Source organism: Emydura macquarii, unplaced genomic scaffold (assembly GCF_026122565.2).
Source record: "Emydura macquarii macquarii isolate MOO-44397 ecotype Brisbane River unplaced genomic scaffold, CSIRO-AGI_Emac_v2 contig_1551, whole genome shotgun sequence".
Classification (NCBI taxonomy): domain Eukaryota; kingdom Metazoa; phylum Chordata; order Testudines; family Chelidae; genus Emydura; species Emydura macquarii.
In genome coordinates, this window is record NW_027131688.1 from 327,450 (window position 1) to 471,628 (window position 144,179).

Genomic DNA, 144,179 nt, shown 5'->3' on the forward strand with positions numbered 1-144,179 from the left:
ATCACTGCAGCTGTGGTGGAAGGATTGTTCCTATGACACCAAAACTTGGGTGGGATGCTTGATCATCATTGCTGCAACAGCACAGATCCTGACCTGATACATGGGAGATCCTGCTCTGTCCCCCGCTCCATTGTTTGCTCCTTTCTGCCTCCCCCCAATCTTCCTCCTGCACTCTCTCTCGGCTTTTCACCTGATACTAATAAGTCACCAGGAGCAGATGGTATCCACCCAAGAGTTCTGAAGGAACTCAAATGTGACATTGCAGAACTACTAACTGTGGTATGTAACCTATCATTTAAATCAGCTTCTGGAGGATCGCTAATGTGACACCAATTTTTGAAAGAGACTCCAGAGGCGAACCCAACAATTACAGGCCGGTAAGCCTAACTTCAGAACCAGACTAATTGGTTGAAACTATAGTAAACAACAGAATTATCAGACACATAGATGAAAACGACTTGTTGGGGAAGGGTCAAGATGTTTTTTCTAAAGGGAAATCATGCCTCACCAATCTACTAGAATTCTATGGGGAGGAAGTCAGCAAGTATGTGGACAAGGGGATCCAGTGGAAATAGCATACTTAGACTTTCAGAAAGCCATTTGAAAAGGTCCTTCACCCAAGGCTCTTAAGCAAAGTAAGTGGCCATGCGATAAGAGGGAAGGTCCTCTCCTGGATCAGTAATTGGTTAAAAGGTAGGAAACAAAGGATAGTAATAAATGGTCAGTTTTCAGAATAGAGAGAAGCAAATAGTGGTGTCCACTAGGGGTCTGTACTGGGATCAGTACTGTTCAACAGATTCATTATTGATCTGGAAAAAGAGACAAATAGTGAGGTGGCAAAATTTACAGATGATACAAAACTACTCAAGATAGTTAAGTACAAAGCAGACTGTGAAGAGTTCCAAAGGTCTCTCACAAAACTGGGTGACTGGGCAACAAAATGGCACATGAAATTCAATGTTGATAAATGCAAAGTTATGCACACTGGAAAACATAATCCCAACTAAAAACATATAAAATGATGGGATCTAAATTTCCTGCTACCACACAAGAAAGATCTTGGAGTCACTGTGGATAGTTCTCTGAAAACAGCCACTCAATGTGCAGCAGCAGTCAAAAAGCTAATGGAATGTTGGGAATCATTAGGAAATCATAGAAGATGAGGGTTGGAAGGGACCTCAGGAGGTATCTAGTCCAACCCCCTGCTCAAAACAGGACCAACCCCAACTAAATCATCCCAGATAGGGCTTTGTCAAGCCGCAGCTTAAAAACCCCTAAGGATGAAGGTTCCACCACTTCCCTAGGAAATCCATTCCAGTGCTTCACCACCCTCCTAGTGAAAATGTTTTTCCTAATATCCAACCTAGACCTCCCCACTGCAACTTGAGACCATTGCTTCTATTTCTGTCATCTACCACCACTGAGAACAGCCTAGCTCCATCCTCCCTGGAACCCCCTTTCAGGTAGTTAAAGGCTGCTATCAAATCCCCCCCTCATTCTTCTCTTCTGCAGACTAAACAAGCCTAGTTCCCTCAGCCTCTCTTCATAACTCACGTTCTCCAGCCCCCTAATCTTTTTTGTTGCCTTCCTCTGGACCCTTTCCAATTTGGCCACATCCTTTCTGTAGCGGAGGGGGGCGCAAAACTGGACACAATACTAAGGCCTCAGCAGTGGAAAGGGATAGATAAGACAGAAAATATCATCGTGCCTCTTAATAAATCCATGGTATGCACACATCTTGAATACTACATGCAGATATGGTCACCCCATCTCAAAAAAAGAATTGGAAAAGGTACATAAAAGGGCATAAAATGATTAGGGGTATGGAAAAGTTTCCATATGAAGAGAGATTAATAAGACTGGGACTTTTCAGCTTGAAAAAGAGATAACTAAGGGGGGATATGATAGAGGTCTATGAAATCATAACTGGTATGGAGAAAGTAAATATGGAAGTGTTATGTACGCCTTTTCATAACAGAAAAACTGGAGATCCCCAAAGGAAATTAACAGGCAGCAGGTTTAAAAATGAAAAAAACACAACAGACAGTCAACCTGTTGAACTCCTTGTCAGAGGCTGTTGTGAAGGCCAGGACTATAACAGGGCTCAAAAAAGAACTAGATAAAGCTAGTCCACCCGTGGTTATTAGCTAGGATGGGCAGGGATTGCTGTTTGCCAGAGGCTGGGAATAGGCGATAGGGAATGGATCACTTGATGATTTTCTGTTCCAGTCATTCCCTCTGAAGCACCTGGCATTGAGCACTGCCAAAAGACAGGATACGGGGCTAGATGGACTATTGGTCTGACCCAGTGTAAGCTGGCGACTCGGCCCAACAGGGGCGTCACAGGAGCCACAGCGCCTGGCTCCAAAGAGAAAGTTAAGGGGTTTGCACAAGTCTGTAGCTCCCAGTGGGGCAGAGCTGACAAGGAAGCTGTAGTTACAGTGTTCAGTATCCTCTGTGGCAGCAGGCCCAGAGCAGACACGCACTCCCAGGGCGCCTAGGGAAGGGGGACACAGGCCCACCCGACTCCACTGTGTCCCTGCCCAGGGCCCTATCAGTGGCAAGGGGCTCTGCCACTGAGTCAGCGGGGCGCCAGCCACACACGCTGACACTGGTGCGCCCACAGCCTCAGCCAAACTGTAGTCAGCCGCCGCTGGGCTTCTTCCTCCCACCCTGAACCCGGGTACCTGCAGCCAGGGGTCTTCCTCCGATGCGCTGGCGTAGATGGCAAGCAGGAGTCCCACTAGTCCCCCATCATCAGCCAGCAGCAGGTCCAGGAACTCCGCGGGGCCATCATCAGATAGCAGCTTGTCCAGGTCATAGGGTCCCAGTGGGTCCTCCAGCACACAGGGCTCTGGCGGGTCCCAGGCAATGGGCTGCTCCTTTAGGTCGTGGCTGGCCTCAGGGGTTCCTCCCAGTCAGTAGTCTCCAGTAGCTCTTCCCAATCACTGGGGCCCAGCAGCCCTGGCAGGCCCTTGAGGCTCTGGTCACTGGAGGGTGTGCTCTGCACAGCCCCGGGGGCTGGGTCAGGCCCAGACCACGGCCTCAGGGAAGGCACGTCCTCCTCTGTCAGCAGCTTCCCTCTGACTGAGCTGCTAGGATGGCCTTTTATACTTCCCCTTCTTGTCCTGGCCCCACCCCTCTGCTCCCAGGGTCTGTGGCCTGCAGTGTCCTGATCTGCCTAGCAGAGGCATCACAACCCTTCTTCGGGCTCAGTCTCTGAGGAAGGCCACAGCGCCTTCCTACACCCAGTATAACCATTCTTAGGTTCTTATGTTATGTATCCTGAAATCAGCTGTACTGCACGGCCCCAACATGGTCAAACAAGATGGCCCATCCAGCTCTGCCCAGCTTAAGATGCATACATGAAGGCGGCGCCTAGCCAGACGAACCAGGTGATGTCCCTGACTGAGAAAGTGGGCCAGGGTCCAGAGCAACAGCTGCTGCTATTTGAGTTTTCTCATGAGAGATTCAGAGGGGTAGCCGTGTTCGTCTGTATACAGCAAAAACAACGAGAGTCCTGTAGCATTTTAAAGACTAACACATTTAATTTCTGCAGGCATAAGCTTCCGTGGGCTGTAACCCACTTTGCTGGCCTGGGGAATTATCAGACATGCCAAAATTAGTCTTTAGCCCTTGGTCCTGGGGTTCCTTTGCTGTCCACATGGCCACAGACTTCACAAAAGGAAAATGAAACTTCCATGGGGGTTTCTAGGCCCAGCTCCACAACCTGGAGTCTCTCTCCCTCCCTCCCTCAGGAGCTATTGGAGGAGACACTCCCTGCACTCTGTGGCCCCCCTCACCTGAGCCACTTGCTAGCTTTTAGACTCACTTACTCCCTTTCCAGCTGGGTCTGATTAATGACCAGGGCTGGCTGGCCCCAGAGCTCTGGCTGTTAAAGGGGCAGGCCACCCTGTTGCAATATGTTTCAAAGTGAGCCTTTAATGAACAGTTACAGTTTTGAAGATGAAAAAAAAACCACATGACAGGAGATCGGGGAAAAGAGTCACATGACTTTTTGTGAACTTTGATGTTGTCAGTTTTGCACAACTCCAGTGCCCTCCCTATAATATAGAATCATAGAATATTAGAGTTGGAAGGGACCTCTAGTCCAACCCCCTGCTCAAAGCAGGACTAACCTCAGCTATATCATCCCAGCCAGGGCTTTGTCAAGCCGCAGCTTAAAAACCTCTAAAGATGGAGATTCCACCACCTCTCTAGGTAACCCATTCCAGTGCTTCACCACCCTCCTAGTGAAAAACCTTTTCCTAATGTCCAACCTAGACCTCCCCCCGCAACTTGAGACCGTTGCTCCTTGTTCTGTCATCTACTACCACTGAGAACAGCCTAGCTCCATCCTCCCTGGAAGCCCCTTTCAGGTAGTTAAAGGCCGCTATCAAATCCCCCCTCATTCTTCTCTTCTGCAGACTAAACAAGCCTAGTTCCCTCAGCCTCTCCTCATAAGTCCTGTGCTCCAGCCCCCTAATCATTTTTGTTGCCCTCCACTGTACTCTCTCCAATTTGTCCACATCCTTTTTGTAGTGGGGGGCCCAAAACTGGACACAATATTCTAAATGCAGCCTCACCAATGCCGAATAGAGGGGAATAATCACTTCCCTCGATCTGCTGGCAATGCCCCTCCTAATGCAGCCCAATATGCTATTAGCCTTCTTGACAACCAGGGCACACGGCTGACTCATATCCAGCGTCTTATCCACTGTTGCCCCCCAGGTCCTTTTCTGCAGAACTGCTGCCTAGCTCATCGGTCCCCAGTCTATAGCTGTGCATGGGATTCTTCCGTCCTAGGTGCAGGACTCTGCACTTTTCTTTGTTGAACCTCATCAGATTTCTTTAGGCCCAATCCTCCAGTTTGTTTAGGTCCTTCTGTATCCTATCCCTATCTGACAACAAAGAGATAAAGGCAGAAAGTCCAGCACAGAAAATACAAGTTAGTGCTTTGCACAATGGACAGGCCACCTACAGAGTTCCTGGGCACAGGAGAGCCTGAGCATTGAGTCTGGATCCAGAATCAGCCTTTCATTGCACCCAATGTAGAAGGGCTCAGCTCACAGGAGCTCAGAGATGCTGCTGGATCTGACTCTGCTCCAAACAGGGGTAGATAACTTTAAACCAAGTGCTGAGTTACAGCATTGCTATATGTACAGTCACACTGACCCTGCCTTGCTTGCTGGGGTTGAGAAGGAATCTTTTCCTTCCTTCTGATGGAACTTTACAACTGGCCAGATGCATTTTTCTCTCCCCCGGCCCTTGCTTTTCTTGCCTCTCTGAGCATTGCGCTAATTTAGGATGGAGTATTCCTATGTAGTGTTAATCTCCAGTGGCCTAATTCTAATTCAGGGAATGGAGGCTGGTTTGTAATGTTCTCTGCATCACCACTTGTCTACTCAGCAACAATACCAACAGAGAACAGAAAAATTACAGAGGCACAAGTTCCTGTGAATAAACCCAGGTTAACATCAACAACTGCCTCTTTCCTGCCATTGGGTCAGCGTTATTCCATTTCGTCTCCCAATGCATCACTGCTATGCACTGTGGGAGAGTCAACTCACCGCTGGAGCGCCCGCTCCTCGCTGGGCCTGGAGTAGCAGTAGCAGGCTCCCCTCCTCTTACCCCTTCTGCTGATGGCTGCTCTGGCCTGGCCTGCCTCTTCTCAGGAATCAGCCCTCTGGGCAAATCACGTTTAGTCCCCCCCGTCCTCCCCTGCAATAACAAAAGTTTTTAAAAGTCTGATCCCTCCATCCAGTCCGATGGCCTTGATTTTGGCTACAGAGCTTCAAACCCCCCCCCTTTTCTCAGGGCTTGCAGACATTCACATTCCCTTCACTGGGGCTTCCTGTCACCTTCCCCGTAGGTAGGTAGGGGGAGAACAGGCCTGCCCCCCACACTGGGCTCCAGGGCAGGGACCTTGGATGAATGGACTATAAAATGGTTAGAGAGTCAGCTAGATCATCGGGCTCAACGAGTAGTGATCAATGGCTCCATGTCTAACTGGCAGCCGGTCACAAGTGGACTGCCCCAGGGGTCGGTCCTGGGGCTGGTTTTGTTCAACATCTTCATTAATAATCTGGAGGATGGGGTAGATTGCACCCTCAGCAAGTTTGCAGATGACACTAAGCTAAGGGGAGTGGTAGATACGCTGGAAGGCAGGGATAGGATACAGAGTGACCTAGACAAATTGGAGGATTGGGCCAAAAGAAATCTGTTGAGGTTCAACAAGGACAAGTGCAGAGTCCTGCCCTTAGGACGGAAGAATCCCATGCACAGCTGCAGACTGGGACCGACGAGCTAGGCAGCAGTTCTGCAGAAAAGGACCTGGGGGTTACAGAGGATAAGAAGATGGATATGAGTCAGCAGTGTGCCTTGGTTGCCAAGAAGGCTAATAGCATATTGGGCTGCATTAGTAGGAGCATTGCCAGCAGATCGAGGGAAGTGATTATTCCCCTCTATTCAGCACTGGTGAGGCCGCATTTAGAGTATTGTGTCCAGTTTTGGGCCCCCACTACAAAAAGGATGTGGACAAGTTGGAGAGAGTCCAGAGGAGGGCAACAAAAATGATTAGGGGGCTGGAGCACAAGACTCATGAGGGGAGGCTGAGGGAACTAGGCTTGTTTAGTCTGCAAAAGAGAAGAATGAGGGGGGATTTGATAGCGGCCTTTAACTACCTGAAAGGGGGTTCCAGGGAGGATGGGGCGAGGCTGTTCTCAATGGTAGTAGATGACAGAACAAGGAGCAATGGTCTCAATTTGCAGTGGGGAGGTCTAGGGTGGATATTAGGAAAAGGTTTTTCACTAGGAGGGTGGTGAAGCACTGGAATGGGTTACCTAGGGAGGTGGTGGAATCTCCATCTTTAGAGGTTTTTTAAGCCGTGGCTTGACAAAGCCCTGGAAGAGATGATTTAGCTGAGGTTAGTCCTGCTTTGAGCAGGGGTTGGACTAGATGACCTCCTGAGGTGCCTTCCAACGCTAATAGTCTATGATTCTATGACAGGAGTCCAGGCTCACTCCACCAGACTCCTTGCTGCCATCTCTCTGGCCTTCTACCTCCCCTTACAAAAGCCCTTCCTTTTCCCTGCAGGTCTCTTCAATCCCTTCTACCAAACTTCCTCTGTGACCAGACCACCCAGCTCCTCCCCCGTGGGTTTCCCCATTAATTACATCTGGCCAACCCTCCAGGTGTAACCAGGTGGGCTAATTGGCCTTGCAGGCCCACATGAAATCTTTCATCATCTGTGTGGGGTAGCACCCCCAATCATGCATTCAGTAGTGATATGTTTGCCTTCCACTCATTTCTCTCCCCAGAGGAACTATCCATTTTTCAGTTAAAGTTTGTTAGCTGCACAGCACTATGACACAAGCAAAAACCTTCAGAGGACAAATCCAATAATATGCTTTAAATTTTTGCAATATAAAATCCTTGTTTGGCTGGAGTTCTGCCTATGTACGTGCACATAGTCTTTTTATCTGAAATAGCCTATGGGAATTAAATTAATATGAAATATTTTGATTCTTAGGATGCTCATTCAAAGAATTTCCTTGTGTAGGCTTAAAAGTGCCTGTTTTGCTAGGTCTTTGTAGAATATGTTCAATAGCCTTAATATCAGTAAGATATGCTGCACACTGTGTTCCCATCTGTTCTGCCACAGGTGACAGGAGGATAGTTGCCTCAGAAATGCTTAGTAAAGTGGTTAGGCAGATGTCTTTGAGTTTCTTCAGTTTTTTACCTTTTCTGACAATTATGCAGCAGATCCCCACCCTAAAGACATGTGAATGTGAAGTATTTTTAATGGTAAATAAAGGTGTAAATTTCTATGCAAATCTCAGACTATTCAGTTGAGTATGTGCAGTTACTACAGTGTGTCTAAGATCAAGATGTTTCATTTTTTATAATGCATTACTGCAGGAAGACCGCTATTCCTTTGTTAAAATGTGCTGCATTTCTGTGTATGTCCATTTGTTGAAGGTTTGGGAATGATTTTGCACCCAGCCATCCTCACCAGTAAAGAAAAGTGGGAATGAAAGTTACTCTTCATTTATTTTCACCTGGATCTCCTATGATAAAAGTGAGGCAGAGAGTGCCGTTGATCTGCCGCTCCAAAGCCAGGACAATCCTGGGAGCAATTAAATAGACCACACTACTTGCAGGACTGCAGAGATACATATCCAAGTTTGGACTGTAATCCATCCAAGTAATGGACAAGCACTGGCACATTCCTTTAGGTGCAGGCAATCTGTTTAAAAATGGGTGCCAATTTAGACATTCCTGGCATTGCTAAATGTAGATGGAGCCTAATCTATGCCAATGAAGTCAATGGTACTTTTGCCATTGACTTCAAGGGGAGGTGGAATAGGTCCTTAAGATCATAAGAAGCTTGCATCCACATACGTATTGTCACCGACAACGGCCGTTCATATGCAGCCCCATGGGTTTGGCTGATATTCTACTCAATCATAACTCACCTAATTAGAAAGTTGTCATTGCTGTAAAAATTTCAGCATTTCTGCAGAGGTCAAATTGATAAAGATTACAATAAAACTCCTTAGAATACTTATTTAGAACTGTGAAACGTGACTTTTATATTGACATTGCCATCAGCAGAAACTTTGCAACTGTAGAGAAAACCTGAACATTACAGGAAAAACATGACAGGGTAAACCCAGGCTAACATAGTAAACAAGTTTGCTCCGTGAAATGCCCGATAGTTGCAATGCCTCAATACCCTCTCAAGGTGGCCAGTGAGATTAGAGAAGAGTGCAGTACACTATTACTTTGTGTGGCAGACATCAGATGCCACCAAGTTATCCATGAAAATCTAGTTGAATGAAAATTGCATGCCCCCCAGAACATGAGTGCTTGCATAATACTGAAATTCCACCAAGCGTGTGAAATCCTCTCCAGCAGTCCTGTTTGAGGTTTGCAGAAAACCAGCTAGTTTTCCCTCCTGTATGCTACTTCTCCATCAACTGAAATAAAAAATGAGAGGAGGAAATACAAGTATATGGGCAACTGACTAAGCAAACACTTAACAGAGTGGTATAAATTCTCTTTTTTAATCAAAATTGTCTCTGCTCATTTGGCAATTGAAATTTAGTGTGTTTGACAGGAGAAGGGTGGAAATTTTTATAGGATGCACATATTTCTAGGAATTCATTATACTAGCAAAATAGCTTTGTATTTAATGAATGAGCTGGAATGGCACCTGTGAACATGGCATGAATGAATTTATTAAGCGGATGCTTCACTGTTATGGAAGCAAAAACTCTTCCTGCTGATAGCACCTTGGTCACATCATTCACCACAGAGTGGACTGATTTCAAATCAAGGCAATTTAAATCACCCGATGGAAAGCCTAGATTTTAATAAACTTTTCCATTTGTACTTCAGTTATTTTCTAAAGAAAGGTTCATTTTCACTCGTTGATATAGCTAATAAACATGTTGATTTACAACTAAATAGAGCCTTTAGACTAGATTTGGTACATCTATTTACTACCTTGGAGAGTACACTATAACTTTATACATTTATTTAAGCAAACTGAAAATATTAAGCTATATAATTATCAGCCTTTGCACATTTTTAGTATGTTAGACAATGGTGAACAATGAATTGCTTATTTTATAGATAATTAACTTTCTGCTTATGATTTGTGTCAAACTGCATTAGAATTGTAACTGGAATTTAATTAAACACACAACACAGCATATAAAATTTATTTTTATTAAACAAAACAGCCTTAAATGTTTTGGATGCATAGCTTCTATTATCAAAACACGTTTCACATTTACAAATGATTTATTTAATGGAACACAGTGATTAACTGCAGTCAGTGAATTGAAGTGATTATTTCAGGTCATCCTGGGGAAATTTTCAAATATTCCTAAGTGAAAGTTACTAGGGCTCTTGAAAGCAAGACAACAGTCTCAACATTACTTTGGCTGTCCTTCAGACTTTTAAAACAAGTAGATCTCATTCTCTCTCTCCTTGTTTTTTATTCATACACTGGAAGAGAAAGGCTTCCTGCTTCCTGCTTTCTCAACTCCCAGATGATTTCTCAACTTGCAATTAATTGGTCCAAATGATGAAAATTTTCTGTGCCTGCAGAAGAGAATAGCTGGTAACTAATAAATTAATATATTATAAGAGCTGGGTATAAGAGACTATTACCAGATAGGGGACCTCAAGGGTCGTCTAGTCTAACCCCCTGCCAAGATGCAGGATTTATTGGGTCTAAACCATTCAAGACAGATACCTACCAAGCCTCCTTTTGAAAACCTCCAGTGAAGGACCTTCTATGACCTCCCTAGACAGTCTGTTTCATTGTCCTACTGTTCTTACAGTTTGGAAGTTTTTCCTGAGATTTAATCTAAATCTGACATGCTGTAGTTTGAACCAATTGCCTCTTGTCCTGCCTTCTGTGGCAAGAAAGAACAACTTTTCTCCATCTTTTTATGGCAGTCCTCAAGTATTTAAAGTCCACTATCATACCCCCGTCTCCTCTTCTCCAAACTAAACATACCCAGTTCCTTCAGCCTTTGCTCATATTGCTTACATTCCATCCCTTTGGTCATCTTTGTCACTCACCTCTTGATCTTTCCAGTTTCTCTACAGCCTTTCCATACAGCAGTGATCAAAACTGGACACAATACTCCAACTGAGACCTAACCAGCGCCAAGTAGAGCGGTACTATTGCCTCCCGTGACTTGCATGTTATGTTCATGTAATCCAAAATTGCACTTTTTGTTTTGGCAACAGCATTACTCTGTTGACTCATGTTGAGGTTCTGATCCACCACAACTCCCAGATCCTTCTCAGCAGTGCTGCTGCCAAGCTAGTTATACCCCATTTTGTAATTGTTCATTTGTTTTTTCTTCCCTAAGTGTAGCACATTTGTCTTTGTTGAATTTCATTTTGTTGGCTATAGCCCAGTTCTCCAGTTTATCAAGATGCCTTTGAATTATAGCTGTATTCTCCAAAGTGTTTGCAATCCCCCTGCCAGCTTTGTGTCATATGCACATTTGATCAGTAGGCTCCCTATTCCTACATCCAGGTCATTAATAAAGATATTAAACAATAGTGGACCCAGAACAGATCCTCGCAGAACCTGACTTGAGACCTCTCTCCAATATGACATCATTCCATTAATAGCTATTCTTTGTTTGTGGTTGATTAACAAATTATGTATCCACTTACTGGTAGTTCTACTGAGCCCGCATCTCTTCAGCCTAATTATCAGCATTAGTACCTAATTGCTCATTTCCTGCAGGTCATAATTTCCTGACCCTCCACAGGAACTGTCCATCTCCACCCTTGTTCGAAATTCCACTGGAGATGTGAGTATGAAAGAATTAGAAATACTGGGACTGAACACTTTGGTTTTTCTAACCATTGCAATTTCATAGAATCATAGAAGATTAGGGATGGAAGGGATCTCAGGAGGTCATCCAGTCCAACCCCTTGCTCAAAGCAGGCCCAACCCAAACTAAATCACCCTAGCCACGGCTTTGGAAAGCTGGGTCTTAAAAACCTGTAAGGATGGAGAATCCACCACCTCCCTAGATAACCCATTCCAGTGCTTCATCATCCTCTTGTGAAATAGCTTTTCCTAATATTCAGTCTACACCTCCCCACTGTAACTTGAGACCATTGATCCTTGTTCTGTCATCTTCCCCCAGTGAGAAATACCTAGCTCCATCCTTCCTGGAATCTCCCTCCAGGTAGTTGAAGGCCGCTATCAAATCCCCCCTCACTCTTATCTTCTGCAGGCTAAAGAAGCCCAGTTTCTAATGCAGCCCAATATGCCATTAGCCTTCTTGGCAACCAGGGCACACTGTTGACGCATACCCAGCTTCTTATCCACTGTAAGCCCCAGGTCATGTTCTGCAGAACTGCTGCCTAGCAAGTGAGTCCGCAGTCTGTAGCAGTGCATGGGATTCTTCCATCCTAAGTGTAGGACTCTGCACTTGTCCTTGTTGAACCTCATCAGATGTTTTTTGGCCCAATCCTCCAATTTGAGCATTACACCACACCCGCCAGCTTAGTGTCATCTGCAAATTTGCTGAGGGTGCAATCCACCTCATCCTCCAGATCATTAATGAAGATGTTGAACAAAACCAGCCACACAAACGACACCTGGGGCACTCTGCTTGATACCAGCTGCAAAGTAGACATTTAGCCTTTGATCAATACCCGTTGAGGCCCATAATCTAGACAGCTTTCTATCTGCCTTATAGTCCATTCATCCAACCCATAGTTCTTTAACTTGCTGGTAAGAATAATATATCAAAAGCTTTGCTAAAGGCAAAGTATATCACATTCACTGCTTTCCCCACATCCACAGAGTCAGTCATCTCATAGAATCACAGAGTTGGAAGGGACCTCAGGAGGTCATCTAGTCCAATTCCCTGCTCAAAGCAGGACTAACCTCATCTAAATAATCCCAGCGAGTTTTTTGTCAAGCCTCAGCTTAAAAACCTCTAAAGATGGAGATTCCACCACCTCCCTAGGTAACCCATTCCAGTGCTTCACCACCCTCCTAGTGAAAAACTTTTTCCTAATGTCCAACCTAGACCTCCCCCTCTGCAACTTGAGACCGTTGCTCCTTGTTCTGTCATCTGCCACCACTGAGAACAGCCTAGCTCAATCCTCCCTGGAACTCCCTTTCAGGTAGTTAAAGGCTGCTATCAAATCCCCCCTCATTCTTCTCTTCTGCAGGCTAAACAAGCCTTGTTCCCTTAGCCTCTCCTCATAAGTCATGTATTCCAGCCCCCTAATCATTTTTGTTGCCCTCCACTGGACTCTCTCCAATTTGTCCACGTCCTTCCTGTAGTGGGGGGCCCAAAACTGAACACAATACTCCAAATGAGGCCTCACCAATGCCGAATAGAGGGGAATAATCACTTCCCTCCATCTGCTGGCAATGCTCCTACTAATGCAGCCCAATATGCTATTAGCCTTCCTGGCAACCAGGGCACACTGCTGACTCATCTCCAGCTTCTTGTCCACTGTAACCCCCAGGTCCTTTTTTGCAGAACTGCTGCCTAGCTCGTCGGTCCCCAGTCTGAAGCTGTGCATGGGACTCTTCCGTCCTAAGTGCAGGATTCTGCACTTGTCCTTGTTGAACTTCATCAGATTTCTTTTGGCCCAATCCTCCAATTTTTAAGGTCTTTCTGTATCCTATCCCTACCTTCCAGGTTATCTACCACTTCCCTCATCTCAGTGTCATCTGCAAACTTGCTGAGGGTGCAACCTACCCCATCCTCCAGATCATTGATGAAGATATTGAACAAAACCGGCCCCAGGACCGACTCCTGGGGCACTCCACTTGTGACTGGCTGCTAGCGAGACAGCTCACTAGCCATTGAGCCCAATGATCTAGTCAGCTCTCTATCCATTTTATAATCAATTCATCCAGCCTGTACGTCTGTAACTTGCTGATAAGAATACCATGGGAGACTGTATCGTCAGCCTGCAGGGCAGCTAGTCTTCCCTCCTCAAGCTCCAGGGAGTGACTGACCCTGCTTTGCCCTGCAGCTCATTTTATATGGGCCTGCTGGGCCCTGATTGGCCACTCCTCTCAGCCCCTGTCTAATTGGCCCTTCTGTGCATCCTCTCTAGAGCTCTGTTAACCCCTTAGCAGGTGCTCTAGCCAGTTCTCTATCCGTTTTATAGTCCATTCATCCAACCCATACTTCTTTAACTTGCTGATAAGAATACTGTGTGAGACTGTATATCTCATGAGAGATCTCAGCATAGAAGGCAATCAGGTTAGCCTGCTGGAGGCTAAAAATTGAATTGAATGTAATATATTTCTATGCACAGATAACAGCCCAGAGAGGTTCAGGACAAATTCAGAAGGATTGTTTTTAGATTTTGAAGTTGTGGGATACCTAAGAGACTAGGACAGAACTCAAGCACTTTTTATTGATGATGACAGAACCTGTCTGTTCTTTGCGCAGCTCCCTTGCAGGGAGCTCTCCAAGCTCTTAGCAAGGCAAGCCAGTATCAGCGCCTGCCTTTACAGATGTGGACACTGAGGCAAGTGGATTGACCAAGTGTCCCACCTGGAGAGTGGCAGAGTGAAAACAGAACCCAGGTCCGGTGACTCCTAGCCTAGTGCCCTATCCCTCCCCTCACTGATGTCTAGAAACTCCTTTACCTGTTCCAATCACATTGCTACTGATGTGGTCATGCAAAATTTATACTCAGCTAATCTTGCTAAAAACATGGTATGCCAACAATGAAATACTCTGATTAAAAGGACAGCCAACCACAAAGAATTACTTTTAGCATCCTGACTTCCAAGAGAAACCATATTCTTTGTTGAAATTCATAATCATAATTTGTCAAAAGACATTCAAAAACATACCATGTAGTATGGCTTGTCTATTTGTCTTGCATTCTGTTTTAACAAGAACTGGAATTGCAGTTTATTTCCCTGTAGTGTTTAATACAATGCAAATTTAAAATGGCCATTCTCAGATGGACCAAAGAAGCCTTTTAGAGGATAAGCAGGGAAGGTGGCACAAAGAAAGAAATCATCACCTACTTAACTTGCCAGTGTTAAGTGGGAACCGGTAGAAGGGATCTTTCAAATCTTCTGCGTAAATGTACGTGGGTGTTACATGCACACAGAGTGCTCCTCTTCAATGCAGTGCGACAGCAACTATCTTCAACAGCAAAACAAACTAACATTCAATCTTTAGATCGTTGCCACTGATCAGCCACACTTAGCACAGTCAGGACAGTAGCTAATCCCTTTGGATGAAGTTCACCCCTGACAGAGCCATTGCAAGTCCAAGAGAATTCAAAGGAGATGTCAGTGTAGCATATGCCTTATGCTGGTCCTCTACCTAAGGTTGAATTTCAGTCAAAGAGATTAGCAATGTTAGTGGCTGAAAATAAATTGTTTAAAATGTATTTTACAACATGCCAAGTGGGTGATATGTGCCTTGTTTTCTTGGACAGGAGCGAGACAATCCTGCCAGCGGTCTCCCATTCAGCTCCATAAATTTTTGTACTTTTCTTTGCTGAATTACACCTCACCTTTCTTTGCAGGTGTTGCCAGATATGTCTGTATCCTGTTACATGCTTCTCCTATGGAACAGGGACAAGGCTGTAGAACTGGATACTTGAACATTTTGGAGGTTGGCTTCTCCATCTCAAATTAGAAAGAGCAGCAGATGATGCCAACATAATGTATCCTTTGGTATTTGGCCTAGGAGAACTGAAAAAAAGAAAAAAAAAGTGATTCAATTTATTTCTCAGCATTTTAAAAGTTCCCTGTATCCCTCTGGAGATGTTGCACAAATGCAACATACTTGCACCTTTTCCAAGTAATCTCAAGAGGTGAAGCATGGGTTCCTAATTGAAGTTATTCATTTGCAGAGCTACCTGCTGTGAAATCTGACCTGGAATGGGCTAGCTAGGGAGGTGGAGGAGACTCCATCCTTAGAGGTTTTTAAGGCCCAGCTTGACAAATCCCTGGCTGGGACGATTTAGCTGGGTTGATCCTGTTTTGAGCAGTGGGTTGGACTAGATGACTTCCTGAGGTCCCTTCCAACCCTCATCTTCTATGATTCTTGCTTACATTATGAATCGTATATGGTTTTTGATAGGAAAGAAACGCGTTCTGCCCTAATTGCAGGGGAAAAGTTAAATAAATACTGTATTGTTTTATGAACAAAAGTAGATGTTACTGGGAGAAAGTGTGCTAAAGATGGTCACTTAAATATCGATAGTGACAGATTGTTATACCTTCTGCTATGGACTCACTCATCCACCCACCCACCCACTCAGTCCATTTCCACTGTTCTGTTATAGTCTGGGTTTATGCTGCACTCATCACTGTAGTCTCTGAGCACCTTCCAGTTGTGCATGAACAACATGAGTAACATCTGTCACATATTGTTTGTTCTCTCATCCTCTCCCCAGAGGGACAATTATGTGCAGTGGAGTGTCTTGTTTTGTCCTTTATTTTTGAAATCTCAAACACATAGGTTGCCATATGTTTATGTTAGATAAGGCAAGATCAAAACAATTACCCTAACTTACACTGGAGAATCTCAACCCAGCAGAAAATCAAACTGAATATTTTAAGACTCAGAATTTTCCAAACAAGCTATGTCCTCATTAGACAACTTCCAAAAGGCACCAAATTTGGCAATAAATAGTCAGCATTGCTTAAATGTTAATGCCTCTGTCAATTTAAAATGTTACTTTATTGCAATCAAATGAAGACAAACGTCATATTTACATGATTCAAGCCACAACCCGGCTTGGGAACAGACAGTGAACTAAAGAACTGGTCCCTCAGGAGTGGGATTTTTCCAACCGGGCAGTCCCTGAGAAGGAGGTGGAGAGCTGGCTCCCATTTGACCCTGAAGGCCCAGGTAAGGGGATTCCTAGGGAGATGTGGCTGGCTGGAGCACTGCTGCACGGCAAAAGTTTCTCTGGAGCCACAGCCAACAGGGTGCAGTTTAGAGCAGCTTCAGAGATCCACGATGACTCCAGGATCGCAACCTGCTAACAGCTCCACCTAGCAGATACTGGGTGCATTCAAGGATTGAGTGCAGAGAGAAAAAACCAGAGGAAAATCAGTAATGATGCTGTCTAATCCGAGTCAGTTACATGTAACTAGCAGCAAGAATGAGACGTGCTACCTGGGAATATTGTCCTTGCTTGTGTTTTTGAGACATGCTCCCCAGCTGATCCAAGAAGGCAAAAGTGCAGCTTCATTACCCATCCCTTAATGCACAGTAGAGCTCCCACAAACAGCGGAAGAAAACACAGGTGTGTGCTGGTGCTGTGCAACTCTGGTTTTTGTAATAGAATTAAATGAACTCATCTGCAATCACTGGGACAATCGCCATAGTTCCAGAGGAATTGGATTATTAAACAGAAAGCAAATGAGAAATCTGCAAGTGATTAATAAATACTAATTTTCCCGTGTATTCCAGGGCTGCAATTATTATGCTCACATGATTATTAGCATGCTTACCAGGGCTATAAATCCTCCAATACAATTATTCCGGCTACAATTTTGTTAGCATATCAGTAGCTATTTTAACACCTGAAGAATGCACTAACTGCTGAGTATTTATCTTATTTAAACTCTAATTATTACTTAAGGTCCTGATCAGGCAGAGACCTTGAGCATGTGCTTAACAACTAGAGATGCATTCCCAACCAGATCGTAGTATCCACTCCACCACCTTCGACTGAGTTTGGCCAATTGCTCTTGAAAAGCTCAAGAAACTCTGAAAAATATTAGTGCCACAACCTGTGAAATGGATCCAGGCCCCTCCTGGCCGGTGAAAGCCACTGGAGACCTAATCTCATTAGTAATGGGCATAATCAATAAACTCCTTCAGAGAAGCACATCTACCAAACTCCTTGAAAAAATACAATAGCGCGCTGAATCCTCCAGAAGCCAGCCCTCAGCTCTGAAGATCTCTCCAACCATCATCCCATCTTCAACCTTCCAACCTTCCAAGTGAAATGTCATGGGTTCAGCTGCCAGCGCTCTACGGAGAGTACTCAGCTATAGAACTCATACTCAGTTCACGTGAATCACCACTGCTGGGATGTCAGGTATGCCTACAAGAAATCATGTCTTAGATGAGGAGCAGCTGGCTCAAGTTAAATCCAGGCAAGGCTGAAGTGACAGTGGAAAATAGAACAGATGCATTTATTTGAATGATAGATTACATTTAAAAATATTTTATATCTAGGACTAATTAACATTCACTTCTGCTATACTTGCACTGTTCATTGACTGATTTACTAATAACTTAATTTCTCGTTTTGTCATCCACAGAGATTTCATACTAATTGTATTTAATGGACTGTGAGCTACTGAAATATTTAGTCAGTTGTATTAAAAACAAAATATGCTTCCTAATGGAATAAAGAGATAGCTTATATCTGCATTGATTTACCAGTTAGGTAGGATCACTGAGCCCACAACAACTTAATGGAAGAAATATGTTCCATACAGTATGCTGTAGCCAACAAAAATAAATAAGTAGGCAGACTGATGCAGCAAACTGATATGTGAATAAACTGAAAGTCAGATCTGTTCTTCACTGACAACTATCTCGCCTCAAAGAGCTGAGACATTTCCATGGAATGTTCCCATACTTGATTTCACAACGAACTTGTTTTTCTTCATTCCACATTCATTTCTCTTCCTTTGGCCCTATCCTTTCTAAAGGCACACAGCTGGCTTCCTTGTGCATTTAGCATCAGCATGAGACTCTGCTTTTTAAAGAGATCATTTTGTGAGTTTATTCTAAATATCAACAACTTGTGATCTATCCTATCCCTGAATTCATTTTTCTCAAGTTACCCCATCATGTTCATGTAGCACTGTTACATTTTCCATGGAATGTGTGATTTCTAATTGCATCTTATAACTTTCCCCAGTAAAGATCCGAGATATGAATCCGTTAGTGGCATTTATTGTCAGGTTGTGATCTGTGCTGATACAAATGACAGGTAAGAAGTAACCCCACACTTCCGAAGGGTGAGCAATCCTCTCTGAGCCCTGAAACAATCAGCTTTGAAATGAAGGGAGGTGCAAAGCGTTTGGGAAAGTTGTTGCATGCTTTGCAAGGGGAGAGACAACTTTCAAGCAGTAGCACACCACAGCATGATGGGGAATCAGAGAGGGGCTCATCCCATGCTCCTCGCAAGGTGCACAGGGATTCCCTCAGCTCCCCGGCACACACCACAGTCAAGGGACCTCACGGAGACCTTTTGCTCCTGTTCACCTTACTAAGCGAGTCATGGTTTCCCTAGCCACTTTGTAAGGTCAGGAGCACAACTGAGCCAACACTCACGCTACCCACACTTTCAGTACATGCTTTTTCCACGAGCGCCTTAGTCACGTTGACATGCACAGCAGTCCTCCGTAGCGGCCCACATCATAAACTTGGCACAACACCAGCACATGTTTGGAAAGCTCAGAATCCAGTCACATCAAGACCAAATATACTGGAACACACAAGGACATGTCTCCTCAGTAGGGGTGCACTTCCTGTCAGAATCCACCTTTAGGCTCCGTTGATGATCTTACAGCAGGGCACTTGTTTTAAACAGCTAGCAAGACTTATTTTATAAAGCTGAAAATTATTTCCACCCCCACCGCCTTGTACACTTGCAACAACGGAAGCAGCTTTTACCCAAACTTTCCAGAATGATGAATCTTTGGGCAGAGACCAAGCCAGTAATATTTCCGTTCCAAAAGTGAAAGTTGCAAAATTATGAGCAAGTGAAAAAGAGGGAATTGGAATGAAAACCATTCTGCAGCCTAAATTACAGATTCAGGTTGACAGCCTAATTCTAGGTTATAACGAAGATTAAAATGTTTTCAATCTGTGACATGAATTTGAAATTGCCTGATTGCTGTCTTAAATTGGAGTGCTTTACCCAGTAAAAACAGAGGGTTTAAGCAAACAACATAGTTTTGTTTGTGGATTCTCAAGCAGAATATACATTAAAGATCTGAATGTCTCTTCATCAAAATCATAACACTCTTTATTTCTATGGACAGAGACTGCAAGTATCTTTAGTAGCAAACGTGTTAATTCTACTCTCTTGACACAGAGTGCATGATTAGGGTTGACTCAGTGCCTTACATGGATGATCCTATATACTGTCCCTTTGCTTTTAACAGCAAAGGGTTAGTATATAGGGGGCTGGAGAACATGACTTATGAGGAGAGGCTGAGGGAACTGAGCTTGTTTAGTCTGCAAAAGAGAAGATTGTGGGGGGGGGGGGGATTTGATAGCGGCCTTCAACTATCTGAAAGGGGGTTTAAAATAGGGTGGAGCTAGGCTGTTCTCAGTGGTGACAGATGAAGGAGCAATGGTCTCAAGTTGCAGTGGGGGAGGTCTAGGTTGGATATTAGGAAAAAACATTTTCACTAGGAGGGTGGTGAAGCACTGGAATGGTTTACCCAGAGAGGTGGTGGAATCTCCATCCTTAGAGGTTTTTAAGGTGCGGTTTGACAAAGCCCTGGCTGGGATGATTTAGTTGGGGTCTGTCTTGCTCTGAGCAGGGGGTTGGACTCGATGACCTCCTGAGATCACTTCCCTAATCATTTATGATTCTATGAAAGACTAAGACCTAGTCTACACTACAAAGTTATGTTGACATAAGCTGCCTTGCATTGACTTAATTGTGCACATGTCTACACTTAAATGTGTCTCCCACTGATGTATGTGGCCCATTACGCCATAGTAGCAACATCTCTGCGAATAGCATTGAGCCAAAGTAGCTGTATGGAGGTCAACACATCATACGTGTAGATGCTGCATTACCTAAGTCATCCATAACAGTCCTCCTGCAGCTATCCCACAATGCCCCACACCGTCTGCTCTGGTCACAATTGTGAACTCCACTGCCGGGGGTCATGTAGCTCCCCCTTTGTGAATTTTTAAAACCCCGTGAATTTTTAAAATTCCTTTTCCTAATTGCCCATCTTGGAAGAACACCTAGCAGTTCTCCATTGCTGAGTGCAATTATTCAGCTGACCATTCTGGCTGCTCACCATGACCGGTGCGGTGACTGGCACCACACATAAGCAATCCCAAGCAGAAGTGAGAATGAGCATGTAGTTTTTAAAACTTTAGAGGAGTGAGGGGAGTGAGTTCTGCACCTTAACCTTCACTTTCCACAGAGATTACACTGACAACGGCACCTCTGTGTGTTTTATCAGCAGCTGCTGCCACTGCGGCCATCAGGGTCTCCCCCTCCACACCTAGAGAATGCCTGAGCCAGAGAAGGAGAAGAAAGAAGAGGACTTCGGATGATTTGTTCAACAAGATCCTGCAACCCAGTGATTCTGAGCACAGGACCTGGAAGATGAACATTGGGGGCAGCCTGGAGAAGGATAGAGTGGTGAGGAGAAAAGGAAAGGGAGATGCCCCAGGACATAATGGGGCTTCTCAGGCAGCAAACACAGATGCTGCAGGCTCTGGTGAACCTGCAGGTTCAACAATTCTGGGCTTGACTCCCTCTGCTGCCCATTGAGAACTCAATCTGAATAGCCCCCTTCCACATGGCATCACTACATTTCACATGGCTGCACTTCCCTTATCACGCCACCGCAGGGGACAGTAAAGACAATCAAAGCTTCACGTACACTGACCTGTTGGTGTAGTCGCTGAAATGGCTACGAATGTTCTTTCCCCTTCGTAAATTCTGTTCTCTTAATCTGTTAAATTAAAATGTTATGGGTTTTTTGCACTGAATTCTGTTACAAAATAAATGTTTATTATTTAAAACATAACTCATCTTTATTAGTTTGCAACATCTGCTACTGAGTTCTTAGCAGGTCTGAAAGCAACCCAACTACTTGTTACTGGCAGTTTGACGCAACTCATAGGATAAGCCACAAAGAAAATTAATAGATGGATTGACAATATTACATTCCTACATGTACAGCAATCACCACACAATTCCTAACAGGCCACAAAAGAGCATGTCGGGATAAAGCACAGTATAAAAAAAACGTGTTACTGTGGCTCACTGTTAAAATGGCCTTTCAAAACCCCCCTGACCCGTGTAGCTCCATGCTGAGCTCTTCTAAAAGCCCTTGTGTCTGGCTGTTCAAACTCAGGAGACAGCTGTTGCACCTCTGCCCTCCACCTTTCCCCCTTTCCTTCACTGATATTATACAAGGCCCAGCAGGTAGCTATAACCATTGTGGTATTTTTCTCACTGAGATCCAGTCTTGTGAGTAAACAATGCCAGCATCATCCCTTCAATGGGCCAAAGGTATGTACAACTGTCATTCTGCAGCTGCTGAGATGGTAGCTGAATAGTTGGATCGTTCCTTGGTGCTGTCAAGGTGGCTGGTGTACAGCTTCCTAAGTCAGGGGAGCGAGGGGTAGGCTGGGTTGTCCAGGATCACTATTGGCATTTCAACATTTCCAATAGTAATCAGCCAGTTGGGAAAGAAAGTGCCTGCTTTCAGCTTTCTGAATAGTCCTGTGTTTTTAAAGATGCAATTGTCATGCACCTTACCTGACCACTCCACATTGATGTCAGTGAATCTTCCCCACTGATCCACCAATTCTTGCATAACCATAGAAAAGTTCCCATTTCTGGTGATGTACTCTGTGGCAAGGTGCTCTGGTGCCAAAACAGGGATATGCGTGCAGTCTATCACTCCACCATAGTTTGGGAACCCTATTGCTTCCAGTCCATCCATGATGTTCTGCACTTTGCCAAGAGTCACAGTCCTGCATAGCAAGAAGATATTAATGGCTCTCCACACTTGTATGACAATGGCCCCCGAGGTGGATTTCCAAACTCCAAATTGATTTCCAGCTGACCGGTAACCATCTGGCCTTTCAAATTTCCACAGTGTGATTGCCACTTGTTTCTCCAGTGTCACTGCAGCTCTCATTTTGGTGTCCCTGATCCAGATGACTGGGGTGTGCTCAGCACAGATTGAGGAACATCCTTCCTCATCGACTGTCTCCTGCGTCTCAGATGGAGATGTTTTTCAAGAGAGGGACTGAAACTATGAAAAGGAGGGACAAACACCCCAAGACACCCCCGTCTTTCTCCCTGCCCATTGCATTCACCGTCCCTGGGGAGACAAAGGAAGCATTCATTGGACTGTGGGGGAGGGGTCCTGACCACAGAGTTTGGTCAGTGATCTGCTGGTGCATGAGGTGAGAACCTTTGCTTGAATCTCATAGTTTGTTCAGTTAGGCACTGGTGAATATCTTCTCTTTGGTTTTCTTATAACCATTTCTGACTTTTATGCCTCATTGTTGTACTCACTGAACATCTCTCCCTTTGTAGTTAATAAACTTGTGTTATTGTTTTATCTGATCCAGTGTATGCAAGTTGAAGTGTCTGGGTAACTCCATTTGGGGTAACAAGTTGTGGGCATATTATTTCCTCAAAGGAATAACAGACAGTCTACTTGTACTGTCTAGCAAAAAGCTGGGCAATACAGGATATAGGTTTCTGGGGGGAAATCTGGCACGGGGAGTGCCTTGGGGTAATTTTTAAGGCTGGCAAGAGACAAGGTGTGGCTAGCTGGCTGCAGACATAGCTGGGAGTGACTCACATGCTGAGGGCTGTTTGTGAAGAGCAAGGCATTGTAAAAGGCACCCCAGGTACAGGGCAGGGGGACACAGCTACTAACTGGTCTGGGTTATACCCTGGTATGTCACAGCACCATAGTGACCTCCCTTTGTATGTAAAAGGGGAAACTGCTCTCTCAGCTGCCTCAGACTGCTGGAAAGTGCTGTATTTGTAATGGTGAGACCTGTAGGCAAGACCAGATTGTACATGAATCCCCAGTAATGTGGGCCAGGATAAGCTGTCACATTAATAGGCAAACAAAGGAGCCATCTCATCTGTGGCACGTGCAGCTGTGATCCAGTGCTCAGTGTAAGACACCTCTGAATGAAAGACATCTGCTTGCTGAGTTGTGAGAGGACTCTTGATGGCGGATTTCAGGGAGCGAGACGCACACTCTGCTGCCTCGTTTGTGAGCATTTCATATTTGTGCTTTGCTGTTTGCTTTAATCTAAAACAAATCCTCTCAAGAGAAAGTCCCTTCCTCACCTTCTCATCACTGTTGTTCTTTTAGATGTGTTGCACAGATCCTTTACACGGCAGGGGTGTGTGCATCTTGCGCACTGGTGCCAGAGAGCTTTCTTCAGTGGTACCCATAGTGATGGCCATGTAAGCTGCTTGCCTTCCCCCATGCTCTGAGCTGAGTTTATAAAGGGCGGAACTGCCTAGCCCATCCTTCAGTTCCTTCTAATTAGAATCCAGATGATAGACTCCAATGGGTTGGGGAAGGTGGGTGGGTCACGTAAGGGACACAGGCAACACATCTTGAAGAACAACAGTTCTAAGAAGGTGAGTAACTCCTTTTCATCTTCAAGTGGTTGCACGCGTGACCACAGGAGACACCCACACGGTTTTCACTGAAGGTGGGGCTGGTGGTCTCATCAGAAGGGGGCTGTAGGACTGATTCCCTACATTTGGATCCTCCCTCAAAGCTATAGCAATTGCACAGTGTCTAGCAAACGTGTGACCCTAAGACCACGGAGCTGCTGTGCAAATGTCAAAGACGGCTGAGTTTGTGGGAAATGTGCCCAAGACCAAGTGTGCCCTCGCTGAATGGCTTAGCAATTGTTCAGATGTCATGAGACGTTTAGCAGCAATGCAAATGGTCATCCTTTCAGAGAGCCGTTGTGGTGTAACACGATGACTTCTCATTTGTTCTGCATAGGACACAAAGAGAAGGGAGGACACCCAGAAAAGCTTCTTGTACCATGATAAAAAGCTAGGACTCTGTGCACATCTAAAGTGTGTCACTTTTGATCATTTCTGTGAGAATGTGGCTAGAGAAAAAAAGACCAGTTAGAATATTGACTGACTGATCTGGAAGAGAAACTACTCTGAAAAGAAACTTAGGTGTGGCCTGAGTAGCACCTTCTCCTTATGGGATACAGTCTAGGACAGGGGTGGGGAAAATACGGCCTGTGGGCTGGATCCAGCCCGTCTAACATTTCTGTCCGGCTCGTCATGCGGGGTGAATGCAGGTCCACCCAATCTGTTGCTTCTGCTGCCTATGCTCTGCTTAAACTACCCTGGAGCATCAGGCAGCTTTCAGCCAGTCTCTCCCCAAACTTCCAGCTTCTGGTCAAGTGGCCAGAAGCAGGAAGTTCAGGTAGCGACTGGCTGAGAAACTAAGCTGCCCGATGCTCCAGTTACCTTGGCAACTGGAGCGTCAGCAGCTTAGTGATTCTCCTCCAGTTGCTTCCAGAACTTCTTGCTTCTGGCCACATTACCAGAAGTCGGAAGTGGCCCAGGCCCACAGCAACTTACCAAAATTCGTGTAGTGGCCCTCTGCAAAAATTATTGCCCACCCCTGGTCCGAAGAGATCCATTACCATGGCATGTGACTCCCCCCTCGCTTTGCAGAGGTGATGGCTATGAAGGAAGCCACCATCATGAAGAACTGTAACAAAGAGCAAGAAGCTGAGAGCCAAATGGAGGTCTTTTTAGAGCCGACAGAACTGAATTCAAGTCCCGAGGGGGTGCTGGGTCCCTGAGAAGTGGGAACAACCTATCCAGACCTTTTAGGAATCTGGTTTCCATGGGATTAAAGAAAACAGCCCTTCCAATAAGAAGGGGTTGAAATGGTGACATTACAGCAGGTGCACCTTAACGGAGCTGACTCTCTGAGATGTAAAAAATAATCCAAGCCATTTTAGACCATAGATTGTGTTGGAGACATGCGGTGGCTAGCTGCTCAGAATGAGAAATTCTTCCATTTACTGAGGCAAGTAGCTCTCATAGATGGTTTCTGCTCCAGAGCAGGACCCCCTGGCCCGCTGCTGAACAGTGCACCTGCTATGAATTCAACCGCCAGAGAACCACGCTGCCAGGTGTGGGAGATCAAGTCCTTGACTCGAGGCAGAATTGAGGGTTCCTGGGTAGACAGCCTGGGCAGATGAGAGCTCTACAGCTGCCTAGCCAGACTGGAGCTATGAGAATTGTTCTGCCTCATTCTTGTTCCCCTTGACAATTAACCTGGGAATGAGCGTCACCGGTGCGTCTGCAACCAGCGGGTGCCCATTCCCCAGGAAGAGGGAATGGCGTCCACATGAACCAAGACCAGTGCCACTAGCTAACAAGGAGATAACTAACTATCAACATGTTGTGTGTTCACAGAGGAATGTACGCACAGTACGTGCTCTGACCAGCAACCCCAGATGATAAGAAGGAACTGAATGATGGGCAGGGTGTGCTCCTCCATCCTCAGCTCAGTGCATGGGGGAAGCCTGGGTGCACAAATGGCTGCCCCGAAGGGTACTACTAGGGAAAACACTCCGGCAGCAGTGCATGAGATGCAAACACCTTACAGTGAAATGGACATGTGCAATTATAGCCCCTCCCAGAGGCCTGGCTGAAGCCTCCATGCTGGTGCTTGCTATTGGGAGAGGCTTCTCCCCGCAGCTTACATGGGTCAGGTCCTGGGTTCTTTATTTGGTGCCTCTAGCCAAGTGACTCCTCTCTGCCTGGGACACAAGGGGTGCTGTCCTGCAGGAAAACAACTAACACTGCTTTGCTGCTCACAAGGAATGGAACCCATCCCACAACCACCACAAAGCATTAATATGCAACCTGGTCAGTTCTTTGCTTCCCTCATCGCTGGTCTCCACAAGGCTGGTGCTCCGCATTCACACATTACATCCCACAATAGTTCAATGGCTCCCTTTCTGGGGGAAGTCAAATTGATTACAGACTCCCCTGCCTGTGCTGCTCCTCTCTCAGCTACAACCCCCAACAGCCCAAAAAGTGAAACCAAAATGAGGGCTTTGGTCTCTGAGCAGCCTGGCCCCTCCGACTGAGGGACTGGGGAGCCCCGGCTCCCCACTAGGGTGACCAGCTAGCAAGTGTGAAAAATGGGTGTAATAGGGAAAGCTCCAAATATTAGGACTGTCCCTATAAATCAGGACATCTGGTCACCGTATTCCTCACTGGCCCAGCAAACTGTCTAGACACATTATTCCATCCAAAGCCACACAGTATCTTTTGAAAGAGTTGCCAGTCTATTCTGTCCCCACCCTGGACCCGAAGCAGGCTGGGAAATGGTGTGCCTTGTTGCTGTAGTGTGGTGGATAGGACCTCTACAGACAAGTTCAGCATCCCAGGAGCAAGCAAACTCCAAACTCACTAGAAGGAGAACATGCATACTAAGCTCTGTGTGTGGGAAATGCTGGAAAACCCTAGTTAGGCCCACTAGACTGTGGAAAATCCTCTGAAGGAAGGAGTGGAAAGTTTTTCATTTAAGAGGTTTAGAACTAGCTGGACAGGCAGAATCTACAGCAGGGACTTGGCTGATGTGGGCAGGGTATGGACTAAATGACTTAACAGGTCTCTTGCCCCTTTAGCTTCTGGGATTCTATGTTAAACAAAAGCCATAATAGGATTGGCACGGGGCGGGGGGCTGAGCACGCGCATTGCCCAGCACCCAAGCCCCGCCCCGTCAGCAGCAGATATCTGATCTCTCGGTTTTATGTCATTACGTATTTCTGCTGAAATGTAGCTTAAAATGTGATTGCAACTGTATGTGCTTCTCCCAATCAGTCCACACCTGGTGTAGTCAGCACTGACCCCTTCCCTGGCCTTTGGCTTTATTAACCATGAAATTTACAACATAAGTTCAGCTCAGCCATTCTCCCCAGACTTGGTTGCTTCTCAGCATTGCTCAGCCCATACCCGAGGTCTTCTCTGTTAGAGAACCTCGCCTAGCTCTGACTTTGTATCTGGCTGACACAAGAAGTTGCCTGCCTCAGCAGAACCCATGGAACCTTCTTCCAAAGAGATCATCACCTGCGAACAGGGTGGGGGTCAGGCAAACCCTGCCAGTCTGGTACAATATATTCCTGGGCAGCATAAGCAGCTGCCATTATGTTTCATTCTGTGTGTTTGATGGACGCTTGGCAGCAATCAGCTGTGGATAACAAGCCACAGAAGCAAACTCTAGCAAAGAATTTAAGAGCAAGTGGCAGTTACTAATTAATCGCTTTTATCAGCTCCCAGTCGCATGCACATTCTACTGCACCACTGTGCCCACAGGTCAATCACTTTTCCTCAGGCATCGTTGACACAGCAAAAAAAAATTCACAGCAGAAAGTCTCGGAGCCTGGGTCAACTGACTCAGGTTCACAGGGCTCACACTGTGGGGCTAAAGATAGCCATGCAGATGTTCAGACTTGGGTTACAATGTGAGCTCCCAGCCCTTCCCTGGGTTTTAGAGCCCAGACTCCAGCCCAAACCTGAACATGGCTATTTTTAGCCCCCCCCACTGTGAGCTCAGGTCAGTTGACCTGGGCTCTAAGACTCACTACTGCAAGTCTTTTTTGCTGTGTAGATATACCCAGAGTCTCACTTCTCACACTGCAAACCTACTCTGGGGCTCTACTGCACGCGGCGATGCACTGAAGGGACAGAGACAGTTGGTGATCTGCTCCTCTGTCACATCTTGCGATCAGAGGACACAGAGCACATGATACCTGGAGACTACATGTGAGTGGGATGACCTCCATCTACTTGGCCTGGTTCTCAACATGACCCTCATCATCCTAATCTGCTGGATGCTGCTGCAGAACTCTACCTCTCTTCCTCTCCACCCCAAGTTCCTCTCACAAAGCACGTGTAAGTACACACACAGTCAGCAGTTTATACCTTCTACACCAGCTTTTCCCTAGCGGCTCACCAATGCTGCCTCCTTCTCCTCCTCTTCCCAGACATGACGATGTTCACTGGGAACCTCCTCAAGTGTTGGTAACGTTTTGCAGATTTTAAATTTATTAGCACCATGAGGTCGCCGTGAAACACTTTGCAAACCCAATTGAGATTAAGCAAAAAACCTAGCAGCAAATCCTACTGTGCATGTATAAAAACATTTGAGGCTAAACTATTTTGATACGTATGGGTGAAAAGTGCTGTCTAAGAGGTAAATATTATTTTCAATGTCGAGAATTTTAAAAACTGAAGCAATTTATTTCAAAAAGGTTTGTTCTTTAGATATTAAAGAAGTATGAGTTGGATGAATGGACTATAAGGTGGATAGAGAGCTGGCTAGATCATCAGGATCAACGAGTAGTGATCAATGACTCCATGTCTAGATGGCAGCCGGTCACAAGCGGAGTGCCACAGGGGTCGGTGCTGGGGTCAGTTTTGTTCCACATCTTCATTAATGATCTGGAGGATGGGGTAGATTGCACCCTCAGCAAGTTTGCAGATGACACTAAGCTGGGGGAGTGGTAGATACCCTGGAAGGTAGGGATAGGATACAGAGTGACCGAGACAAATTGGAGGATTGGGCCAAAAGAAATCTGATGAGGTTCAACAAGGACAAGTGCAGAGTCCTGCACTTAGGACAGAAGTATCCCATGCATAGCTACAGACTGGGAACCGACGAGCTAGGCAGCAGTGCTGCAGAAAAGGACCTGGGGGTTACAGTGGACAAGAAGCTGGATATGAGTCAGCAGTGTGCCCTTATTGCCAAGAAGGCTAATGGCATATTGGGCTGCATTAATAGGAGCATTGCCAGCAGATCATGGGAAGTGATTATTACCCTCTATTCGGCATTGGTGAGGCCGCATTTGGAGTATTGTTTTGGCCCCCCCACTACAAAAAGGATGTGGACAAGTTGGAGAGAGTTCATCAGAGGGTAACAACAATGATTAGGGGGCTGGAGCACAAGACTTATGAGGAGAGGCTGAGAGAACTAGACTTGTTTAGTCTGCAGAAGAGAAGAATGAGGGGGGATTTGATAGCAGCCTTTAACTACCTGAAAGGGGGTTCCAGGGAGGATGGGGCTAGGCTGTTCTCAGTGGTGGCAGATGACAGAACAAGGAGCAATGGTCTCAAGTTGCAGTGGGGGAGGTCTAGGTTGGACATTAGGAAAAGCTTTTTCACTAGGAGGGTGGGAAGCACTGGAATGGGTTATCTAGGACTCCACCATCTGTGATCTCCTAGGAGTGCACTAGGAATCTGCACTGCCCAGATGTGTGTTTGTGCCCGTGTGCACACCCACGCCCTCCCTTACTGTGAATATCACTCCCCCCATCCTAGTCTAGGTACTGCAGAGGACAGCTCTGACTCACTTTCCCCAAAGGCAGGTCTAAAATACCACAGTGCTACTGCTTTTGGAGTCACAGCCTTAGCAGAACATATCTATCTGTGCTCACCCTTCAGCTGGTCCACAGACTGCCTCTTGCATGCTGACTGGGCAGTGATAAGGGACCCCAGGCCAACTGCGGCCTGGTGAGGCGGCTGCCAACACCTCAGAGATATGGCTGCACTGTCCAGGCTGCTCCTAGGACACAAAACCCATGTAGTAGTCACTAAATGAGGATGCGTCTTAAAATTTGATTTTAATTGTTAATCCTTAACCTCAGATATTCAGTAACAAGTGATTTATTTCTGATAACTAATATTCAGGCTGGCATTTATTGTCATGGTCTAAATACCTAGGGAAGTGGTGGAATCTCCATCTTTAGAGGTTTTTAAGCTGCGGCTTGACAAAATCCTTGCTGGGATTATTTAGCTGAGGTTATTCCTGCTCTGAGCAGGGGGTTGGACTAGATGACCTCCTGAGGTCCCTTCCAACTCTATGATTCTATGAAATAGGTTTTGATTTAAATCAAATAGTTGAAATTAAAATGCATCTATTACATCAACTTGCGACTATACATTATTTCATAAGCTATATTCAAACAGCACAACCACCACCATTGCCCTCATGCTGCAATGGAAGGGACTGGTCCCCAGAAGGTGAGCTGGTAACAGGATAACAGGAAGGAAGCTGCTCAATGCCTACTTTGCTTCAGTCTTCATACAAAAAATAACGTGACCAGACGCCTAGTGAATTTACCATAGACAATAAAGGGGAAGGGATGCACATCAGGATAAGTAAAGAACACCTCAGAGATCTTCTGACTAATTTGAATGAATTCAAATCAGCAGGGTCTGATGCTATTCATCTCATGGTGCTGAAGGAATTAGCTGAAGAGATCTCAGAGTCACTTGCAATAATATTTGCAAACTCTTGGATGACAGGAGAGGTCTTGGGAGATTGGAGAAGGACTAACATGTGCCCATCTTTAAAAGGGGAAAAAGGAGGAAGTGGCTAACTATAAACTAGTCAGCCTGACTTTGATGCCTGGGAAACTACTAGAGCAATGTATAAGATATTCAATTGGCAAATACCTGGAGGAGCCATCATGGATTTACTAAGAAGAAATCATGCCAAACCAGCTTGATTTCCTTCTTTGACAAGGTTCCTGGTTTGATGGATAGGGGGAATAATATACCTGGATTTTACCAATGTTTTTGGAACTGTCCCACATGATAGTCTCATAAGGAAACTGGAGAAATGCAGCCTTAGTAGAACTACCGTTAAGTGGATACATAGGTGGTTAAACTATGGTTAAACAAAGAGTAGCTATTAATGGAATGATGTCAAATTGGATGGAGATCTGCAATGGGGTTCCCTAGGGTTCTGTTCTGGGTCCAGCATTATTTAACATCTTTAAATGGATGTAGGAATACAGAGCATACTGATCAAATCTGCAGATGACACAAAGCTGGGGGGGTTGCCAACACTTTGGAGGATAGAGCTAAAATTAAGAGGGATCTGTATAAATTGGAGAATTGGGCTATAGACGCAGCATGAAATTTGGCAAAGACAAATGTAAGTTGCTACACTTAGGGAAGAAAAGACAAATGCACAAATATAGAATGGGGTATAACTGGCTTGGCAGCAGCACTGCTGAGAAGGATCTGGGAGTTGTGGTGGATCACATGGGTCAGCAACATGATGCTGTTGCAAAAAAAGCAAATGCAATTTTGGGTTGTATTAACAGAGGCATAGCGTGCAAGTCATGGGAAGTGATAGTACCGCTCTACTCAGTGCTTGTTGGTCACAGCAGGAGTACTATATCCAATTTTGATTTGCTGCTGTATAGGAAGGCTGTAGAGAAAATGGAAAGGATCCAGAGGTAAGTGACAAAGATGATCGAAGTGATGGAATGCAAGCCATGTGAGCAAAGGCTGAAGGAACTGTGTATGTTTAGTTTGGAAAGAGCAGATTAAGAGCTGACATGATAGTGGTCTTCAGACACATGAAACGCTGCCGTAACAAAGATGGAGATAAGTTGTTCTCTCTTGCCTCAGAGGACAGGACAAGAGGCGATGGGTTCTAGCATGGCAGATTTAGGTTGAATCTCAGGAAAAACTTCCTAACTGTAAGAACAGTCAGACATTGGAACAGATGGCCCCGGGAAGCTGTGGAACTTCACTGAAGGTTTTCCAAAAGAGTCTGGAGAGCCATCTGTTTTGAATGGTTTAGACCCAACAAATCCTGCATCTTGGCATGATGACCCTTGCGGTCCCTTCTCACCCTATGGTTCTATGATCCTTGGCAAGACTTATAGAAGCAGACGACTTCAGTCTGCCTGAATTAAAAATGTAAGGTCGATTTGTTTCCAGATGAACTTGATTTGTGCATAAAAGGGAGTTATATGTGGAAGATGCTGATGCCCTCCTAAAAGAGGTGGTATAATAAACTCTTGCTCATTTGTGCATTCAGATAGAAGCTACCAGAGTCTGAAAGACTCGGTGACCTCTTTGCTCAATATATATATATATATATTTTGGAGACTAGGGTTTTCCATATAAAATCTTGGGCCCTGTGTAGGAAATGTAACAGATACAGCAGGAGCACAACTGATACATTTATTTAGCACATCCTGTGTAAATTAGGAGTTTATTCTAGAGCTGGTTACTGTATATTCCACAGCATCTGCACTGCACTGCGTACTGATAGATAATCAGCGAGGGGCATTAGTCATAAATAGCAACACTCAAGGCTGGTAGTTCTAGATGTTATAGTGCAGAATAAAGGGTGGGCCCACACCATCCCTGGACTTTCTATTTTGTCTGACATATTTGTAGAACCCTTTCTTGCTGTCTCTAACATTCCTTGCCGGCTGTCACTCATTCTTTGCCTTTGTTTCCTGATTTTGTCCCTATACGCTCACACTATTCCCATGTATTCTCCCTTGGTGACATGGCCCTCCTTCCATCCCTACGGGTATCCCTTTGGGTTTTTAGATAGCTAAAAAGCTCCTTGTGAAGCCAGAGTGGTACTTTCCCAAAAAGCTGCAGGGGCAGGACGATGTTCAGCCATGTAAATCTGAGCTAAACAAAGCTTGATTTCAGGATGTCTCTGAAGTTAGAAAGATTTGATTTTTATAGCTGAAAACAACCATAATGCTAATTATGAGTCTATTCAAATGTACATAAAGGGCCGAGTCCTGCTCATTTCAATCGGAGCAGGATTGGGACTTGGGCCTAATTTCATAAAAAAATCATTTCATATTTATGCATGCTGTGACATTGCTAGTCGAGCAGTTTTCAATAGACGAGGCAGTAGTTTGCAAACCTAATGTTTCATTAAGTTTTCATGTAAATTATTTAATAATTAACAACATCTTGCACTGATGGTCCCTTAGTTGCTTCTGAACTTGTATAGCAAAATAAAAAGTCAAGATCTGTCTTTTTGTTGGTTTGAAAAAAAATCATTATAAAATAGATCTAAGCAGAGAGACTTTCAGTCTATGAAAAATAAAACAACTTCTGAAATTCTTAGGAAAAAAGGCAGATAGTATCAGGAAAGCAGAGGATAGCCATGATGGACACACCAGAAAAAAAACTATTCCTATTTAAAGCAGTGGTTTGATATGTGTAAACTGGCAGTTCACTGCAATTCTGCCTTATTTATAAACAGCACCTTTCATCCCAAACAGCCTTACAATTGGAGGGATATAGAATATTAGAGGTGGAAGGGACCTCAGGAGGTCATCTAGTCCAACCCCCTGCTCAAAGCAGAACTAACCTCAGTTAAATCATCCCAGCCAGGGCTTTGTCAAGCCGCAGCTTAAAAACCTCTAAAGATGGAGATTCCACCACCTCCCTAGGTAACCCATTCCAGTGCTTCACCACCTTCCTAGTGAAAAACTTTTTCCTAATGTCCAACCTAGACCTCCCCCACTGCAACTTGAGACCATTGCTCCTAGTTCTGTCCTCTACTACCATTGAGAACAGCCTAGCTCCATCCTCCCTGGAACCCTTTTCAGATAGTTAAAGGCTGCTATCAAATCTCCCCTCATTCTTCTCTTTTGCAGACTAAACAAAACTGATATGAAATATGAAACTTAGTACCAAGGAAATTTTTAAATCTCTTGCTAAAACATTCCTAAAATTGTTTCTTGTAATATATCTGTGATACAGCATGGTGGCAATAAGGTTTTAACACAACTTTTTTGTGTTACCATGAAAAATGGACCAATCCCAAACTCATACTAATATCTTTATTGCACCCTCTGTTGCCATGAATGTCAGAGAAGCTACATATGTTACAGACAAGATAGAGCAGAAGTGTTTAAATTTCTAAAAATTGTATTTTGAATTTGTTTCATATTGTGCCACCAGTAAAGCCAGGTATCTTAGTTATCACCCAATCCCGAATGTGCAGAAGGAACTTTATAAATCCCCAGATAAAAACTAAGTTAAACTGGAGTTAAGGTTGAGAGAACACATCAGTAATTTAAGGGTAAACATATAGGGATGTTGTAATTATCCCCCAAACAAGCATTAAAAATCCAGAAAATTCAAATTTACAGCAAAACTTAAGAAATCCAAATATGTGAAGGTATGGAAATGCAGCATTAAAGTACCTAAACAATCTTAACTCTGCCCCACAATGATGTCAGGCAATAGCCATGCATTATGGTTAATTATGATGAGGACCATCAGTGCAAGGTGCAGTTGTTAATTATGAAGAGTGCAGAATAGTGCAGAATGGGATGATATAGCAGAGGTTAGTCCTGCTTTGAGCAGGGGGTTGGACTAGATGACCTCCTGAGGTCCCTTCCAACTCTAATATTCTATGATTCTATGAATAGTGTTTGCGGTGTGAAAGTCCAACACACAAATGTTCCTTTAACATGTCATGCCCCTCTCCCTCCCATGAACAGTGGCTGTCCTTGGTCAGCAAAGACCCAGAGTGCCGAGCTGTGTTTGTGTGAGTTCACCTCCCACCCCTGAAGGGGGGAGGGCTGAGCAATGTCTCTGCTGCCTAGCTCCTGTCTGCTGCTTTCTCTGCTGCTGCTGACTGCCACCTCTGCCTCACTCGTATTGCTGCTGCTGCTGCTGCTTGCTGCCACTTCTGCAATGTCACATTCTGCAGCTCCACCACTTAACCAGCCCTCAGTGATTTCAGCAAGCAACAGGACCCTCCCTGCTGGTGCAGCCTCTCTGTTGTCTTTCACTGCAACCCTGTCCCCACACTAGGTCTAAAGCAGACTCTAGAGTCTAGACCTACTCATCAGTCATGTCAGCACATAATCACTGAACAGAAACAACCACTCTCCACTGAGTCGAACCATATCTGACTTTAAACGCGTGGAGGGGGGAACACATAGGCCTCTTTAAGCAAACTCCACGCCACCAGATGGGTACACCTAACCCCACAGTCTCTCGTTTTCCCTGGGATTTGGCCTCCCAACCCCTTGCTTAACAAGAGAGGTTCAGTTTAAGGTGACCTCCCTCTATCAGAGCACACCAAGCCCAGCTCAGCAGCCCTTCACTTGCACAGTAACGATAACAACACTTCACTACCCCGCATTCAAGTGATCTGTAACAAAAACCCAGCCAAAACTGATCATGCTGGCAAAGCAGTTCCATCTGCCGAATACCTAGGCAGAACAGGAGTGTCAATGTAATGCAAACACGGTTGGCTCTTGCAATCTTTTCCTCCCAGCTCATCACTAGACACCAGGGGAGAGCTCATTCAGACCCTGCTTACATTTGCATGGGCTGAAGCCTAACATTATGTGTAATACGCTGTTATCAAGGTGGTAGCTTAACTTTTGTTTTCAGGTCATGGGAAACGTTTATGTCAGGAGACAAAGAGATACAAGAAAGTCTGACTATAAATCACATCCACGTCATGTGGAATAATTGGCCTCCTTCGCCTATCTTACTGCCTGTGCTAATTTTACCTCAAAAAAACAAATACCAAGAAGATTTGCATAATAATTATTTCAGCAAAACAAGCACAGTATCAATGTCTGTGAAAATTCTTAGGTAACAACTCAACAGTGACTAATTAAATAGCTGGCTACGTCTTCTGTGGAGTAATCCAGGCTGATAGAATGCTTTCCACTGGGTAATACCATATTCAACAGCATCATTAAATATTAGTGCTTGCTTCAACAGTCATTTCCTCAAAGCATTTCCTGTAAGCCTTTGAAAAATGTATGTGTTTAAAATAATAGAAAATGAGCTCGTTTTAACAGGATTAGTGCATGCGCTGAGCTCAGATAATCAGGCTCATTTACATAAAACATCCTGCACTCATATTGTAGATATAGGCAGCTAGCAAAATAGAGTGAAAAATGAAGCTAAAACTCCCTGACCTATTCTTCTGAATAAATTCCATGTTAATGTTCTTCCCAGTGAGGAAGTTGCCAGTGTTGCAAAGCAGTGACTTGTGACTAGATCAGGATTGTATTGCCAATGTTGAGATGGCTTGTGCTTTATTAATAGTAATTAGTGAGATCTTCAGAAAGTTTATTTGCAGCAAATCATTAGGAATTATTTTTTGCTTCAACAACTGTAATCTCGGTTCCTTCCCAGGTTTACTTGGGAGCAGGCAACATTCACCCTTGTGCCCAGGCATCTGATGCTGTTGATAGTCAAAGCAATCCTGATTAGCCAAGGGTTGATGTTGGATAGGTGGGAATCCTCTATCCTCTGCTGCAGCCCTTTTACTGGTAAAGAAAATTAGCCTTGGCAGAGCTTCCACTTGACTGGGCCCTGCACATACTCACTGGTGTGCTTTGGGAGCTAATCTATTGGTCTAACCCCAAAGTACCAAATATAAACCTTACACCGACAAACACACACACAACATACTCTGATATTAGCATTAACACACCTGTACTTAACAATTTGGAAAAACCTGATATACCCGTTTAAAATGTGTCAACCACTTAGTCAGCAGGGGGCGCTTCAATAAATCAAAGAAATGAATAAAATTTAACCAACTTACATTGACACTGGTTCTGGTTACCCCACCCCTGCGCATGCACTGCTCTGGATGCGCGTGCACGTGAAGATCTTGAAGCTGTGGCCAGCGCTCTGTTGGCCCGGTAAAACAGTGCAGCAGAGCAATGCTAACTGGGGATCATTCCAAGCTGCACAGCCCCTCTGGAGATGGGACTTGTTCCACCCAGAGGTCAGTGACCCTGGATCCTGGTTAGACAATAAGCCCACTTGTCTCTTCTGAGACTCAGGGAGACCTCTTACAGTCTTGTCACTGTCCCACTCTCCCAAAGAACGAGAGGGGTGGTTATGCACGCTGCCCGCACTGCAGGCCAGCCTCAGTCAGTTCTGGGCACAGCAACAGTACCCTGGCTCCCAGGACACCCAGCAATAGCCCCGGGGCGCCCCGCGTGGTTGAAGCCCCAGCAGTTTCTCAGCAGCAGTGTCTGGCTGGTACACAGCTCCACAAAGCAATCTCCTGTGCCCTGGCCAGTCTCAGCTCCACACAACAGAGCCCACTGCATGATGCCCCTCCATCCAAAATGAGGCTCTCTCTTGTCCCCTGGAAGCAGAAATCTCTCTCTTCCCCAATGGCATCATGGGAGCTGTAGTCTCCAAAGCTGGATCGCAGCACTCAGGATCTTCCCAACCAGTGTACCCCAATTAAGTTCAGAGGTCCCTCAAACAGGGAGTGCCTAAACAGAATAAGTGAACGGATCCCCATGTGGGGCAGGCTGCAGCTGCTCTAGGACAGCAGTGTTGCAAGGTTTCCATGGTTCCTGGAATATCAATCAATGTTGCTTTCTTAAAGTCTTCAGCAAAAGGTGTCAGAAGTGAGTCAGCTTTGGCACGATGTGAAATCAGAAACGAAGAATATTGTAACCAAACAAAAACCTAAACTGTCTAGCTTCAGACAGACAATGACCCCAGTTTACTCGCAGTGAGTTTGCATGATCTACCCAGGAGTGGGAATTCAGTCATACCGCATCATCCTCATACCACAGCCCGTCAAATGGCAATGCTGAACTGGCAGATAACATTGCTAAGGTCCATTAAAGAACTCTTCAAGAAGCAAAGAAAATGTATGGCAAGCCATTCTTCAATGGATAAACATTCCCCTAGAAGGTATTATTAGCAGCCCAGTATAAAACTTAATGTCAAGATGCACATGTATGTTGGTGCCTAAAGCCCAGCATTATGGCAACCAGCGTCGCTGGAAGGTGTAATAGACAAAAAGAAAGAGACACACACAAAAGCAACAGCCTACTATGACCAGCAAGCTTAAGACCTCACAGAACTACAACCAGAAGACCCTGCCTTATTTCCTCAAGACAAATCATGCACTTGGAAACAAGCTACATGGAGGTGAACAAAAAAATCCTCTTTCGTATAAATTCATACGTTGATAGCAATGGATGAGCATATATTTCACTGAAACCACAAATGCATATGCCACTACAAACACAAGACAAAATAAGTGAAATAGAGGATAGTGAAATATGCACTCCACTGAGACTTGATCAGCAGGACAGAGACAGAACACAAGCGGCTGAGTGATTGACTGCTAGATGATGGAACAGACTTTCAAAACACCATCCCATGAGGATAGCCAAGTGCAAGGCAATCTCCTGTCCTTACAAGAAAGACTCACACTCACTCCAATATCAACCCCCCTGCAAGTTATGCACAAGACTTTGTACAGTACTAAGGCATGAAAAAACAACCCTCCCAAAACAAGAACAAACTACATTAGTAGTCAAGCAAATGAAGAGTGAGTAGATTAAAACACGTGTTAGTGCTATTATACATCTGTGATGGTCTAGGCTTTACGCGGGGACACAAAAGTAAGCAGGTTACAATATTCATATTTAATGTCGCTATCTCAAGTAAATGTGTCAGAAGGGATGTTAAGATACATAGCTTCCCAGCAGGGGGAGATAAAGTAAGATTATGCACAGGAGTTTAGAGAACTCGGCTTTCGGGAATGGCTTGTCTGAGAGGATAGCATCTGTGAAGGAAGGAATAAAGCCTCAGACTTGCACTTTCTTGTCTCTCTCTCTCTCTCTTTTTATGCTTGCACACAGTAACCACGTGCTTGGACACCATATTCTTCTGCCACAGGATACCACTAATTCCCGTGTACAACAATCTTTCAGTGGGAAGACATGGTGCCTGGAGTTTGGCACATTTTGTGGCGTGTAAACCTCATACAACACACTTACAGAATTTGTACTATTGGGCTTATGTTTACCTGAAACGTGAGCTGCAGAAGTTAATACCATCATGGGGGCAACCATGTAAACACCCTTTGAATACTGAGAGGCCAATCTCAGCTCCTGCAGGAAATCCCAAGTGAGGAGGCTAAGAGAAAACAAATATACATGGGCAATCCTGGTTGAGAACTCTCCTAAATGATTCCTTTGAAAGGTAAGAGAGCCATATTCCTCAGTGGCTGACTTTTTTTATTTTTTGTCTGAACACCATCTGCAGTATCCATTGCAACTACCTCACCCACCTTTCAGATGCAAAACATAGACTCAGTCCTTCCTCATGTGTAATTTGCTCTCCCGTCTAGTGGTACTTATTACTAGCAAAATAGATATAAATAGGTGTGTCGGTCTACAGATAGGGATTCAGAAACTAAATTCAATCAAGCTTTTCATTTTTATTTCTTATTATTTTATTTCTTAACAGTGAACTTTGATTCAGTGTTTCTGCACAAACTGCTAAGGACTTTTTGTGCTCAACTTAATTTCTTAACTAAATAACAACATATACTATTTTAGTAGTCTTTGCTTCAGCTGCAAGAAAAATCTAGCTATATTTAGTGCCAGAAAGTCCAGCCATACTGTAGGCAAACAGACTTCCCTGAAAAATCTTAAAGGATAGTTTAAACTGGAAACAACTTGAATGAAGACATTGTTATTTAAAAGCAATTTCCTAGGCCAATCATTTTTTATATTCCTTTTGCTATTATTTCTATTCAAAGATGTATATCTTTTCAAATTTTTAAATAAATGTTGAAGACCCATTTCTTGCAGGCTAGTGAGGTTCTGCGAGACATTGGTGAAGGGTGCCATACAAACAGAAGTGGTTTATTGTTACTGGGTGTTAACATCATTATTACAGATTTATATTGAAAGAAGAGGTTTGTGCTTTAAGACCCAGCTAGACTTTTCTTGATTATACAGTGAAGCCAATCAATAAAACGGTTGCTACGCCAGATTCAGCCCTATGACTGATTTCATTGCAGGGTCAAGCTGGTAAAGGATTTGGGCTGGAAAGCAACAAGCTGCTCTTCAACCACAAAGATTTTCTATAATTTGCCAAATTGGAAAGAAGAGTCACGAAAGCAGCCGAAGCACAAGGGAGCGCGTGCTTTAAATTGCCTCGGTCTACAAAGAGCCTCCGGAGCCCTGTCAACAATGACCGCAGTGTTATTTTCAGCACACATTTCTGCCAAAATGACAGAGACATGAAAGGGAACCATTTCCCCTTTATGAAGTATTACAGTCCAGTGCAACTGACTATTAGATATCATTTCCCGCACACAACTATCACCCAATGTTTTGTGGACAATTCCAGTCCTGACCTTCACTTGGTAAGATGGAAGAGGTCGTGCAAGTAGCTTCTGTAGACGTGGTGGGTAGAACTGAATCAGGAGACAAGAGCAAAAGCTCAGATGATCTAATTTTGATCCTATGACATGTCAATTTAAAAAATAGCAGGAAGAGAGACTTTTGGAAGAAAGAGGATGAATGAAAGAGAGAGAGAAAGTGTAATCCCCAAAGCTACAGTAGGGACCAATATTTGTATTTCCCTTCATTGTTCTTCCTTCCTTTAGAAAGCACTTTTCTGACTGCAAAGTATTGCCAGCACACGCAGCATTTTTGATTGCGTTAAATATGAGAAAAAAGGCCTGTGGAGAGTGTTATTAAGATTTTAAGATAAAAAACCAAGCAGCATGTGAAGAAGCTGATGGCAACCTAATAAAATGAGATATAGATTTGCTTTGAAGTAATGTCTAGGGATATCAGCCTGCATACTTCTATTCAGCAGCTTCATTATTTATTACTGCTGACTTTTACTAATTCTTAAAATAAAAAAGAATTACATAAATTCTGAAGCAGGCTTGCCCTTCAGATCAGAACTGAAAAAAACTTGAGCTAAACACAGCCTTTGAAAACACTAGTGCAAAGCAAATCATATATTAAAAATAAGTTTATTTGAACTGGATGGAAAGCTAGAATCATCTTACCCAAGATACTCTACATGAGATTCAGTAAGAGGCATTTGAAACTGAAATTCCAATCTAATTATATCAGTAAGAGCTAAGACTATTTTGGAAGGTGCTCAGTGGGCTTAACTCACAGTGACTTTAGCCTTGTGAAGGTCAGGAGCTAAAAGCATAAAATAATGAAATACACAAAAAACTTGCTATGCAAGTAAGTTGGTCACAATTCTGTTTAACCCATAAGACACCTGCTTCAGTGATCCATACAGCCAAATACAGATGTGGAAACAGCCAGAGGAGATGTTGAGAGTAACATCCACCCCTTCATTTCAGTGTGAGTGCCTTCCATTTATTGGTTAGGCAAGACTCCCCACTGCTATTAGTTGAGCATGATCAGGTCAGCAAATTTAGCCTGGACATTCATCCAGGAAGATGCAACTGTTCCTTTTGGATACCAACCTGGCGACTGTCATCCATGCCCACGTCAATCTCCAGACTGCACACAGCAGTGTGCTCTATGTGTAGCTATGCCGTAAAACCAGCCAGACACTGAAGCAGACACAACGAAGAGACTAGACAAATGCAGAATAGAAATAAGGAAATATGTTAACAATGAAGTTAATTAACCATTGGAACTAGAAGCCTGGTGGCTTCTCTATCACTTGGTCTTTAAGTCAAGACTGAATGTGTTTCTAAAAGATACACTGTAGCTCACCCAGAAGTTATGGGCTTAATGCAGAAATCATTGGGTGTTATGCAGGATGCCAGACTAGATGATCATCATGGTCCCTTCTGGCCTTACCATCTATGAAGCTATGGTTTCAGCTTCCTAATATTCATAGATTCCACAAGGCCAGAAGGGATCATTGTGTTCACCTAGTCTGACCTCCTGTATAACACAGGCCAGAGAACTGCCCCCAGATAATTCCTTTGGACCTATAGCATATCTTTAAACATGCAATCTTGATTTTAAAATTGCCAGGGATGGAGAATCCAGCATAACCCTTGGTAAGCTGCATTGGACGCAAGATTGCCAGTTAGTTTTAAATGAATCACAGATGGATTAACAGCTCATTCCGGGCTCTTTTGCAAACAGGCCTGACTTGTGGAGAGCAGCATTAGCCACGCAACACACAGCAGCCAGCAAGTAGGGCGGTCAGAGCAAGGCCGCTCCCATTTAACACAATTGAAATTGGGTTGGAGTTATGTAAGGGAAAGAAGAGTTCTGTCCAAAAATAAAGGAAAGCTTTCATGCTTTGACAATGACAATGAAGCAGTGGAGGTAACATGTCACCTAGAAGATAATAAGGTGATAAGTAACAGTGAGCATACATTTGTCAAGAACAAATTGTGTCAAATCAACCTAGAAGCTTTCTTTAGCAGGGTAACAAGACTTGTGGATGGGGGGAAGTGGTAGATGTGGTATATCTTGATTTTACTAAGGCTTTTGATACTGCCTGGAATAACCTTCTCATAAACAAACTAGGGAAATACTACCCAGAGGGTGTTACTAGAAGATAGATGCATAATTGGTTGGAAAACCATTCCCAGAGAGTAATTATCAGTGGTTCACAGTCAAACTATCAAGTGGGGTCCTGCATGGATCAGTTCTGGGTCTGGTTCTTTTCAATACCTTCATCAATGATTTAGATAATGGAATAGAGAGTACACTTATAAAGTTTGCAGATGATACCAAGCTGGGAGGGGTTGCATGTGCTTTGAAGGATTGGGTTAAAATTCAAAATTGGTCTGGACAAACTGGAGAAATGGTGTGAAATAAATAGGATGAAATTCAATATGGACAAATGCAAAGTACTCTACTTAGGAAGGAACAATCAGTTGCACACATAAAAATAACTGCCTAGCAAGGAGCACTGCAGAAAGTGATCTGGGGTCAGAGTGGATCACAACCTAAATATGAGTCAACAATGTAACACTGTTGCAAAAAAAGCAAACATCGTTCTGGGATGTTTTAGCAGGAGTGTTGTAAGTAAGACGTGAGAAATAATTCTTCTGCTCTACTCCGGCTTCAGTTAGAGTATTGTGTCCAATTCCATTTCAGGGAAGATGTGAAAAAAATTGGAGAAAGTCCAGAGGAGAGCAACAAAAATGATTCAAGGTCTAGAAAACATGACCTATAAGGGAAGATTGAAAAATATTAGTTTTGTTTAGTCTCGAGAAGGCTGAGGGAAGACATTATAACAGTTTTCATGTACATAAAAGACTGCTAGAAGGAGGAGTGAGAAAAATTGTTCTCTTTTACCTCTGAAGATAGGACAAGAAGCAATGGGCTTAAAATGGAGCAAGGGCAGTTTAGATTGGACATTAGAAAAAACTTCCTAACTCAGGCTAGTTAAGCACTGAAATAAATTGCCTAGGGAAGTTGTGAAATCTCTGTCATTGGAAATTTTTAAGAGCGGGTTACACAGACACTTGTCAGGGATTGTCTAAATAATACTTAGTCGTGCTTTGAGTGCAGGAGACTGGGCTAGAAGGCGAGAATGAAGGCTGAAAAGGAATTTTACAGAAAGCTGGAGAAAAATGAGGGGATGAAATTGGGTTTTGGGTTCACAAAAAAGAGGAACAAAGAACCACAAAATATGAAGAAATCTTTGTGTGTGAAGGATGGAACTGTGTGGGTGACTGACCCTAAAGTGGAGGTAGAGGTAGGGAAAATATTTCCAAAGCCTATTAAATAAGATGAGTGTAACGTTGTCAACAATTATAGGGAAGCCTGAAAGGGTATTGACCTCTGTAGAGGAGGTAGAAGAAGCACTGGATAAGATGAAGCATGGTAAAGCTGCTGGTGAACATGAGTTAATGGTTGATATGATCAAGGCAGTTGGAGATACTAAAGTAAAGTGGCTTAATAGATTATTGCATGCTTGCTGGGAGCAAGCAAGGATAGCTGACGATTGCAGAACAGGATTTATTGTGCCTCTTTGGAAAGGTAAAGGTGATGCAAATAATCCAAACATAATGCATCAAGTTTGTCATGGTAACCAGTCTTTAGAAAACAGTTGTCATGTCACAGGGCACTAACATCCTACCTAAAGTCCATGTCAAGGATGAAGCTCTGAATGTGGATCACTTCTGCTATCTTGGCTCAACTTTAACCAGCTCACTTTGTCTTGATACAGAACTTGATGTGAGAATCAGTGAAGCCTCTGTCACCTTTGAAAAACTTACTTCACGTGTCTGGAACAACGAGCTGCTAACCCTGAATACAAAGGTGTCCATTTATCAGGCTTGTGTCCTCAGTACCCTCCTTTACAGCTGTGAGAGCTGGGTCACATACTCCAAGCAGGAGTGGAGATTGAACAGCTTCCACCTTTGCTGTCTCAGACAAATCCTTGGAGTCACTTGGAACCAACGGATCACTAACAATGAGATCCTGGAGAGAACTGGCCTGCAGCCTATGCAGACCATGGTGGACGCTCAGAGGCTTCGCTGGCTGGGACACGTGGAACGCATGCCTGAAGATCGTCTGCCAAATACTGTGCTCTATGGCCAACTCAAAACTACCCATGATGCAGAGGAAGGCCAAATCTCTGCTACAGCAACAAGATCAAGCAGGGTCTCAAGAAATTCGGCATCGCCTCTGACAGCTGGGAGAGCCCTGCCCAGAACTGCTCAGTCTGGAGAAACCAGGTCAAGACTGGTTCAGTCATTGCAGACAGCCATCAAAGAGCCCAGGTTGAGGCCCGTAGGCGAGCCAGGAAGCAGTGTGCTCCAACCTCCATCTGGCAAGTCGGTCTGTAGCCACTGTGGGAACATCTGCCACTTGTGCACTGGGCTCTTCTCCCACACTACTACCAAGCACCATTGAGTGACTGATTGACTTTGTCCTGTTTCCTTTCATCTGTCAAGATGTTGGATGGCCATACGAAGGGTAAGGGTATGCAAATGATCCTAACACCCATTGGGGCATCACCCTGGTAAGTCTGCCTCTTAAAATCCTTGAGAGAGTTCCTGAGGCAAGGTTGAGGTTCAAGGTGGAGGAAAATTCAGCAGAGAAGCAACATGGCTTTAGAAAAGAAAGGGTACTATAGCCACAATATTTGCAATGAGACAGAAATGTGAAAGACTGATAAATGGGGGGCATAACTTCTATGTAGAATCTGTTGATCTGTAGGAAGCATGTAACTTGGTTCTGTGGGAGCTGGCGTTTCGACTACTGATATGGATGGCAAGGGGGTTTCAAGAGGTGGGGAGGACACAGGAGCTGTATCAAGGCCCAGAGCTAAGGTGGTAACAATGCATGGAATTTTGGAGAGAGTTTTCAGGTGATGGTGGGATTGAGTCAAGACAGTGTGCTGAGTCCACTCCTCTTCATCCTAGTTATGGAGCCAGTTACTAGGAGAACTAAGCCTGTGGAGAGACAGAGAAAACTATACACACTGATATACACGTATATATACACACACTGATATACACGTATCTGTATATATACACACATGTATCTGTATATATACACACTGATATATACGTATCTATATATATACACACATGTATCTGTATATATACACACTGATATATACGTATCTATATATATACACACTGATTTGTATACATACACACTGATATATACGTATCTGTATATATACACACACGTATATGTATATATACATACTGATATATACGTATATGTATATATACACACTGATTTGTATATATACACACTGATATACACGTATATGTATATATACACACTGATGATCTGGCCTTTTTGGCTAAGAGCAAAGACAAATTGATAAATATGGTATCAGAGTGGGTATTTGTGTTTGAAAGAATCCTTTCCAATCCTTCCTTTCTGTATCACTAACACAGAGCAGAGCATTAACCAAACAAAGAAAACTGAAGTTATGCAAGTAGGGAAGGTGGAAGAAGAGCTGTTGATTAAAGTTTCAGGAGTGAAGCTGAATCAGAAGAAAGAATTCGTGTACTTGGGAAATACACTTACTGCCAACGGGGAGAGACCTGGAGAACTAAACTCAATGTGCATGGGCAGCACTGAAAAAGGTGGCAAGAGTCCTGTGGGACTTGAAATTAAGTAACAAACTGAAAGGAAAAGTGTATGCTGCTTGTGCTTGTTCCTGGCTGATGTATGGTTTGGAAAAGTTGGGTCCTACGGATATGAAAGAAGAAAAAAGTAGGAGTATACTGAAGACAATGGCAGACAAGTGGTGGGTTGAGCAGAATGTGCCTGGAAGATATTAGGGGGAAGATGAACAAGGGAGTGGCTGGAAAGTACACTGATGAGGTAGGCTGGATGTGTGATAAATACTGGAGAATAATAACTAGCAAAAAAAGCATGGCAGGAAGAGGACAGCAAGAAAAAATGTGGAAGATCGAGGATATGATGGAAAGACTCTGTCAGAAGAAACCTGAAGAGAAAAGGATTAGAACTCCAAGACTTATGAACCTGTGCCATGGCCGAGAAAGAGTGGTGAAGAATCATGGGCACTCTGACCCTGTGTAAATGGCAAAAGTAGTTGAGAAGTGAAGTGAGAGCAGAATGTGAGCCTGTGCCCTTAATCAGGAAGAGTATTTCCAACATGTGGCATTTTCCTTTCTGTATCACTCACAGAGAGGAGAGTATCAACCAACACAAAGCACAGTGGAGATTTCACAATTCTTATTTAACATTTTGATCATGGTATCATCTCAATGCCACAACCAGGCACTGTAATTATGGCCGTACTCCACAGTGAACATTAACTTGTTAAACTAACTTGTTATCCTTTTGGATGAAACTACAGGTTTGGTTGAAAAAGGTCAAAGTGCTGATATAAAATAAGGGTCCTTCCCATAGATTCCAAGCCCAGAAGGGCCCATTGTGATCATCTATTCTGACCTGTATAACACAGGCTGGAGAATTCCTTTTGAACTAGAACCGATCTTTAAAAACAAACAAACAAACAAACAAAAAACCAGCAGTTGACTTGGTACTGCATGACATTTTGATTAAGAAACGAGAATGATACAAAATCAACATGGCACGTATTAAATCGATTAAAAATCAGCTAACTGGTAGGTCTCAAAATGTAACTTGGGAATCATCATGGACTGAATGTGTTTCTAGTGGGGCCCTGCAAGGACTAGGTGTGGCCCCACACTATTTATCAGTCATAAATGCTATAAAAACGTAGATCTGGAGGCATTCTTGAGAGGTCATCTAGTCCAGACCCCAGAGGCAGGACCACATATACCTGGATCACCCCTGACAGGAGTTTATCTAACCCAGTGGTTCTCAACTTGCAGCCTGTGGGCCACTTCAGGCCCAATCAGCACACAGCAGCAGCCCATGTGACATCCTCAGGTCCATACAGGTAGTGTTGGATGCAGTCCACAAAGGTAAATAGGTTGAGAACCACAGATCTAACCCGTTCTTACTTACAAACTTCCACTGATGGGAATTCCACAACCTCCCTTGGTAACCTGTTCCAGTACTTGGCTATTCTTTAGTTAGAAAGTGTTTTGTAAAATCTAACTTAAATCTCCTTTGCTGCCGATTAAGCCCATTACTTCTTGTCCTGCCTTCAGTGGACCTGGAGAATAATTGATCACCATTCTCTTTATAAGAGCCCTTCACATATTTTAAGATTCTTCTCAGATCCCCCTCCAGTCTTCTTTTCTCAAGATGAAGCATACCCAGTTTTTTAAACTTTCCTCATAGTCAGGTTTTTTAAACCTTTTATCATTTTTGTTACTCTCCTTTGGACTCTCTCCACTTTGTCCACATCTTTCAAAAGTGTGGTGCCCAGAATGATTACAATACTCAGGCTGGAACCTCACCAGTGCTGAGCAGAGGGGGTCAATTACCTCCTGTATCTTATATACAACACAACTGGTAATAGACCCTGGAATGATATCGGCATTTTAACAATGGCATCACACTGTTGATTTATATTCTACTACTACCCCAAGATCCCTTTCAGCAGTACTATTCCCTAGTCACTTATTCCTAATTTTGTACTTGCGCATTTGATTTATCTTTCCTCAGTGTAGTACTTTGCATTTGTCTTTACTGAATTTCATCTTGTTGATTTCAGACCACGTCTCCATTTTTTCAAGGTCATTTTGAATTCCAATCCTCCTGCTAAGTGATCAGTGACCTGAAAAAAAACCAAACTACTAATCATAAAGTTTGCAGATGACAGACTTTGGGAGTGGTAAATAATGAAGAAGTCAGATTACTAATACAGAGCAATCTGGATTGCTTGGTAAACTGGGTGCAAGGAAATAATATGTATTTTAATATAGTCAAATATAAATGTACATGTATAGGAACAAAGAACATAGGCTGTTCTCACAGGATGGAGGACTCTACCTTGGGAAGCAGTGACTCTGAAAAAGACTTGGCAGTCATGGTATATAAATGAACTCTCAATATGACAACATGATTAAAGGGCTAATACAATCTCTGAGTGTATAAACAGGGAAATATCAAGTAGGAGTAGCGAGTTTATTTTGCCTCTGTATTTGCCACTGGTGCAATTGCTACTAGGATACCATATCCAGTTGTGATGCCCAAACTTCAAGAGGAATGTTGAAAAAACTGAAGATGGTTGAGAGAAGATCCACAAGAACGATTAAAGGATTTTTAAATGTGCCTTAGAGTGATAGATGCAAGGAGTTCAATCTATTTAGCTTATCAAAGACAAGCTTAAACAGTGACTTGGTCACAATCCATAAGTATCTACACAGGAAGCAGAAATATGCAATTAGGGGGCTCTTCAACCTACCAGACAAAGATATAACATGATCCAATGGCTGGACACTGGAGGTAAAGAAATTCTGAATTGAAATAAGAAACATATTTTTAACATTGGAGGTAATTAGTCACTGGAATAAATTATCAAGAGCAGAGATGGTCTCTCCATCACTGGAAATCTTCAAATCAAGATGGGGTGATTAGTAAAACACATGCTCTAATTCATTCACGTCGAATAGCATTGGAACAATTTTTATAGTGGGGGGTGCTGAAAGCCTTTGAACAAAACTGTAAACCCCGTATAAGATGGGAACCATTTCAAGCCATGGGGTACCACTGCACCCCAGCACCTCTGGTTCCAGCACCCTGTTCACAGCTAGTGGTATTGAAGCAAGAGCTAATTCAGGGAAGCCCTATGACTTGTGTTATGCAGGAAGTCAGACTACAGATGATCACAATGGTCCTTCTGGCCTTCAATATCTATGAATCATGGAACTCATTGTAGTTCTGGCCTTGAAGTCACACTGGGGAAAAAGAAGTAGATTACAAGTTTGTACGGGAAAATAATTTGTTTTTCAGAAATGTAGATTTTGAGGCCAGATGGACATTATTGTCATCACATTTCAGTTTTAAATATAAAGAGTTTTAATATAAAGAGTCAAGAAAAGAGTTAGGGAAAGAAATATAAAGAGCTAAGGAAAGAAACGTGAAAGAAATAACAGATCTTTGTATTGTAATATCAGCATTGTTGTTCAATAATCTTTGTATTTCTGTAGTATTAGATGAATCATTAAAATGACTGTGGATCTGATCCAAAGCCCATTGTAATTCTGGGAGCCTTTTCCTTGACTTTAGTGGGTTTCAGATTAGATCCTATAAAGAGAAGAGGACAGATTGTTCAGGAATTTGAGTTACCAAGGCAACGTCTACATTTAAAATGCTGTGTTGCTTTAGTGTAGACACTACAGTGATGGGAAGGGATCTTCTGTCGTGTTAAATCCACTTCCCCAAGAGGTGGCAGTCTTAGAAGCATTGTTCCATCGACCTAGCACTGTCTACACTGGGACTTAGATTGGCTTAACAACATTGCTCAAGGGTGTGGATTTTTCACACCCCTGAGTGATGTAGTTGGGTCAATATAATTTTCTAGTGTAGACCAGCCCTTAGCTTTCCTAAGTGTTGCTACTATCGAGTAAGTCTAATTATCCTAATTCAAGCCACAAACTATTACAAACTATTACATGTACTGAATGGTTTTAAAAACAGTTCTGTATTTCTTCGTTTTCTGTTTATCACAAATTTCAATTTTTTGTTGGATTTCATCAGTAAAATGAATGTAAAAAATCATTTTGGGTCCCTATACTTAATTGTTTTAAAAAGAAATCAACCATTTCTCACTCATATTAAAAAATATTTTTACTGTTTTCTAAGAAACTGCAGGAGCTTTGTTGTTCCTTAATACTAGGGATGTTATTGTGAATATTTTACAGTGACAGAAGTTTACCAGTACAATGATGTTATTCTCTAGTTAAAATGCACTGCTGCTATGATATACAAATCAAATTTTACAAAGGTTATAGTTTTTGCAAGACTACATCTTTCATTTTAAGAAAAGAATGGTTTAGACAGTTTATTTTGTTTCATATGAACTTGCAGAAGATTTTCTTTAGTGGTTTATAATATATTTGAAGAAGAGTTATTCTGAAATTATGTTCAGACACTGACCCAAATGCATATTCCAGATTGTCAAATGTTTGAAATGACATACATTAATGTCAGTATGACATTATTTTCTGACTCTCAAGCTTATTTTTCAAATATAACTGTAATTCAACATAAGGGAACATACATGACTCTACTGTAAAAAAGTTGAACATGAAAAGGTGTACACATTGCAAAGCAAAAACCAAGGCAATTGCCTTTTTTCTTCCTTCACTCACAAACACACACAAATTTATTTTCATCTGTGTGGTTTCTTTCCTTTTTGAAAGAAGAGAACAACTTCTTTAGCCATTAAAACATACTTTTAATTGGGCCCTTTTAACAAACCTGAACTCACTAGATCAGTTCTAAACGTAGAAAAAATGGAGCTGATGTGATATAAATGGGCAGTGCACTTGCTGGAGACAACAGAGGGACAAGCCTCACTTCTCCCCAGTTGGTGGTATTGACTCAATATTGAGGGAGAACATTTTCAGAAGTGATTAGGGATTTGGCTGCCTAGGCTGAGACACCTTTAATACATGCTGGATTTTCATAAAATGCTGACCACCCGGCCTCTCAAATCAGGCCCTGTTAAAGTCTCAGATTGGATACCCAAAAATCACTAGTTAGTTTTGAAAATCTTGACCACGCTGATTTCTGAAGATGTATTTTGGCTGTCAGAAGATCTGCCAATGCCTGGACCAAGGCAGTTTCAGGTTAAAACTGCACAGTGGCTATAGAATGATGCTGTCAGGAATGAATCAATGATCTGGAGGATGGGGTAAATTGCACCCTCAGCAAGTTTGCAGATGACACTAAGCTAGGGGGAGTGGTAGATACCCTGGAAGGTAGGGATAGGATACAGAGTGACCTAAACAAACTGGAGGATTGGACCAAAGAAATCTGATGAGGTTCATCAAGGACAAGTTCAGAGTCCTGCACCTAGGACAGAAGAATCCCATGCACAGCTACAGACTGGGGACTGACAAGCTAGGCAGCAGTTCTGCAGAAAAGGACCTGGGGGTAACAGTGGATAAGAAGCTGGATATGAGCCAGCAGTGTGCCCTGGTTGCCAAGAAGGCTAATAGCATATTGGGCTGCATTAGTAGGAGCATTGCCAGCAGATCACGGGAAGTGATTATTCCCCTCTATTCAGCATTGGTGAGGACACATTTGGAGTATTGTGTCCAGTTTTGGGCCCCCCACTACAACAAGGATATGGACAAGTTAGAGAGAGTCCAGCGGAGGGCAACAAAAATGATTAGGGGGCTGGAGCACAAGACTTATGAGGAGAGGCTGAGGGAACTAGGCTTGTTTAGTCTGCAGAAGAGAGGAATGAGGGGGGATTTGATAGCAGCCTTTAACTACCTGCAAGGGGGTTCCAGGGAGGATGGAGCTAGGCTGTTCTCGGTGGTGGCAGATGATTGAACAAGGAGCAACGGTCTCAAGTTGCAGTGGAGAAGGTCTAGGTTGGACATTAGGAAAAAGTTTTTCACTAGGAGGGTGGTGAAGCACTGGAATGGGTTACGCAGGGAGGTGGTGGAATCTCCATCCTTAGAGGTTTTTAAGCTGAGGCTTGACAAAGCCCTGGCTGGGATGATTTAGCTGAGGTTAGTTGCTCTGAGCAGGGGGCTGGACTAGATACCTGCTGAGGTCCCTTCCAACTCTATGATTCTATGAATTCTTACATCTGTACCTGTGATCGCTGCTGAGCCAGCCTTGTTCTGAGTCCTGCTCTAGTCTTGTTCCCAGCCTTGCTCCAGCCTGTTCCTGTCTTGCTCCCCTGCTCTGTTCCTGACTCCACTCTGACCCTGAGCTTGGACTCCTGGTTCTTGACCCCAGCTCTGACCACTAGCCCTGACCACCACTGCTCTGACTACTAGGTCTGACTACCCATCTCCTGGTTGCTGACAGATGTGAAGCTATTAACTGGAGGGTGCAAAGATACTGCACTGACCTCCTTCAAAATTTCCCTTAAAACTCACGTCTGCCATAAAGTCTAGAAAATGTCCGAGAGGTGAAAAGCAGATGATCTGTGGTTGGCCAGATGCAAGGATTTCATCCAAAATATATCAACCCCTCGAGATACTTTAACAGTTGTAGTCTCTCCTGTAATCCACACAGATGCAGGGATTTCTTAACCCTTCACCAACATCCTCCTTCTCTTTTGGTCTCAACAAATAATTGTACCCATCACATTGGAGGAAACGATGTTTTCCACCTATTCGTACCCACAGTACATTAGGTGCATCATTGTGTTAGGCAGAAGCTGTTGGTTTTCTAAATCAGAAGGTTGCCTGGAGAAAGGCAAGCCCAGACACACTTCATCAGGTATGTCCTAGGTCATTGTTTCCAGATGTCAGAAAGACACGGGACTTAAGAAAGGACACAGAGTTTGCTTTTATTACAGAAGGGACAATTGGGAGAGAGAGTTTACATTTAAATGTGCTCATTTGGGCAATTAACCACTTAGCTTTAAAATAATACCATCAAATGATTAATTTTTCTGTTCTCCATAACTCAGGCTTGTCTTCCTGATTAAATTAGTCATGAGTCAAAATGGGCCACACACACATCCAGACACCAGCAGTCCTCACACCCAGGACTGGTGGTGCCAAAGTCACAAGCCACCATCCAATGAGGCAAAGGAGGGATTCTGGAAGGTGCCGTAAGTAGCAGGCTATTATCCTTGTTTTGAGAAGACACATAGTAACCACTACCACTACTGAAAGCTGGTGTGTTACACAGGGATGTTCACCTGTGAGCTCTCCAGGCATTTCTTGCAGAGAAATATCCTCTCCACATTATGTTCCCTCTCACAATTAATTACAAGAAACTGAACACCCACATTGTAAAGCACTGCTTTGGCTGATCAAAAGAAACCATGACAGAACTCTGATAGCAACATCTTTTGCTCTTGGACTCAGCAGCAAAAAGTGAAGGAAATTAATTAAAAACAGGGGTTGCTCATATTCAATTATTTCTCTTGTCCTAGTGATCCTCAAAGTGAACTAACTTGTTGATATAGGCTTGGACATATTGCTTACAGTTAAAGAAAGACTACTGCTAAGTATGCAGAGACAGCCCCCACATACGGAGGAGTTCTCTGATAAGAGAGAGCAGACTGTAGCTGGACACACAGTATTTGATCTAGGAAGGTTTTTAAGCACATTGAAATATGAACTTAAATTTGAGAAATGGAGCTACCAGGAAGATGTAGAGCAGTGTAAGACTCTTGCATGACTGGAATCCTGCATGCAACAGGGGAGATTTGTCTAAAAATATCAATATGGGGGAAAACCCCGATAAAATGCAAGAAGTGTGTGTGTCACTTGGTAAATATAAAAAATGCTTTCCTAAAACAGAGCATATATCTTCCCTCTCTGTTGTGCTTGGCAATGTACTAAACACAAAGAGGAGAGTCTTCAGTAACCAAATACTAGTTTAACCCTAAATAATCCTCTCATGCTGAAGAAAACGGCTTAAGCTCCACAGAATGAGGTAAGCCTTCAAACCAGAAACCCATTTAGTCTGATGTTAGCTAAGAACCTACTTATAATGCAAATTATACCCGGTTACCGGGCAGGCAGGCTCTGTTCAGACCAACTATCAGCATAGGCAATACCAGGGGCCGTGAGGGGCAGGGCATACCCTCTGGGAGATACCCCTATGCAGCAGGTCTTCCACATGCCCTCACAGCTCCCCCCGGAGACAGGGAGCAGCCCTGGGTGGGGGACATACACTTGTGTGGTAAGGCTTCTTCCTGGCCTCAGTTTTGTACTCGAACCCCTTGGAGGGAGACTTTGGAAGTGTGATAACAGCAAAAGTATGGTCATTCGCCTCACTCTTTCTCAGAGCTCACATCCTCCTTTTCCTTCTCTCTCTCCTCCTCCTTCCCCATTGCATCTTGGGACTTGTCGCTTATGGACTCAGGGCTACAGGAACTTCCTAGAAACAAACTCACACACAAACTGGGTAGCTATCAGCACCTAGCTAGATACAGCAGTCAGGCCTTCTCCAGGAGTTGTAGTGGCCCTGGGGGAAATATTCCTGTATAATGGTGCTTCAAGGTAGAACAAGAGCTGTGAACTGGACATTTTGGGGACACTTTGACCCTGACAGGCCCAGGACAGGTGAGCTTGTCTCTCTGCCATGAAGGAAGCAGAACATGCAATAGAAGATCGTTGCACCACCTTGGCTGGCAGTAGAAGGAAACAAGCACCAGCACTGCTCAGTCTGCACCAGGATGCTGAGGTCAGGTGCCCTGGCTGGTATCCTGAGCCGCTCCTTTACTGCTCTGAGGGAGGTGCTCCAGGCAGGGTCTCTGCAGTCAGTTCCATGAGACACTGTTTGTAGCACTAGCTGAGTGTTGCTCAAATGTAGGAACAAACTAGACCCCTCAAGCGTCTGTCAGAAGCATGTGACACCCACTCAGAACAGGTCAGACATTGCCTTTGGGGCGCGTTCCTTTGTGGCCACCCTGTGTTTTCTTGAACCGGAGTCATGCCATGCCATCACTTTCCTCTCGCAGCATTTCCTAGCTGCTTTTCAATTTGTAACCTAGAACCCATTCCAGATGGACAAGTTTCAGCCTTGCTGACAGTGAAGGGCCTGAAGGAATACGGATTGCTGCACGACCAATTATCTCCTACTGTGCCTGGACCTGCTACGCAAACATTTAATCCCTCCCCATCGATGATAGCAGAAGAAGATCAGTTTGTCACTGCTTTAACTCGCCCATCTCATGGTCACGGCTTCCCTCATTGCCATCTAACACTCTCCAAGAACTTCCTGGATTGTCTGTGTTCTGCTCTATTGCTGTCCCAGCAGCTGTCAGGGTGATTGACGTCCCTCATGTGAATAGGAGCCTGTGATCTGGAAACGTCCATGAGTTGTCGAAAGAGAGCCTCGTCTAACTTATCCTCCTGGGCTGGTGGTCTATAGCAGATATTCACCATGACATCACCCTTGTTGCAGAAGAATAAAGTGAGCACAGCGGACAGACGTGTTTCCATCCAGTCTCTCGGCGTCTGTCTGTCCGCTTGCATCTCTGCTGGCACTGGAAATTTAACAGGGGTGTGCTGTTCAGCTCATGGACACCTATTCATGCTAATGGTACTCTAACCAGCTTGCCAAAAGGAGAAGTAAGGATGTCATTTCAGCATAGGCTGCAGAAGTGAGTACGTAGCTTCGGGAGAAGGCAGACTTGTCTGGTGACCTGACTTGTGTTTTTAGTGAGTTAGCCAGATTACTGCAAATCACAACTCCAGCTATGGTGTGGACGTACCCTTGGACAACTTGTGTCACTGTGCTGAGGCAGTGCGATCACTGTTTACAGGGATCCGGAGCAGTCCTGGATGGGCTGGTTTTGATCGGTTCTTCACAGTCACTTGTGGACTCAGGTTTCAGGTGCTGGTCTGGCATCTTGAGCATCTTTTGGTTTTGTTTGCACCAGTGGTTGGGAGGCACTGCACCTAGGGGCCATGGTACATAGCCCAGATCTACACTACACACAGGGTGAATCCACACCCCTGAGTGACAGTTATACCAGCCACGCTCCTGGTGTAGACAGCGCTATGTCAATGGGAGGACTTCTCCAGTGGACACAGCTGCCACCTCTCAGGGAGATGGAGTATGTACACTGACAGTGGCCACGCTCCTGTTGACATAGGTAGCATCTTCATTAAGCACGGCAGCGGTGCAGCTACGGTGCTGTCACTGGAGACGTGCCCGTCGAGTGGACTGCGTTTTCATTTATGTTTAGTTTTTGATTGCTTAGTACGTTCTGAGGCAGGGAGTATTTGCTGCATTGGCTGAGGTGGCACTGGAAGTCAGACTGTCTTTCCTGGAGGTAGATTTGCACAGGGAAATCAGCCCAGTTCTGTTTGGCAGGTGTCTTTGCTGGAGTTCCTGGGCACAGAGAGTATTTCATAGCATCACACAAATGTAGGACTGGAATTTTCATGATACGTTTATGCCCAAGTATGCATAATATAGGCTGTGTTCAATTTCTAAGCTCTCTAAGTAAAAAATTTACTCTGATGCTTTTTCCTGAAAAGAACACACACATAATTTATGTTTTTTCCAGCATGACCTATAGGGTCTATGTTGAGGAGGAGGTTCCCAGAAGCTGTTCATTTCCCTACAATCCCTCTTGAGTAGGTAATAGCGTGACCAGCTCATCAGCACAGAGCATACCTACATGTATGTAAACGAGGCAATGCATATCACTGAATATGCAAACTGAGGCATTGCACCGTTTGCATAAGCTCACCCAGTCCTTGATTTCACAGTGTTGAGGAGTATGCAGGACAAGGAGCTCTGGGAGCAAATGTGGGCAGAAGACACTTTCTGGCAGTGCTGAGCACACTGCAGACAGGGCCTTGCCCCCCATTATACTCCCATGGAAGTGCTGTTTCCACTGCCCCCCCCCCCCCTTTTTTTTTTAATTGCACTGATTCTAAGGCCTGGCTGAATCTTTGCAGTCTTGTTTCCACAGAGAAATCATACAGTTTTGGAGCATCAGTGGCAGCTCTCACTTGTCATAGACTTAGCACATCTGCATCCCATCTGACGTTTAAAGTGGGATTCTGCTACAGCTAGGGAAGGTCGAAACTTTCGAGGTTTGGGAAGATGGAAACCAGGTCAGAACATCCATTTTTGCATTTTCCAGGCCCAAGCCATCCCTGGTTTCCCATCTGTTTAGAGCAGAGATTAGCAAGTGCCTTCTATTTGAACTCTGAAACCTTAGGCTAAGGATAAAATGGGGCTGGGATCTGAATTAACGCTGGGTTTGATTTTGCAAAGCTAAAGCCTGACTGGTGAGGTTTTGTAAATCCAGAACCAAAACCACTTCCAGAATTTTTTTTCTAATGCAGTTTGGGCCAAATCTCAGCTGGTGTAAATCAATGGAGGTGCACTGATTTATGCCAGATAAATATGCGGCCCTGTGTATCTATGTTACAGAGAGAATGATGGATGGAGGTAGTTCTGAACCTTCTCTTCTGTTGGGATGCACGGCTCAGACCTCTTATTCAAAAATATCAGAGCAAACAACATTTCCCTTTCCTCTTTTCCCTCCCTCTTCTTTCCATTTATATCCTCAGGAAAGGACAGGTCTTGGGCAGCACTATACTTTACCCACTGTTCTTCCCTAGGAAGCTGAATATTGTTACAATCTAGACGAGTCTGGACACATGCCTGAGAGATCAGTCAGGCTCAGGAATGCCTGCTGTGACAATAGATCTGTCTCATTCCACACCAGAAGGAGAAGCCAACAACACAGAGGTTGAAGAGTGTCACAGTTTACAAGGCTAAAAGGAACCACTGTGATCATTTAGTCTGACCTCCTGTGTTACACAGACTAAACAAGCCCCCACACTGCAAGCAGGATTCAAACATGCACAGGGAATCCCAGTGGATTTCAAGTCCGATGACTTAACCACTCAGCTAGGAAATTTAAAGGTACAGCTATTTTTACTCTCCCCGCTATGGAACACAGAGATTTGAGCTGACAACCTCCACCATTGGAAGCAGGAACCATACCCCTATGCAACCAAGCCAATTTGTCCTCCTCCCACTGATGGAGTAGTAGGATCTCTTTAATGCAATCCCACCTCTATTCCAGCAACATGACGGTGAAAAATGTGGCAAAAATAGTTTGCCTCTCTCCTGATTTTCAGCGTTGAGTCTTTGATGGAGATAAATGGCAGGTGATCTGCTGATTCCTAGGAAATAAGTGTTTGCTCCTTGTAATCCTCGCATTTCTTTGTTTCAAGCTGAAGATCATTGTCAATCATTTCCCAGCTTTGCTCGTTTTTCTTTCTACGCAACAGATTTCATAATATCACAAGCACTTGGATCAGCACCACTGTATTAAATAGTTTTCTCACACGGTGCCCAGGAAAAAGATTCTAGCTATGCCATTTGCTCTTCATGGTGGTTACAAATAGCAGCTGTCGTCTTTTGCGATCTGTGAATACTCACTATTTTGCTCTGCATCCATATGTATTTAAATTGTTATATGCAGCTATGTAATTATTTTCCATTGTGTCATAGGCAGATGAAATATAATTGTTTAAATTGTATCCTGTGTACACACTTGTTCCTCAGTCTGAAAGGCTGCTGAAAATGACTCTGCTTTGTGTTAGCCCTAATGAGTTCAGCGATTGTGGTGAAATCTCCCTTAGTGTGTTTTGTTTGTTTCAAACTGATGGGAATATGAGAGACAGCAACAAATGAAGGCATCTCCTTTCTCAAAGCTTTCATTATTTTTCTTCCTTTCCTAACTGTTGCTGAATCTTCAAAAATCACACAGAAGGTACTTTCTCTGCATGCATTACTGAGTTTTAATGTAACACTGTATGAAAGGTAGGTCTATAGCACTAAAGAAAATCATATACACGGTTAACTACATTTTGTACATGCAACTTCCCAACAATGTTCTGAAATTCAGCCCTCTGTTACTTAGAATTCCAAAATAATTTCTCTAGAGGGCTACATATACACTAGGGAAATACAACCTAGATGGACCTATTATAAAAGTGGGTGCATAGCTTGTTGGAAAACTGTTCCCAGAAAGTAATTATCAAGTGGTTCACAAGCTGGAAGGCATATCAAGTGGGGTCCACAGGGATCAGTTCTGGATCCTTTTCTGTTCAATATCTTCATCAATTATTTAGATAATGGCATAGAGAGCACACGTATAAAGTTTGTGGGCCAAGCTGGGAGGAGTTGCAAGTGCTTTGGAGGATAGGATTAACATTCAAAATTATCAGACCATTTCTCCAGTTTGTCCAGAGTAAATAGGATGAAATTCAATAAGGATAAATGCTAAGGAAGGAACAATCAGTTGCACGCATACAAAATGGGAAATGACTGCCTAGGAAGGAGTGCTGCAGAAAGGGATCTGAGGGTCAGAGTGGATCACAAGCAAAATATGAGTCACAACAGTAACACTTGCGAAAAAAGCAATCATTCTGGGATGTATTAGTAGGAGTGTTGTAAGCAAGATAGGAGAAGTAATTCTTTCACGCTAATCAGGCCTCATTTGGAGTATTGTGTCCTGTTCTGGGTGCCACATTTTAGGAAAGATGTGGACAAATTAGAGAAAGTCCAGAGAAGAGCAACAAAAACGATCAAAGGTCTAGAAAACATGCCCTATGAGGGAAGATTGAAAATATTGGGTTTGTTTAGTCTGGAGACGACAAGACTGAGGTCTGGTCTACACTGGCGATGGAGGTCGACGTAATGTCACTTACATCAATCTCTGAAAGCCTGTGTCTACACTGGCATGGCAGTCCCATCGACTTAACACGTGGCAAAAGTTGACGTAATAAAACCACCTCCGCAAGTGGCGTAGCACCTAATTTGATTTTATTGGTTCGATTTTGCATCAGTGTAGACAGCGAGTAATGTAATTTGACGTTCATGGCCTCTGGGAGGTATCCCACAATGTCCTGTTGTGACCGCTCTGGACATTCGCGCTCTGCTGTTACATGGACACACTCACCGGAAATGGCCCCTCCCCTCATGCCCCATGAAAATTTCAATTTTCATTTCCTGTCTGGCCAGCGTAGAGGGAGCTTGTAGCTTAACTCCTCATGGCATCTGCAAGGCCCAAACGTGCTCCAGCATGGAGTCGGCCAGAGGTCTTAGATCTCATCGGTTTTTGGGGTGAGGTCTTTGGGGTTATGGCTCAGCTCAGAGCCAGCAAAAGAAATTTGGACATTTATGGGAAGATATCCCAGGGCATGTTGGAGAAGAGGCACAACAGGGATGCGCAGCAGTGCCGCTTGAAGATCAAGGAGCTACGGGAGGCATATCAAAAGGCCAGGGAAGCTAACAGCCATTCTGGCTCCTCACCCAAAAAATGCTGCTTCTATGAGGAGCTGCACGCCATTTTTGGTGGGGATCCCATCATGGTGCCACTATGTAGCATCTATACCTCTGCTTCATCCCTCTCCAGGGACAATGATGAGGACTCTGTGGATGAGGAAGAGGAGGAGAGCAGGGTGCAGGAGAGCGGGGTGTCCCTTCTCCCAGACAGTCAGGACCTATTCCTGACCCCAGAGCAGTCCAGCAGCACCCAGGACAGCACTAATGATCCCTGGAAAGGCACATCTGGTGAGGTTTTTTTTTCTTCTTAGCAGCTAAGTTCTTCTTCAAGGGTGGGTGGGGGGAAGGAAAGGGGATTTCAGGGGTTTAGCGTACTCCTTGGGCGGCTACTCCTGGAACAGATTATTTATGTGCAGACATATGCTCTGAGAATCATCAGTTGATATGTCAAGGAAAACTTTCCTGTAGGTAATCTGTTATCCTTTGCAGAATGTTTTGGGGCAGGGCAGCCTTGTTCCTTCCTCCCCGGTAGGATACTTTGCTGTGCCACACTGCAATCAAGGCAGCCGGAATCATGGCGGAACACAGAATAGCGGCACAAAAGCCGGGCCGCTTCCCCACTGTGTACTACAAATCTTCCCTTTCCTCGTGCGTTACCCTCAGGAGACCGATATCGCTCATGGCCATCTAGGGAAGACGGTGCATGTTTATTCCACATTATATTGCCCCAGTAAAGTCACCTTAATTATTTGGATATGGTTTCAGACAAAACTATTAACCCCCCCGCGCTGTCCCCAGATCCCCGGTGGCCACCTCGTGATGAAATGGTCATCTTAATTAAACCGTGGCGCCCAGGCACCACTCTCATACAGAGCATTTGAAATGAGCTTTTTTAATCCTCTCTAAAGCAGAGTAAAGTGCTCCTAGTTTATCATCTCTGCAACGGCACAGCGAGCCGACCCTTCTGGGATGTGCGGATTGAAATGAGGGTCTTTCTTACCCTTGTGCACAGCAAGGGGAGTTTTTTTACCCAGTTGCATTTCTTTCATTTCCCTGTGTATCCTAACAATGGCACCGTTGTGCATTTCTTTTCGTTCTGTAGACACCTCGGCCTTGACCCAGCCCGCTCGAACTGCTGCGGAAAGACTATCGCAGATTAGGAAGAGAAAAAAAAATAATAAGAGACGACATGTTTGGTGAGCTCATGAACGCCTCCGCGGCCGTAGAGACAGAGCTCCGAGTATGGCGGATGACCTTGTCCCAGAATATGGACATGGACAGGGAGAGGCGAAGAGCAATGCAGAAGCGTGATCACAGCACCACGCAGGAGACGCTGCGAATCACACGTGACCAGCAGACATGCTTCATCGGCTTGTGGAACTTCAGGAGGAGCAGCGGCCGGACAGAGTCCCGCTGCAGCCCCTCCATAACGTTCCTCAGCCTATGGCTTTGCTGCTCTTGCCCTCCCCCACCCCCAAGCGGTCTTGGAGGAGAATGGCCAGGCTGCAGTATGTGGAACACTCCACCTCGGTGGAGGAGAGCAGAAAGCAACAGCGGCTCTGCTAACAGCTGGCCTGCAAGCAACCACATTACCATTTGAGACTGTGCATGAACACCAGCCCCCCGCCCCCACCGACTTAAATGTTCATAAATAAAAGTTTGCATCATTTCAACACATTTCTTTATTAAATCATATCTTGCTTGGGAGGGATTTGGAGGGTACTGACATACATGGTAGGGGGATTTAAAGCAAAGGCACATAACATACAGGAACAGAAATTACTGCATCTCATTGCAGAACCTGTTTTTAATGCCTTCCTAATGCAAAGCGCTACGCAGTTAGCTCTCAGCGTATTGCTGGCATCTGGTTGCTCATAATTGGTGGCCAGCCTTTCTGCCTCCACAGCCCAACCCTGGGGGAACCTCTCACCCTTCGCTTCACACACATAATGAAGAACACAGCAAGCAGATATCACAGAAGGAAGGTTCTTCTCAGTCCTGTCCAACCTAGTGAGGAGACCTCTCCATCTGGCCTTTAAAATGCCCAAATGCACATTCAACAACCATTCTACAACTGCTTAGCTTCACCACCCTCCTGTTATTAAAACTGCCACCACTGAGAACAGCTCCTTGTCGCTGTCAAGATGCCCTTTCAGGTAGGCTATCAAATCCCCCCTCACTCTTCTCTTTTGCAGACTAAACAAGCCCACGGCTTCATTAGCCAAGGGAGCGAATAGAGGGGAATAAACTTCCCGTGACCTGCTAGGCCCCTCCTAATGCAGGATCTTGCCAACCAGGATCACTATATGGCATTTCAACATCCAGTCCGATGTTAATTTTTTGGTCTGGGAAGAAAGTGCCCACCTGCATGTTAGAGAACATTAGCCCCAAGTTCCTGGGAAGAAAGTGCCCACCTGCATGTTAGAGAATGCGCGTCATGCACCTTTCCAGACCACCCCACCTAGATATCTGTAAAATGACCCCTGTGATCTACAAGGGCCTGCAGAACCATTGAAAAGTACCCCTTGCAGTTTATGTACTCAGTAGAGAGGTGGGCAGGAGCTAAGATAGGGATGTGCGTGCCATCAATGGCCCCCCAGCAGTTTGGGAACCCCATCGCAGAAAAACTGTCCACTATGTCCTGCACGTTTCCCAAAGTCACTAGCCCTCGTAGCAAAAGTCTATTAATGGCCTTGCACACTTGAATCACGGCAGCTCCAAATGTAGATTTACTGACTCCAAAGTGATTCCCAATCGAGCGGTAACAGTCAGGGGTTGCCAGCTTCCACAGAGCGATGGCCACTCACTTTTCCACCGTCAGAGCTTGACTCAAGCGAGTATTCACGCGCTTCAGGGACAGGGCCAGCTCTGAGGAAAGTTCAAGGAAAGTGGCCTTTTGCATGCAAAAGTTTTGCAGCCACTGGTCATCATCCCACAGCTGCATAACGATGCTGTCCCACCGGTCCGTGCTTTGTTTCCCAGGACCAGAACTGGTGCTCCACTGACTGCAGATGATGCGATACAGCCTGCAGCAATCGAGAATTGTTCCGCTCAATGGCTTGTAGCAGGGCAGCCTCGGTGGCATAGCGGTTGCCCATGCCTCGGGTTCTTGGTCTTCTTTGAAAATACTCCATGATAAGCCAAGATGTATTTGTGATGCTCACAATAATAGTGCAGAGTTGAGCTGGCTCCATGTCTCCGCAGCAATGGCAAGCACGCAGCATAAACAAATGGCGCAAAAATCGGTTTCCTGTTTGTTTGGGGGAAGAAGGGAGGGGGAAGGAGCGTTGCATCATGGGACGATGAATCTCGTTCCAACAGCCACCGCGGCGAGTTGCACTGTGGGATAGCTACCCACAGTACACTACTTTGACTGCCGACACAATTGTGGCAAGTGTGGATGCACGAGCACGGCGCAAGGACCGTGGTGTGGACACGATCCAGCGAGTTCTAAAAATCGGTGTGTGAAAGTCTACTTTAAGTAAGTCAACTTCACTCAGTGTAGACATACCCGAGAGGGGACATAATAACAGTTTTCAAGTACATAAAAAGTTGTTACAACGAGGAGGGATAAAAAATGTTCTTCTTAACCTCTGAGGATAGGACAAGAACCAACGGGCTTAAATTGTAGCAAGGGCAGTTTAGGCTGGACATTAGGAAAAACTTCCTAACTGTTACGTTAGTTAAGCACTGGAATGAATTGCCTAGGGAGTTTGTGGAATCTCCATCACTGGAGATTTTCAAGAGCAGGTTAGACCAACACCTGTCAGGGATGGTCTAGATAAATCTTGCCAGAAGTGCAGGTGACTGGACTAGATGACCTTCCGAGGTGCCTTCAAATCCTATGGTTCTCTGATTGATGGTCCTTTCATTATCCCAGCCTAAGGGCAGCATTTCTCTGAGCCTGTACAAAATTATAGCTATGTTAATTGTTTCCATGAGTTGGCCCCAGAAATCTGGGAACATTCTTTAGAAGACAATCACTGAGATTCCTTGCAGTGACACACATTATAAGGGGAAACACACTGAAGTAAACCCCCTGGAACACAGTTTCTCTCTCCCCTACACTGTCTACACCATTAACATGTCTATCTCCTTTTTATTTAGTGACGCAAATAAACTCTGACCAAATGGAATCCTATTCTATTAGTCAATCTGTCATTAAATCTAAACAACAGGTGTTCATTGTGCGTTTGAATATGGTGAAACTTCATATGCAAACCGGAGGGTGTTATAAATATTAAGAGTGAACAACAATATTGAAATAGCCCTTTTAGTTAAGATGCCTATGTAAATAAGGAATGTTCATATCAACAAAATAACAATTCAGGTGAAAACTTCCTGCCCAGCTCCAGTCACAGCACAGCCTGTGAGCTGCTGCTGACAATATGCTAGGGTTACCTCATTAACTTTGTCTCATTTTTACTCTGCTTATAATGTGTTTTGTTTTTCACAATATAATGATGAAAAATGGTCAAAACTAATCTATTGCTGATTAAGTTGAAAACAAAATACAAAAAATTACAATGAACAACATGGTACAGTAACTTTATCTCAGCAAAGTTCTATTTGCAAATTAGAGATTTAGATAGTTAGTATTTAATTAATTGCAACTATATTTTAAGCCCTGTTCTAGTAAATGCCAATAAAAATCACTGGAAACCCTGAGGAAATTGTAATTAGCTTATTACCAATATTATGCTGTGTACATAAAAATAAGTATTATCAAATCAGCACTGATGAAATTTCAGCTCAATACCACACTTATAGAGACTTTACAAATTAAATACAAATTTAATTAACATTCAGAGAATAATACCCATGTTAAGCAAGGCTATAGCTAACTGAGTGAATATTCATAGACAAACACCTGGATTTTTATCAAGGACAACTATGGGCATTTATAAATTATTCATTTAGATATCAGCACATTATTTACATGAAGGATATCAATTCTATTAACACTGACTGTGTAATTAATTAATTTTTAATTATATATGTAAATATCATGTTGTTTTTCTACATAAGTGCTAACTTCCTTATCCTCTATAGAAGACAGGAGAAAAAACAAGAGAAAGTCTTCATTACCATAAAATAAAAGGAAGAGGCTGGAAAAATTCAGATGAAATCACCCACTCTCTATGCTTACTTATCATAATTGAGAATCAATAAACATAAAACACAATCTATGACTTTCCAGTCATTTCTATCTAACAGGCTTTCAATAGCCACCATCCTATTCCCTCAAGAGCGATGGCGTGTGATACATGCATATAGATGATGAACTGCAGAGAAGATAACAGGGGGACTCCACCAAGTCTGCTGCAGAATGGGGACTCAGACTGTGGAGATAATGCTTCTAAGCCTGACTTACAGCAAAAGTTAGCGATTTAAAGTGTTGATTTGATGCAGTTTCATAGACTTTAATGCCACAAGGAACTATTAGAAAATCTAGTCTGACCTCTGGTATAACACAGGCCATTACATTTTACCCAGTTATCCCTGTACTGAGCCCAAGACCTCGGGTTAACTAACACAATGAAGGTCATTTAACCACCTGAATATTTGCTTTGTGAGCACAGTCACTGGGACTTTGGCCTTCCAATGACATTAGTTGGGCCTACAGTTATTTGCACATACCTTTTTGTTTCCAAAAACTGCAAGCCAGTTCTGAGATCACTTAGATGTTTTTCATGCAACTGGGGAAAGAAATCCTCCCCAAGGCAGGGGGAGAGAGAGATAATACTGAAAACCTAAGAAACACGGCTGATCGTGTTTTCTAAGCTCCTCCTCCAAATATGGAGTGGGGCGGAAACCAAACACCTGGAAGTTCTCTAAGGATACATCTATACTGCAATAAAAAACCCATGACACCGAGTCTCAGAGCCCTGCTCAATTGACTCAGGCTCACAGGGCTTGGTCTGAAGGGCTAAAAATAGAAGTGTAGGCACTTGGGCTAGAACCCAGGCCCTGCAGACCCACCCTGAAATAGGGTTTCAGAGCCGGAGCTGCAGCCTGACCTCAAACATCGACACTGCCATTTTTAGCCCCATAGTCCAAATCGCAAACCCAAGCTGGCCTACCCGGGCCAGCTGAGGCTGTGCCTGGATCTTTTATTGCAGTATAGACGTACCCTATAGTTTTGACACCAAACTTATGGTGGAACTAGTCAAAGAAAGAGACTGCATTAGTGGGGCCTTTCTTAGTGGAAGATGCTGTGACTCCACCCTAGTTATTAGGTGGGGGAATGTGTTTAGGATATTTCCCAATAATTGTGACCTTTTCAAATGTACTGAAAAGCTTAAGCTCCCCAATTTAATTGTAAGTCTCTTTCATAGCCTATTTAGTACTGTGTCCTATATAAACATACACTGTACTTCTTCCACTCTTCAGGTGGCAGCAGGAGTTCAATATGAACAAACTCTTAAATGGTTCCATGAGCAACCAAACTAAGTCATTCCTCATTTCTTTGTTTTCATCACACATAAAGGGCAGGTGTTTGTACCTTCCAAGATGGGACATGGGTGAACATGCATCGCAGGGCTGAGTGCCTTCCCTCTGCACAAACAGCTGCTGTAAAATTTTAGCAAACTGGCAGCAATTTGAAAAATGATTGCACTGAAGACTGCTTAGGGAAACGGTGAGAACTCACAAGTTTTGTGTCACTCAGGTGAAGTTTCAGAGCTTTATTTTCAATGTCATGACTTTTCTGAGTTGAGAACTGGTGCACAACAGTTTATTTGTTGCAAGTATGAATACTTGTTATCTGTAACTGAAGTTAGTGACAGTTCATTAGCTACCCTCTCGCTTTCCCTGCCTACTCAGCTACTCTTTCTTCGAGTGCCATCATCCAATTTCAGGGCCCCGCAGGCTTCAGTGAGAGTTCTAATTGGCAGGACGCAGCACCTGTTCACCCATGAGGGGAGCTGGCAGGCTGGCCATTGGAACGAACCTGTGATGTACAGGGCATGACAGCTCGAGCTGCTCAGAAATCGTGTCAATTTTTTTTATGACAAATGCCCATTTTCACTGAAATTTAAACACTGAGAAAAATGTGTCAAGTGCTGAAATTTCATTTGGAGAAACTTGAAAGAAAGCATTTCAATAGTGCTGAAATGGAGAGTTTTGACTGTTCATTTTGAACGATTTTAAGCAAAAATGATGGGTTTGTATATAAAAAGCATTTTAAGACAGTGAAATTGGAACATTTTGTTTCAATAAAGTTGAAACAAAACAGAGACCTAACTAAAATGCATGGGACAGTTCTCCTCTCAGAGCTATTGGCTCAGGCAGACATCACTGTATTGGTTACACTTGGCTCAGGTTTTTAAGCTTTTCTCCAAAGCCAGAGATTCATACATTTCAAGGCCAGAAGGGATCACTAAGATAATCTAGTCTGACCACCTCCATAGCACAGTTCCTAGAATTCCAACCGGTGATTCCTGCATCAAGCCCATAACTTCTGCTTGAGCTGGAGCATGTATTTTAGAAAGACTTCAATCTTGATTGAAAGACTTCAAGAGATGGAGATGCTACTGCATCTCTTGGTAAATTGCTTCAATGGCTAATCACTCTCACTATTCAAAATGTGCACCTTATTTCCCAACTATTTCTGCCTAACTTGAGCTTCCATCCATTGGATCTTGTTATACCTTTGCTGCTAGATGAAACAGTCATCTACGATCAGAAATCCCTCTCATGTAGGTTCTTATAGACTACGATGAGAATCCCCTCTTAAGCATCTTTTGTTCAGATAACTCTTTTATCCCTCTTTAGTCTCTCACCATAAGGGCAGAACTTAGATCATTCTTGTAGCTCTTTTTTTGAACACTTTCCAATTTGTCAACATCCTTTTAAAAAGACACCAGAGCTAGATCCAATATTCCAGTAAAGATCTCACTCATGCCATATAAAGAGGCAAAACAACCTCCCTCCTGCTACTAAAAATATCCTCCCCCTTATAAATCCAGGAATTGCATTTGATCTCGTAAGCATAGCACTGCACTTGGAGCTCATTTTTAATTGCTTATCCACCCTAACTAGAGATGAGCAATTTGTTTTATGCAGATCATTTTTTTTTTTGGCCAACAATACAGATTCAGATCAATCAAAACAACTTGCAAATGTGGGCTGAATTCAAATTGTTTCAATCAAATAAAATAAAATTCAGAATAGTCAAAATAGTTTATTTTGGTATTTCTAGAACAAAATGTTTTGACTTTCATTTTGGAAAAAAAAAACATTTTGTTTTGCAAGTTCACTCAATGTTATTAAAAAAGTTATAAAAAGGTTGAAAACCCTAAAAGATAAAATGAAACACATTAAAGGCAAAATGAAATTTTCAGTATTTTTGTTTTGTTATGAAAACAATTGTTTTAAGTTGACCCTCATCAGCCACTAACCCAAAACTGGTTGTTCACACAGCTCTAACCGTGACACCTCAGTCCTTTCAAAGACACTGCTGTATGGCTATGCAGGCAGAGCAGTCTGGTTACTGGTGCATCTGCAACCTGCATGCAGGAGAAAAAGTGGGGTCTGTGTACAGCTAGCATGGCTGAGCAATGGCCATTTGTTACAGGATTCATCTCTCAGCTGCCTGGGGCTTGCCATAAAACAGGAAACATTCCTCAGAAGGGGCAACTCTGAATTCAGCCAAAAGCAAAACAAGATAGCTCACCAGAATTTCTCAAGATGCTTGTTAATCATGCTAAAAATAAGGAGAAACAGACAGGCAGAAGCATTACCAAAGGCTGGAAAATCCCAAGGCATTCTAGGTCTGCTGGTTGCCTGAATCAGTCTCATGCTGCCAGGCTGTGTAGAACCAAAGGCTGAACTCCCTGACAAGAATGGAAAGGGGTTCATTTGTTAAGAGCATGTTTTTGAAAGCGCCAGAAGATCCTCTCTGCTTATACTGCATCTTGAGAGCCTGATTCTCCTCTCCCAGTCCCCAGTGTGGCACAGGGGTAATTCACTGGCTGCAGAGGTGCTCCTCTTGGTGATTCTGGCCCACTGAGTCACAGCACCCTGGGAAGTTGAAGCTGCCCACTACCTGCCCAATTGGCTGTCGCTTCAGTGTTTGCCACACTCTCAGGAACTTTGCTCCAAGCTTTTTGGGATCAGTCTCTGTTACACCCTGCGAGAGACAAATCAAGTCTTTCTTGTTCTACTTTGACTCATGCTCTCAAGCTGCTTGTCTCTGGGCCAGCTGCCTCGCATGTTCCCCTCCTGGCCAGAGGTTGCTCTGCTCTGCAGGCTGCTTGCCTCCTATTCCTCTTCTGCCCCTTCCTCCTTCAAAGGGCTTCTTCAATCCATTCCCCACTGGCTTGCACGAGTCCAGTGACAACTGCCCTCCACAGGGTCAGATTTACGGACATGGAGAAATAAACACAAGTCTTCTCCTCCGCCTTAGCCTGGGCACAACCCTGATCTCCCCTTGTCTCTGGCTCTTCCATGCAGGAGCCTTGATCACTCTCTGCAGCCTCACTACAGCTTCCTAAGCCTTCCCATCCTCCCTGCAGCTGCCCTTTATGGGGAACCAGGTGATCCCTGCTCAGATGGGTCTCCTTAGTGACCACGCTTGGCAGGCCCAGGCTTCTAGCCACCTTGTTACACTGCCCCAGTTCCCCACTTACCACACATTGAACCTGGGACAGTGACCTCCAACTTGCTGTTTTTCACACTTTAAAACTGCCTGTTAACAGAAAATTACCCACCCTTCATTTCAGACCGGGCCCTTCGATACACTCAGAAAGCAGGACTTGCTTCCTCCTCTGAGTATCAGATTCCTGCACCACATAAGGGAGGTCCTGTACTCTTTGTTGTGCATGGATAATAGAGATCCAAAGGCAACTTTGGGAGTCGTGGGCTTTGACCCGGTTTTGTAACTAGAAAGAATTACCACAGAACTATATCATCATGGGTTTTTGGAAAATAGATCACGTCAACCTAACTTGATATCTCTTTTAGATGAAATAACAAGTTTGGTTGATAAAGGTAGCAGTGTTGATGTAACACACTTAGACTTCTGTAAAGAGTTTGATTTGATGTCACATGACATTTTGAATAAAAAACTAGGAAGTTATAAAATTAACATGACACTCATTCAATGGATTAAAAGTCGACTACCTGATAGGCCTCAGAACGTAATTGTGAACAGGGAATCACCAGTGACAGGGTGTGTTTTGAGTGGGTTTTTGCAGGAATTGGTTGTTGACCCTATGCCATTTAACATTTTTATTAATGAACTGGAAGAAAACAAAGTCATCATTGATAAAATCTGCAGATACAAACCATGTGGGAGAGGTATATAATGAAGAGGACACACTGATTAAAGTCATCATTGATAAATGATACAAACCATGTGGGAGAGGTATATAATGAAGGACAGGTCATTGATACAAAGTCATCATTGATAAAATCTGCAGATACAAACCATGTGGGAGAGGTATATAATGAAGAGGACAAGTCACGGATATAGAATGACCTAGATGGGTTGGCAAAGTGGGTGCAAGGAAACAATATGTGTTTTAATATGGCTAAATTTGAACATGTACATCTAGGAACAGAGAATGTTGGCCCTACTTACACACTGGAAAACTCTATCCTGGGACGCAGTTACTCTGAAAAAAGATTTGGGAGTTGAGGAGGATAATGAGAAGTCCCGGTGTGCTGCTGAAGTGAGAAGGGCTAATGTGATCCTGGGATCCATAAAGAAAGGGATCTTGCGTAGGAGCAGGGAAGCTATTTTACCTCTGTATCTGGCACTGATGTGACTGCTGAGTCCAGTTCCAGTAACCAGAATTCAAGGAGGATGTTGATAAATTGGAGAGGGTTCAGAGAAGAGCCACAAGAATGATTGAAGGTTTAGCACACAATCCTTATGGTAACAGAATCACAGAGCTCCTTTGTTTAGCTTAATAAAAAGAAGGCTAAGGGATAACTTGATCCCAGTCTATAAGTACTTCTGTGGGGAACAAATATGTAATAATGGGCTCTTCAATCGAGATCTGCTCTAGGAATTATTTTGGAGAAGCTCTCTAGCCTGTGTTATACAGGATGTCAGACTTGCAAAATTACACCTTCCATGGGTGGCGGGTGAAGCTTCCCTTGGGGGAGGCTTGCTCCCTGTGCTGCCCGCAGTCCACCCCCACTCCACCCCAGGTCCTGTTCCCTCCAGTGCTTGGCCGGACCCCACACCATTGGAGGGATGCGGTGAGTGTGTGTGGGGTGTCTTGTGGGGGAGGGGGATGAGGAAGGACATGGTGGGTGGGGGTCTCGTGAGGGGAAGGAGATGGACCATGGAGGAGGGAGGCGGTGAGTGGCAGGCAGGGGAGATCTCATGGGGATGAGGGGTGAGGAAGGACGCACATGGCGAGCGGTGGGTACCTCCGGAGAGGATGGGTGGACTGGAGGAGAGAGGAGGAGCCAGGCAGTGGCAGGTAGTGGGGTCCTCGGAGAAGGGGCAGAGCAGGGACCGGAAGAGGTGGAGCCACCATGGCCCAGGTGTCTGACAGCAGCTGTGCTAGGGCAGGGTAAGCCTTTGCTGACCTCTTATACCTGCCGCCCACGACACCTTCTATTTCTAGAAACACTTCAAGCTCCTTAGAGCAGTGGTCCTCAAACTTTTGACCCCCACACCCTGCCTTAGCCTTGTCCACGCCCCTTTCTGCCCCTCCCCCCAACCGAGGAGGGGAGTGGGGCCACTGTTGGGCCGGGACCGAGGCTGTCCCTGGGGAACTCCAGGGGCCCCGCCAACGGCCAGGAGCCAGGCGCTGAGGCCGCAAGCAGAGGCAAGGCCTGGGTGTTGAGACTAGGCGTGGGTGCTGCGGCTGCCGGGGAGGGGGGCCCGCGATCAGGTGCTGTAGCCGCTGGTGTGTGTGTGGGGTGGGTGTGAGACCGGCCTGCCGCAGCCAGGAGTAGGGGCTGAGGCTGTGGCCAGGCCCGGAGCAGAGTGGGGCTGGGTGGCGCTCCCTCCCTACCCTCCATGGGCGTGGACCCGGGCCCAGCCATGCCCCCAAACATTCCCCCATGCCCCCTCGGGGGGCATGCCCACAAATTGAAGAGCTCTGCCCTGAAGTGTGTACCGGGGGGAGGGGGGGGGGGGGCTTTACTTTTCACTCATCATCTCAAGAGCAAGGACACATGTGCCCCAGTGTGCCGTGGGACTTGACTTGTTACCTTATTGAGGGCATGCCCCACCCCATGGAATATGAGGCTGGAAGGGACCCCAGGAGGTCATGTCGTCCAACCCCCTGCTCAAAGCAGGGCCAACCCCACCTAAATCTCTTTCTAACGTATCTCTCATCTCTTTCTAATAAAGTTAGCTACTAAGGTTTGCTGGTTAGGTGCTAAGTGGAAAGGGAAGATTTTAATACTGAGGTTTTCTTAAACTTAATATATATAAAACACTAAAGAAACACAGACTGCATAAGGCCCACACCAGCTCAGTCGGACCAGTGCATAGCAACCACAGCCGTCCCGGGGCCACAGCTTGCTTACCCACCGCTTCCTTTTACTTCTCCCGAAGGGGTCCAAATCTTTCAAAGGACATGGCACAAGTAAATCCAACCCTGACATTCCCTTCAGAGTGCTGTGACCCACAGCAAGTAGCAGATAATGACCCTTCATGTTTCTAATAGATGTCTCTGCCTAACAGGAATGCACAGTTTCATTCTAAATAATTTCTGCTGCATTTGCTTTAATTTGTTATTGCTATTGTTGTGATTGTTGTGGTCTTGGTTGTATGGTTTGTGTGTGAAATTCTGCTTCACACACACACATGCACATATGCAGATTCACTAATTTCATGTATTTGTCACCTATTTGTCAGTTATTTTCCCTTCATTTCTGAGAGCCCTCTGCTCCTGTATCTCTCACTTCTCCCATTATTTAATTATTATTGTTCTGGGGATTCTACTGGGGGTGATTTTCTGCCCGCCATCTCCTCTCAGCATGAGTCAAGGATTCCTCCTCTCTCTCCATACTGCATTGTCAATTAAAAAAGAGAAATCTGGAAACCCACTGATGTCATGATCTTTCTCCTCTCAGTTTCATCTGACAGGAATTGGAACTCCACCATTCAGTCTGCGGTTGCCTAGTAACGAGTTTCTAACATCCCTGATACTGCAGCAACTGTGAAGCTAGCAGGCACACATAGTGAAAGGGACTGAGTAGGCAAATCTGGGGCAAGCGGGCTCTGGAGTATTCGGAGGAAGGGCAGAGAAGGGCAGAGGGGTTATTTTACTTCTGATGCTGTGGCCCTGGCAGGGTCTTACCAAGTGATGTGTGTGCTCACAGGTCCTCCCTCCACAAGCAGGCCTGTGGGGAGGAGGCTGCAGCATCCATGAGGCAAGCTATCTGGTGCAGTGCCATCAGTCCGGCACATGCCACCTGTGAAGGATGTCACTCTGCTGTGTTTCTTAACAATGAAGTATCTGGCACTGGTGTGACAGACAGGTAGGTGACTCGGGGGTGCTGAATGTAGATCCTGTATTTGGTATGCAGTGCAGGTGCACATGAGCTCACAAGGATGCATGTTTATTCACGGCTTTCCTAGGACAGTGATGCTCAGCCACAGCGCCCCTTCAAATGCCCAGGCATGCAGGGGGTGTCCTGGGGCGGGCAGCATACATCCCTGCCTGGTGCCTGCCAGCTCCACTGTCCTCCCAGTACAGGGAGAATTCACTAATGTATTGGGCAAACATGCTATCTGTTCAAAACAGTAAAAATAGACAAAGATCTATTAATATCTCTTAGCCAACCTCATTGGCAAAGCTGGTGACATGGACAACCTTAAAAAGAGATGGGGAAAAGCAGAGCTCCCCAAGATCTGAAATAAAACCCAAACATACAGCCTCTCCTGCCTGCAGAGCAGTCCCTGGGCCAGATCTCTGAGATCCCGGAAATCAAACCCACCCGCACATGGGATATGCCAAAATCTCTCCACACGATTTGGGAATGTTCCGCTCTACCCCACTTCTGGTCAAAGTACAGAAAAGGACCATCAGAGACAGGAGACTGGGAATCCACTTTCAACTCCCTGATACACATAACAAGCCTGACAAAGTCTGAAAGCAAAAACAAGATGAAATACGTTTTCCTAATCTTCACAGCAGCAGCACAACTATGCTTTCATAAATGGCTCAAACCAGACACTCCTAGAGGAGGGACTGTCTCGAGAAAGTAAAGGATTTCTACAACCTGAATACATCAGGGCCAAAGCTAAATGAAAACCAATGCACTGTGGAGTAGAAAGAGAGATCCTGAGACATCCAGCCTGGTATAATTGGCCCAGTATAAGGCCTAAGGCGCAAGCAGAGTCAAGCCCTGCTGATATAAAGCAGAGTTAGCAAAGCATCCCATACAGGAACCTGGCAAGGACAGGGCTGGCACTGCAAAGCATAAGCAATGCTAGGCACTAAGTATTCACGTCAACACATTGCAGAAGGTTGGTACCAGAACACTCCACTACCACGTATGGTATAAACACAACCCACGAAGATAACAGGGACCCACAGACCCCTCCTAAAGATAAGATCAGGATGACAGTATGATGGGTAGGGATGTTTGGATCGAATCAACACGTAGAAGGTAAAGGGTGGTAATTAACCACATCTGAGGGGCAAAACTTAACTTGTTTGTATCAGTATATGAAGAGGGGTTTCGGGAGGTGAGGGGGTCTGGCCTAGAGGGGGAATGGAAATTCCCACCGTTCACTGAGCTGTGTCCATTGCCACGTCTTCGTATCCCTGTAGAGTCTGCCGGGTGCTATTACCGTGCTTCATTGACAATACATCTGGCCAGGTGCCTTTGCTACTGAACCAAGTATAGGGTCTTTTTGGGCAGCTTAACGGAGGTCTGCTGTGTCAGCTACCTGCGCAGAGCTGGGACAGCACACAGAAAGAACACACATACGCAGACAACAGCTGACAATACTGGCACTGATCCCAACCATGTTTATTCCCAACCACTGATCTGGTAAGTAGGCGAACTGTCCTCTGTAGAAATTGTGATCTAACATGGCAGAAAGCTACGAGCTGGGGAACCCTCTCAACCTTCCTGGCAAATCCCCACATAGTTTAATAATGTATCCTATCAGAGCGGCAAGCAGTCCAGAGGCATTATATGTTTCAGCAAGCACAAGAAGAGAATAAAACACTGGAAACTAATAAGACTTGTACTTTTCAGCTTGGAAAAGAGACAGCTAAGGGGGGTATGGTACAGGTCTATAAAATCAGGACTGCTGTGGAGAAAGTAAATAAGGAAGTGTGATTTGCTCCATCTCATAACAGAAGAGCAAGAGGTCATCAAATGAAATGAATAGGCAGCAGATTTAAAATGAACAAAAGGAAGTATTTCTTCACACAACACACAGTCAGCCTGTGGAACTCCCTGCCAGAGCATGTTGTAAAGGCCAAGACTAACAGGGTTCAAAAAAAGAACTAGACACGTTTGTGGATGTTAGATCTATCTATGGCTATTAGCCAGGATGGGCAGGAATGTAAAATTATGCTCTGAAGTGTCCCAAGCCTCTGTTTGCCCGAAACTGGGAATGGGTGATAGGGGATGGATCACGATGATTTTCTGTTCTGTTCATTCCCTCTGAAGCACCTGGCATTGGCCACTGCTGGACGACAGGATGCTGGGCTAGATGGACCGTTGGTCTGACCCAGTATGGCTGTTCTTATGTTCTAAACAGCTGTAAAGAATCTGCAAAAAAGAGATGTGCCATCCCCTGTTATGAATATTTGTGGTCAACAGCAGGCTTCAGGTTACCCTGTGCCTGAAGAACGGCAACTGAAGTGGAAAAAGGCAGCCCTAGCATAGTTAAAAAATGAAATAGGGGCCACTGCATTGCAACCATCACCATATGATGAGAACCAGGTTCCGCTAAAACCTAAACAGAGACTTAAATTGGCACCTGTCAGAACAGGACAAGGAACTGTGCAGGAGGGAGAAGTAGCAAACAATACTTTCACTGGATTGATAAATCAGATGAAGGGGAAAAAGGAACAGTTCACAGAGCTCATTAGGAGACAGGAGTTGTGACTTGATTGCAGGGGAGTGGATCAAAAAATTCAAAGTTTAAAACTGAGAATAAACAATTTAACACCTAAAATTGATGCATTAACACATGGAGTTGCCCAGAAACAGATAACTGCAGCAGGCAAGGGCACTCCTGCCATCTGTTTGACATGCAGACAAAAGCAAAAGACACTGGGGGAATAAATTCAAGTTTTACAAGAGCAGGTCACAACCCCAACTCTCCTCTCAGAACGAGGCTAAAAAACTGGGGGTGCAGGTCCCCAACTGCTTTAACCATAGGTGGCATTTGACTGATTAATTGGGGGGGGAAGGAGATTAGGGCATATCATGAGGGGAGCATGACCCCTCCACCCCCTTCCATGCCCAGGGGGTTGTCCCAGGCTAGAGCCGGGAAGAGAACTCAGGAGTTCTGGCTTGGGTTGCCAGCCCACGCTGCTCCCACAGGCGGCTCTGGCCCCACTCACTTGCCTCCTTCAGAAAGTGACCTCAGCTGGGGGGCTTCCTGCTCCCCAACCAGACCTTCCCCCATTCAGCATCTGGGGACCAGCCATTCTCCTCCCCTCCAGGCCAGGTAGGATGCACAGAGCCACCCCCACCCCGGGTCTCACCTGAGCGGCCCCCAGCCCCACTGCCCCTGGCCTGGGGTCTCCTGAGCTGGCAGATTTTCTAGCCAGGGCTCCCAGTCCATGGCATCTGCCTTCCACCCCCGGGGCCCCTCTTTGCCCAGTGCACTGGGCCCCGGCTCCAGGGGGTGGCATCCTGGGACTGCGACCAGGTGAGTGGGATCTGGGCGTCCCTTGCCGGCCCCTCTGCACAGCGTATGTCCGCCGCCCCCTGCGCCTATCCCTCCCCGACTGAGTCCCGCTGCCTGGCCTTTGAACTCAACCCGTAGCCCCATCCCACTGCCTTTGGACCCAATTGGCTCAGCCAACCACGGGCCTGCAATATGATGTCACACTCCTTAGTCCCGCCAGGCAGCTATTGTGTGGGGCAGGGGAGCAAAGTGGAGCAGAGCTCGCACACGCACAGCACAGATCACACCCACACACATGGATCACAACCCCCCCCCGCAGCCACAGAGAAACACACAGATCACAGAGGCACACTCACGGATCACAGAGACACACACACAGCTCATGTTCGCGTGCACACAGCCACAGAGACACATGGATCACACACAGATCACACACACATGCATAGCTCTTGCAGACACATCAAATTATTTTACTCTACTGGAACTTGTGAGTTATTTTAGATTAGCATTCACTCAAACATGGTGTACTCGCATTGAAAAGACTGGGCTGTCCATTGAACGGATGTATCATTTTCAAATACCGCAATACCTACTGTGAAGGGCGGAAATAAGAGGAACAGTTGGATTCTGGCTGGTTTTGTCCCTTACATTAGGGATCACACAATTGTGTACAAATATGTTTTTATTATTAATTTGCATTTTGTTCAACTAAAAAAGTCATCATAAGTTTGGGGGGGGCAATACCCCTCCAAAGCCCCCCCAAATTCCACCCATGGCTTTAACCCATGGAGCCCCAACCGTCTTTCTTAAATATTTTTACATTCTGGTTAAGTTTTCCTTGATATCCTCTCTCAGTTTGCTAAACTCACTTATGCTGCCTGTAATTTAAGATCTCTCTTTTGGTTCAGATACCCCTCCTTCCTAGGTTGCTTTTCTCCACTCTCCCCAACCTCTCCTCACCTATACTTTCTTTTTTTTTAAAGTTATTGTTAGTATAGAAACCACCATGCTGGAAAAGACAAAGTAACTGAAAACAAAAACAAAACAAAAACAAAAGAGAAAAACAAGTAAAATCTTTGCTTTAAATACCTCCAGTAAATTAATCATTTTAATCCTTCAGGAATGCAACAGCTGGAAATACTCCTAACATTCTTGATGATATGGTTGCCAAACAACAGAAATGCAGACTGCTTCTAATCCTTACCTCTGACTAATATTTGAAACATGAGCTTTCCTTATTGCCACATAGCAAAGCTTTAAAATAAAGAAATATAAAGTAATGAAAATGCCTTAAGTTACTAAATTAATACAACAAAAGGGGCAAATAATGTAATATGATTTTTATCAATTCTTATTAAAAGTTTTAAATACAAAGGAAATAACTTAGAATCATAGAATACTAGAGTTGGAAGGAACCTCAGAAGGTCATCTAGTCCAACCGCCTGCTCAAAGCAGGACCAACGTCAGCTAAATCATCCTAGCCAGGGCTTTGTCAAGCCTCAGCTTAAAAACCTCTAAAGATGGAGATTCCGCCACCTCCCTAGGTAACCCATTCCAGTGCTTCACCACCCTCCTAGTGAAAAACATTTTCCGAATATCCAACCTAGACCTCCCCCCCTGAAACTTGAGACCGTTGCTCCTTGTTCTGTCATCTGCCACCACTGAGAACAGCCTAGCTCCATCCTCCCTGGAACCCCCTTTCAGGTAGTTAAAGGTTGCTATCAAATTCCCCCTCATTCTTCTCTTCTGCAGACAAAACAAGCCCAGTTCCCTCAGCCTCTCCTCATAAGTCCTGTGCTCCAGCCCCCTAATCATTTTTGCTGCCCTCCTCTGGACTCTCTCCAACTTGTCCACATCCTTTCTGTAGTGAGGGGCCCAAAACTGGACACAATACTCTAAATGCAGCTTCACCAATGCCGAACAGAGGGGAATAATCACTTCCTTCGATTTGCAGTAAATGCTCCTCCTAATTCAGGCGAATATGTTGTTAGCCTTCTTGGCAATAAGGGGACACAGTTGACTCATATCCAGATTCTTGTCCACTGTAACCTCCAGGTCCTTTTCTGCAGAACTGCTGCCTAGCCTGTTGGTCCCAGTCTGTAGCTGTGCATGGGATTCTTCCTTTCTAAGTGCAGGACTCTGCACTTGTCCTTGTTGAACCTCATCAGATTTATTTTGGCCCAATCCTCCAATTTGTTTAGGTCCCTCTGTATCCTATCCCTGCCTTCTAGGGTATCTACCACTCCCCCCAGCTTAGTGTTATCTGCAAATTTGCGGAGGGTGCAATACGCCCCATCCTCCAGATCATTAATGAAGATTTTGAACAAAACCAGCCCAGGACCAACCCTGGGGCACTCTACTTGTGACCGGCTGCCATCTATACATGGAGCTATTGATCTAGCCAGATGATCTTGCCAGCTCTCTATCCATTTTATAGTCCATTCATCCAACCCATACTTCTGTAACTTGCTGATAAGAATACTGTGGGAGACTGTATCAAAAGCTTTGCTAAAGTCAAGGTATATCACATCCACCACTTTCCCCACATCCACAGAGCCAGTCACCTCTTCATAGAAAGCAATCAGGTTGGTCAGGCATGACTTTCCCTTGGTGAATCCGTGTTGACTGTTCCTGATCACCTTCCTCTCTTCCAAGTGCCTTAAAATGGATTCCTTGAGGACCTGCTCCATTATTTTTTCAGGGATTGAGGTGAGGCTGACCGGTCTGTAGTTCTCTGGATCCTCTTTCTTCCTTTTCTTGAAGATGGGCACTATATTTGCCTTTTTCCAATCATCAGGGACCTCCCTTGCCTATTTAAATGTTTAACTCTTGTTTATGTCTCTGTTTTTTAAACTGCATTGCTTTAATAACTAAGCTCTTGGTGTCTTCTCTTGTATAGTTATAAATATAATTCTCTCTCCATTCCTCTTTAATTGTATGTTTGTGCTGTATATTTTGTATATTGTTCTGGGCTGTATTTTGTGTGTGTCAGGTCACTGCATTTTTTTGGTTTTCATTTTGTTGCAACAAAAGTCAATTTTATACTTTTATTTTTAATGTAAGTGGTACCACATTATTTTAACATTGTGGTTGGGGATATAACAATCATGATACCAATTATATATTTTTTGAAAACCTCAAAAAGGCCTAATTTATAAACACATGCACATATATTTTTGTCTCAACAAATAATGCAATTACAAACAAAAATAATTATTTTATTAATAACAGATTTTTTTTTTTATTCAAAGGAAAAAAATGTAAGGGGAAACCTCAACATTAATTGAAAGTAATATTAGCAAAATGTCAATTTCTTGTTTGAATTTTAATAAAGGTGCAAACACATTTCTAAAGTATTAAAATATAATTATAAAAAGTTATAGCAAAATAGTTTAAAAGCATAACTATATATGTATGTCTGGTTATGTTGCAAAATGTAAAGCTAACCAAAGAATTTCAACAGGTTTCCACCTTTGTCTCCCAAGTACAGGCAAGTGTCATAAATGTTTAATATCCTCAGAGTGTTTGCGTAGACCTGCATTTAAAATTCAGTTTGGTTTAATTTTTATACACTTTTCTTTTATTTTATGTTAAAGGGAAGTAACGATTGTTAAAGTTCGTGCTTCTAAAAAGTTAACAAAAGTGGAATTGGTATCACAATCAAATTAATTTTTACCCACGCTTTTTAGAGTTATGTTACCAACTCTTTTGCTAAAACAGAGTGCTCAGTAGGAGAAAAAATAGACCTTCTCATAGAAGATTGTGAGCATCTATTTTAGCAGTTAAGCATTATATTTAGTATGAAATATTAATAATGCACCAAAAGTGCAAATGAATGTTTATACAAAAATTGCAAAAATATATCTTGTGTTATAAAAGACATCGTAAACAATCTATTACATCATAAACAAACTAAGTTAATCTGTGTATTAAGTTTGGTATTTGAAAACAAGAGAAATGTAAAACAAACATGCAAAAACATTATTATGTTAACTAACTTAAGCTGTTTAAGGGTGCATCCCAGAGACCAAATACATCAGAAGATATCAGCGCACAGTGAAGAAACCCCTGGACATCAAGAATAGAAAAATGAAGTACTTCATAACAGATTGGTCAACTACACCTCAGTCTGCCATATACAGACATTTAAATAGGCAACCAGCTAAAAACCACTAGCTAGACCAGGTCTAACTATCATTTAAGCTGTATATTATGAGACAAAGTGAGTTCATGTTATTGTGGTTCATCCATATTTTGATGCTAAAAATTTAAAATTTGGCTACTGTGTAAAAGCAACTATTGGTGCCGTATTACTGTGTTATTGCTGTACACCATTTACAATGTGCAAAGCATGGCTAAACTGATTCACCAACTCCCTGGTAAAAATTAAACTAATGGCAGCAAACAACTTGAAGGCAAGGAAAAAAACAAATTGGTAAAGAAATTAAGTTACATGGTAACTACAAACTGTGTAAACAAACCCCCTGTTGGTACTAGTCACAGTTTGGGGTCAGTGGTACTGCATCTTAACTGAGGCACGTGTTACTCCAAACAATCTTGTTCACTGTCTGGGTATCAATACTAAATCTTGACACAGCAATATTGGATAAATTGGGTACTGTCCATTCAGTAGGTTACCTAGAAGAAACAACTAGATCCTTGTCAACTACTGGTGTCTCACCCAGCAAGCCTTACCAGAGAGTGAAAACCAGCCGTAGGGGTAACCCATAACACTGATGGACAGTACAAGGCCTCACTGGTATTCACCATTCCAAATGTCTGCTTTACTTCTTCTGTACCTAGCACTGTGTGACACACTGTAATATTGCCTACCCAGTACTTCAAAACACACAGCCGCCTACTACTACTACTATTACTACTACTAAAGGCAGTAACTATAAATGCCATAATAAAAGTATGTTGCTATCTGTGGTACCAAAGTAAAAGGGCCATAACTACAACACCAGGTTGGGAAATGATTGGATATGGCTATTAACAGAACCATGGTAATGGACGAAACTGAAATGTGATTTACAACACAATGGGCTTTTACATGATATGTTTGGATAGGAGGTAGTGTCATATGTACATATACATGCTATACATATATACCCATATATACTACATATCATACCCATTTATATTAATTATTTTGGAGTGCACAGGTTCAATCATAAAGCTACATTCCCCAATCAAAATCCCAGACCTGACATTCTCAGGCCCACCATAAGGGACTGAAAAAAAATTGGAAAACAAAATCTGTCCATCAGTCGTACAAGGGAATGTGCAGACCAAGGGCAGATGGGGCGTGAATGTTTGGATGGTAAAGTAAGGTGACCACATAACAGTGTTTAGCCCACTGCGTCATCTGAAGTCCTTACATTACGCTTTTCCAGGACGATGGGTAAAACATCCTCCTCATAAAAAGACAAACATTTGGGGGAATGTAGTGGAAAGAGAGAGCCTGAGACATGAGGCCTGGTATAAAAGGCCCAGTGTAAGGCCTAAGACCCAAACAGAGTCTAGCCCTACTAATATAAAACAGAACTAACCAAAGTTAGGCCATGTCAGGCCCTGCCCTGTTACAAAACAGAGCCCTGCTTGCAGGAACACTATCCAAGACATGAACTTGGCAAGAATAGGGCTGGTGCTACAAAAACACAAGCAATCCTAGGCACTAAGTGCTCATGTAAACACATTCCAGAAGTGTGGTACCAGAACACACCCCTATACCAAGTGTGGTATAAAAACACTCCCTGAAGATAACAGGGAAGGTTGGGATGACAGGTGATGGATAGAAATGTTTTGATCCAACCAACAGGTACAAGGTAAGGTGATAAGCGATACATGACTTGTTTGTATCAGTGTATAGAGAGGGGATTTTGGGGGAGTGTCGTTGTCCAGCCTAGCGGGGAGCAGAAAGGTGCTTGGAAACTGAAACAGGTGCATTGGCATTTATCCCGGTGTGTTAAATTAATTATATTTATTTAATATATTCCATCTATTGTGTTTTCAGAAAAACTCATCATTCTCTGGATTTTAATGTATGTGTTCAGTTTACTGTGCAATACGTGGGCTTTATTGGTCTGGTCTGCTCTCCTTTCATTCTCTTGATTAAGCAGACTGTCATGTAGGAACTCTGTCTCTCTCTGCCTTATCTGGTTTTCAGTGTTGTCTAGTGTGTCTCTTTGATTTAAAGATTTGTGTACAGAATGTCAGCTTGATGAAGTAAAGGAGGAGAGGACTAGATAAGGGGAAGGTTCTGATCTGTGTTTTTCCGATTCAGGAGGCTGCATTTCTGCTGGAGGAAAAGCATGTTCAGCTCTCCCATGAGAGGATGATAAAGTGACTGTTCAATTCAGCATGTTGCGGGGCTTGCTTCGCCCTCCTTTAACAGACCTTTTTAACTGTGTTCCACGCAAATGTACTTGCTCTATTTGTATTGCAATTATTATAGGCTTTTCAATGGTTCACATATCTTCAAACTCCAAGACAAGCCTCCCTACTATTAACGACTGTATCCTCACCCCAGCTAAGTGAAGGAAGTACTATCTGCATGTCACAGGTGGGAACTGAGGCACAGAGAGTGACTGGCCCAAGGTCACACAGGAAAATCATGTCCAAGTTGGGAAATGAACTGAGCTCTCCCAAGTTTCAGTCCAACGCCCTAACAACAGGATCGACGTTGAACTATTTGCTGTAAGTTATCGCTGAGCTCTGCTAGGTATGCTGTGCACGTCTTTCACTATTAACTGATTTTGGATTCTCAGTTATCAGAATGCCTTTCAAGTCTGTATGCATGAAAGGGAGTTAGCTTTACGAATTTGCCAAGGTGCCAGTTAAATTTTAAAGCTGAAATCTAAAACTAGGTTTGCCAATTGAATGAGTGTTACAGCCAATATTAGAATGGACTCTTACAGAGTATCCCCTTTTTATTGAGTCCATTAGCTTACTAAAGTTAATGCTAGGTGCTTTTCAGGTCATCTTTTAACTTGAATAGTTCTTAAAACAGGACACTTGGTTATTCTTAACCAATCAACAATTTATGGATTCACCAAGAACCACATCAATACATAATCAATAGTTCACCAATCAAGTGCAAAGCTTGCCAATGTTCTAGGGACATACAGAATGTGCTAATACAAATTTGCAAGCAACTGTCAAAGAGTAGGGTTGAGACTCAGCATTTACACCACGGAACAATGCAAATCACTAAACCGTCTCATTATATTTACTGATAATCATGAGTTCTTCAATAGTCACACATTTATCACTCTTCTTGTACTTCTCCAAGGCATAAGGATGCACTTGTCTCTGAGGCACTTTTAAGACCATGGTCCTGGCTACTTGAGTGGATTTGTCAAAAAGTGGCAAGCTGAGAATACCAAAAGCAATTGCTTAAAGTGACCTCAGAGAAATTTAAAACAGTAAATCTGCTTGGATTTATAAAGGCGAGCATGCAAAGCCATGCAGTCATTAAAATCTAAAATATGATTGTTTGAGGTCTCAAAAAGCATAGACCATCAAGATAACCTCCAGTTATTTATGTAAAGGAACGGAAGGAGAAATACAATCTTTGAAATGAAATCTCAGCACTTCTTATCCTCTTAGCTCAGGGATATGAGAAGGGTCTTTTCCACCTGGCTTTTCTAGGTGTCCATCACACCTGGGATTCTGAAGATTCCTTATGGGTTCAGTCAACTCAGGGGTCCCACATGGTGACCTCAGTTTTACATAAAACCTGATTTCTGGGTTTGTTGGAGGCCTAATGTGCACTGGATCGGTGTCAAAGGAATGCTCATATTGCTGCTGCATTTCTCTGCTGCTTCCATTGAGATCCAGTAGATGGCAATGTTGTATAAAAAATTCTTTATCATTTCTTGTCGGCAGCTTTTTATGTTGGATTTATCCCAAAGATTGCATTTCAATATTAGCCCAGACCGTTAATTGGAGTTTCCCCCTTTTTAAGCATTTTTTTTTAACAATCCAAAATTATACCCTGGTTTAGGTCTTTCACCATTCCTTCTTCCTAGTCCCACACAATTCCTGTTACTTCTAGAGTGCCACAATCTTTTACAGTGAAAAGCCAACAAAATTCCTCAGAATCTTCCAAATTTGAGGGTCATACTTCATACGTTCTTTGCTTATATATAAGGATTTCATGCTATCTAGGTTTGCAACAGAACAAGAAACATTGCCCACATACAGAGAGACGTAGTCTGACTCTATAGTGCAGCTTCTAATTTGGGATGAGACATATTGTTGGGGCAAAACAGATTATACATGGTATATTTAATTTACAAAGCAAAGAAGTGTATAGTTTGGGGTGAAAACATGTGGTTTGTATTTCTTGAGGTAACAGGCAGTTTGATCTTAAATTTCACAGCAAGTTACTTCTAGTTTGGTTAATTCACAGCTTCCCCTCCGTCTCTTCATCCACTCACAGTGTGCAATAAGCCACTTTGCTTAGGAAAGCAGGTGGTTACCCTGCTTGGGAACTGTCTGGCATCCTTTTAACTAGGATGGGAGGGAGAAAAAGATTTTATATGTATGCAAATTATGAGAGATTCCTGCCTAGCTGATTAACAATCTCATTTACCTCTTTTAATTTCTATTCTAATTGAGTGGAATGCCCAAACTTGGCTGATCTGTTGGTGCTTAGACAGAGAGTCTCACATGACATGAATCACTTTCTTACTGTTTTAACTTCCTAGGTGGATCCTATTTTGGGATAATTAAAGGCGGAGAGCTTTTCTAACATATGAGGACCAGGAGAAATGAATAAGTTCCCAGGAAGACTCGCTATATCTAGAGCTGTGCAAACAACAAAGTTTGTGTTTCCATGACCAAACCAGAAAGAAATTCAATTTGGATTGAACTGAAACAAAACATTTTATTTCATTTGAGGATTTTTTTTAAACTTTTTTTTCAAGACATAAAACTGAAGCAAAATTCAGGACAAAAAGTATTTTTGAATAAAAAATATCAAATGTTCCATTTCAAATGTTGAACAAAACATCTAAACTTTCATGTAATTTTTTTTCTGTTTTTCTGTCAAAACAATTTGGTGAATTTGAGCCACATTCACAAAATGTTTCAGTTGAGCCAAACGTATCTTTCAGGTGAAAAAAAAGTTTTGTCCAAAATATTTGGCCAGTGCCCTCTGTCCCACTCCCATCTATCACTGGCTGTGGGAGGGGAGCTTTGCCTTTGCCTTACCTGTAGATTTCTGCTCTCAGAGTCCTAAGGCGGTTTCTCCACTACTTCTGCCAAGGCCCCAGGGCTCCAGTTGATAGCAATCAGGTGAGCAGCTGCACCCACACTCTATTGGATACAGGACTGGAGCCTAGCTTAAGAGCTCATTTCCTGATAGGCTAAATTAGGACAAGGAGACAATGAAGGAGGGAGGCCCCTGAATTGGCAGTAGGTGGCAGCCACGTCCCATCTGAAAACATCAGCTGCTTTAATCTAGTAACGTTGCGCATTCCTCTATTTAAAAATACATGAACAACAATGTGAGGCACTGGGCCAAGAGGCCTCCCTTGTAGGAGATTAGCAACAAGGAGCTGTGCTCAGCCTCTGCAATTCATGGAAACTCAACATGAGAAACGTGATGCAGTCTGCAGCATCATACTGAGCAGGCCCTGGGTTTTCCTAGTTCCTCTTTTTAACAGAACTGGATTTTGAGAGATTGTTTTTTGATCCACCTGTAGTTTTAAGTCACTTTTTTCCTATTCTCACCGGTTGTGAGACCCAGTTTCAGGATTTGATTTTCAAGCCATCAGAAGACACATGCAAATCCTCTTAGTGCAATTACTGTTACTGAGTGTCCAAATAATCTGATGCAGATACCATACTTACATACATACACTAGGCAGAAAGTGCCACAAAGCCCTGAGAAAGTCAGGTCTTTCATGGTGGTGATGGTGGTTTTTTAAAATAGTTATGAGGTGCTTTACACTTAACTCACCTGCAAAATGCTTTAAGTATTAAGGAAGTTTTCTCATGTACATCTTCCCCACCCCATTACTATGTCCATTAGACACACACCCAGGGGCTAGTTGTTAGACCAGAAAGCAGCACCCCAGTGCAAACATGCAGAGTGTGTGTGTGGAGAAAGAGAGGCAGAGGGGGTTAGGGCTATGATCTGATCTCCGGTGCAATTGTTAGGTATTCAAGAGCTATAAGTGTCTTTTGAAATTGTCTCAGCTTCACCAGATAATTAGCATATTCCTCCAGGTGCCACTGTGACTGTTTTAAAGAAGGAAACTTTTAACATCTTTGACAAGAAAAGTGATTTAAAATTACCACTTAATGTACGTAAGTCTAATATACTACTGGAAAAAAGGATAATCTATCACTAACTTCACATCTCTTTACTTGTGACATTTTTTATGCATTAGCAGAAAACAACACCATTACATCCACCACTGGCCTTTCTGTGTCTTTACTAAGGACTAGTGATTAGCAGAAAGTCATAAAACCTACAAAAGCAGCTCCTGCAAAGCACTGCAGGTGTGAAGAAAGATGATAGGTGACACCATCTTCCAGTCAGCGTGTAGCAGCTACTCATTGACTAAGAACTTCCAACGCAGTGCTCACAAATATGGCACAGTCATGAAGAGCAGGTCTAATTGCTGCCCAGTTAATTAGAGAAACATTTAAAAGCTTTCCTGTTTCAGCAAATTTTTGTCAGCTGGATTTAATAGTAAATAATAATAATAATAGCTAGCTCTTTTACAGCATATTCATCAGTAGATCTCAAAGTGTTTTATAAAAGGAATGGATCATTACCCCTGTTTTAAAGGGGGGAAACGAACACAAAGAGGGGAAGTGACATGCCCAAGGTCACTGAGCAAACCAGTAACAGAGCCAGGACTAGAACCCAGGTCTCCTGAGTCCCAGTCCCAGGCGCTGTCCACTAGGGCACATTACCAACCAGTGCTTTTTAAGAGGGCAAGATTCAGATTGCTGAAATTTATTACACTTCAAAGTCACTTAATTTCCTCACTATTTGGTGTTTAATTGATTGGCTGGACTAAGGATTCAAGAATACAGACTCTTGGGCTGCCATAAAATGAGAGCCTGATTACAGACCTATCATTTATCTTAGCAAGTCAACACAGCCCCAAACTTACCAAGGAGGTTAAGCATAAGTCAGGGCATGTGCTATCCAGAGTCATTTCTTCACTGGGAGAAAAAGCTGAAATAACAAAGACTTAGAGAGTTACGGGAAGATACCTGCAAAGCTCAGCACTCCAGACCAGAAAAGTCTCCAGGTTTCCTTCAGCTGTCTCAACATGCAACTGCTGCAGCGCTGCTTTACAAAGAAGGCACATTTCACTGCACCCACACAGGCACAGCTGCACACATACCTCAGCCATGTGCAATAGGCCATCTAAAATGACACGTATTTTCAATAAGCATATTTCTAGGGTGGCTCTGCCTTACATATGACCTTGCAGAAATGACTCCTGGCCTTCTGTATCCATGGCATCTCACAGGCAATGGCAGCAAACGTGATCCCTTTGCAGCTAGAGAGAGGTTTCTTCTCCCTGGGAGCCCTGCAAGCAGAGTCAGGCTTGACTGTTCCTGTCTCCAGTAACAGAGGCTAAAGCTCCCTTCAGCTACACCTGGGCAACCTCATTGACTTCTGATTGTTCCCCCCGACACCTGTGTCTCCACTGATGGCGAATGGGGCTGCACACCTACAGCCAGGACACAGTGTGTTCAGCAGCAGCCTTCTGCTGGTTCTGCAGCACCCCACACAAAGAGCCCTGCTTGACTGTCTGGGCCCAGAGCTTCTTGCAGGGCAGGCAGCTAGAAACAACATGCTTGTGTCCGTGCACTGAACAAACTGGTCATGGGAACCAGCGAGACATCCTGAAGACCTATCCAGAACTCACTAGCCTGCAGCGTCTCTGTGGTCTGAGGAGGTATTTGCAGCAATGTTACCATTCAACCCTGCAAACCCCAGGAATTCAACGCCCAGGCTCAATGGGCATGAAATGCAAAGGCTCTCAAACATTCAAAACTATGGATTCAAGTCCCATCCCATGCAGCCACACTGCCCTAAGCCTGCCCCCATCGAGGTGTCCTGGGAAGCCAAACTTGTATCAGTCTACTGCCATGGCTCAGAGGCTCAGTTCCGTGCAAACAAGAGCCTGGGTTTGGAGCAGCCAACATGCTGGTTGGGGTTACAGGATGCACGGCTGGCCAGGGCCGGCAGGGACAGGACTCAGGGGACAGAGTAGAGATTCACCCCAGAGGCAGAGCTCTGCACCTGCAGCCTGACATAACTGCTGCAGCAGGCATGTGCATGTGGTCAGGAGCCACTGCCGCGGCTGGTGAGTTTTTCATGGCTGGCAGGCTGGACTGAGGCACAGGCACTACAGGCTCACGCTGAGGGTCCTCGCCTCTGGAACCTGAGACTACAGCAGAAGCTGAGCTTTTGATAGAAAACATTTCCAGCCCTCAGGGTAGCAGAGTAAAGCTTAAAATTGTGCCTCAAGTGTAACCACTGCAGTGTCATCTTCCTGAGTCTGCACAGAGCCTGCGATAATGGCTCCGAGAGCAGGACGTCCTCCTGTATCACAACACAGTGTTAACTCCAGGGTCTACTGATGGGGGCGGGCCCTGACACCACCACCGCCCGGTAGAGAGCCCGGAGGGCGGGTGGGGAAGGCCTAGCCAACCCACCCAAAGAGATACACTTTGGCAGCTGGGATAAAATGGGGGGTGGGGCGCTTCCATCAACATCCTGCATCTTTGGGAGTGATGGTGTCACTCAAGTGGTGGTGGGGGACCAAGCCAAGGCAAAGGTAAAGCCATGAAGGCATGCCAGTGTTGTGCTGTGTTGTGTTGTGTTTGCTGTGCTGTGCTGTGCCTAAGGCTCCAGATTTCCTTGTTCTGGCCCTGAATTGACTTGTTCTCATCCAGCACTGTACAAAGCAGAACAGGCTTCCCAGCATGCTCCTTGAGCACAGCGCTATGGTGAGCTGAGAGCAAAGTGGGCTGTGCTGACGGCAAGAGAAGAACAAGGGCCAGACCTTCCCCTCTCGTGTTGCACATTGGCCAGTCTGTGCCACCCATGGTCAACACATCATTTCCTTTTACTGTGCTCGTGCCAGGTAGTCACTATTGCTATTCACAAGAACATAGACACAGCCATACTGGGTCAGACCAATGGTCCGTCTAGCCCAGCATCCTGTCTTCCAACAGTGCCCTAGGCCAGGTGCTTCAGCTGGAATAAATAGAACAGGTAACCATCAAGTGATCCATCCTGTCAGCCATTCTCAGCCTCTGGCAAACAGCAATCCCTGCCTACCCTGGCTAATAGCCAATGATGGACTTATTTCCATGAACTTATCTAGTTCTTTTTTGCACCCTGTTATAGTCTTGGCCTTCACAACATCCTCTGGCAAAGAGATCACCAGGTTGACTGTGTTGTGTGAAGAAATACTTCCTTTTGTTTGTTTTAAACTTGCTGCCTAGTAATTTCATTTGGTGACCTCTAGTTTTTTGTGTTATGAGAAGGAGTAAATCACACTTCCTTATTTACTTTCTCCACATCAGTCATGATTTTATAGACCTCGATCATAGCCCCCCTTAGTCGTCTCTTTTCCAAGCTAAAAAGTCCCAGTCTTATTAATCTCTCCTCATATGGAAGCTTTTCCATACTTCTAACCATTTTATTTGCCCTTTTCTGTGCTTTTCCACTGTAGGTTAGTGATTTTACAGCTTATTTAAAGAAATGCAATAAGAAAGGAAAAGTTCACTAGGGTTTCTCAAGAAACTGGCCATGTATATGCTGTATACGTGTGTATACTTGGATTTCCTTAAGAAAATAACATTTAGTATGTGTGCACTGCTAGAGAAGTGAGAACACTACAGGACCTGTGCTAGCAAAAATGAAGTGTCCTTGACTATTTATTAATGCAATATAGGCTCTCAGTAGATACACATAGTGTGTAAAGTACTGTATGGACTATCATTCCATGTCTGTTACATGCAAGACATAAGTAACTATTTCTGCTACTAACATGTCCTCTGGAGTTGTAATTGGGTAGTCTGTGGCTATAACACACTGGGCAAAATCAGTACCTTTGATGGAAGACCTTCAAGTAAGACCCAAGTCCAGCAGTGATAGAGTCTACATAAAATTCCCCTTCACATTCTGCTGTTTACTGTGGCATTCTTCACTTCCTGGCTTACATTTGTATGCAGTGGTCTGTGCTGTGAAACATCAGCTGTCTTTCACTCCAGTGATCCCTTCAGATCAGATTCTTAAGGTTTTAAAGTACTTTGGGATGCAGCTGGGTGGAAGGACTACAATAGACATTTATTATTTACTGAATTTTTCAGTGTTAAGCAGCTGCCATGTTCTACTCAAGGGATGGCTACATTTCAGCTAGATATGTGACAAACACCACATTTTATTTATTGTTTCTTGTACATGAATACAATCCCACTGAAGGCATTTTGAATCACTTGGAGAACAGGAACACGAGAAGGATGGATAGCAGATCGTCCCATGTGCATGTCCCATCAGCTGAGACAATCAGCATTCAAAATGTAATCAGTCCTGTAACTTTTTATGCAAGTCCTTCATTTAAGACATTGTGGAATATAATGAGTGAGATAAAGAGTGGCAGTGTTCAGGAGTTCCTGTGAAAGTAGCTAGTCAAAGCTATGCACAGATTTTGCAAAATAGTAAGTGCATTGTGATGTTCCCCTCTGCAATCTGGACTGGTGCATTGCTGTCTCACCCCAATCCCTCACTCTTGGTGCCTGTTTTACTCTGCCCTGCTGTGTAGACCCCCACTCCTATGTCAGCCCACACACAGCCTACAGCAAGCAAACTGCTCTCAACTAAGTGAGTGAGTGCTTCTGGCCAGCCACTCTTGGGATCATGTACTAGTAGAACCCCATCCAGACCACCAGTCCCAGATGCAACCCTGGGAACTGCCATCTTACAATGTTCAGTACTGCACACTGCAAGCTGATTGGTTGATCAATTTATCACAGAAATTGATATGCATCAGCCTCGTCACTTCAAATGGAGTCTTAACACACCTTGAACCACATGCTCTGCTTTAGATAAAACAAACACATTTATTAAGTAAAGAAAGACTTTAAGTGATTATATTTCAGAGGAAAATAAATCAGATTTGATCAAGATGAAACAAAAGCAAATCAAATTCTAAGTTAAGCTAAACATTTTCAACAACCGTACAGCAACCAGGACAGGCAGGAAAGAAAAGGTGGAGGAGTTGCATTGTATGTGAGAGAGAAATATGATTGCTCAGAACTCCAGTATGAAACTGGAGAAAAGCCTGTTGAGAGTCTCTGGGTTAAGTTTAGAGGTGAGAGCAACAAGGGGGATGTCATGGTGGGCGTCTGTTGGAGACCAGCAGACCCAGAGGATCAGGTAGACGAGGCTTTCGTCAGACAGCTAATGAAAGTTTCAAGATTACAGGACTTGGTTCCCATGGGGATCTTTAATCACTTTGACATCTGCTGGGAGAGGAACACAGCAGAGCACAGACAATCCAGGAAGTTTTTGGAGAGCATTCCAGACAATTTCCTGGTGCAAGTGCTGGAGGAACCTACAAGGGGCTGTACTCCTCGTCACCTGATACTCAGAAACAGGGAAGAATTGGTAGGGGAAGTAGAAATGGGTGATAACCTGGGCAGTAGTGACCATGAAATGGTTGAGTTCAGGATTCTGACAAAAGGAAGAAAGGAGAACAGCAGGATACAGACCCTGGACTTCAGAAAAGCAGACTTTGATGCCCTCAGGAAGCTGATGGGCAGGATCCCCTGGTAGGCTAAAATGAGGGGGAAAGGAGTCCAAGAGATCTGGCAGTATTTTACAGAAACCTTATTGAGGGCACAGGAACAAACAATCCTGATGTGCAGAAAGAATAGCAAATACGGTAGGCGCCCAGCTTGGCTTAACAAAAAAAGTCTTTGGTGAAGTTAAACACACAAAGGAAGGTTACAAGAAGTGGAAGGTTGGTCAGATGACTAGGAAGGAGCATGCAGGAGTGAAATCAGGAAGGTCAAATCACCACTGGAGTTGCACCTAGCAAGGGATGTAGAGGGTAATAAGACGGTTTCTACAGGTATATTAGTAACAGGAAGAAGGTCAGGGAAAGTGTGGGCCGCTCACAGAATGACAGATGATGTGGAAAAAGCTGAAGTACTCAAAGCCTTTTTTGCCTCCATCTTCACAGACAAGGTCAGCTCCCAGACTGCTGCACTGGGCACCACAGAATGGGGAGGAGGTAAGCAACCCTCAGTGCTGAAAGAACAGGTTGAGGACTATTTAGAAAAGCTGGACATGCGCAAGTCCATAGAGCCAGATGCAATGCATCTGAGGGTGCTGAGGGAATTGGCTGATGTAATTGCAGAGCTATTGGCCATTACCTTTGAAAACTCATGGTGACTGGGGGCAGGTCCCAGATGACTGGAAAAAGGCAAATATGGTGCCCATCTTCAAAAAAGGGAAGGAGGATCTGGGGAACAACAGACCGGTCAGCCTCAACTCAGTCCCCAGAAAAATCATGGAGCAGGTCCTCAAGGAATCCATTTTGAGGCACTTGGAAGAGAGTAAGGTGATCAGGAACAGTCAGCACGCATTCACCAGGGCAAGTCATGTCTGACGAATCTCACTGCCTTCTTTGATGAGGTGACTGGCTCTGTGGATGAGCAGAAAGTGGTGGATGTGATATACCTTGACTTTAGCATAGCTTTTAATACAGTCTCCCACAGTATTCTTATCAGCAAGTTAAAGAAGAATGAGTTGGATGAATGGACTATAAGGTGGATAGGAAGCTGGCTAGATCATTGGGCTCAACGGGCAGTGATCAATGGCTCCATGTCTAGTTAGCAGCCAGTAACAAGTGGAGTGCCCCATCGGTTGGTGTTGAGGCCGGTTTTGTTCAACATCTTCATTAATGATCTGGAGGATGAGGTAGATTGCACCCTCAGCAAGTTTGCAGATGACAGTAAGCTGGGGGGAGTGGTAGATACCCTGGAAGGTAGGGATAGGATACAGAGTGACCTAAACAAATCAGAGGATTGGGCCAAAAGAAATCTGATGAGGTTCAACAAGGAAAATTGCAGAGTCCTGCACTTAGGGCAGAAGAATCCCGTGCACTGCTGCAGACTGGGAACCGACTGGCTAGGCAGCAATTCTGCAGAAAAGGATCTGGGGATTACAGTGGACAAGAAGCTATAAATGAGTCAACAGTGTGCCTTATTTTCAATAAGGCTAACGGCATATTGGGCTGCATTAGTAGAAGCATTGCCACAAGATTGAGGGAAGTGGTTATTCCCCACTTGTGAGGCCACATTTGGAGTACTGTGTCCAGTTTTGGGACCCTCACTACAGAAAGAATGCGGACAAACTGGAAAGAGTCCAGCAGAGGGCAAGAAAAATGATGAGGGGTCTGGAACACACGACTGATGAGGAGAGGCTGAGGGAACTAGGCTTGTTTAGTCTGTAGAAGAGAAGAATGAGAGGGGATTTCATAGCAGCCTTTAACTACTTGAAAGGGTGTTCCAGGGAGGATGGAACTAGGCTGATCTCAATGGCAGTAGAGAACAGAACTAGGAGTAATGGTCTCAAGTTGCAGTAGGGAAGGTCTAGGTTGTGTCATCATTTCAGTAGCTTGGTGGTGTTTATAGATGGAGGTGGAAGAGAGAGAGATTGAAAAATGTCTCTCCTTTTCAACAGGTTCATTCAGCTCCGTCAGGGGACACGATCCCCTTTCAGGGTCAGCTGACAGACAGTATCCATGCCTGGTTCCCTCCATGTCCTGAGTCACTGTGGCTCTTTGTGGATTCATTTGTCGACATCTGGGCCAGCCCTTTGTTCCTGGAATTCTGATATGGGTTGTTCTTTACAAGTCCTAATGAGGTGCAAACTGCCCTTCAGCTCTGCCGAGTTTTGCCTAGATAGTTCTCAAGCCATGAGACACATATTTGGGAATATTACATAGTGAAGCCTCATAAACATACACGACATTGCAACAAACATATTACTATAGCAATCATGTTCAGTACGTCATGAGCATTCCAAAAACATCTCACAGGACATACTTTAAACAATGCACAATTACACGACAAGGTGTACACGGGCGAGCACTGTGTCACATGCGTGGTTCTCAGCATCACTGTTATGTGAAGGCCAATCTTCTGGTATATCTGAGATCACTTTCTGAATCAAATACTTTGGGAGGGGTGCTGGTCACTAGGATCCAGCAATTTCATGAACCAGACACATTCTGAATCCTCCACACTAGTCAACAGCTGGTTATCAGCCAGCATCATTTCCCCATCCAATCTGAGACACACTCCATGGGCTACATGCTACTCCAGTGTTCCCACCAGGCTCTCCAGAGTTTGAGAAGAACAGAAATCCTGAAATGTTCAGGGAGCAGTCACTATCTGATCTTGTTCTGCTCTGAGGGCTTAAACAATGGAGCCCTCTTTCTGTCCTCCTAGGGCTCTGATAGTGCATCTCAGCTCCAGAAATCCCAACCAAAATGACCAAATGTGCAAATAGACTTTGCTGTGTGAGTAGGGCCCTGCCATGACTCTGTCTAGGATCTCCTATGGATGTTGCATGTTTTCAGAACTGAGTCATGGTATGAAAAAGCCCAAAGTGCCAGATGTGCTTGCTCGAGAACTCCTGACAATAAACAGCAAAACCACAGAACCCGAACTAAATCTAGAAACAACTATTCACCGACCCATACAAAACTGGTTGGGACACTTGAACTGTGCAGAGCTGCCGGGGAAAAACTGTAAAAGACTTTCATTCTCCACTTGCTACAAACACCACTGAGCCTGAAGTCTGCTCTACAGACAGCTCATGCCAGGATAAGGCAGCAGCAGACTGCTGCCAGATTGTTACCTTGTGTAGCATCCTCGCTGCAGAACCCAGTCCAGAAATGCTCCCTCTGGAAGAGTGGAAGTGTGTGCTGAGGTAGTCTGTTCAGATGAGCACTGTACACTGCTGCTCCAAAAATACCCAGTTTTAAATAGTTTTAAAAATACAATCTACTCCTAACCACATTGCATAACAGACAAACTCTTATGGACTGCTCCTGCTCCCTTTACGGTCAGGCAAAACTTCCACTGAAGCCAACGTCCCTTAGGCATTCCCTGCAATCCCGTTTCTACCAACAGTATCAATCCCAGACTGAGGTGTCACTAGAGGAGATTTGGAACAAATTGACAAATTAAACAGTAATAAGCCACCAGGATTGGATGGTATCCATCCAAGAGTTCTGAAGGAATTCAAATGTGAAATTGCAGAACTACTAACTGTGGTATGTAACCTATCACTTAAATCGGCTTCTGTACCAGGTGACTGGAAGATAGCTAATGGGACACCAATTTTTAAAAAAGGCTCCAGAGGGATCCTGGCAATTACAGCCCAGTAAGCATAATTTCAGTACTCAGGCAAAATGGTTGAAACTATAGTAAAGAACAGAATTCTCAGATACCTAGGTGAATATGATTTGTTGGGGAAGAGTCGACATAGTTTTTGTAAAGGGAAATCATGCCCCACCAATCTACTAGAATTCTTTGAGGGGGTCAACAAGCATGTGGACAAGAGTGATCCAGTAGATATAGTGTATTTAGATTTTCAGAAAGCCTCACCCAAGGCTCTTAAGCAAAGTAAGCTGTCATGGGATAAGAGGGAAGTTTCCTTTTCTGGATCAGTATCTGGTTAAAAGATAGGAAACAAAGGGTAGAAATAAATGGTCAGTTTTCAGAATGGAGAGACATAAATAGTGGTGTCTCCCAGGGTTCTCTACTGGGGTGAGTACTGTTCAACAGATTAATTAATGATCTGGAAAAAGAGTCAAACAGTGATGTGGCAAAATTTGCAGATAATACAAAACTACTCAAGATAGGTAAGTCCAAAGCAGACTGTAAAGAGTTACAAAGAGATCCCACAGAACTGGGTGACTGGGCAACAAAATGGCAGATGAAATGTAGTGTTGATAAATGCAAAGTGATGCACACTGGAAAACATAATTGCAACTATAAATTCAAAATGATAGGTCTAAATTAGCTGTTATCACTCAAGAAAAAGATCTTGGAGTCATTGTGGGTAGTTCTCTGAAATCATCTGCTCAACGTGCAGCGGCAGTCAAAAAAGCTAACAGAATGTTGGGAATCATTAGGAAAGGGATAGATAACAAGATAGAAAATATCATCTTGTCTCTTTACAAATCCATGGTACACCCACATCTTGAAAACTAAGTGCAGATCTGGTCGCCCCATCTCAAAAAAGATATAACGGAATTGGAAAAGGGCAACAGAAATGATTAGGGGTATGGAACAGCTTCCATATGCAGAGAGATTAATAAGACTGGGACTTTTCAGCTTGGAAAAGAGGCAAGTAAGGTGGGATATGATAGAGGTCTATAAAATCATGACTCGTGTGTAGAAAGTAAATATGGAATTGTTATTTACTCCTTCTCATAACACAAGAACTAGGGGCACCACATGAAATTAATAGGCATCAGTTTTAAAACAAACAAAAGGAAGTATTTCTTCACACAACACAGAATCAACCTGTGGAACGCATTGACAGAGGATGCTGTGAAGGTCAGGACTATAACAGGGTTCATAAAATAACTAGATAAGTTCATGGAGGATAGGTCCATCAATGGCTATTAGCCCACATGGGTAGGGATGCAAAAACCATGCTCTGAAGTGTCCCTAGTCTCTGTTTGCCAGAAGGTGGGAATACGCGGCAGGATGGATCATTGGATGATTACCTGTTCTGTTCATTGAAGCACCTGGCATTAGCCATTCTGAGAAGACAGAATACTGGGCTAGATGGACCATTGCTCTGACCCAATATAGCTATTTTTATGTTATGTTCTCATCAGCTAAAAACACTAATGCTGTTCACTAATGCCGCTCATGCATGGAAGGAGCTCCTTGTAAACATCTGTAAAGCTGCATTATCTGCCTTCAGATCCCCCTTTAGCAGTCTCCTCTGCTATGATGCCTACAATAAACTCAAGGTCACTTAATCTGCTGATGTGCTGTGAGAATAGGTTATCAGCAATTTTTTCTCACTCCCGTCTGCCTTTCTGCATCTGATGTTTCTTATCTTGTATTTAGATTGTGTGCTCCTTAGGTCAGGGACCTACTTATCAGAACGTTCTGGTCCTTGTCTAGAGTCCATAGGCATTGTTGTAATGTAACTAATAACCAAAGCCTGTGACAATGAAAGCTAGATCTTCATAGCTAGGCCTGTGCTATTGTGTATCTAGGTTTGCATGAACCTGATGGAGATAAGTCACATGTGCAGGCAAAGAACGTGTCTGTGTCCATAAGGCCTGTTGTGCCCCTCACTGGTTACGCCCATGGTCAGTAGCTGATATGACTATTGAACACTTGCACACACAACCTACGAATGCGCAATGTACAGATCTGTCTTGTGACTCAACATTGTATTGATGTATGCCATGATTAGAGTGATAGGTTAATTATTTTATAATATAGGACATCTCTCAAAAAGGAACGTATGAAAAATGCCCTCTGACCTACAGCCTTTAGTCCTAGCACAGACATTGCGTTAGAAAATGTATCATAACCATCCGCCAGAGAAGCCTGATGGAAATGCTCCTCCCATCCCCTGCTAGGACTCAGACTCACAGTTCCTCTTTACCACCAAATGCCTCTTTGAGCTGTGGTCCCAGGAAGGACAGGAAAGGAGGAAGGGTCACATTGGCTCCATAGAGGCCATACCTTCAAGTCTCTGTTACCAGGCATTCCCGTCTGATCAATGCGACGGTCAGTGCAGGATATCCACACAGAGCCAGGATACCTGTGACTCCAGTGGCAGGTAAAGGGTAGCCTGTATGTATTTCCATATTCTGCTCTCAGTGGGTATGGACAATAAGCAATATCCACTTGATAGAATAGTGGCTACGGATGACGGACTTAGTGATCCTCAAGTGTATCCACTGGCAAACATCTTGCTTTGCTATGAAAACATTTATGAATTGTTTACTCCAAAATCATGAGTACAAAGTAATTAATTTAGAAAATAGAAAACCATGCACCAGTTAAATACAAAATCATGTATAGGCTGCCATCATAAACCAGTGACTCCATAGAGTCATAGAAGATTAGATTTAGAAGGTATCTCAGGAGGTCATCAGTCCAATGCTCTCCTCAAAGCAGCAACCCCAACTAAATCATCCCAGCCAGGGCTTTGTCAAGCCAGATATTAAAAACCTCTCAGTTTGGAGATTCCACCACCTCCCTAGGTAACACATTCCAGTGCTTCACCACCCTCCTAGTGAAAAAGATTTCCTAATATGCAACTTAGACCTCCCCCACTGCAACTTGAAACCATTGTTTCTTGTTTTGTCACCTGCCACCACTGAGAACAGCCTAGCTCCATCCTCCTGGAATCCCCCTTCTGGTAGTTAAAGGCTGCTATCAAATCCCCCCTCACTTTTCTCTTCTGCAGACTAAATAAGCCTAGTTCCCTCAGTCTCGTTTCATAAATCTTGTGCTCCAGCCCCTTAATCAATTTTGTTGCCCTCTGCTGGACTTTCTCCAATTTGTCCACATACTTCCTGTGAGGGAATAGGGGCTTGAAACTGCATACAATGTTCCAAATGTGGCCTCATCAATGCAGAATAGAGGGAAATAATCACTTCCCTCAATTTGTTGGCAATGCTCCTACTAATGCAGCCCAATATGCCATTAGCTTTACTGAAAATAAGGCCACACTGTTGACTCATGTCTAGCTTCTTGTCCACTGTAACCCCCAGGTCCTTTTCTGCAGAACTGCTGCCTAGCCAGTCAGTCCCCAGTCTGTAGCTGTGCATGGGATTCTTCTGTCCTAAGTGCAGGACTCTGCACTTGTCCTTGAAATCCATCAGATTTCTTTTGGCCCAATCCTCCAATTTTTGTAGGTCCTTCTGTATCCTATCCCTGCCCTCCAGGGTATCTACCACTCCCCCCAGCTTAGTGTCATCTGCAAACTTGCTGAGGGTGCAATCCACACCATCCTCCAGATCATTAATGAAGATGTCGAACAAAACCGGCCCCAGGACCGACCGTTGGGGCACTCCGCTTGTGACTGGCTGCCAACTAGACATGGAGCCATTGATCACTACCCGTTGAGCATGATGATCTAATCAGCTGTCTATCCACCTAATAGTTCATTCATCCAACCCGTATTTCTTAACTTGCTGGCAAGAATACAGTGGGAGACCGTATCGAAAGCTTTCGTAAAGTCAAGGTATATCATGTCCACCACTTTCCCCACATATTCGGTTGAAGGCAGAATCTCATGACCACTGCTGTGCTGTGGGAAAGAGGCTTCACATATCTGTTCAACAGCTGGCGGATATGTAGAAAGGCTTGCTGAACCATACAGCTGAAATCACTGAAGCAGTAGCAGCATTTGGGCCTGAGTACGCGAGGCACTGTTCAAACTCATAGTGGAAGAATTTTTGCCCCCCATAGAGTTCACAGTCTAAGCAGACAAGGGATAGAGGGGAGTGACCTGCCTGAGGTCACTTGCCAAGCCAGAAATTGAAGCCAGGTCTCCTGCCTCCCAGACCAGCTACCTGTTCACTAGACCACTCCTGGAGGTGGAGATGTAACTGCCCCCTCAAGCGCTCAGGGCTGACTTGAGAGGAAAGATACCTGCATTTCTCTTCACTCCTCCTGGATTTCTAAGGTGAGTCAGGAGCATCTCATGAGCTGAACACTGCTGAGAAATGCACTGGCACATGGCTAGCAGATCAGCTAGCATTAACATTCTTCACTTCCATAGCATCCGTCAGCCACAGATCTCAAAGTGAGACTGACCGGTGGGAATAGTACAGGCCTCATTCATCGTAGCACCTAGTCAGTGAGAACGCAGACTCGTGCTGTTTGTGACTGCACACAGACTGCCCTTATTAGTAAGAGGAATGCAAACAGATAGTATTTTTTTAAATCAATGTAGCACTTGTACAAACTCAGGGTGACAGACAGTGACAACAGATTAACAGCCCTGCCCACCACCATGCCTGAAACCTCCACTGTGGAGCCAGTTTGTGGATTCAGATGGGGGTTCAAATATATTCCCAGCTCTCTTTGTTGAGGCTGCCCATTTGTGCCAAGCGTGATAGGGTTTCCTGCAATCTCTCCACTAAAATTATAGGTCAACACTTCACGTCACATAGGCTAGCAGATGAGTGGTTTGTATTGTTACAGAGTTTCCCAAGCACTGAAATTTGAGGACACGCAGAAACCATCATGCCCTTTGGATGCAGTACTATTCACTTGTGTAAAGTGCAAGAATTGCCAGAATAATGCCGTAAAGGCAGCTGTGCATATTGCCTTTTTTCAGTGCACTAAACAGGGCCAGTTTTCAATGGACTCCATTAACTGTGCCCCAAATATTTACATACACATCGTTACTGTTATTGGTTTACACATTTGCACCTTGAGGCCTCAAGCAAAATTGGGGTTCCATTGTGCTAGGCGCAGTTCAGATACACAGACTGGGAACTCCTTGGGGCAGGGTCTTCCTAATTAGCGAGACAGGCAAAGCTTAGGAGAAGAAAAGGATTATTACCCTCATTTTACAGATGGGCAATTGAGAGAGGAAGTGACTTTCCCAAGGTCATGCAGTGAGTCTATGGCAGAGTTGGGGAACTGAAACCAGATCTCCCAAATCCTAGTCCAACGCTTCAACCAAGCAGCCTTCCTCTCTGTGAATCAGAACCTGGCATGTTACTACAAAATAGCATTTACATTTGTATTTCTCCAGTCAGCACACACCAACAGCTGTGTCTACAAAGACAGCAGAATGCAGATGGTGTGAACTGGTTGGTGAGCCCAGTTGAGTTCAGATCATTGGCGCACTGGACATTTTCAGGCCTCCTAAACATTAGAGATTAGCTTCACCTCAGAGGAGCCTTTACACATTTCAGGTGTAAAAGCTCCATAGGCCTGACATCCCAGGTTGCCACATTCATCTGTACCTGATAGTTGTTCAACAAATAGGGTGGTGGTTTAGATGGTCCAGGTTTGGTAAACCACTTTTTCTACCTAGCCCATCAACTGTGCAAGCATCCACCATCTTTGTCTGTCTGAGGCAACACTAAAGTCCACCTGCTTATCGTCTTTGATGCAATCCAACCAACACATGCTCAGCTTTCCTCAGAGTCTCTTTCCTACCACCCTTTCCTGACAGGCTACCTTCACCTGGTTCACTTCGTTCCCTAAACTCCCCTGGTTTAGAACATGCAAAGTGGAGCTTCCTGGATTTTGTCAGCCACACCACAGACTTTGTCCTCCATCCTCATACCTTCATTTTGAAATCTGTCTCTTTGTCTCTTATGATGTGAAGACATCTCATCTCAACACTTGGAGGTGTTGAATCTGCTGTCTCTTTATCGCCCAGGCTTCTACCGCATGCAGCATTGTGGGGTGCACCATAATTCTATATAGTTGGACTTGTCAGACACAATGCCTGACATGTGATCCCACATTCTGCCAGCACTTCCCAACCTGGGCGGTCTCTCACATTCAGGCTTGCTGTCTTCCGTAAGCCATTGCGGATGCAATTATGGAGGCCTGTTGAAATTCTAACCCAGTGTGCACTGAATTTCCACAGAACATTGAAGAGGTAAAAGAAGTGTTTAAAGGGTAAAAGTTAGTTATCCCCCATGTTCACAGATCATTTTTTGTGAGTCCTAGAAACAGCAGGTGTTCCTGTATGAAGGTTTAATGTACAGTCCATGCACTTTCGCTAATGGATTCTTTGGTTACAGAGAATGACACTTTTGTTCTTAGATGAAAGCAAATCAGGATGCCTCCAGAAATCTGGGACATATGATGGTCATGCCAAAATCCAGTGAAAAATATGACAAAATGACGAGACTATATTGTTCCAGACTGGCCTGCAGATGGCTGCCTCGTGCTGGTGCTGTATTTTTGGACTCTTTTGTTGTCCTGGGGAGTGGATGTCTTGGCTTTTACCTTATATTTGTGAAATTACATTTCAGCTTCTTTTTTATGGTGTCAGTAAAACATCCAGAGAGATACTTATAGCAGTTAGTTACTTTTGTAAAACGAATATACATAAATTTACCTTCCTGCAGGGTCGTCTCTCTCAAAAGGTATAATTTGGTGGATTACGGGGCATTACAACAAGTGAAATTCAATTTGCTAAGGAAATCCATTTGCTTCGTGCCTAAGGACCCTGCACCCTTTTCACTGACTGTGACAACACGGACACAGTAAGTCTCAGACAGCTACAAGAGCCAACTAGTTTTCATAAAGACTTTACAGTTTTCCAGACAATATATTCATCTCTGTGGCAGCACTCTGAATCCCAGCTAGTGACTTTCCCATTGAGGTGAGGGATGGCTGAACAGTGGTGGGACTGGCCTGACAACACAAGCTAACTAGCCATTTGCCTGATTGGGAGCTGGGGCACCACTGAGAGCTGCTCTGCCTCTGTTCCCTGGTTGCATCATTTCTGTCCCAGCTCTGGGCCCAGCCCATACATTCAGGATTGACACAGGAAGCTGGATTTGGCCCTTATCTACCTGGAGAATTCATCTGCACCAAATCCCTGGCTCAAAGCACCTCTGCACTGTGGGGGAATTTAGCTGAGATCCTCAACTGCATCTGTGCTCAGCGTCATCTCTCCTAAAAAAGTCTGGCTGCATGAGGCCTGTGCGCCTCCACGCACCTTAACCTTACTATGGGCCAGGACTCCAAACTGAACCCCACTAGCTGACTTCTGCTTTCAATTAGGGCATTACCATTAAACAGTGTTAACAAAACTTTTTCTCATGGACAACAAACATGTGCTGAGAGTTACTGTCCCGAACCTCAGCCCCGTGTCCCAGGGTATGGAGGAGGTTGACATAAACAGTTTCTGTGATTCAGAAGCCTTGTGCTTTTGTTATATTGTTAAGTTATAGTCCTGTAATTGCCATTCCCACTTCTAGCATGCAAGTCATTTCCCTGCTCTGCTGAGCCAGCCAACAATGAAAGGACGGGCCAGTTACTGAGGAAAGGCGCTGCCTGCCTCTGGGATCCACCGACAATTGTAGTAACAGAATCTCAAAGTCACATAAACAATGCAAAAAAGAGGGGAATGGGGAAGAGGAAGAGATGGATATGGAAGAAAAGGAGAACAAATGGAGGAGGAAATTGTAGCTGTGTATAGGGTAATATGGCAAAGAGCTGAGTGTGCGCTTTTCTTCCCACATGACTTTACTCCAGATTAAAGAAAAAAGAAAGAAAAATTGTAAAGCCTTCAGGAGAGAGCGAAGCTATGAACTCACTCTGTGAAACTCTGCAGCTGAAATGAAAAGCAAAATGGCCACTGCCAGTGCAGCACACACTTCTGTGCACGGAGAGCTTGATCCTGCACTCATGAAGTCAACGGTAAAGATCCCACCTGCTTCAAAGGTGCAGGACACAGAAAGCAGAAGAACAGTGTCTCCTCTTACAGCCACCAGAAATGGGCAGAGGAAAGCTGCACTTCCTTTCTTCATATCAGACTGAAACAGAGGGAAGGAGACAAGGGAGTGGGAGAGAGGGATTGAGCTGGGGACATAAAGTGGGGAAGGTGCAAGTGTCTGTGCTGGAATTCAGGCTAAATAAACATGACCTGGTTTTCAAAAATCTTCAGAAAGCAGCAGGTCTCCCAAAAGCTGCATGTTAAATCAAACAAACTCCATCTCTATGTACGTTTAATTTCCCTCCTAAGCATGGAGTCTGGACCTCTGTTTAAACACTAAGATTCATATCCTGCCTTTAAACATTAAAGAAAATGTTTCCCTCTCTCCAGAACCAAGCTGCAAGGTGAGTTGCTCTTTTGGTTTTCCTAAATGTTGAAGCAATGCAGACAACAATAGCAAGCTTAGCATGAAGCTGACTGCATCTTCATGCTGGTATAAAAATAAATCTAACGTTCTGGGGGCTCATTGAGCTGTTCCTAATCCCAAGGCTGTAACAGAATGAGGCAATACAAACCACGAGGAGAAAAGAGTAAATGGATCCAAGCCACCATATTTTATCCTTACTGCTCCTGGTGCAAAAACGATCATTTGAATTAAAAACAGTTAATTGAAACCAGTAAATCGTGAGCTCCATTCAGATAAGCAACAATAGTTCTGTGGACTTGAGGAAATAAGATCAGAGGACTTTAAAACTAGTTTTAAGAATCAATCAGGAATAGAACAGATCAGAGCTGAAATCATGATCTGTCTGCAAAGAAAGATCCATGCTAGCAGGAAGAGTGATCTGCGGCCTGTAACGGAATGCTAAACTGTATGAGACTGCTCCAGAGTTAGGTGGCGCTGTATGTAAAATACCTTTTTTAAATTACTCATAGTCATACCTGGCAGAGTATTAAATGCTCTTATGAGGAACACATTGGGTGTGTACCAGGCTCAGAAGAAAGCATTGTAGCCAGTCCATAACTCTTACAGGAACATGACATGGTGTTAAAGTGGGATTAGTGCCAGAAGAGAACAGAGACAGAAGGAACAAAGGTTACAAGATCTCATCGACATGCCACTCTTCAATGATGCAAAGAACTGCAGCTTTGACAGACTTTTACAGTGCAGAGACTGGATGCAGTATTTATTTTGCAAGATTTGCATTGCAACCAAGCTCCACAAGGAAACTGAAGGCATTTAGGTATCTTCTTTAATTTATGTTATGGCACAGCATATCTTTAAATCCTTTGAATTTACTGAAGACAGTTCCAAAGATGACTATGAAGCGGTTCTGGCTATGTTTGAAACTTATTTTATACCCCCAGAGAAATGTGGTTTATGAAAGAGCATGTTTCCATCAGAGAATTCAAGAACCAGGGGAAAATGTGTGTTTTATAAGAGCTCTGAATACATTGCCTGAAAACTGTATTTTTTGGGATAGAAAACAAGAAAATATCAGACACAGGCTGATTATTGGGTTAACAGATAAAAAGCTTTCACAGCAGCTAGAATTAAAAACAGATTTAACCCTAGCCACAGCTATGCAGAAAGCAAGGCAGGATTAAATTGAAAAACTAGAAACTATTTTAGAGCTTATAAACAGACACTTGAGTGTTAAAAGTAATTATCATAAAACCCCTGAGGCAATGAAAGAGAACTCCCAGGCCTAAACGGACTAATTCCAGCCTACATGCACAAGGTGTGGAAAAAGTCATATCCCAAGAGAGGACACATGGCCAGCCAGAGGCACATGGAGTAACAAATGCACCAAATATGGATATTTTGCAGCTGTTTGACACACCAAAGGCATCATGGAGTTGAGTCATATTACAGACCATCAAGAACCAGCTTTTCAATACATACTTGCCTTTAGCTTGTCAGGCCCCTGGCCGTTCTGTGTGAGCCCCTAAGTGAGGAACTATAGACAATCCGAGTCTGACAACAGTCACTGTAGAGAGAGGAAAATATTTTTCAAACTCTTGCTTTTTCTTTATGGAGCCATTTTGACAGATTTGTTATAAAATGCAATCCATCAACATTGGAAATCAATGTCATTGTTGACAGAACATGTAGTCTTGGCTCTGAAATTTGGACCCATATGGCCAAGGCAGGAAATGAAATATTGAATTGAACTCTTGCATTTGCTGTGTTGTCCCTCTGTACCAAAGTGTTTATTCAGAATAAGAAGCAGAACAGCTCTGTTGCTGGGCCAGTAAACATGCGAACACATAAGCTGTGAGCTCATCAGTTTGAATAAATAAGCAAGGCTAAGCCCAGTCATTGCTTGGATGGACACCTTTGGGGAAAACCCACAGGGCTATAGGAAGGAGGTGTCTAATTACATGCAATTTTCAGCCCTTTGTGATTCTTGGTCTCCCAAGGGGGAGAGAGCAGAAATACTGACAGAATTGCCATTCTCATTCTATCTCTGACTTGCCTGAAAGCAGAAATACTAGTACTCAGGAGAGAGAATTCTAACAAAATTGCTAGGCTAGTGTAAATTTAGCATCCAAACCTTCTGAGTGAATCACCATCCTGTCTGCTAATATGGGAAGTGCAGCCCAGCACAGGAATAAGTAGTCACAGGTACCGCAGCAATACATATGCAGGCACCGTGTTGCCAACTAATTACATACTTGTCTGTCTCTTCTCCTGATGATGACATAGTCAATGAGTTGCCTGTGCTTGGAGCGCAGATGCATCCAAGATGTCTTGTTGCGGTTTGACAAGCATATTGTCATATTGGTGATGAGGAGGTTGTGTTTAGTTGACAGGTCTAAAATTCAACATGATCTGGACAAACTGGAGAAATGGTCCGAAGTAAATAGGATGAAATTCAATAAGAACAAATGCAAAGTACTTCAGGTAGAAAGGAACAATCAGTTGCACACATACAAAATGGGAAATGACTCCCTAGGAAGGAGTCTGCAGAAAGGGATCTGGTGGTCATAATGGATCACAAGCTAAATATGAGTCACAGCAGTGTCATACGGTTTCAAAAAAAGCAAACATCGTTCTGGGATGTGCAGCAGGAGTGTTGTGAGCAAAACACAAGTAATTCTTCTGCTCTATTCCACGCTGATTAGGCCTCAACTGGAATATTGTGTCCAGTTCCGGGCACCGCATTTCAGGAAAGATGTGGACAAATTGGAGAAAGTCCAGAGAAGAGCAACAAAAATGGAAAACACGACCTTTGAGAGAAGATTGAAAAAACTGGGTTTGTTGAGTCTGGAGAAGAGAAGACTGAGGGGATTTCAAGTACATAAAAGGTTGCTACAAGGAGGAGGAAGAAAATTTGTTCTTGTTAACCTCTTAGGACCGGACAAGAAGCAATGGGCTTAAATTGCAGTAATGGAAGTTTAGGGTGGACATTAGGAAAAACTTCCCAACTGTCAGGGTGGTTAAGCATTGGAATAAATTGCTTAGGGAGGTTGTGGAATTTCCACCTTTGGAAGTTTTTAAGAAGCCCCAAGTCTTGGCACGCCCAACAGGGGCTGAAGTCCTGAGCCCTGGCATCTCCTGCAGGATTGAAGCACCAGATCTGGGCACAAGTTCCAGCAGGGCTGCAGCCCTGAGCCCCGGAACCTCCTGTGGGGCTGAAGCCCTGAATCCTGGCATCCCAGCAGGGGCTTCAGCCCTGAGTTCCAACGTGACTCCCATGGGGCTGAATCCCAGAGCCCCAGTGCATCATGGCACACCTGGCAGGGCTCCATTTAGGGAGCATGGGGGATCCCCTCCCCCCTGAGTTATGCATCAGCCCCAGGAGCCTGACGGGGCTCCCGCTGTCAGTCCCGTGGGGGCAGGGCTCCGTTTGGAGAAGGCAGGGGCACCTGCCACCCTGAGTTACCTATCAGCCCTGGCCACCTGCTCCCTCAAACCTGCCAGCATGTGGCCAGTCACTCCTCTACCTGCACTTGCCCATGACCCCTCAGATTTTCATGGTCTGGAGGTCTGGATTTGGCCCATGGTCCACCTATTGACTACCCCTGCAATAGCCGTTGGGTATATGACACAGCATTGTATGTGTTCACTTAACAGGGGCACTTGCAATGTGAAAAATGTTTCTCTGGAGTCTGGACCTTGAACATACCTTTACTAAGAAATCTGGACCTTGAGGAAAAATAATTGACTACTCTTAGTCTAGCTACTATTTAGTTTTGCCTTGAGTGCAGGGGACAAGACTAGAAGACTTCTTGAGGTCCCTGCCAGTCCTGTGAGTTATGAAAGTTACACAAAGCCACCCTCACTCTCTCGTCCAGGGCTGTCTGTCCTCTTCCACTTGCTCCATGTGGGGCAGACTCTCCTTCTAAAGAAATGGCATGTTCATAATACTCTGATCGTAATGATGCCCACTGTCCCCTCCACTGCCCCTGCTCACCATCCGTCACTGGCTGCTTCTCTCCCAGACTCCCCGCACGGCCTCTCAACTCTGTGGGATTGCTCCGGTGCACCGGTCTGCAGTGGCGTGCAGTCAGTGTTAAGTGAGGAGCTGGGCCAGGCCAGGCTACAGGACTGGAGATGGCAGAAAGCCAGGCCACTCTCCACAGCCGAGGGATGAATCTGCAATGGCCATCTCCACTAACAGCAGCACGGCAGCCTCGTCCCAGCCTCTTCCCCTGCCCATGCATGGTGCTTCTGACTGCAAGGACAGAGCATTGTGACGCATCCGCTCTGAGTGGGAGGAACCAGAATGACTGGGGTCGGCTCTGCCATACGGGATGGAAGGATGCATGCACGGTAGGTGAAGGTGTAGATAAAGGGAATGGAGAAGGAGGAAGAGCGCATATATGCTGGGTGCACGTCTGCAGGGCTCCGGCCCTGTAAAACGTTGCACTGCATCACTGCTCCAGAGGCGTCTGTTCTGGATGCTGTTGACCAACCAGCCCAGCTCTTTGGCCAACTCCTCTCAGTTTCTCCACCAAGACCACATGGTGGTAGGGGGAGGGGAGGCACCATTGTGTCCTCATGCCAGCACAGAGAGAGATTCTCCCCTCCCAGTTTTGGGCCTTGGGGCCTGCTGTGGGATGAGTAGGCCTAGCTGGGCCCCATTTTACACCCGCTCCTCAGTGTGGCAGGCCCTGCTTTTGCTGCTTCTGCACCTACTGGCTGGAGAGTCTCAGCCTGTTGCCATGGCAGTAACTTTCACACACTCTGCATTGTAACTGATGTGCAAGAGCCCTTGGCTGGATAACACTGCTGTGGGAAACATCCACATCAGAACCTAGTTATCATCTAGCATTTGCACACGTGGCAGAGAAGAATTACGGAAAGAGCCATGAAACGTGTTTACACTTCAATGTCTTTAGAAGTTTTCCCAGACATGGAAGCTGGCCTTGAATATTAAACTCAAAAGTTTGGTGAGTTGATATTTCAGGAAGAATGTATTATCTTTCTCTGAATTCTAAGTGTAGGCTGAAATAACATATCAGGCCCATTAAAAACAAGCATAAAGCTTCTTTTTTTATTTTGTCGCATACAATCACCAACAATTACAACGCTGTTCTTCTGGATGTTGCCAGTGATTGCATGAGGAAAGAAAACAGAATTGTTTCCTCTAGTCTGTTAAACATCAGGGCTAGGGTTTCCAGAAGGTTGTGCAGGTGCACAGTTTGCAGTGCAGTACAAATGGTAGTCAGTATACATTTGCCTGCTCATGCGATTTTCCAGGAAAGCTTGTTAGCTGTGTATAAAGTCTCTCAGCCAAGTTCTCTGGGATGTGGTGAAGAGGGGTTTTCAAAAGTGCTCCATGGCTTCCATACACTCAACCAGATGCTGCTCTTCTAGAGGTATAAGGGTGGTAAGCTGCTTTGGCAATGACCTGAGTTATCACAGTGTGCAGCAGAACAGAGTCCCAAGCGCTGTGACATTCACACATATTCTGAAAGTCTTCCCAAACAACCTGGATCTGTCCTGCCTGCACCCACCGGTCAACAGCCTGGCTGCATTCTGGAGTGCAATACATTCATCAAGAAGTTCTGCACAACCCCAGGCTTGTGAACCCAAGCCATGCCTTCTTGGCTTGTGAAAGTAGCGTGAGCAACTGGTGCCATCCCTGACTAAGATAGCCAACACCCCATTCAGGAAAAGGATTTTCCATTCCTCCTTCAGACACGTGGTAGTCCAGTCAACACTAAAGAAACCCCTCCTAGATACATCATTCTAGCCAGCTGCTGCCCAGTATGAAACCTCCCATTTCTGAGCAAGCTGATAGATAAGTGACAAAAGGCCAACTACAAGCTCATCTAACTGAAGTCAGTATTCTAGACCTGGCACAATCTGGATTCAGATGCGGACAAGGAACTGAAACTGCTTTATTGGCACTAATGGATGATCTCCCGATGTCAACAGAAAGAGGGCAGACATGCATTTTATCCTGGACTTCTCTGCAGCATTCAACACGATCAACCATGAGTTTCTGCTGTGTCACCTGAGAGAGGTGGCAGAGGTCCAGGGGAATGAGCTAAAATGGTTTGAATCCATCCTGGAAACATGCACCTAATGAGTAGTGATGGGAAACTGTTTGTCCACCAATATACCGCTCACCCGTGGAATCCCACAAAGATCAGTTTTCTCTCTCCAGGCCTGTTTGACATCTACATGCAGCAACTAGGCAAACTGGTCAAATGAGGGGAACTCAAGTGCCAACAATATGCAAATGATAGACAGCTCTATCTATCCTTTACTGTATATGACTGTACCGTTACCATGAAGATGGCCCAGTGCTTGGAAGAGATCAGCTCATGGATGAAGAACATCTAGATGAAGCTGAACCCAAGCAAGTCAAGGGAGAGCATTCTGAAAAGCATGCAGTAATGGTGACATCTCCTTTGTTTGAAAGTTCACACCCACAACTAGTCAATTCTGTCCATAATTTAGGAATACTCTTATGTTCCTTGCTGACACTAACTCTCGCATAGCAACATCCAGGAGTAACACTTTCTATCATCTTTGGTCTGCAGAAAAGGACCTGGGGGTAACAGTGGATAAAAAGCTGGATATGAGTCAGCAGTGTGCCCTGGCTGGCAAGAAGGCCAATGGCATTGGGCTGCATTAGGAGGGGCATTGCCAGCAGGTCACGGGAAGTGATTATTCCCCTCTATTCGGCATTGGTGAGGCCGCATTTAGAATATTGTGTCCAGTTTTGGGCCCCCCAATACAAAAAGGATGTGGACAAGTTGGAGAGGGTCCAGCGGAGGGCAACAAAAATGATTAGGGGGCTGGAGCACAGGACTTATGAGGAGAGGCTGAGGGAACTGGGCTTGTTTAGTCTGCAAAAGAGAAGAATGAGGGGGATTTGATAGCGGCCTTTAACTACCTGAAAGGGGGTTCTAGGGAGGATGGGGCTAGGCTGTTCTCGGTGGTGGCAGATGCAGAACAAGGAGCAACGGTCTCAAGTTGCAGTGGGGTAGGTCTAGGTTGGACATTAGGAAAAAGTTTTTTACTAGGAGGGTGGTGAAGCACTGGAATGGGTTACCTAGGGAGGTGGTGGAATCTCCATCTTTAGAGGTTTTTAAGCTGCGGCTTGACAAAGCCCTGGTTGGGATGATATAGCAGAGGTTAGTCCTGCTTTGAGCAGGGGGTTGGACTAGATGACCTCCTGAGGTCCCTTCCAACTCTATGATTCTATGATTCTATGACTTTGTCCCATCTTGGTGAATGGTGAGCTGGCCTCAGTTATTCACACCTTCATCACCTCTCAGCTGGACTACAACAATACGATATATCTGGGCATGAAGCCTTCAGCATTTAGGAAACTCCAACTAACACAGACTACTGCAAGCACATCATATCTGTCCTCTGTTCTCTATAGGTCTCAGTCCTTATCTTTCAGGTACTCAATGTGATATATATAGAGAGAAAGATGGAGACAGTGCAATTCAGAAAGACAGAGACATGCATATGGGTTAGTTAGAAAGTTTTTCATTACATCTAACCTAAATCTCCCTTGCTGCAGATTAAGCCCCTTACTTCTTGCCCTGCTTTCAGTGGCCAGAGAGAACAATTTATCCCTGTCCTCTTTAAAACAGCTCTTTACAAATTTGAAAACTTATCAGGTCCCCCCTCTTCTTTTTTCAAGACTGAATATGCTCAGTTTTCTTTAATCTTTCCTCACAGGTCAGGTTTTCTAAACCATCATCATTTGTGTTGCTCTGCTCCGGGCTCTCTCCAATTTGTCCACATTTTTCCTAAAGTGTAGCACTCAGAACAAGGTACAGTACTCCAGCTGAAGCGTCTATCAGAGCAAAGTGGCAGTTACCTCCCACATCCTACATAAGACAGTCCATATCCCAGACTGATATTAGCCTTGTTCACAACTGCATGACGTTGTTAACTCATATCTAGTTTGTGATTCACTATAACCCCAGATCCATTTCAGCAGCACTACTGCCATGCCAGCTATTCCCCAATTTGTATTTCTACATTTGATTTTTCTTTCCTAAGGGCAGTAATTGGCATTTCTTTCTATTGAATTTCAGCTTGCAATTCTCCATTCTGTCCAGGTTATTTTGAATTCTAATTCCAGTCTCCAAATGGCTAGCAACCCACCCCAGCATGATGTCATCCACACAATTTTATAATCATACTCTCCACTCCATGATTCAAGTCACTAATGAAAATTAAAAAAATATTGACTATTACTGCTCCCAGGACAGACCTCTGCGGGACCCCAGTATTTATCTCCTCCCAGTTTGAAAGCAAACATTGATAAGTACTCTTTAAGTATGGTCTTTCAACCAATTTTCATCCCCCTTACAGTAATTTCATCTAGACCACATTTCCCTAGTTTGCTTATGAGAATGTCATATAAGACTGTGTTGAAAGCCTTCCTAAAATCAAGATATAATCACATATACTATACCCCTCTATCCATGAGGGTAATAACTCTGTCAAAGAAAGAAATTAAGTTGGTTTGAACATGGATTTATCATAAGCAAATCATGCCACTATTACTTATAACCCTATTATCCTCTAGGTGCTTACAAATTTATAATTTAAAAACTTGCTCCAGTATCTTTCCAGGTATCAAAGTTAGACTGACTGGGCTATAATTCCCCAATTCCTCTTTGTTCCCCTTTTATAGAGATACTATGTTTACCCTTTTCCAGTTCTCTGGGACCTCATCCATTTTCAATTAGTTCTTGAAGATAATTGCTAGTGATTCTCAGATTGCTTCAGCTAGTTCCTTAAGTACCCTAGGATGAATTTTATCAGGCCTTGTCAACTTAAATACATCTAACGTATCTAAATATTCTTTAACCTATTCTTTCCCTATTTTGGTTTGTGTTTTTTTCCTCCTCTCCCCCCCTCTCCCCCTCTTTTTTTTAAAAAAAAAACATTAATTGGGTTAAGCATCTGGTCACCATCAACCTTTTTAGTGAAAACTGAAGCAACACAGGCATTACATTCCTTAGTCTTTTTGGTGTCATCAGTTATTTACTCCTGGGAGAATTCTGTACCAAAAAATAAAAATTCTGCACACAATATTTTAAAATTCTGCAAAATTCTGCATATTTTCTTTGTCAAAGTAACATAATATAATCATGCCAGTTTCAATTACTTTGGTAATTTATTTCAAAATACCTGTCAGCAGATATGTCTGTAACAACACAGGCAACAAAAAAGATTCAGGAAATGTTTTTGACAAATCAATTCCTTACTAGGCATATTAACACAGAACTCTGAGTGATAATTCATTTAAACTACAATACAGAACCATAGTTCCTGTATCCCCCAGGAGTGATGCAGGGGCTTAATGGAGGAGCTGCTGGAAAGAAAAGTAATTGATGGGCAGGAGCCTGGGAGAAAACGTGAGGGATTGTTGAGTATGGGTGGGAGAAGTATGGAACAGGATTTTTTGGCAAGGCGAGGGATTGTTAGGGCCTTGGAGAGCCTCCCCTGTGCAGAGCCTGGCTGATCCCTGGCCTCTCCCATTCAGTCAGGCTCATCTGCCCCCAACCCCATGTGGCCATGCATCCCCACGCCCAGTCAGCTCCTGCCCCAGTCTGTCCCCCCACACTAGCCCTTCAGAGCCCCAGTCTGTGCCCCCAGCAGTCCCGTATGCCCCACGCGGTCCATCCCCCCACATCCCATCTCCCCTCACCTGGTCCGCAGGAGGGTGTGGTAAGGAACGCAGCCTCTGCGTCTCCCTGTCTTGCAGCTGGCTGCTCCCACCCCGGAGTGGCTGCCCTCTGTTCTGGTGCCACAGCCCCGCCCTGGCGGGTGAATGGTGTCACTGTAGCACGTTGCTGGCAGGGTGTACTTTCTGAGGCGAAAAAGCAATTCTGAAGGGGGACATGAACTCTGCATGTGCACAGTGGTGCAGAATTACCTCCGGAGTAGTTATTATGTCTCCTCCGCTGAAGAAGGGACTTACACTTTCCTTCATCTTTCTCTTGTTCCTAATATAAAATAATAGAAATGTTGGGCAGAAAGGGATCTTGAGAGGGCATCTAGTCCAGGACCCTGCTCTTATGGCAGGACTAAATATTATCTAGACCATCCCTGACAGATGTCTGTCTGATCTGCTCTTTAAAACTTCCAATGATGGAGATTCCATAACCACTTTAGGTCATTTCTTCCACTGCTTAGCTACACTGACAGTTAGGAAGTTTTTTCTATTGTCTAACCTAAATCTCCCTTCCTGCTATTTAAGCCATTTACTTCTTGTCCTGTCCTCAATGATTAAGGAGAACAATTTATCACCCTCTTCTTTATAACAACCTTTTGAATACCTGAAGACTATTATGTGCCCCCCTGAATCTTCTCTTCTCCAGAGTAACCCAACCCCATTTTTCAATCTTTCCTCATAGTTCATGGTTTTTTTGCTCTCCTCTGTACTTTCTCCAATTTGTTCACATCTTTCCTGAATTGTCATGCCCAGAACTGAACACAATACTCCAGATGAGGCCTGATTAGTGCTGAGTAGAGTGGATGAATTATTTGCTGTGTCTTGCTCATAGATCTCCTGCAACAAATGCCAGAATGATGTTTGCTTTTTCTTTTTTGGGGGGCAACATTGTTAACCTATTGTGATACGACCCGTGCCCAGGGTAGCCAACTGACAATGCCAAGGTCAGGGCAGGCTGCAAAAGGAGAGCGGATTCTCCTCACGCTGGTGGGTGACACTGAAGCCCGGCTTCCCAACCATCCACGAACTGCTTCTGATTACCCCTCACTGGATATCAAGAAGCCAGTTCACGAATGCCCACAGCCCCCTTTACTGCATTTCAAACCAGCACCTGGTCCACCAAAGAGGCCAGTTACTAGAACTCTCTACTCTTTGCTCAAAAGGTTCTCTCTGACCCCAAGGGGTCAGCCACAGCACCAGATCAATATAAGTTTGGATCTTATCTAAAATACCACGCTGGCAGCCAATTCCTTAGTATCTAAACTAAAGGTTTATTGTAAGGGGAAAGAAATAAACCATGAGAGAAATGTTAAAGGGTTAAAGTAAATCACAGCTATACAAATGATTAAAAGTCCATATACTTCAGGTTTCTGGAAGAAATGTGGATTTGCAGGCTTGTATAATTTCCTCTGGTTTACATCCAGTACCTGGGTGGGTCTGAGTCCTTCGGTTCAGTTGCAAGATGAATTGGTCCAGAGATAGGTGTATGTCTGCAGACTGGACAGGAACAAAGACAAAGATGGATCCTGTGGTTTGATCATATAAACCCCCCTCCCCCGGCCATGCGGCCTGTGGGCAGTCACAAGACTCAAAATGGAGTCCATAGTCACATGGGCCAATCCTGGTGACTCCTCCGGTGTGCCTGGGGTCCATAGTCACATGGGACAGTCCTGATGCTTCATTAGGTAGGCTGCCTGCCATGGAGTCCAGAGTCACGTAAGCAGGTTCTGGTGACTCAGTGGTGATGCTGGCTTCTCCCTCTGGGCCCCTTGCACCTGGGAATGCCTTAATGGGCCATTATGCAGGCCATTGTTCTGCGGCCTTCGTATCTGGGGTGTTGCCCAGGCAGAAGAATTTGAAATACAGATCTCTCAAATACATCTATAACTTCCATTTCACATATCACACGTGAACATAAGTATTATTCTCTTACTTAGCACATTATAACCTTCCTAACAGTACCTGACATGGCATATCCCACATGGATTATTATGATTCTGCCATACTTATGTCACCCAATATACTAAATGCTCCCCCACTCAAGCCAGCCCGCATGACACCTATATTTAGTTTGTGATCCACTGTAACCTCCAGATCCTTTTCTGCTGTACTCCTTCCTAGGCGGTCATTTTCCATTTTGTGTGCAATTGATAATTCCTTCCTAAGTGTAGTGTCTTGCATCTATCTTTATTGATTTTAATCTAACTTAATTCAGACCATTTCTCCAGTTTGTCAAGATCATTTTGAATTCTAATTCTGTCCTTCAATGTGCTTGCAATCCCTCCCATTTTGGTATCATCCACAAACTCTATAAGCATAATCTCTATGCCATTATCCAAATCATTTATGAAGTTATTGAATAGAAACAAACCCAGAACAGATCCCTGAAGGATCCCATTCCATTTGCCTTTCCAGCTTGCTTGTGAACCACTGCTCACTACTCTCTGAGTACCGTTTTCCAATCAGTTGGGCACCCACCTTATAGTTGGTTCATCTATGCTATTTTTTCTAGTTTGTTTATGAGAAGGACATGTGAGATTATATCAAAAGCCTTACTAAAGTCAAGATATTATACCACATCTACTGCTTCCTCCAATCCACCAGTCTTGTTATCCTGTCAGCAAAGGATATTAGGTTGCTTTGACATAATTTGGTCTGGACTATGCTGACTGTTATTGATCACTTTACTTTCTTCTACCTGCTTACAAATTGATTATTTGATTATTTGCTCCAATATCTTTCCAGGTACAGAGGTTAAGCTCACTGGTCCATAATTCCCTGAGTTGTCCTTATTCCCTTTTTTATAGATAGGTAAAATAGATTGACAAAACACGTTCAATAGATAGTGATGTCAATTGACAAAAACATCAATAGATAGTGCCCTCAGATGATCTGTCACCTCAGGTGATCTGTGATAGTCCCCTCAGGTGATCTGTGCCCTCAGGTGATTTGTCAACATCTGTTGCAGCACTGGGCCTTTTGCCTTTGGCTTCAAGGGTAGGTTCATCAGGTGCTAAAGCAGAACGGGGAGTAATAATATTTCTGTGCTTTTCAGTCATCTAGCTTTTTAAAGCTGTGCTGTACCCAACTACTCCCTGAAGAAGAGGGCTTGGAATTTCACCTCAAATACACTGTATGAGCAAAATCATGGATATTTGGAGATTTTCATATGTACATTTTAGATCTTAATAGAGTTTTGAATGTTCATGTTAAAGGCTTTTGCCCTAGGTTAGAAATCTAGGCAACCTATTAAATTAACGCTCCAGAGGGCTTTTAGTGCAGAGACTGTGGTCAGAGTTTAGTTTTTCAAAATGTGACATATTATCCCTTTTACTTTATAGAGCATGTGCTTGTCAGCTAGTCTTTTAGTTTCAGCTTTCTCTTCTGATTAATGAGTGAAAGATCACTTTGACAATTTAGTCTAAGCAAGCAGCAAAAAAAGAAAAGATTGCCTAAATGCTCCCTCCAAAGGCTTTCTAGTTTTTTGGTTGTTAAAGGCTGTGTTCGCTAGTTTAATCATAAATCACTGATTTGTTTGGTCTTGGGAATATTCCTAGAGAGATCAGCAACCTCAGCTTCTGAAAACATAACCTACAAAATGTGGAAAATTCTGTTAGATCACAGCACAGTAAAAGAACAGGAAGGCATCAGAGTCTCATCCCTGTCTTTAGACATTGGCAGATATGTGAGGTTAATGCTGTGATATGTTAAAACAAATAAAGGAAAACCTTCTGTTAATGATTTTATCCAGTTCCAGGACTAAACTATGACCTGTCTGTCTCCCTCAAGTCATAAGAAGAGTCTTCAGATACAGGCACAGTAATTAAAAGATGCTTTTCACAGGCTAAATCTAGTCATGGCAGAAGGCTGATTCTAAAACTAACTAGTAGAGTAAATTTAGGGAAAGGCATCCTGAGTTTAGAGGGACTTATAAAGTAAAATCAAAATCAAATGACCTTTTTTCTTTTTAGAAACCTTTTGGATTTAAAAATAAATCCCAGAATTTCTTAGGAACTTACAAAGCAAATCAAACAAGCAAGCAAAAAACCTACCCTCTTAAAAACAAAAATGAAGAGAACCCTTAAGCATCTTATCCTAGGAGATGTCCAAACAAGAGAGGTTTTCCTCTGTCCAATATGTTTCTTCCATGAAAAGCAAATACCCTCAGAAACTCCCAGTAGAAGAACCAGCATTATCCATACATTCTCAACAGTTCATTTGGGGCCAATAATAAAAGCTGAAGATAAAAGTTTAGGCTCGTTTGCATCTGTTGTTCTATGAACAATTGCACTTTGTACGAAGACTGTACAGCCTCACATAAAAGTGTATTAAATCTTAGATGCATCCTCAAGACACATTGTAATTTGCATATGGCTTATTTCTCTGGTGAATTAAGAGCGTAAAAACAGCCATACTTGGTCAAATCAATGGTCCGTTTATCCCAGTATTCTGTTTCTGACAATGTCCAATGCCAGATGCTTCAGATGGAATGGACGGATCAAGGCAATTGTTGAGTAATCCATCCTGTTTCACAGTCCCAGCTTCTGGTTCTTGGAGGTTTAGGGACCCCCGCAGAACAGGGCTGTATCCCAGACCATCTTGGCTAATAGCCATTGATGGACCTATCCTCCATGAACTTATCTAGTTCTTCTTTTGAACCAAGTTATACTTTTGGACTTCACAGCATTCCCTGGCAATGAGTTCCCCAGGTTGAATGTGTTGTGTGAAGAAGTACTTCTTTATGTTTGTTTCAAGCCTGCTGCCTAATAATTTCAGTTGGTGACCCCTAGTGGTTGTTAGGTTGATATGAGCAAAGACTGATAGAATGGGTATGTTTAGTTTGAAAAGAAGAGATTAAGGGGGGACATGATAGCGGTCTTCAAAAACTTGAAAGGCTGCCATAAAAAAGATGGAGAAATGTTGTTCTCTCTTGCCACAGAAGGCAAGCAAGAACCAATGGGTTAAAATTACATCATAGCAGATTTGGATTAAATCTCAGGAAAAACTTCCAAACTGTAAGAACAATAGAGCAATGGAACAAACTGTCTAGGGAGGTCCCAAAAGCTCCTTCACTGTGTAGTAAGAGGCACAAGCTTAAGGCCTGCAACCCAGTAAAACAGGCTAAGGTTTAAGGCCTAAGTGGAAAAAGCCAAGCTAACAGAAACCAGCCGGTAAACTTACGACCTTACTGAAACTGGCACGGCAAAAACGCTGATACTGCAAGCATACACATTTCCAAAATATTACTAATATCAAAACGTTACTAAAAATACACAGCAGGCGCAGAACCGAGACATCCTGACACCAAAGAGATAACTGATTCCCTGAAATGACATTTTGATGGATAGAAATGTCTAATAAGGTGATAAATGGAGCTGTTTTGCCCAAATCATCCAATTAATGGTAAAGGGTGGTATTAGACTATGTCAAGAGGGTAGCAGCTACCTATGTAGAAGGGGGCAGAACGAAATTGTCTGTAACAGTTGTGATATAGCGAGGGCAGAAAGCTGTAGGAAAGTGATCGAAGTGAGGTATGTAAGCCTCAGAATGCTCAGGGCGCTGTTCCCTGCAGATTAGCTGCAGATTAGTGGAGCCGGCTGTTTGCCACACAGTGTATAAAAGAGGGTGTCAGAGGGAACAACTTTGTCCGGCCTAGGGGATAACGGAAAGTCCCGCCGTTAAGTTTTGCCGAGTCTATCGTAACGGAGCACTCATATTTGAAGTAGACCCGTAGATACTCTGTAGGTCACTTCTCATTGTGCTTCAACTGCAATAAACCTGGCTCTGGTGCCTTTGTTGCTCAGCTAATCCGTGGTCGTGTTTATTCATTCGATTGTGAGCACTGTCTCGGCTATCTGCAGAGCTAAGACAGTACCACACAAGGGACACACACACGCAGCCTACACTGACAAGCACCAACAGCTAACCAACACCGACAACACAGTGTAGGTTTTCAAAAGGAGTCTGAATAGCCATCTGTCTTGGATGGTTTAGAGCCAATAAATCCTGCATCTTGGCAGGGGGTTATAACGACTAGATGGTGCTTGTGGTCCCTTCTAACCCTATGGTTCTATGATTCTATGTGAAGGGGTAAATAACTCTTCATTATTCACTTTTTCCACATCCATTCACGATTTCATATCACATCCTCCATTTGTCATCTCTTTTCTAAGTTGAATAGCCCCAGTCTTTTTAATCTTTCCTCATATGGAAGCTGTTCTATACCTCTAATAATTTTTGTTGCCCTTCTCTGTTCCTTTTCCAATTCTAATGTTTATTTTTTGAGATGGAGCGACCAGAACTGCACACAACAGTCAAGTTGTGGGCATACCATGGATTTATACAGTGGCATTATTATATTTTCTTTATTATCTAGCCCTTTTGTAATGGTTACTAACATTGTTAGCCATTTTGACTGCCACTGCACATTGAGTGGATGTTTTCAGAGAACTATCCATAATGACTCCAAGATCTCTGTCTTGAATGGTAACAACTAATTTAGACCCCACCACTTTGTATATATAGTTGGGATTATAGTTTCCAGTGTTCATTATTTTGCATGTATCAACATTTGGTTACTTAGTCACCGAGTTTAGTGAGATCCCTTTGTAACTCTTTGCAGTCTGCTTTGAACTTAACTATTTGGAATAATTTTTATTGTCTGCAAATTTCACCACCTCACTGTTCACTCTCTTTTCTGATCATTTGTGTATATGTTGAACAGCACAGGTCCTTGGGGACTCTGATAATTACCTATCTCCATTGTGAAAACTGACCGTGTATTCCTACCCTTTTTCCCCCTAACATTTAACCAGTTACTGAGCCAGGGGAGGACTTTCCCTCCTATCATATGACTGTTTAATTGCATGGATGAAAGAGAATGAGAAAATTCATGTTTCATAAATAAAAGAGAAAGAGTTTAAAACTTAGGCCCAGACTCTGACAGATCCCAGTGAGTAGCACTTGACTAGAGGAAGTCTCCCACTAGTTTCAGATAGCAGTTTCTGACTGCAGTGGGACTACTCAACATGTATAAGTGTGACAGAGTACATAAATTAGAGAGCTGACCCCGGTGTAATTGAGGACAGAAGAAGGCTGAGAGAAATGATGTGCTTGTTGTATCACAGCATACACACAGGGAGTTAAAAACACAACAAGTACTCTGGAAAGCCTGCCGTGCAACACTGCTTTATTTCTAAGAATCCGGAACTCTAACAGACAACAACCAAACACAGAGCAAGAGACAAAGCAGGCTTCTCCCCAAGGCAAAGAGGGACAATTAAACCCACCTTACTCCAAGTTGGCTCTTTGCAGACTGACTGCTGCGGACCCAGATCATACGCTTCCCTATAGAGCCTCTAGCCTGCAAGCAGGACCAGGAAACTGCTTGAAACTTTAAGTGATAGCCTATAATTTTCACACACCATTCAATACTTTTGCTGCAACACACTGTGGTGTAAGAGAATTAGTTAGTTCATGGTCCATAATACCCTCTGCATCTGTGAGAGATATCAGCAGGATGTTGTAATGATTCTTATCAGCAGTATTCTTATCAGCAAGTTAAAGGAGTATGGGTTGGATGAATGGACTATAAAATGGATAGAGAGCTGGCTAGATCATCGGACTCAATGGATAGTGATCAATGGCTTCATGTATAGCTGGCAGCTGGTCACAAGCAGACTGCCCCAGGGGTCGGTGCTGGGGCCGGTTTTGTTCAACATCTTCATTCATGATCTGGAGGATGGGGTAGATTGCACCCTCAGCAAGTTTGCAGATGACACTAGGGGAGTGGTGGATACCCTGGAAGGTAGGGATAGGATATAGAGTGACCTATAAAAATTGGAGGATTGGGCCAAAAGAAATCTGATGAGGTTCAACATGGACAAGTGCAGAGTCCTGCACCTAGGACGGAAGAATCCCATGCACAGCTCCAGACTGGGGACCGATGGCCTAGGCAGCAGTTCTGCAGAAAAAGACTTGGGGGTTACAGTGGAAAAGAAGCTGGATATGAGTCAGAAGTGTGCCCTGATTGCCAAGAAGGCTAATAGCTTATTGGGCTGCATTAGTAGGAGCATTGCCAGCAGATCACGGGAAGTGATTATTCCCCTCTATTTGGCATTGGTGAAGCTGCATTTGGAGTATTGTGTCCAGTTTTGGGCCCCCCACTACAAAATGTTGTGGACAAGTTGGAGAGAGTCCAGAGGAGAGCAACAAAAATGATTAGGGGGCTGGAGCACAAGATTTAGGAGGAGAGGCTGAGGGAACTAGGCTTGTTTAGTCCGCCAAAGAGAAGAATGGGGGGGGGGGGATTTCAAAGCAGCCTTTAACTACCTGAAAGGAAGTTCCAAGGAGGATGGGGCTAGGCTGTTTTCAATGGTAGTAGATGACAGAACAAGGAACAATGGTCTCATGTTGCAGAGGGGGAGGTCTAGGTTGGATTTAGGAAAAAGTTTTTCACGAGGAGGGTGGTGAAGCACTGGAATGGGTTACCTAAGGAAGTGGTGGAATCTCCATCTTTAGAGGTTTTTAAACTGCGGCTTGACAAAACCCTGGCTGGGATGAGTTAGCTGAGGTTGGTCCTGCTTTGAGCAGGGGGTTGGACTAGATGACCTCTTAAGGTCCCTTCCAACGCTAATATTCTATGATTCGGGGAATCTGTCGGTACAATTTATGAATTTTGACTGATATGAAGTTATCATGATACTGCAGTATCAGAGAATGCCTTTAAGTGGATGTGTAGTCCATCACTTCCTGGCAAGGCTATAAGCACATTTTTCCCAAACCAAATACAATGGAGAGTTGTTAATATTAATGACTGTGTTCTAGACCAAACAATTGATATGCTAAGGAAATGTGCTGGCTCTGGGAGAAGCTACTTCCTCCATTTTGTCTGCAGGAAGGGGGAAATAGAAAGAGAGGACAATCCCCAACCAGGACAGAGGGACAAAGGTGACAAATCCAGGGTTTAGAAAGGACTAATAGGAGGGACAAAGGGGAAATGCTTCTGGAGGAATAGGGAGCTTTGGGCAGGTGAGGAAAGAGACTGGCATGCTTTCTTAGCAAATGTTCCTACTTAACTCCAGACTGACCAAGGTCAGTAGAAAGCAAGCTGTGCTGGAAAAACCACTGTGATTCTGAAGAGAAGTTCAAAGCTGCAAAGGAAGAATCCTGGGTTCCTTAGATGATTCTGATATACGCTGATAGGAAAATGCATATTGGTGTATTTATTATTTTTTCTCAATTTGCATATTTCTTGTGCCATTAAGTAAAGAGAAATGGTGTTTTAGAATCCTGAACCGTCTGTCTGTCTCCTGGCTATACATCATGTGCCCCTCAAGAGGTAAACTGTAAACCAGCAGGCTCATACCTCCAGTGGGATTCTGAGAAACGATCAAGAACTGCTGGGGAGGCATGGAGGAGATGGCACTGGTTTCATGGCCCAGGAAACTGGGTATGTGACATGTCCATGCCTAGGGTAGGCCACCTGAAAATGCCAAGGTCAGGGCAGGCTGCAAAAGGAGAGCAGATTCTCACAGCACTGGTGGGTGACACTGAAGTCAGACTTCCCAACCAGCCACAAACTGTGCTTCTGATTCCCCACACTGGTTATCAAGAAGCTAAAACAAAAATACACACAGCCCCCTTTACTGCATTTCAGTCTCCGGCTCCCAATCAGCCACTAGGTCCAGTAAAGAGACCAGTTATTTAAAACTGTATGTTATTTACCAAAAAGGCTCTCCTGATCCCAAAGGGTCAGCCACATTACCAGATCAATATAAGTTTGGATCTTACTCAAAATACCACACTGTATTTTGCCAATCCTTTAGTAACTAAAAATAAAGGTTTATTGTAAAAGGAAAGAAACAAACTATAAGAGAAATGGTAAAGGATTAAAGCAATTATATACATGCAAATGACTGGAAAGTCTATGTGTATCAGGTTTCCACTAGAATTGTGGCATTTGTAGGTTTGTGTAGTCCCTCTGATGTACATCCAGTACCTGGATGGGTCTCAGTCCTTTGATACACAGCTTCAGTTGTAGATGAATTGATTCAGAGGAATGAAGACTAAATAGTCCATGCGCAGAGTTTGTTCAAATTCTCCCATGAGAATTAGCAGGGTGATTCCAGGCTGGTGCTGGGATCTCAGTCTTGCGATCCAAACTTTCCCTGACAAGCTTGGAGAGATTTGAGATAAAAAGGATCAGTCCACTAGAGTTTTTTATAGATCCATGCAGGCTGACCGATATTTTCTTGACAGTAGGTATCTCCTTGAACAATTAATAGATGATTACTTGGGAATCTAAAGTACCATCTCCTATGTCCTGAGCACATTGATAGCTAGTTACATTACCACAAGGTAATTGGCCATTTACAACCATTCACAGGTATTTACTACTTAAACTTCAAGGAGAAATACAAACAATAGTATTGTTACATTCAAAGTTCCATCTAAATGTTCGTATTTTCCTTTTGAACTCTTAATCAATAGAACAGTGACAGACAGGAAAGCAGTTTATCTATATTGCTAACCTCTAACAAGAAATACATAAATAACATCAATAACTACCAACAATACACTTGCATATCAACGTTCTAGTCTACTTATAAGGAATGACCCTCACTACCATTGTATTTTTCTATAATATGTCTTGAAAGGTCAGAGTTGGGCCATGCAACTTGCAAAGTTGCTTGGCTTTTTTGGGCCTAGTGTCACAGGATAATGGCGTCCTCACTCCCAAGAGGGATATCATTCATGAGGTCTGCATATGGAGTGTGTGCCTAGAGGACCAAAAATGGGAACGGTGCCTAAACTCTGCAAGACTCAGCAAGTGAAGGACATGTGGGATTCAGCATTTGGAACTGCTGCAACAGTCTAGCCAGCATCCAGCAAGGGCAGCTTAACCAGATCTGTGACCGAAAGTATGTGCACAAAATAGCAAAGCTCTCAGCCATCTTTACAACCTACTTGCCTACTCATTGTATGTCACAAACTTAATGATGTTGTTTTTATTATTAATATCCTACCATGGTCACTTGCACAGTTTCAGTGAACTGCATCTGTATTTCCCCCTCCGTGGTCCCTTGAGAGCACTCCTAAAAGTTTTTGACTTCTGACCAGAAACCTTGCCTGGACAGAGACTTGCATCTCACTCTCTTCTGATGGGCATTTTTAAGGCTGCACTGCCTCCTGATCTACACTGGGATATCCCCAGCAAGCCAAGCTGCCTAAAAAACCAGCATTATGTTTTGCTTTCTCACCGAGATCTATGACCTGGGTATTTCCAGCAGTTACAAGATACCCCACAGCTCCTTCTGTACAAGCACATTTATTCTTAAATTGAAAGCAAAGCATATAAAACAATAAAAGAACCTACACACATGCTAAAACGTTTACCAGAGGTCAGTGGTGATGGCGGCTATCCCTCAATAAGTGGATGATGTCTGCCAAGGCGAAAGTCATTGATGAGACTTAAGATGGCTGAGGAGTCCAATTTCTGCTCTACAGATTTTTCCACACATGCCAGGTGGTGGCTTGAAGAGAGCACAACTGCTGGCCGGGATGCTGTACACTTTCCTTCCTCCTCTGCCATTTCTCAGCCTCCTGTGCAAGGTGATTCTATTCAAAACAGGCTAAGGCTGGATGTATCAGGTACACTATCCAGAAACTAAAGGGCTAGGGAAAAACCTTTCTATTCTCCAAAGAGAGATGCTGGGCTTTCTAATTACAAATATTCAGGGAAAAACCTTTCTATTCTCCAAAGAGAGATGCTGGGCTTTCTAATTACAAATATTCCTATATCCAGTCCAATTATCGGGTCTGGAGGTTTCAACTAGACCAGAAATGATGAGTGTCTATTCTCACCCTTGGACCAGTGGCACTTTTGGAAAGGGAGAGAGTCCACATTTAGAGGCAAAGTAGGACATGTTTGTCTGGCAGGTTGTGGGCAGAGCTAACAGACAGACATTTTACATAGGGATTGCCCGACTGAATCAGACTAAAGTCCATCTAGTCCAGTCTGTATCTAGCCAGCACCAGAGAAAGTTTCAAGAAACCCTGCAGTAAGCAGATGTAGGCTATGGAGCACTCATGTTCAACTGAAATGAAGACTGGTAATAATTTATAGCTGTGCCTCAAACATGTTCTAAAAATATTTGTGTTTATGTTGTTAACAGTTCTGTGCAAGGCTAAAATATTCATCCAAATGGTACCATCCTCCAGGGAGACTACAGTGTCTATTTCTCCCATACTCTTTCGCTGTTGTTGCTTGTTTACATAATACTTTATCTCTTCAGTATGTTTGTACTCCCTTAGAAAGATTATGCCTTGCTATTTACTGTCGCCTCTGCACCCCAGGGACTTGCATCGATGAATTAGTTTGAGCCCCTTGTATAATCTCCTCTTCTGAGGTTTATATGGAAGAATAGAAAGTTGTTTTTAAAACACTTAGTTGTTAATAAATCTTGACTAAAATATTAGGTGCTGGGTCTGTCCTAGGAATTAGGTAACTTCCAGCTGCTCAGCAGACACTATGGCCAGGAAGGGTATTCCCTCAAGCTTATTCTGCATTTCATTTACAAATGTCTTTTGCTTTTGCTCCCCATCTACTGGCTGTTAACATGCTCAAAATGCAGAACTGGTTCTGAGAAAATAGGAATTGGCTCAAACATTGGCCAATCCCTCTGTTGCCATGCCTCAGATCCAACCTCCAGCCCTTGTCGTGTTCCATTTATTCCATCTAAATGAAGAGTGTGAAAGGTATTAGCATGAGCCTGTCATTGTCCAACATTAAACAGTTTTAAACAAGGTTTGGCATACAGAGAGCTCAGCCTGCTTAGCAACATGGCAAAAACCATTAAAAACCCTTTGTTTCTTTTATTAAAGATACCAAAAAGGAAGGGACAATGGTCAGATCATTCAAAGTGTAACATGTGAAATACAGCTTTCGTTTAACAGCACCTTGTTCCTTTTCCCTGGAGGGAAATTTAGAGAGAACCTCTTCCCCTTCTTTGTCAGTCTCTGAGATAATACTACAGATGGTAATAGCAATGCTTTTGGGGAAAAGAGAGGTTAGTGCTGGAGCTACTGTTATGGCTGCTGTTAAAATCTGATCTTGTTTCCTAGAGGCAAAATAAGACAGACACAGACACAGACACAGACACAGACACAGACAATAGGGGGCAGGGGGGGGGGAAGAACAGCAATGCAGAAAATGCATTTTTTGTCTCTGGTGTTGACTTTCACTTGCAATCTCATTGCTGAAATACTCAGGCACAACACACAATCTTATCAGCCACTCCAAGACCTGGCAAACGTATACCAGCATCAGACTGTTTAGACTCGAGCATTGAGCTGCCTCCCTGATCACAGGCTTACAACAACATTACAAAACATGCAGTGTTGGCTGGCTCAGACAGACTCTGATTAGCCAGAAAGCAAAAGGAGAGTGATAGGACAGAGATGAAATAAGATGGAGAAGGAAAAGGACACAGGTGTGTGTGTGTGTGAGAGAGAGAAACCTTTTGACATCCTAGGTGATATTAGGGATTTAGCTGGAGATGGTGGAGGTGGTGATGTCATCTGGCTCCCTCTCTCTGGCCTAGTCTGGTCAGAACATCTCTCAAGATTAAAATGAAGAAAGCCCAGGGTCCCAGGAGATAGTGGGGGCAGCAGCCATGATGGTGAAACTCATCCTTTTCCTCTCTTCTCTTCCTGTCAGCCAGTGCCGCCCTACCGAGCTCCCCGGTATGAGGCCCCAGAAAGAGGAGTGGTGGGCGGAATATCCAGCCCCTTATCATTGTGTTAATGAATTAGTCCTGATTTCCGACACAACATTTTTGGTTCATTATTTCCAGTCCCACACTTCACTTGTTCACCAGGCAGGATCATAACACTGTCTTTGAGGTATATTGATTGGCCCTTTTGTTTGGACTAATTCAATCTGTATCACTTCTGCACCCCCCCACCCCCTCCACAGCCATCAACATTAGTGGTTGTAAGATGGCACAATGATTTATAAACTTTCATTTACTTTTGACAGTTGAACTCACAATTAGGATCAATTTGTAGGTCCAGTTATCACAACACTTCTTTCTCCACATTCCTAGCCATCTTTCTACTCTGCTCTCCTCCAGCCCTGAGGTTCTTTTTAGGGATGGCCAGTAAACAATTATGTTTCACCAAAAATGCTGAGCTTTTGAAATTTGGGAATCCCTTCTGGAGTATGTGAGGTGCAGTCAGGGAGCACCTCAAACAAGAAAACATCACATGCTCCCACACATTGGAGGAAAAAACACCTAGGAAGTTACCTGGAACTCATGGAAGAAATCCAAAACAACTATAAAGAACCCTGATGACAGCCATCCAACACAAAAACAACTTCAACTAATCAACAACCCACAAAACAACATCTCTGGGAAAAAACATGTCACCATTGCTCACCAGGTAGGCACACACACCCAGACATCATCAGTTTATCAAGATTACCTTTCTGTACTTGAAGTCTTCATAGACTTATGCACAGAGTAACAACAATAAATGAATACAGCGGCAATGGTTACAGTTTTTAAACAGGTTATTTCTTTTAAGAAAAAAACATCTAAGGACTTAGTCCAGTATGCACTTTTTAGCATTTCTACAGCATGTGATTCTAAGAGCAAACCCACCTAATATGGCAAACAATCAAACATTTTTGTGTGTTTAACTTAGAAGGTTTAAGATCATTATTTTCAAAACATGGATTTATACATCATTTCGTACACAAAGAAAGCAAAGCGCTGAGGCCTTCCTCGGAGCCTGGACCCGAGGAACGGTTACGATGCCCCCACTGGCCAGAACAAGACCCTGCAGGTCAAACAACCCGGGAGAAAAGAGACGGAGCCAGGACAGGAAGGGCCAGTATAAAAGGCCAGCCTAGCAGCTCAATCAGGGGGAAGCTGCTGCCGGAGGCAGACGCGTCTTCCCAGAGGCTGCAGTCTAGGCTTCACCCAGGCCCTGCGGCTGTTTGGCGCAACCGCCCCACTGACTGGAGCCTCCAAAGCCTGCCCGGACTGCTGGGCCCGAGTGACTGGATAGGGCCACCGGTCCCTAGTGATTGGGTATGGCCACCAAGCCCTAGTAGCTGGGAAGAGCCACTCGAGACACTGGGTGGGAAAAAAACCCTGAGGCTGGTCCTGACCTGGAGGAGCTCCCTGACATCAGGGACCCGCTGGAGCTGCCTGAACCGGGTGTACTGGAGGAACCTCTGGGACCTTGGGACCTGGAGGAACTGCCCTCCACTGACGACCCAGAGGAATTTCCGGACTTGCTGCCGATCGATGGTGAGGGACTGGTGGGACTGCCGCTCACCGTCTACCCCAGAGACCCATAGGGAGACTACTACCTACAGGTATCAAGGGACAGGGTGGGAGGAAGTGGCCCAGGGACAGCTGACTAGCAAATGGCTGAGGCACGGGCTAAAGCCCGTCAGCGTGTTGCGACTGGATCCCCGCTGACTTAGTGGCAAAGCAATTTGCCACTGATAGGGCCCTGGGCTGGGACGCAGTGGAGTTGGGTAGGCCTACGTCTTTCTCCCCCCTTCCCTAACCACCCCGGGAGTGCTTGACATCCTCTGTGTGGCTACCTGAGGATACCGAGCCCTACTAGCCCTGCCTGCCTGCAAGGCTGGGGGCTCCAGACTATTTTGCCTGCCCTGCCTGCTGGAGGGCCAGGGGCTATTGACTGCCTCATCAGCCCTGCCCGGCTTGTGGGCCAGGGACTATAAACTGCTTCCTTGCCCTGCCCTGGCTGAGGGCTGGGGGCACCAGACTGTTTGCTAGCCCCGCCTGTTGGAAGGCTGGGTGCTACAGACCCTGTATCCGCCTTGCCCTATGGGAGGGCCAGAGGACTACAGACTGGGAAAGAAGCCCGCCCCCCTGGGGACTGGGGTTATAGACTGGTAACTGGCACCGTTTATTCCCCTAGAGGAAGGCGCTGTGTCCTTCCTCGGAGCCTGGGCCCAAGGAAGGGTCGCAATGCACCAGCCGGATTGTGCCACCAGCTTACACCTTCACTGGAGCTGAATTATCTGTACTCTCTAAAGGACTTAGCTTCTGCCCCAACACAAAACCAGATACCATATTAACATGTGGAGAACTAGAAGCATTCTTCCACTGTCTCACCCTCAAAGAATTCTCTCACAACAATGACGACATCACTCACAATTAATATGTCCCAACTGACAATCATAAGAAAAAAGAATCCTCTCACTGGACACAACAGAGTGGACAAATCCACATTCCTGATCATTACATTTGTAGTAGAAAGTAAGAGCCTGGAACATAAGGCCTAACATAACAGGCCAGGTATGAAGCCTGAGGCTTAGTTTAAAGGCCAGGTATGAGGCCTGATCTAAAATAATAGTCAAGTCTGTTATAAAGCAAAACTAGCAGAAGCCATGCTGGGAACACCGGCAGGCTCACAGTAACTGGCAAGAACAGAGCTGGTATAACAAATACACATTCCAAAAACAACAAGAGTTCTGTGGCACTTTAAAGATTAACAAATTTAATATTTGCAGGCATAAGCTTTTGAGAGACTTCAGCTCTCTTCTTCAGATGCAGAAGAACAAGGCACAAGCACATTCCAGAAAGGTACCAGGACATCCTAATACCCCAGAGATAACGAGGGCTCATTTATCTCCTCAAATGACACTGTAATGGAATGAAATGTTTTGTTAATGTGATGAATGGAGATGTTTTGACCAAACCATCCAGTACAAGGTAATGGGTGGTATCTTACCACGTCAAAGGGTGGTACCCTGCCATGTCAGGAGGTGGAACTACACATGTCAGGGGGTAATACAAAACTTGTTTGTATCAATGTATAAAAAAGGGTCTTAGAGGAAACATCTTTGTCTGGATGAGTGGGGAACATAAAGTCCCGCCATTTACTGAGCCAGTACCATTGTCAGGGGCACACAATATTAAGTGTACTTGTAGCATATATAAGAAACTTTCTGCTGTGCTCATTTGGTAATAAACCTGGCCAGGTGCCTTCATTGCAAAGTGGATCTGTGGCCATGTCAAATCATTCGATGGTGGATTGGTGTCTCGGTTACCTGCACAGAGCTGGGACAGCATACCCATGCAGCCAACAACTGACAACAACATTGATTGCTTTGGGGAAAATAATTTACTGTGAAATCCTTAACAAACATCACATTCACCATAATCTCTCCACCACCAAGAGATTTGTCCTGAAATCTAACCACCAGATAGTGATTAAACGGGCAGATGAAGGAGGCACAATTGTTGTCCTCAGCTATGATGAGTACATTGATGAGGCCAATCAACAACTCCGACATCACTTACTATAAAGAACTCAAAGAAGACCCCCCTCCCCTCCACAATTTACCCAGGAATTTAAGGATATCATCAAATCCTTCCCCAAACAACTCCAAAATAAACTATAAAATCCCCCACAAACTCACTCTAGGGACCTTCTACATTCTTCCCAAGATACACAAACAAGGGAACCCGGACAGACCTTTCATATCTGACCATGGCACTCTTACTAAAGGAATATAGAGACTCATAGATATCACCCTCAAACCCACCACATGAAGGATTGGCTTCTTCCAGAACATAACTGACTTCCTTCATAAACTCTGCAACATTATCAACCTCCCTCAGAACACCATCATTGCCACCATGGATGTCACTTTCCTATACACCAACATCACTCGTAATGATGGCATAGTACCTGCCTCAAATATTTACAAGACAATGAACAACTTTCAAATATCCATCCCAAACATATCACCAAATTCATCCATTTCATCCTCACCAATAACAATTTTATAGTCAACAAAAAATACTTTGTCCGAACCACAGGAACAGCCATGGGTACTAGGATGGCTCCCCAATATGCCAATCTCTTCATGGCTAACCTTGAAGAAGAATTTCTGGACAAATTCACCACAAAACCCATGATATACCTGAGATACATTGATATTTTCATCCTCTGGACAGACGGCTTAAACTCCTTCATAGATGTCTACCACAACTTCAACAACCACCACTGATCCATTAAACTGTCTCTGGAACACTCCGACTCTAACTTCAACTTCCTGGATACTACAGTGGAACCCTACAGATGACCATACACAAGAAACCCACGAATCACCACACCTACCTTCATAGATCCAGTAACCAGTAGCCCAAACACACCAAAAATCTGTTATCTACAGCCAAGCACTCAGATATCACAGAGTATGCTCCAAGAAGAAATCCCCGGGTACACACCTTAACACACTTACAATTGCCTTCACCAAACAAGGATGTTACACCAGAGAAGTAGATCGCATTATAGAATAGGCCACCCAAATACCCTGAGAGAACTGCTTTAGTACAGAAATAAAAGCTTGTCCAACAGCACACCCCTAATTGTTACCTAGCACTTTACACTGGAATCCATACAGAGTATCATCAAACAACTACAACCCATACTTAATGGGGACTCAATTCTGAAAGAAATATTTTCTAAACCCCCACTTCTGGCCTTCAAACAGCCCCCCCAACCTCTCCAACTCTTCATCAGGAGCAAGCTCCCCCAGACCAGAACACACCTACTCAAAGTGGCACCAGACCATGCTAGAAGAACAGATACAAAACCAGCACCCCCCACAACACACCTTTTAAAATCCATGGAGCCTACACATGCCTGTCACAACATATGTTGTACTTCATCCAGTGCACTGAATGCCCCAATAACAACTTTGTGGATGAAACCTGATAATCACTATACTCTTGAAAAAACTCACACAGGAAAACAATAAAAGACAAAAACACCCTATCACCTGTGGGTGAACATTTTTCACAAAGCTATCACTCTGTGTCTGACCTCTCAGTCCTCATCCTCTAAGGAAACTTGCACAATACTTTCAAAAGATAAGCCTAGGAGCTAAATTCATAACTCTGTTAGACATTAAAAATCACGGACTGAACAAAGACACTGGATTCATGGCTTATTACAATAATCTGTAACACACTAAATCTGTCTTTTGGTCCTATGACTGCAGATTAACTGACATTATTGAATCCTCGTGGGATGATTTGCATGATTGGGATATTAAATCAATAGTTATAACCTATTTAGGAAGGATTGAGTGGGCAAAATGGGAGGGAGAGTGGCACTCTATGTCAGAAATGGCATTACCTGTTTCCAAGTCACTGATAACTTGGCAGAAAATTATCTTGAATGCTTATGGATCTCTGTCCTAACCAGAGAGAGCACAAGATGGGGTATTAATTGTTGTCTTCTAGAAACCACTAAGGAACAGGATGACTGTCTTCTTACAAACCTATCTATAAACTGTAGGAAAAAAATGCTGCCTGATCATGGGGGACTTCAATTTAAGTGACACATGCTGGAGGTCTTATCCTTGGAAATATATCTTTGGAATTTCTAAATATTATAAATGACAATTTCCTAGCTCAAACCATGAAGCCAACAGGGGAAATTCTTTATTAGACTTTGTCCCAACAGATAAAGAGGAATTCATCATAGAACTAAAAATTAATGGTAGCTTAGGTACAAGTGATTATGACTTGATCACATTAATAATGTGTGAGCAGAATAAAGTCTAAACCAGTAATATATATACTTGGTGCTTTAATACAGCCTGTTTCACAAAGCTGAAATTAATTCTGAGCAAATCAGCTGGGAGAAAGAATGTAATCAATAACATTTGAATGAACGATAATTGGGAAACATTTAAGGCACCTTAATAAATGCCATACTGGTTGAAAACCAACTGGTTTAGAATGGAAGTGAAGGTATATATTTAATATATATAATGGAAATATATATATAAAATGGAAGAAAAGGGAAAGTTGATAGTAATGAATATAAATCAGAAGTTAGGAATTGTAGAGAATTAATAAGGGAAATAAAGGGACACAATGACCTGAAAGAAAACATAAATCACGGATACAGTTTGCAGATGACATGACAATTGGGGTAGTGATAAATAATGGAGAGCTCAAGTCATTGATTCAGAGCTATCTGGATTGCTTGATGAGGTGGACGCAAGCAAACAATATGCATTGTAATACAGCTAACTGTAAATGTTTACATTTAGGAACAAAGAATGCAGGTCATACTTACAACATGGGGAACTTTACTGGGAAGCCATGACTCTGAAATAGATTTGGGGGTTGTGGTGGATAATCAGCTGAACATGAGCTCATAGTGTGATGCTGTGGCCAAAGGAGCTAATGCGATCCTTGGATGCATAAACAAGGGAATCTCTAGTAGGAGCAGAGAGGTAATTTCACCTCTGTATTTGGCATGATGGAACTGCTGTTGGAATACTGTGTCCATTGCAGTGTCCACAATTCAAGAGGCATTGCTGATAAATTGGAAGAGGTTCAGAGAAGAGCTATGAGAATGCTCAAAGGATTAGAAAACTTGCCTTATAGTGACTGAGCTTCTCGAGTCCATCTATTTAGCTTAACAAAGAGATGGTAAAGAATGACTTGATCACAGTCTATCCACAGCTACATAGGTAACAAATATTTAATAACGGGCTCTTCAGTCTAGTCCAGAAAGGTATAACAAAATCCAATGGCAGAAAGTTGAAGCTAGACAAGTTCAGACCGGAAATAAAGTGTACATTTTTAACAGGGAGGGCCATTAAGCACTCGAACAACTTACCAGGGATTGTGGCGGTCTTCATCACTGACAATTTTTACAGCAAGATTGGATGCTTTTCTAAAAGATCTGCTCTAGGAATTATTTTTGGGGAGTTCCCTGGCCTGTGTTGCACAAGAGGTCAGATTAGGTGATCACAATGGTCTCTTTTGGCCTTGGAATCTATGAATGAAATGAGGTGCTGTTTTTAGTCAAGCGTGCATTTCTGCCTTGTCATAAAGGAAGTTTTTTTCTCTTTGGGAATGAAGCAGTAATTCATTTCAGGCCTGTGTAGAAACACTATCCATACCAACAGACCAACCTAACTCAAAACTGTCTTCAATGAGTGGGCCCCTCAGTAACTAGGCAAGTCGACCATCTCTCAGTCCTTTACTTCATTGGGATTGGGTAGTTAATCAACTGGATGGGCATGGCCGCCACTTAACAGTCAGCAGTTCCTTTCCCTTAGTTATTGCACAGCTCTGTGCAGGCTGGGGCTCCTTAGTTAGGAGCATGTGTGGTGTTTAAATATTGCAGCTAAGTACTCTTTCATCAGTGCCCAGCACACCAGGCAAGGAATCCCGGATACCTCCTTAACTGGAACCCGTGACACAGATTCACAGTTGTCTGCCAGTTTGCACTACCCTTTCAAACCCTTATTAGCCACTTCCACTGACTCTCCTGTTTGAAGTAGAGTTATGTGACATTTAATGTAATAAAACCCTTTGTTGGATCCTTTTTATTCCAAACATCTTGTCACGTCAACTTGTGCAAACCCTTTCAAAGGGCAGCCTTCTGCTTTGCTTCAGATTTTTTTCCCCATTATAATTTAGCTATTTTTTGAGCAAGGTTATTTTTTCATGATTTGTAGATCAGAGGTATTGGGATATATGATATATGAACCTATTTATGCCACTAAAACCTGAAGGTTTGGCTTTTATTCTCTGACCAAACAAATGCATGTAATAAAGCTATTTCAAAACTGCGTAAACAGAAACAGCAACATGTTAAAAGCTACCAGGACTGCAAGTGGGAGAAAAAGCTGCATTTTTCTTGTCATTGTTTTCACAAGAGGAAGGGAAGGTAGGTGAAATAAACAGGGAAACATACACCGGAGGTATAAGAGTCAACAATTATAGAGAGACACATATACTGTAATGTATATACAATATCACAGGCTTCAATACAATGGACAGCACATTCCCTTAACCTTTAATCATAAACATTTTAAAATCCTCCTGCAAACGATTGTCTACAGATTTGTTGATTGCTCAGCCCATCCTGAGAACGGGCTAGGTTATTTTTCCTGGCATTTCTCCAGTATTTGACGATTAGCCTGAGCAATTGTGCCACATTTTAATACCGACAATTCCTGTGACTTTCTAATACCTTGAAATAATGCTTTGCGAATTCTCTCTCCCTTCTGTGGTGTTATGCGGTAATTAGAACCCAGCCTGGTGTTGATCCTATCAAGACTTTAATTAAATTTGAAAAAAAAATATTAGCCTGGACACTTGGCTACAACTAATGAGCCCAGCCTACCCTGGGCATGCGGATGAGAAGAGCAGAGAGAGAAAAGGTAGCTTTAACCAGCAATGTGCTTGTCTACTCCTGGGATGGTGCCTGGAATAATTTAGAACAGCCTCAGGGCAGCTCTATATTACACTGATTGCTAGTTGCCCGGGGACTCTAATTTCTGGCAAAGGGTTGTTTGGGTGCAGGGAAGTCCCAGCCACGATGTCTTTCCTGGTGCCCTGGGCATAGGAGCCACAAAAGAACCTATCCACATTGTGATGCTACTGCTATGGCCAGTTGTGCTGGCTCTGGGGCCCCTTTGTGCCAATGGAGCAGCCTAAAATAGCTGCAGGCGACGGACAGTCAGACCCTTTCCATTAAAAGTGGGGATTAAGTTGTCCAAACAGATTTTGACATTCATACGCTCAGATTTCTTGTTATTTCCTTATCATTTCTTGTATCAGCATCAGCCTTTTACTAAGTCATTTTAAGTTCATCCCTTCTCTTTTGTGATTAGCACCATCGGCCTGGATAGGGTCTTCACCAGATATGTTTTTGCAAGGCTGTTTCAATGAAACACAAGAGTGAGGACAAGAGAGAGATTGTGAGCTGTTCAAAAGCAAGGCAGGATCAGGATTTGTATAACCGGCTCCAGACACTTTAAACAGGCTGCACATAACAACACTAAATAAGAGTGATAAACATGGCTGGTGCACAAGATCGTTGAGTAATTACTGATTAGTTTCACAGTCCATGTGTCTTCTCAGAAATTCATCGCAAGAGTCTGCACTGAACACGCTGGGCTGGAGCCTGGCACCATGCCACTCATCCCCTCTGGCTGCATTGGCAGAAACGATCAAGCAGGATGCCAGGGAAATCCACGTGGAGTTCTCACCAGGTTTTTGTTCTTTCCATAAATGCACTGTTCCTACAAGCATGGAACTGTAGCCACTGTAGTTACTGTGTAGGGAGCCAAGCGCCTGCTGCCCACAAACTGTCTGGCCCCCTCAACTCCCATTGAAGACAAGATGACTGGCAGGTGCAGAGCACCTCACGGTATCGGACCCAAAATGCAGGGAGCACCGGGAATCTAGTTAGACACAGACAAAGCCGACTCCGCGGCGGGATCTGCATGGCACCGGCACGTCTGAAAGGGGCTGCTTAACTGGCCAGTCCAGAAGTAGCAAGGGGTGTGTCTGACTCAAGTCAAGGTCTCCCCATGGGGTTATTGACAATGGAATCCAAATACTGCCTAGTTTGTGACCAGACATAGCACATTTTTAACAATACCCAATATAGCCCATGACACTGCGAACCTTCACAGAGTACTTTACAGACGGCAGGTGCAAGGAGCCTCGTACCCAAAGGAAAGGGTGGGAGGGTTGGGCCAGCTCAGGGAACTGGGGAAGGAATCTGGAGCCACATGTGTCGATAAACAGGCTCTAACGCAGCCCAGCCGAGTCGTATCTGAGAGTGATTACCATTCAAAAGCTCTTGGCAGTCATTGTGAAATGGCTTGTCATGGGTACCCAAGGGAGCTGCCATTTCTACATAGAGGAGCAAACAAATACAGAGACAGAGGCTGGATTCAGACAGGTGACCAAAGGTGACAGGTGGTCAAAGCCCTTCTTTTCCTCATTTAGCCTTCTCTGCAAAACCACTAATGAATATAGCCACTCACATGCCACTTGCAGCTTTCCCCACTGATGAAATGCAGCTAGCGGCAAAACCCCTGTCCAGCCCCTGTCTGGACTGGGCATGGGACAGATTTGGAGGAAAGGCAGCAGGGCATGGCTATGGACAGAAATCTTATCTTCAGGCTACAGAGCAGCTATGACAGACACTCCTGCAGCCCAGCCGGCATATCCCCTTCCATCATTCCCCTCCTCCATGGTGGGAGGATGTGAGGACACACACATACTTTAAGTTCTGCTGACTGTAAAATTATGTATACCTGGGCAGGAGGGGGCAGGATTTGGGCCTCAGAATATCAAGAACTAAACAGAATGATGGAGCCCTGGATTTCCTATTGATTCTACCTTCATTGGTTTCTAAGTACTGGAAGCATTTGTCTCTCAAACAAAGTACTAGTTACTGAAATCTATGTTATGCATTACTGAGAAGTAAGTATTTGATATTAAATTCTCCCCAGAAAGGGTCAAAGAGTGGCCTCAACTCATCATTGTGTCACATATCCCTAATGCTCACCCACCAGTGCAAAGAGCTGTCAAACTAGTCACCAGCCACCAGGGAATCTCTCCAGCACAGCGTGTTCTGTCATGGTACTTTGCTGAGGTAGCCCCTCTATGCTGCCGTTCTATTCTATTCAGGTTCTTACACTGTGCTCATCTATACTTCAGTGACTAAAATTGGTCAGGTCTTCTACTCCCAGTGCAAAAGACACATCTGGGGAAAACATCCTGAGACTCTGTCACCAATTTCCCTTCCAACACCAATTAACTGGCCCACTGCTAAGCCCTCAAAAATACTGCTACTTTGTCCCAAGAGGCGAAGGCATTTCAGCCTGATTGTGCAGATCTATTTCCTATGGCCTCAGTGTTTGGGGAGCTCTTTGATTCTTCTTAAAAGTTAAAGCAAACCCATCAACATGCTCTACTGTTTTAAAATCAATTATTTTGATGGGGATTTTTAACTCATTCCACCAAAATCTGATAGCATTGGTACAATACTTTCAACAAAGGATTGCTTCTTCGCTACTGAACAGTATTTTAGGGATTAGTGTTGAAACAACATTGTTCACATTCTCTGAAAGTGTCAGAGTAGCACTGATTCAGTCCAACAAGGGAATTTTTTGCTCCCTCGATACACTTACACTATGCATTATATTTTAAGTGCTGCTGACTCAAGGCTGGGTATCTAGCCAATCATGCTGGGGGAGTGCTTGAAAACCGAGTCTAGTAAACTGCAAATGAAATGTGATTGCAGAAACATTTGCCAAAACTTCGTTAAAGATTCAAATTAATTCTGGTCTTACTAAATCAATTTCACATTTAGCCACTTGGGCCAACAGGAAAAATAAAGATCAGCCAGTCCATGTGCTAGAAAAAGACATGCTTTGCTATAGTAATGATAAATATATTTTCCTTTTTATTGTCTTGTGCATTCATTTAAAGCTGTTTTATTTACATATCATCTGCCATAAATATTTACTATCTCCTATAAATGAATAGGGTGTATATGGATATTAATTTACTGCATGAATCTGACAGTAGCTTTGCTTTAAGAATATTTTGGCAGTTTAAGAATAGAGCAAAACACTTAAACTTTTGCTCACAACTAGTTCTGGGCAGAAAAATATTTTTTCCATCTCAAGAAAGTTTGAGATCTCAAAAATTTTTCTATTCAGCATCAGGACCAAACAGAGACTTTTTGCAGAGAGAGAGAGAGAGAGAGAGAGAGAATGGACTTGAGCATGGGTCATAACCTGTTCATAATAGATAGAAAGGATTTAACATCTTACAATTGTAGAAGTTGGAGATTAAAATCAGGGCTTCAGTCTGCTCTGCAGCCTCTCTTTCCATGCCAATGCAAGTTTGGTCTATAAAATACATGTTTCTATCCTTTTATTTGGGGATTAAATGCAGATTACATTTTCTGTCAAAGCAGGGCTCAGTTTAAGCTAAAACGGAAATAAAATGGAGTTAAGGTTCCTTACTCATTTTGATGCAACCTTCTAGTAATGTCCATGGAGCTTTATTCAATATTTGTCAATATGAGCAGTGTCCCGCATGCTTCTTTCAACACAGGTATTAGTAGTCAATGTTCAAACTGGAGTTCTAGAATGGACATGCCAGAATGCAGGTCTTCCTGAGGAAATCGGGTGAATCACAACCTACTAAAGACCTCACACAGGTCAGTAAGGCGAGTACTCTCTAAAGTTTCAGCTCCTTAGCCAGGACCCACTGTTGCTGTAATGCCTTGAAGAAATTAGCTAGCTTGTGAACAGTTGATAGTTATCACAATAGACAAAAAAACACTGATGTCTTTTTATTCCTTTCTGTCAATTTGTTGGATGATGTCTAGATTGAGAATTCTTCAGAGCAGGGGTTGCACCTTGGTAAATGCTTGTTCAGTGCGTAGCACCATGTGGGTGTTGCCATTACAGAACTGTAGGGCTCAAAGAGACCGAGAGAGCTCATCTAGTCCAGGTCCCTGTGCTGAGGCAGGAGCAAGCAAACTTACACCGTCTCTGACAAGTGTTTGTCCAGCCTGTACTTACAAACCTCCAATGGTAGGCATTCCACAATCTCCCTTGGAAGCCTGTTCCACAGCTTAACTATCCTCAGAGTTGGAAAGTTTTCCCTAATATCTAAACAATATCGCCCTTGTTTCAGATTAAGCCAATTACTTCATTTTCTACTTTCGATGGACAGAGAACAACTGATCACCATCCTCTTTCTAAAGTCCTTACCGTATTTGAAGACAGTTATCAGGTCCCTCCTCAGTCTGCTTTTCTCAAGACTAAACCTGCCCAGTTTTTTAAACTTCCCTCACAGGTCAGGTCTTCTAAACCTTTTGTCATTTTTGTTGCTGTTGTCTGGACCTCCCTCAGTTTGTCCATATCTTCCCTAAAGTGTGGTGCCAAAAATTGGACACAATACTCCATCTGAGGCCAATTAGAGCAGGACAATTACTTTCCAGATCTTACATTACTCCTGTTAATACACCACAGAATGATACTAGCCTTTTTCACAGTTGCATCACATTGTTGACTCATATTCAATTTGCGACCCACTATAACCTCCATATCCTTTTCTGTAGTAATACCACCTAGCCAGTTATTTCCCATTTTGTAGTTGTGCATTTGATTTTTCCTTCCTAAGTGTAATACTATGCTCTTGGAGCTATTGAATTCCATCTTGTTGATTTCAGACCAATTTGGTCTGAAATTACCCTATTATTACAAATTGATTGTTTAATAATTTGTTACAATATGTTTCTAGGTATTGAAGTTAGGCTGACTGGTTGATAATTCTTGGGTTCTCTTTGTTCCCCTTTCTAAAGATAGGCATTATCTGTGCTCTTCTCTGGTCATCTGGGACCTCATCCATCTTCCATGAGTTCTTGAAGATGATTGCTTCAGCTAGTTCCATAAGTACTCTCCGATGAATTACATCAGGCCCTGCCAAATTCAATACATTTAATTTATCTAAATATTTGAACTTGTTCTATCTAGTTTATGTTCCTTCCCACTTGTTGTTAATATTAATTGCGTTAATCATCTGGTTACAATTAACCTATTTAGTGAAGAGTGAAGCAAAATAGGTATTAGATACCTCAGAATTGTTGTTCCATTATTATCTCTCCTTCCCCTCTAAGTAGTGGAACTACACTTTCCTTCATTTTTCTCTTGCTCTTAAGGTATTTATAGAACCTTTTCTTATTGCTTTTTATGTCCCTGGGTAGGTAAAACACATTTTGAACCTTAGCCTTCTGATTACCCCTACATGCTTGTGGTATTCTTTTGTATTCCTCCCTAGACGTTTGTCCATGATTCCTCATTTTGTAAGGTTCTTTTTTGATTTCCAAGTCTTTAAAGAGCTCTTGGTGGGCCTTTTACTATTTTTGCTACCTTTCCTTTAGAGCAGGATAGTTTGATGTTGTGCCTTTAATTCTGACTTCTTGAAAAACTGCCAGAACTTTTGAATTCTTTTTTCCCTTACATTTTCTTCCCATGGGAGCTTACCTACCAGGGAGTTTGTTAAAGTCTGCTTTTTTGAAGTCCATTGTCTCCATTGAAGTATGCTGCTCTCACTCCTTAGAATAATGAAATCCTCATTTCACGATCATTTTCGCCAAAATTGCCTTCCACCTTCAGATTAATGACAAATTCCTCCCTGTTATAGTTAGAATCAAGTCTAAATTGGCTGGATACCTAGCTAGTTCTTTCAGGTTCTGAAACAAAATGTTATCCCAAATAAATTACAGGAACTTACTGGACTTTTTATATGCTGCCATGTTACTTTTCCAACTGATGTCTGGTAAGTTAAAGTCTCCTATTACTATCAGGACTCATGGTTTGGCTATTTCTGTTATTTGTTCTAGAAATGCCTCATCTGTCTCCTTTTCCTGATTTGATGGTCTATAATCGATCCCTATCATATTGCCCATTCCTGTCCCTTTTATGTTCACCCAGAGACTTTCAACTGGTCTGCCTCTCACCTCCTTCCGGATGTCAGTACAAGTGTATGTATTCTGGATTAAAAATACAACCCCTCCTCCCATTTTCCTTACTTTTCCTTCCTGAACAAACTACACACTTCTGTATCCATATTCCAAACATGAAATTTATCCCACCAATTCTCAGTGAAAACAATTAAATCGTAATTTAGTGTTTGCATTACTACTTCCAGTTCTTCTGTTTATTCCCAATACTCCTTGAATTTGTGTATAAACATCTAAGATGTTGAGCTGATTTCCTCATTGTTTTTCCTCTTTTTAATTTTAATTTTCCTATTTTAAGACCCTATTTTAATTTTCCATTCCCTTGCATGCCCAACATCAAGCCTTCTGGTTAAGGTCACTTTTTTTTTTTTTAAATATGCCTATCTATGGATTTTTGTCACCTGTCCTTTTGAACCTAGTTTAAAGCCATCCTCACAAGGTTGGCAAGTTGCCCTTTCTATTCTTGGTCAGGTTCTTTCCAGAAGTCCTCCTTCCTGGACCACCATTCCATGACTGAGGAAACCAAAGCCCTCCCATCGATGCTATCTGCACAGCCATGTATTCATCTCTAGAATGCAGATGTCTCTTCCTGGGCCCCGTTCCCTCGACCTGGAGGATGATCGAGGCCATCTCCTGCACTCCCAACTCCTTCATCTTGCAGCTGAGGCCTGAGGTTTTTGGATCCCAGAGAACTGGATTAAGTGTCTTCCCAAGGTATTCTGGATAAGTCAAGTGGAAAAGGTCTCAGTGGGAATCCCAAGATTTCCTTGCTCCTGGAACACTGTAGTGTCTAATGATCTACTCTGGGTTATGCCAGGCAGTATGATGGAAACTAACCATACAAACAGTTTATGTCGTACACGTCTGATGGGATTTTACTAACCTGATTCAGAAGAGGTACCTAGATGTTTGTGTGTGCATGTGGTTGGCGATGTGCATCCCTTTCAATCGTAGTTACAAAAAGACAATTGACCCTGTAAGCTGGGACTTTGGAGCTGCCAACAGTGCCCACTGGAAGTGTATCTGCATGGAGTGAGGATCAGGGTTTACACAGTACTTAAGAATTAACTATTCAATTGTCACAAACCCTTTGAGAGATGGAGGAGTGTTACCTACTGTGACCTTCCAGGGTCCAATCCAGACTAATAAACAGCTGTGTTAACCCTGCCCTGCACCCTCAG

At 43.8% G+C, this 144,179-nt stretch overlaps 1 long non-coding RNA gene across 6 annotated transcripts; it reads right to left on the reverse strand.

Annotated features, from left to right (window-relative positions):
* Nucleotides 1–9,721: 9,721 nt before the first annotated feature.
* LOC137157683 (uncharacterized) lies at nt 9,722–88,948 on the reverse strand. Of its 6 annotated transcripts, XR_010921176.1 has the most exons (5): nt 88,429–88,948; nt 88,219–88,294; nt 21,170–21,235; nt 15,061–15,241; nt 9,722–10,113 (listed from the first exon to the last, which is right to left on the reverse strand). It is a non-coding gene; the product is annotated as an uncharacterized lncRNA (long non-coding RNA). The 6 variants fall into 6 exon arrangements; XR_010921180.1 differs by lacking the exon at nt 21,170–21,235; XR_010921177.1 differs by lacking the exon at nt 88,429–88,948 and having other exon boundaries at nt 88,219–88,405.
* Nucleotides 88,949–144,179: the final 55,231 nt, after the last annotated feature.